This window comes from Cydia fagiglandana, chromosome 17, assembly GCF_963556715.1.
Source record: "Cydia fagiglandana chromosome 17, ilCydFagi1.1, whole genome shotgun sequence".
NCBI classification, from domain to species: Eukaryota; Metazoa; Arthropoda; class Insecta; order Lepidoptera; family Tortricidae; genus Cydia; species Cydia fagiglandana.
This window is the reverse complement of record NC_085948.1, coordinates 10691221-10835399: the sequence shown is the minus strand read 5'-3', so window position 1 is coordinate 10835399 and position 144179 is coordinate 10691221. Positions and strand designations below refer to the sequence as shown.

The window sequence follows — 144179 nt, the reverse complement described above, 5'->3', positions numbered from 1 at the left end:
GTCTTGAGGACGAAGGGTTACAATTTATAGCACCATTAATAAGACTACTTATTATTATACATATTATGAAAACGTTTTTTAATGACCAGACTTCCGTGAAAAATGAGGTATCCTCTTGAGTCGTCCCATTCGTTTTTCGTCAAGTTGTTAAATTAGTCCTATTCTGCTTTCGTCACAATCGTCGGTGGCTTTTAATGTAGAATGAGTGACGAAAGCAGAATAGGACTAATTTAAGAACTTGACAAAAACCAATGGGACGATCCAAGGCGATACCAAAAATGAAATCGTATGTTGTAAAAAGGTTTCCCAAACATTCGCTTTGTTCAATGTTTAAGGGAATCAAATAAAGCAGACAGAAATTGTCAGTCAGCTGCCTGCAGAATAAGAATACGAGTCCTGCGATAAACCGAATAGAACGATTGATTGCATGTTTTTAGGGTTTTTTTTATTAAAGAAGGTACTTACGACTGTGCGAACATGTGCGTTGTGTAATTCTTGGTTTATTTATGCATCATGTTCATGGATTTAGTTTTAAAATCTAAGAACATTTACTTTGCATTGTATATTTTTTTATGGGTATAGGCAAGTTATTAGTTTGAATTTTGCGCGGGCTTTCAATATTCTCATAATGTAATATGTACTTATGTACCTCATTTTGGAACGGTGTTTCTGGTTTTATGATTTGTTATTAGTTTAAGATTTGTTATGGTTTTGTTTTTACGACCTTAATATTGACTTCCAGCATTTGGCTCGCATCAATCAGCGTGACCGATCGTCAAGGTCATACCATATCAATATCAAAATTTTACTGATTGCAAAATCTAAATAACGCTCATGGTTTGAATCAAATCATTACATATTCGTAATTTGGTATACAATGAACATTCATTAAGTAATTTTAAGGTGTACCTTCTGTTTAAGCCTAATGTAACGTAATGTTTAATACTCGTATGAGTATTTAAATAACATGTCAGTGTTATAGCAAAATGTGTTTTCGTTTGTTTTGTGATGGCTGTTTGCTCCATTAAATTTTAACGTACGTACACTAAAATAAATGGATTCAGTGGCACAAGTGAGTGCGTGCAGTCTCCGTAGACACAAGTGTCCAATTAACTCGACTGCCGACACGTGTGTTGCTCATTTGTCCGCTAAATTACTTGGTAATGATGTCGTATATGCCGGATACTATTCCTTATCGGCATGTTTCCCTGAGGTGCAAATTACGTAATATATAAGACATACTTATGTAGGGCGTAGGTATTAAGTATCTACTAAATAGGAAATAGCTACATAACTATGATACTAGCAAACAAAAAGGACATTATCATTGTTATCGTTAATTATTAATTTAATATTTCTCTATACGTATGTTAGAATCCTGAACTTTCTCTTGAATATTATTGAACTACTAAAGATCAAACTTTCTAATGTGAGAGCGGAAATCTTTTTGTTTAACTGATGGTGGCGTGTTTGTAAAAAATGATAAAGAATATGTCATTTTAGTGCGGTATTATAAATGTACATGTGTACGTGGGTTCAAATCATAAAAAGAAATTACATTTATTCAAATCTTTATTTACATTCCAAAACCCGTTCAAACGACACCATTTGAACCCAACTGAATTGGTCGATGCGACCTGCATGTAACTGTTATTGCGACAATTTATACAGCTTTAGTTCGGCACTACCTATTCGATATGCTTACATCGGTCGACAATTATAATAATCGGCTCACAACTTGCGACTTAAATGGAAATGTTAGAAGCGAGTTCAAAATATGGAAATCCCGTATCGAGGAGATTAAGTTGGCTATAATGGAAGTGGGAATACTAGCAGCAGTGCAAGCGGCGTGATCGCGTCCCTTGCGCTCGAATTCACAACTTGCTGATGGTACATAAGCTAAGCGAGATGCAGCCGCTGTGCCACGCCGCCGCCGCCGGCATCGCGGCCTGCACGTCGCGCGTTATGAAATGGGAATTAAATTGTCTGTGAAGAATACAACAGGATTACCGTTTATTCCTACTTCCACGCGAAACGATATCTAATACTGCGCTGCCTACATTTCCCCTTTACACACTGAGCGTTGCAACAATCTCCTAATGTTTGCAGCGATAGTCAGGACGCAGTTTGTGAAAACTGGCAAGCTCGGTAGCAGGACGGAGCGTACTGCGCGGGTATCCACTGCACTGCAGCCGGACTTGGCATGTTACTCCGAGTTTGTGTATCGTAAACACTCGCTGGATTACAGCGAGCACACTCTGTTTGAGAATTGGTCTTATTATTGGAAGTAAATATATACTTAGAAAGTTCCACTGCTTTAGTTTTCTACGAGTAAAAACATATTTTTCTACGTGCTAATAAATAGCCCAATTTTCGAACTGATTATCGGTGTTGATGCCTCTGTCAAAGAAATACTTATTCGACCTTACGTAAGTGGATGCTTGAAACACATGAGGTTTATTATTAATCTTAATGAAATAACCAATTTTATCGTTGTCCCGATCCTTTTTTACTTGTACCTCGGCGTCTCTTGTACCTTTTTTACGCGAAGTTAAAAACATTGGTTTTTGTGTGGAAACAACACTACGCAGAACATGAATGTTTGTGTTAAGGTGGATGGGTCCGGGTACTTTATTTACTAAAGTAACGTTTGTTCCATTTTTAGATTGTTTGTTAAGTTCTTCTGTTTTATCTTTAAACCGCAGAACATGAATGTTTGTGTTAGGGTGAATGGGTTCGGGTACTTTATTTACTAAAGTAATGTTTGTTCCAGATTGCTTGTTAAGTACTTCTGTTTTATCTTTAAACCGCAGAACATGAATGTTTGTGTTAGGGTGAATGTGTCCGTGTATTTTATTTACTAAAGTAGTATTTGTTCCAGATTGTTTGTTAAGTTCTACTGTTTTATCTTTAAACCCTTTTTTTGATAACTTTTGATGTTCCTGAGATCTGGTTAATTTGTTCATAATATCGTTGAACTCTACGAAAAACATGTGATCGTCAGTTTTTATTTTCGGTTTGTGGGATACGAAACTTTTTGGACTAAACCGCGGCAGCAGGCTAACATTAAGACTACCGTTGGACACGTTATCATAATTGTTCTTTAACGTTCTGCCATGTATCTTATTTCGTATTGTCCCCATTGTATTGATAACATTTTCAAGTTCTAGCCAACTTAAAACCGGAGCAGACGTTACTTCCTGGACTTGGTTTTCCAGTTCAAACAAATTTTCATTGCTGGCTATTAAATCTTCGTAGTTTGTGAAATTTTTCAATCTCAAACTCAGTGGAGATCGTACAAATCTTTCCCAGTAAGTGCGCGCCGCGTAACTACTCTCACTGAAAAAAGGATGTGCAGTTTTAGGATCCTCAGTTGCTTCAATTTTGATGTCAGCTCTAAGTACATCTGCAGAATCCAATCCTCTAATAAGTTTTGCTATTTGTTTTCCTAACGTACTGTAATAAGAGTCGTCCTTTTCGTTTATTTTCGAGTCGAATCGACGTCGCGTGGCGTCGAGGCGACCGGGCGTGATGGGATGTCTTCTCTTAGGTATGAGAGGCTTCATGCCCTGAAATTGTTCATGTTTCTGAGGATTTAGCATATTGGGCGGTTTTAATGCGCTTTTGTTGTTTTCATTGGTGTTCCTATGAATAAGTTCACTTATATATTTGAAGTCAGGGCTGGCGTTCATTTTGTCACCGTGTTCCAGGAGGAAATTATTGTCTCCCATAAATATGTCATCGTAATAGTTGTCTTCAATATGATTCATAGGGTAGTCCATAGGTGGCAAAGGTGGTGGTGGTGGTGGTGGCGATGGTTTGAATACTTGTCTCGCTTGTGGTTTGATTTGATTTTTGATAGGAGGAGGACGCTGTGGATAAAAAAAAAACGATAATAAAAATATAATGCTTTACGCTTATCAAAAAGCTCGGCACCAGACCTTCGCCGCCTCAACTCATGTGCTTGCCATTAACTAGTCGTCAATCATGCGCATTACGCTAGCACGTAACGAAATCGACTCAGTAGCTCATGCAGGGGGGGCCTATCCAAGATGCCAATCGTTTGCGCCGTAGTGAATGAACGCTAATGTCTCTCTGTTGCACTTATATGGAAGAGTGACAGAGAGACATTATCGTTTCGTTCGCTACGGCGCAAGCGATTGGCATCTTGGCTAGGCCCTCTGACCTATAGGAACGGCTATGGCTAATTGACACCACGCCGCCTCGCCTGGAAAGCGCGCCGTCCCCGCGCCGATGGCGGGACGAAAGGAAACGAAATATTGTATCTTTTGACCTCAGTATACCTTCAATAGAAAAAAAAAAACAGTTGACCTGTCCCTAAAACGGGTTATTTTACTATAATAAATAATAGGTAGAGTTAGACCAAGAAGAGTCTGCAGCGATTTTGACAGCCCACGCAATGCAAGCGTTATTTACACGTCATAATTTCACAGAAGTTTGACGTTTAAAATGACACTTGCACTGCGTGGGTTACCAAAATCGCTGCAGAGTTCTCCCGGTCTGACTGTATTTTACGTTATAAGTAGGTAGGTAATCACTTACGAATGTATTAAGCAATTTGTGAGTTCGCAAGACTTTCTTGGCAGGCGTGTCGGCCGCCGCGGTGGTCGTCGTTGTCGTCGTCGTGTTCGTCTCCGGCGCTGACGGCGTGGACGCCGTCGTCGTAGTCGGGGCAGTTGTTGTTGTCGCTGCAGTAGTTTGGTCATAATCTGGTGGACCTGATACAATGTGTTTTGCGATTTAGGGCCACTTGCACCATTCCACTAACCCGGGGTTAACCGGTTAAACCTGGATTTACCATGATTACCAGTACAATTTGACACTGGGTTAATGGTTTAGCCGGTTACACCGGGTTAGTAGGATGGTGCAAGTGGCGCTTAATAGGGCCCCCCCACATCTAGAGTCTTTCGAGCGTCGGCGTCTACAACTTTATGGCCGCTGCTCGACGCAACGTCGACGCAACTGCGCAGCGACGTCATTTTCCATAGCGCTGACCAGACGCCGACGCTCGAAAGACGCAAGATGTGGGGGGGCCCTTAGACTAGTCATAGTTGTAGTTGCATGATATATTGACATTCATTTGTGCACGCCGTCTTTATTATACCGCTTCAAGTACTATTATTCTTTTTAGGGTAGGTTAGGGAGCCTATTACTTAGACTCCACTGTCAATCTGTCTGTATGTCACCAGGCTGTATCTCTTGAACCGTGATAGCTGTTGAACAGTTGAAGTTTTTACAGATGATGTATTTCTGTTGCCGCTATAACAACAAAAACTAAAAAGTACGGAACCCTCGGTGGGCACGACCAACTCGAACTTGACCGGTTATTTTTAAAGCACCGGCAGCCGATTGCTAAGGCAAATTGCAGATCGTGGTTAGAACTCCGGTGCGTATACAGTGTGGAAAGATAAGTCGGGCCCTGGAGGGAAACTACCTTAAATCCTTAAGCTGGCTCATTTTACTTAAAGGAGACATTCCTTTATTTTTAAAAAGAAACAAAACTGCATTCAAAGATTTTCTAAAACTCGCTGGCCTCGCCCGGGACTCGAACCGACTAAAAATTCCAAAATATAAACACTCGCAATTTTATACTACTAGTCGATACAGTTAATGTTAATGATAACATTTCTCACACACTCGTCTGTCGTATAAAATATCCATAAAATCTAATATTTATTACTCAAGATTTTTTTAGACAAGCCAAAATGAAAAAAAAATTGTTTAATGCAGTTTTTTTTTTAAATAAAGGAATGTCTCCTTTAAGTAAACTGAGCCAGCTTAAGGATTTAAGGTAGTTTCCTTCCAGAGCCCGACTTATCTTTCCACACTGTATACCAATGAGTTTCTTAAAACTTATGAACATGGCCCGGGGCCCGGGACAAAAACGTACCAGTGCTAGTGATTAATTAAATATCAAGTGTTATCGATCATATTGTGATAAATCATATTATGAAATGTGACGTTGTCTTAGAAGCAAACAATATTAGTTACCTAAGTGTTTGTGTGTTAGTTCCGTTATTATCATTTGCAAGCCTATTTGATTTATTCTCATTGCAACTGTTAATATCTAACTGGTAATGGTAATCCAGTTCATATTATTGACAGGGAGATTCGATTAGAGTAAGTTTCACACAATACCGGCTTCAGGTACAACAAAACGTGCCAAAAACTAGAATATCGCTACCTATTAGAAATAAAACATAGGTAACTAAGGATACGTGTTAAAACACACACACACACACACTTTAGACTCTAAAACAGTTAAACATAGGAAAGGTGAGGTACAACCAACCATTATAAAGAAGTAATTCATTAGAAAACGTACCCGGATGAATTGGAGGGATGGGCACCATAGGGTACATCGGTATAGCCGGAGCGGGTAGTCCTAACGGCGGGAAAAATGCCGTTCCCATATTTGGTAAGAAAATAAATGACGGTAGCGGTGGTTTAGGCTTTTTGCTGTACATGACTATCTGCCTGTGGGCATCGGCCGGCCCTTTAGACGGACCGTCCGGGCGCGGGCCCCACTCGTAACGCTCCCAGCTGCCCAGGTCACCTGACGATTCATCGGAGTCTGATTCTGACGAGTCGGAACTGGAGCTGGATTCGTCCTCGCTATCCTCGTCATCATCCCTCATTATCTTTTTACGCGAACTGCGTTTTTTCTTAAACTTTCTTCTTTTGTGACTATGTCTTCGTGTGAGGAATGGTTCTATTGACGCACCGCTCCTTCTCGTCCCCGTCGTCAAGGGCTCGTCGTCTGTCTTGTTGACAACTTGACTTTCTATAGTTTTAAAGAACTGGTTGTAGAGCCAGTCGCTGAGGTCACTGTTGTCGCTGTCTTGAGCGGGATCGTCGGTGCTGGCAGTTACCACTGGTGGTTGAGACGGTACTGCTGGATATGGAGGTACTAGCGCGCCACTGTGTCCACTGTATCCAATAGGTATCATATGGCGCCTATAGTCATGTGTCAGTTTAGTGCTGAAAATTTTTATATCATTATTAGCATAATATACATGTCCTTTCTATTTGAATTGAATTACGAAAAATATGTAAGAATTACTTGGGCTCGCATATCTTAGACTCGGTGTCGAAGTAATAGCCCGGGTAGCAGTGGCAACCGATGACGCAGCCCGGGAAACCATCAAGGCAATACTCAAACCTTCCGTGCACACCGCATTCTACAACAAAAAACCACAAATCGTCGGGCGTCAAGCACAAGTAACTAATTACTAAAAAAAAACGACCTTCTTTTAGTACTAATATGGTTCACTATGGCTATGAACTTGTGGTGGTACTTAGTGACTTTTGCTGGTCACCTGACGAAATAAAGTAATAGTATTACAGGTATAACTATACCTAGATGGGTTATACTAACTCATTATAAATTATTATTATACCTACTATTATTATGCCTACGAATGATAATATTTACCGTAATGTCCAGGTGCGGCGTCACATATTACGTTTAGTAAAAAAAATATTAAATAAATCATTTGGATGATATACAAAAGGTTAAAATTAATAACGTTAGCATAATGCTACTAATAAATACTACATATTCTACTGTAGTTGTAATTAAATTGTTCACTCAAATTGCCATTTTATTAGAATTATATGTATTTTACACCTTTACTAGGTGTCGCTATACCCGATGTTTGAAGATGACTACTAAAAACTCTCAAACGAAATTCAAAAATGAATTTATAAAACTAGTTAATACAATGGCGAGTTTCTTAGTTTCCTTTTGGCGCGACACAATGGACGCATTGAAATGATAATAGCGTAGGATAATGGAATCTGTTTATCTGAGGATTTCGGCTGGTCAACCGTAACTTCATGCAAAGTTCTGTTCGCCAAAAATAACATGTTTTCACCCAGTGACTTCTATTTAAAATGCCATTGTTTGTGCTGTTGTGTATTTTTACCAACTAGCGACCCGCCCCGGTTCTGCACGGGTTTCACAAAACCTTAATATAATAAGTTATACATTGTGTTTTTTTTATTCCCGTTAATTTTATTTCAAGGGTGCATTCTAAATCCAGTAACTTTCTCAAAGACACCGATATTCTAATTAACTCCATTTCGGAGATAATCAATAATTTATTTTTTTCCTTTAAGGCCTCCACAAGCGTGTACACTTGCCTTAGGGCCGGTTTACATATTGATTAGTGGTTAGAATGAGTTCATACATTTGCTACTAAACTTAAGTACAATCTCGGTCGATCCAAACAATTGAAATCTGTGACATATCAACAGACATGGTAACTTTTACAGCATTTTTGGGGCAGCGGAGTAGTGTTAACGGTATCGCTATAAAGAATTTCAACCCTAATGATTAATTAGCATTAATTACGTTAATATTAACCTTAATTTACCATTTCAGTTGGAATTACCTATACCAATTCCGTTAATACCTACCACTCCGCTGCACCAAAAATGCTGTAAAAGTTATCATGTCTGTTGATATGTCACAGATTTCAATTGTTTGGTTGAGTTAAATGTAATGCCCGTGTTACAACAACGCTGTATGCTACATTTAATTACTTTATAAACTTAATTTTTTTAGTGCATCAGGAATGTTTGTTTGCGCGGGTGGGCGGTTTCTAGGAGACCTTGCGCAAGCAATGTACATCCCTGGGTGCGTAGCCAACATGCCGATCGTTTACACTCTGTAGCGAACAAAACGCGACTTTCACTGCCACACTAACCCCGGCTACACACGTTAACGATAAATCGTAGCGATTAAACTGTGCAGTCCGATTTGCGCAGTTTTATCTACCGTGTGTATGACAAATCGTTATGATAAATGATAATCGACAACGATTTGTCATACACACGGTAGATAAAACTGCGCAAATCAGAAAGAGCATAAGAAAGAGTGATACACACACACACACACACACACACACACACACACACACACACACACACACACACACACACAAACACACACACACACACACACACACACAGACACAAAGCGTTTCGTTGCCGCAAAGCGCAAGCGATTGTCACCTTGGCTACGCACCTTGGTGCACCGGATCCGCGCCAGTACCAACAGCATTTTGAGAATTAATAGTCTCTGACCATGTAGAGTGTGTGTACGTCAACCGCTGTTTTATTGGTTTTAAATGTAATAGAGACCGTGCATGTTGGAGAGTCTGCCATCTGGTGACCTGAATCGAAAGCGAGAACAATTCACGCTTCTAAGCAGGTGCTGCCATCTGCACTTCACACTGGCTCTATTTCGCATAGTAGGGTCCATCCAGTGGATTACAGATGTAATTCATAATTATTAATGATCTCAGTTGGTCTCACGTTACAGGAAATTGAAAGTGTCATTTTGACGATTTTTTTTCTTTTCGAGCGATTACTTGCAAAATATTTACTTTATCAAAAATGGTTCCTGGAGATCCGTTTTGAAAGACTTGTCCAAAGAGATCCCACACCCTAGAGGTAAAGCTAAACAAAAATCGATCCACTTTACGTGCAGGGGAGGTAACCTATTTTTTTTTGTGGCTTATATTTTTTTGTAGCTTGTCGTCATGATCAATTTTTGCATCCATGCCAAATTGCAGCTTTCTAGCGCAAACGGTCGCGGAGCAAAGCCGCCGACGAACAGACAGACGGACATGGCAAAACTATAAAGGGTTGACTATAGTTGACTAACGGAACCCTAAAATTGGTAGTAATCAAACTGGTGGTTGACTAAAAAGGGTCTCAAACAAATCAAAATTACTCGTAATCATAATTATTTTATTTATAGTAATTTATTAAAAATAACGTATCTCAGGTACGATTTATACAATTTCTTATATAGGTTACTTCTTACACCTCTTCTCCAATGTCCGGAACTCCTTTTAGGCCCCTGTAACAAAGAAATTTGTTTTATTTATTTCTTTTCCAATACGAGAATATAACTCAGCCTCCTAAACTGACAAAATATACAAGTGTGGTTTTAGCCCCGAACTGTAACACCATATCTTATTGGTGCACTCCTCCGGCGCTACGCATTTGTGCTGCTGCGGTTGTCTCGCACCTAGGACGACACCCACCCGGGCTCGCAGAATGGGCAGCACGACATAGCAGTCCACTATAAGCTGTGTTTTTTATCACAAAAAAGCTACTTAGGTACTTGGTGCACTCCTCCGGCGGCACGCACTTGTGCGTGTGGTCATCTCGCACGTAGGGCGGTACGCACAGGCATCCCGGCTCGCAGAATGGGTAGCACGACATAGCAGTCCACTACAAGCAGTGTTTTTTTATCACAAAAAAGCTACTTAGGTACTTGGTGCACTCCTCCGGCGGCACGCACTTGTGCGTGTGGTCATCTCGCACGTAGGGCGGTACGCACAGGCATCCCGGCTCGCAGAACGAGCAGCACGACATAGTAGTCCACTACAAGCAGTGTTTAATACCAAAAAAAGGCTACTTACCTGGTGCACTCCTCCTACAGAACGCACTTGTGCGTGTGGTCGTCGCGCACGTAGGGCGGGACGCACAGGCACCAGAGCTCGAAGAACGGGTAGCACGACATAGCAGCCCACTACAAGCAGTGTTTAATACCACAAAAGGCTACTTACTTGGTGCACTCTTCCTGCAGCACGCACTTGTGCGTGCGGTCGTCGCGCACGTAGGGCGGCACGCACACGCACCCCGGCTCGCAGAACGGGTAGCACGGCCGCAGCCGGTCGCGCGGGTTATCGCACGACACGGACGCGCAGCCTGAGAAGCACGGCTCGTACCTGTTGAGGAGGACTTTGTATAGGAAATGGTACTACTTACTTAACAAATATCAATCGCCGGCTCCGGCTGACATTGTACAGGGCGCTTCCTGTAACAGGAGCAATGAATTAAACTAAAGGCTATACTCCTCTAACTGACCAACATTTTTTCAGCAACTTTTAAAAAATATGTATCCTTTAGACTTCCTCTTTTTCGTACAAAATAAATATTGCCTTCAACATCAGTGTGTTTGACGTTACTTGTCACGCTTTAACATAACAAAATTTGCAATACTTACATTGCGTCTTAGAATAAACTTTAAAATGTAATAAAAATCAAACCATGGGTTAGGTATTTTCAAAAGTTGCTGAACAAATGTTGGTCAGTTTGAGGAGTACAGCCTACAGTTTAATTTATTGCTCCTGTTACAGAAAACACACTGTACCTATATGTATTGTGCAAATAAAAAAACAAATGTTTAAATGTAACGAAAGTTTTCTTGTATTACCAAATGTCAAAGTGCTAATTGGAATTATGAAATTTGAAAAGTTTTAGCACGATATAGAATGTAACTAAATGTAGTAGGTATTACTTCCAATTTACCTCTCACGCGGTCGATCACAATTCATTGCTGCAGGCGTTTTTTGCTCTTTCTCTCTGGAAAGAAATACTTGTCATTATTTATCAAATCTATAAAAACTAGGTTTTAAATAATTTGATAAAAACTACAAGTTTCGTGGAGGAACTGGGGTGGGTAGAGTATATACTTGTTTTCACGCAAGGGTTGTCGATTTGCGGAAAATGCCCAGCAAAAATAAACTAACTACTACTATCAAAATCAATCAATCAATAAAAGCATTTATTTTTAGGCAACGAACATATATATGTCGGCGGCCGATCGTAAGATCAGGCATATCGTGAAATTCCTAGGCAAATCGTGAAACGTGAAAATCTTTGACTCGTTTCCTGAGTCGACGGAGCCCCGCTACGCGGGGCTCCTATTTCTGAGCAGTTTGCCGTTCGGGCATCTGAAGCAACCTAACGAACCTATCCTACCTATATGTTGGTTTAATGTGACTATCGTCAAAACATTACACAGGAGCATTACGATCTGCCTGATCTTACGATCGGCCGCCGACATATACACAATAATAATAAAAATCTTAAATACTAAAGAAATAATTTTCGTGACGCAGTTTTCTGTTGCGGCGTCACCTGCTCTGGTGTAGGATTCGGCATATTCCCACGGAACCGCCGAAATATCACACCTTTCGACGAATAAAGGGTCCGTCACACAGGCGAGTTGCGGGCGGCGCGTGATCGGGGCGGGGCGCGCCGCTTTTACATATAAAACGCTCACGACGCGCTCACGCCCCGCCCGGAATACGCGCCTGTGTGACGGAACCTTAAAGAAAAAGAAAAAAAAAGAAGAAAAGATAAAAAGAAAAGATAAAGAGTAGGTGAAGAATATGTAAAGAAGAGTAGGTAAGTATTTACTCGTATATCTCTGCACTCTTCCCTCCGCCGTCGTAGCGGCGCTGCCCCCTGATCAGGTTCTCGACGTCGCTGCCCTGGTCCAGCGCCTTCTTCCTCCAGTTTCGCCGGTCGTCGTTGAGCGTGTGCTTCCCCTCCATGTCCTCGTAGTCGTAGTTGGACGCCGCCTGAGCCACGATGTCATCTGGCAAGCGGATTCATTAACACCTTGGTGGGCACTAGACCCCAATAGCCTCTTAATGGGGCCCACAAATTACCAGTTCGCCGGACGATATTAGCCTGTCAGTTGTTCGGAGCTGTCAAATTTTGCGTTTAATATCGTCCGGTAGACTGGTAATCAGAGGGCCCCTAAGACCCCGAGTCATTTTTGCAGTTTTTAATTTGAAACCTTTTATTCCATTATAGTTCAAAATTCATTTTATTTATTGTTCTTTTTAAAGGAACTCAGGACTTAGGAGGATAGGCGTAATCCTATTGTTCTCTCTATTGTGTCTGGAGTAGTGTCCAGCTTAGTCTTAAGTATAATGTACGTTAACTATTAATTATGAGTACGGCCACGGACTTTAATTGTTGAGCCATTGAGGGTTTATGTTACACTGAATATTTCATACCGTTAGTTTGACAACCAAATTAAAGTCTGTATATAACCGTACCTGTTTGATAAACCTAACCTATAAACCTAACCTATAACCTATAATGGTAGGAGTAGTTACTTCTTTAAGTATTTGTAAGGCAACGAATATATCTATAATCCACTTAATATATTTGAAAAGTTGAGATACTTATATTATGCCAAAACATTTATTGATTCAAAAATCCCTAAGAAATAACTCATTTTCTTGCCAAGTTAAACCAAAATTATCTGCCTGCATCAAACTTTCATTACCACAAATTAAAATTAAAACAACACTCACATAAAATAAAGGCCAATAACAAGAAAGAGCGCATGTCCGATAGTTTAGTTTTATTAGGCAGTAACTCGTGTATAATGTGTGTAAGCAGCAATGGCCACCGTTTGCTCCACACCATACTAGCTTACTGTAACTCGTCGAAAACACGCAAAACTTTGTTTAGAAAAAGATACGCCTGATTTCTTTTTATACTTAGTACGGTAAGAGTGCGAGTACAAATCCCGGAAGAGATCTTTGTTCGTTTTCTTGAAATGAAATTGGAAAACATGTAGGTATTCATCTTGATAACATGTTATGGGCACAATCATCTTGAATCAGTTTTGAAGCAATTTTGTTATGACTTATACTCTAATCAATAAGGATATTTCCCCTTTATATTATATGTCTACTCATTCTTACTATCCCTACTAAAATAATAAATATGGATGCAACGAAGTCTGTTTATGTTTTACATCTTCTCAATTAAACCGAATTATACGGTCTGTCCGTAGTCGCTTAGGTACCTCTGCAAAGCGGGAACACGCTGGGCGTTACGAAAACGTTGGCAGTGAATGTGTTAACACGATAAAAAAGGTGAAATTTATTATGGTGGTACTCATTCTAAGCATACGAAGTTATTCGGAGGCAGAAGCTAGTGCTAGTACGTAGATTACCTATATTATTATAGCACATACAGTACAATCTCTTTATTGCACACCTCAAAAAAAAACAAAGGCTCAATATACCTAAACACTGTTTAGGCGTTCTGTCGCCTTTCAGCCTGGGCACAAATGCTTGGTGTGTTCGGGTGTTCTCCTCTACGGGTCGCCGCTCTCAACCGTTTCTTCAGTTCGGTTCGGTTCGTGCGACTACAGCTCACATAGCCTCTAGTAATATAATCATAGAAATTACCTGGGCATACGGGGCACTGGCTGGGGCCCATTTCTCGAACGGTATATTAGTTTGATATTATTAGTGTGTTGCCATGGTACAACTTGACAGTTCATTATTAAATATTATATTAGTCTAATACTAGTTACTAATTAATACTAGTTAATAATAGTTCGAGAAATGGGTCCATGGTATCCAGGTATTCGTTAGGCCAAGCGCGCACCATGATTTTAATTTTTGCGACACGATTTTAGAATCGCGCTGTAATATATCGCAGAAAATTCACTGTGCGCACTGCGATGAAAAGTCGACGATTTGTTCATTCTCAACATGGATTTCGTACCAGTCGCTTGTCATGAAACGTGGCTTTAATATGCGATCGCTGTATGACTTTGAGCATTTACTTATAACACAAAGGTGATCCCCGTCTCTATCCATAATGAAATGGTCAACATCTAGCGTCTCATTTTGAGACTCCGTTGGAGAAGCAGGTGCCGAGATATTGAGGCTTGGAGAGCGAAATGCCGACTGAGGTCCGGCCGGGGTGCGATTTTATTATCGCAGTGCGCGCGGGGCCATACAACTCCGCATGCTGCAATTCACTTTGCGACAATCGCGTCGCGAGCAATCGCGGAAAAATGTGACAAATCACAATTTTAAAAACGCTGCGATTTTTTTGTCGCATATGCGTGCACTGACATATAAACACATACGTTGCATTTCTGCGACAAAATTATCGCACGACAAAAAATCGTAGTGCGTGCTTGGCCTTATTGTGGGATGCTATCAGAGAATTTAATGTACTTATTTTAATGATAATTTTATTATTCAAATTTAATAAAACCACTGAACATATTATTAAAACCTTTTATTTAACTTATTAAACACTTAACAAGTTAGATCTACGTATAATAATCCTCTAAAAATATCCTGTAAAATAATTACTTATCCTCTGTTAAAACGATTTATAATTGGTTGCTCCGTCAAAACTTCTGACAAGTCTATATTATACAACATTGATAAATTGATAGGTAATACATATTTCTTGTCGTGTTGTCAGATTTGCCGGGAAACATTGTAGGTAGTGGTACATATTTATTTCACTTAAATAAAATTACGAAAATACATGCATGCAGAATAATAAAACAGATCTTAAGACGAAAGTGGAGGATCCGCGCGAAATTGCCTTTTCATACAAACGAAAATAGTCCTCTAATTAGCTCTAAAACTAAGACTATTTGTTGTACATCAACCACAGCTATGATTTTTTCGAATTTATTTTAAGAAATAGGAGGATTGAAAAAAAAATTATATCTGTTTTTCGTTCCTAATTTTTACAATAATCAAAATATCTAATAAAATTTAACGTAGGGGCTCTGGTTAATATACATCAAACTAATTTTTTTTTCATAATGTCTGTATCTAGAGAGGAAAATAAGGACTACGTTTGTATGCAAAACCGGCCGTTCCCTTTCCAACTAAATTTAATAGAGGAAAATAAATAAGAACGATTCAAGAATTACACGAACATAGCCGCTGGCATACAATCGAAGTTACGCTTTAATTTTCAAACGATAAGTTTTACATTAAAAAGTTCTACTCATTCTATTTCTTTGTATTGGTAACAATTTTTAGCAATGAAAACTGGTATCAGACAGATATATGTTCTTTTGTATACCTTGTACAGTCAGCCAAGAAAGTGGTTTACCACTTTTCGATTCTATCAGTCAGATCATAGAGTCAGATGATAGAGTCGAAAAGTGGTAGACCACTTTCTTGGCTGACTGTACTTGTACTACATATAGTACTATATGTTTTCAATTGAAAGAGATTTTGAAGTGAGTTACAGTTCTTATTTATGTTTAGCCCATATATGCCCATTGGATCGTTTTCGACCCACTGAATAATATTCGCTCCTACGAATTAAATTAGTTGGAGAATGAGCCTGTTACCTTTTACAGAGCTAAAACAAGATGGTTGAGCGACTTTTTGGCGGCGGTTTCATGTGACTTTTAAAGCAAAGGCGTCCCGTAAGTTCCACCTGTCGCAGATATTTCATAATTTGGTGGGTAAATAATTGTTCTCGCGTTCCCAATAACTATAACATTCGTTTAGGCGCTCTGTGAGCTTCACTCGGCACTAACTTCCTAGGCTGCAGCGCCCTTATAGGCGGAGGGGCTATCACTATATTGAAGTAGTTCCCCATCCTCGAAACATCTGATGAGAACTTATTCGTATGTGGATTTGACTGACTAATCGACACTGCTTCGTTTTCCCTTACTTCTGGAATCTCTTCTTCTTTTTTCGCATAGTGTCGTTTTATATTGTAGTTGGTGTTTGTGTGGTATTTTTCAGAACGTCTCGTTGGTACCGGGATGCCCATTTGAGTCCTGTAAGTTAATTAATCAATGAATTACCTTCGAGTTATATTTTATTCTTACCTCTAAGGTCTGAAATGCTTTATAGACACTCGTGCCTCACACTTTTATGACCCTTAATTATTTGGGTGGAAGATGCTAAGGTACCCATATACTTATGAAGTCACGGAGAGCAGTCCTGCGGCAGCACGCACTGGTGCGTGCGGTCGTCGCGCACGTAGGGCTCCTGGCACACGCAGGCGGGCTCGCAGTGCGGGTAGCAGCGGGTAGTCTGTACTCACGGAGAGCAGTCCTGCAGTAGCACGCACTGGTGCGTGCGGTCGTCGCGCACGTAGGGCTCCTGGCACACGCAGCCGGGCTCGCAGTACGGGTAGCAGCGGGTAGTCTGTACTCACGGAGAGTAGTCCTGCGGCAGCACGCACTGGTGCGTGCGGTCGTTGCGCACGTAGGGCTCCTGGCACACGCAGCCGGGCTCGCAGTACGGGTAGCAGCGGGTAGTCTGTACTCACGGAGAGCAGTCCTGCGGTAGCACGCACTGGTGCGTGCGGTCGTCGCGCACGTAGGGCTCCTGGCACACGCAGCCGGGCTCGCAGTACGGGTAGCAGCGGGTAGTCTGTACTCACGGAGAGCAGTCCTGCGGTAGCACGCACTGGTGCGTGCGGTCGTCGCGCACGTAGGGCTCCTGGCACACGCAGCCGGGCTCGCAGTACGGGTAGCACGGCCGCAGGTGGTTACGCGGGTTGTCGCACGACACCTCCGCGCAGCCGCCGAAGCAAGGCTCGTATACCTCATTAGGCCAAAAGCATGCTGTAATATTTAAATATTAAGGTTGGCAATGCAGTTTGGTGAATGGCGGCGCTGAGACAAAACACTAAACGGGCAAATAAGGTTTGGCTTGGTTACATTAAAAGTAGGTAAGTGGGTAATAAGTAATAAGTATAGGTAATAAGTAGTATATATGAAAACATATTTTTGAGCGTCTCACATTACTTGGGTTTACTGCTTGGTATTAAAAATACAGCTTTTGGTTTTTTCATTAAAAATAGATCAATAGTATTACTACTGTATAGGCCAGCGAAAAACATTTTCTTTGAATTCATTTTCGGGATTTTTAGTAGGTACGATACTTTGTTTTCGTAATTATTAAATAACTATTAGGCAGTAATATCCAGTATCTTCACGGACAACAGTTTGGTTGCTAGTGTTGCTACAGCAAATCCATGATTACCTTTATACTTAACTAAAAATTTTAAGAAGCAAACATTGCTCAAAAGCCATAAAAGCCATAAAATATACTCCGAGGATTCTTTACCTAGACTTAAATCTTAAAGCTAAGGGTTAACTTACGTACGATTTCTCCAATCTTTTTACGCGACAGACATTATTAGGTGTCCATGGCCACTAAATCAAGTTGCGGACACTAGACTTTCATTGTTCTTTCCCCGGCCGGTTCCGCAGGTCCATTACTGCTCCCCAGAGTGCCGCGATAGCCTAGACTTACAGTAATAGTCCCGACTTGGACATTGTTCGAGATAAACTCAACATTTTGTCAGAGATTTAGCGGCGGTACTGCTTCGGTTAAAAAAGGGGTAAAATCACCTTTCATGATCCTATCTTCGTCTCGGCAGGAGCCGGGGCGCAGGAGGGTGACGGTCACGAAACAAATGAGCGTTTTTATCCCTGACGCCATCGCACAACCAGTCGATACGAGCGGCTCAACGGAACTATATAGGATTTGTTCTGTTTTTCAACACAAGTGATATGGCTCGCTCGCACGGAAAAAGGCCATTTTCTTTCTTTATTTCAATATCTTTATTTTTTAGATAAACTTTCTTTGACGAAACCTATTTAAGTAAATTTACAGTAAGGTATTCGTAATACGTAGCTATCACCTAATACATCGTAGCCTCCAGTCTTTTGTTTTTATTTATAAGTCGCACGTCTAGGTACACCGCTTGTAGGTAACCTATAGGTAGTCGTTAATAAAATTACAGATCATTATTTAATTTAACATAGTTTTAATTTAGTTTCAATTTATAGATAAGTTAGTTTTTTAATAAGTACCATATATTGTAAATAATGTTTATTAAAGAGAATAATATCAAGATAATTTATTTAGGTGATACGTCTTTCTAAGACGTGACGTGAAACCACATCTTGAAATATTAAGATAAGTATTTATAACCTAGTTACTTAGCTTAGGTACGTAAGGTAGGTCGATATAAATATGTTACTCAATTACAATGTTGAGCGTGGATTTCTATCGTTTACCTTATTGACATCCATGAATCTCAATTAATATGATACAGTGATAGCACGGGATAATGTCACAAGAGAAGGGCGCTGGGTAAACATGGAGAGAGCGGGTTAAGCCTGGCCTGCAGCGAAATGCTATACATGGAAGTATTCTGTCCGCTCAATTATGACCCAACGCAAACTACCCCGCGATAGGCGGTACTTACAAACTGCTCGATTGGCAATCTCAGTGCGACCGAGATGACAGTCAGTGACAAATGGCTAAATTGATTTATAAAAACAACGTTTTTTTGTAATTAAAAATATATTCATGTGTCGTGAAGTGGTGCAGAAGTTATATTAGTTCATACCAAGGACAGTGGAATCACTTTTCACTTGTAGTAAACAGATAACTTCAGTAGAATTTGGAAAAAACATGACGATTTGTTTTCAATACTACCGTGCTAAGCTAAAACGTAACAACTGCATACGACTTTCATAACAACATACGACTTTTTAAATTGCGAGGATAATAGGGATGGTGTTATGCTAAATGAAGTAGACTATTTTTAACCGACTTCATATTAACTTGTGTTTGGTTTAAGTATTTTCTATATAATTAGAAATGTAGTAATAAATTCCTTCTTACAGATTTGTATCTTCCTTTTTTATTTCATGAGATAGAGCTATAAAAAAACTACCTAGTTATTTCAAATTAATAATCAAATTTGGTATTGTCATTTTACATTACTTTCCATTCAGATTCCCACAAGATGCTATTCGCAGAAAACTATGGAAAAAAGCTGTCCAATTAGAGAGACATGAAATTGAGTGGATGCCTGGCAATATAATGCTCTATTCATGAGATATAACCCGTGAGATAATCATACCCGGTCTCCTATATGTAGATACATTTTTCCAATCATGCTTTCACTGAATTAATTTAAGAAATACACACATTATCTGAAAATGTTGATCATTTGAATCCACCCTCTACTGTCACATATATGTAGGTTCTCTCTCAAGCCATTTCCGTCAGTAGAAAAGAGCGGCAATCATATTAACTCACATTATAGACGGGTCTAACGCGAATTATATTCAATTACCTTGATTTACCGACGTAAATCAGTTTCGTTTCGTATAATGTGAGTTAATATGTGTTCAAAACGCGAAAGTTTAAAATATTATAAGAGCGGCAAATTTAGAAAATGTAAGCGCGCTAACGGCTGTGGTCCTATACAAAATTTTAATTTTGCACCTTTTTCTACTGACAAACTTGCTTGACCGGCTATATACATATACAGTATTCTGAACTGAAAGTGGGGATTTATTGTGACTCCGCCTGTTCAAATATTTTTGACCCGATTCGTGTACCCGTGTAAATTTTGCAGACTGTATATACCTAAACGTGAATTCGCACTGCCATACAGATTGATAATAAAATATACAAAATACTTATTATAGCGGAATACATTTATACAACAATGATATATTTACTTATGTTGAGTTAGTCTGTCATTTCATAACAACATTTTAACTAGTTATCTTTTAATCTGCATTAAATTATTATACGTGAATTATTTGACTGGTTCTTCAATGTATGGCATAAACCTGTCCCTGTCCAAGTCATATTCTAATCAAATATGGACCGCGAATTCTCAGCGGCCAGTACGTACAGCAAGAAGGTTATTAGCGCATTAATGTCGCTGATTGGTAGTTATTGACATTATATGCATTTCATCTACACTTAGCTATGTACCATTAGTGTAATAAAGATGACTATTATTTCGTTTACCAGCTTTGATTACAGGCTCTGTAAACGCGTCGTCTTATTTGAATGTAGGCGTAATTGTGTATGTGTGCTAATTTGGCCCGAGAATTTGAACGGTAATGTTCCTAAAGGCGGTATCCATGGTTATATATGATCGCAGCTGGCCTGATTGAATTATTGCTTGCGTTGTAATTTCGAAGGTGCTGGGTCACGTTTCGTTATATTATTATGATAAATTTCACCCGGATATTTATCAACGGTGTTTAGACTTTGCTGTTCATGCCTTTATTTTCCACAAACCAGCTTATCGGTTTATGTGGTAGTTTAGATTGTAAACTGTTTTGTTTGCTTGCTCGTCGTAGGATAACTAAATTACAACGCCTAGAGATCTTAATGAATAAAATATGTTCCTACATTTATGCAAATGCATATTTTACTATTGACGGCTCCTTTTTATTTTCACTGCATTAAAAAAAGAATAAGTATATTGAAAAAAATCAATATCTAAGTAAGTATATACCAACTGCTATCTTCATTATTCCTGATAGGTATACTTTATAGATTGATCACAATGTATTTAATTGCATAGGTAGATATAACAATACATATATTAGTAGTTACTTACCATTATCTGGAAATAAATATACCTATAATGAAAGAAATTATACACAAGCCGTGGATTTCTCGAATAGTAATAAGCCTCATGTTCATTTGATGAAGCGCAAAACGATATTTAATGTGATAGAAGATTGACGGTAAACAAATATTGTTCTGCCAGTCGTACATTCGGCCTGTTACCAACGCAATGCGTGATACTGACACCTACTTATAAAGCGACGTAAAATAGTAGAAATTAAATAAAATAGAACTAAAAAAAATCCATACCAAATTGTTGCCATGTTTTAAGTCAGCATTTTGCGTCAAAAATGTGACAGTTACGTAGAAAGCGGCGCCCTCAATACTTAATTTTCTACAATTTCTTGTCGGACTATAGATCATGATCGAAGAACTTTACTTATTTCTAATTTAAGTACCTACTCTGATCTATCAAAAAATTGGGACCAACATAATAAGTAGTCAAATGGCTACATTTTAAAATAAGTAAGTATTTCCACAGCTAGCTGGGTTTATCTGATACTCCATGAAAATCTAATTTTATGTTTTAACACTGTACCTACAATGTCCCACTGCGCACAGTTGAGAAAATCGTCTACCTTTCTTTTATCTGCACGTCCCTGTCCTAAATCCATTAAAAAAGGCCAAGTTGCAGAAAGCCATCTGCCATGCTAGGAACGATCATGATGTTTATACAGACATGCCTCATAGCTCATAATCTAGTAGTAATAGGTGGAATCAGCATTCTGCCGATATTTTCTCAAGAGACTGTACTTTAAAAAAACAGTGTACAGGTTTATAGGTTTTTATATACCTAGTATCGGCAATACCGATATCACACACGTGCTGTTCCATGCGTCTATTGCTACGTTAATTGATTCCCATCAGGAGGGCTATAAAAAATATCGGGGCGGGGTATAAAAGATTAAGCTCGATGTCAAATGTGGTAAGTTGATTTTGATTTCAGGAAATATCTAAAAATAGGTAGTTACATGCTGGGTTTCTTACTAAGTTTACTACGAACTTTGCATCAAGTATTTTGTTGTCTAATTTATTAGTGGTTATTGTTTTAATCAGCCCTTTGGCGGTGGTAGTTTGCAGCAAGTGCGCGGGTCACGTCCGTAAATCGGCAGCGGGCGCCCGCCCCGCGCCGCGCCGCCGATATATCGCCGCTGTTTATGAACTGTTAACGTTTCGTGACCAGCCGCGCTGCGCTCTATGACGACTTACACGTTTTCTTTGTTTTTACACGACTACCCAAAAAGAGTTGGTAGGTACAGTCGACGTCAAAGATATGTTTACACTTTTCGCCTTATTACAAAGGAGTAAGGTGCAAAAGTGTAAACATATCTTTGACGTCGACTGTACCTAGGTATATATTAGTGTGAGTTACTTTTCCATTGTACTGGCACTGAATGAGGAAATTCGCATTCCGGCATCTAGTTTCTTCAGACAATTTCACGCTGTTAATATTAGATGGGTTTTCCTGCACGGTTTTATTCACATTGTAATAACAGGTTATGGATTTGATCTGGAATTTTATCTGCCAGTGTCAAAAGTGACGTTTCTGGACCTAAGTATACGATGTTACCCTGCAGAAGAAAATTGTCCCTGGCAACCTTAATAAATTTCGTTTAATGCTCCTACAAACTAAAAACAAAAACTGACGACGTAGGCTTATTGTTAACAAGTCGTTTCGTGTAGCCGGGAGCAAATTGAGGCATGCACATAAACGCCCGTCCGGATCCACCTGCGAAAAATAGCTTTCCCGATAAAATATGATTGCCTGCGATCTTTTTTATTACTTACCCCGTTTCCTCAGGGACGCCTGGAGGTTCGGCAACGCTTGGATTTGTAAATAAGGGTAACAACGTGAGATACTCCAAATTCCGTGAGAAAAACTTGTTACTTAGAGATATACATTTATTTGGTTCGTATATACTTAGATATAAGGCGGAAATCCGATATATTTAAATGTCGCTCAAATAAGCACTGATAATAGTAATGGCCTATTTTTTCTTTTACTTGTTTTTTTTTTTCTGCACAATTAAGTACCGTAAAATGGGGTGAGTTGGGTGAAATTTGACTTTCAACCCTCGATAAAATTTTATTTTTACATGTGGAAACTGAATGGTGTATATAATAAGTGGTTCGGACTTTTGTATTTTAGTTTGTATTTTAGTTTGGGTAGTTCCATTTCATAACTTTGACGATACAGAGGAAAACCCACCTCACCCCGTAGTGCCTCGTATTTGGGGTGAGATGGTTTTTCATACAAAGGTGATTTTGGAAGATTGTTGGATCGATTTTTTTTTATTATGCGTATTACTATAGCCCCATTTTAAATTGGAATACATTATTTTTGTAGCAATAGCCTTAAAATCCCTTCTCAATTCCCTCTCAAACCTTCTCTCCCCATTCATAACCCAACTCTCCCCGCGAAACCTACTCACCCCGTTTTACCCAATTAACCCCTGGAATAAAGTTGCAATTATACTACTTACTTGTTACGAAAATGTTCTAAATGATTAAAAATTTTATTGATACCTATTTGAAGTATGGTACAGTCACCGGCAATTATATGTTACTCTTCAAAGGTCGCAAAAATACTTATGTGACACCCTCTTATGACCATACCTCGCAATCGAGGTAGCAAAACCGTAGCAGTTGCACATTAAGGTTGACGCATATATACGTATTTACTATGTCAAATACAAAAACTATGTTTTAAATTAATTATTTAAGATCTGTTTGCGTGTAATTACGCTAAATAAAGTATTTACACCCTTGTGCTATACACACACACATCATTACGTTATAAGTAGGTAGAATTTAGTTTGTATTTCAAATTAAGAGTAAACAAATTGTGATCAAATAAACAAAAAATTTAAGAAGTAATTTAATAATTTACTTTCCTGAAACACAAATTTAACTTTAAAATTTAAAAAAATAGTGGCTATGTTATCATGAGTCATGATGATGATTCATGACATATGAACGCTAACCTTTACATTCAACTGTCATTTGCTACGGTTTTGCTAACTCGATTGCGAGGTATGCTTATGACTCTACAAATAAGATGTCAGATATTTTTGCGGCCTCCGTTGTGTATACTATTGCAGATACTAAGATAGTGTCAGATATTTTTGCGGCTTCCGTTGTGTATACTATTGCAGATACTAAGATAGTGTCAGATATTTTTGCGGCTTCCGTTGTGTATACTGTACCTACTTTTTTCATGAAAATAATTTAATTAAGTACATTTTAATTTTATTTATTTGTGCTCTAAATCATTCTTTGAGTGGAACTTGTAGTTTCTTTTAGAATCCAGATACTTATTAGCAAGTAGTGCGGATATCTGCTGAATTACTTTCATAAACCAATCACGTTCAATACAAATTACAAATAAAGTTATCTGTAGACCCCTTGAAAGCGGCTACCTTTCGATCGCTGGTCCTTACCCATAAGCGAAGTTGACCAAATTATCTGCAATTCAAGCTTTATTCCATCGGGATACAATTGATTTTCGCTTGTATAGTGTGCAGCAAAGCAAAAAGTGTTCGTTGAGAGCCACGCAGTAGGTCTCTTGGGTCCGAGACCCAACACATTCGCTGGCGAGTCTTCAAGATTACTGTCAGCAAACACAAGGAGGCTACGTGCCCCGAAATAGAGATGCCCGTTAATAAGACCTAGCTTACTGCCTACTGTGGCTGACCAATACCCTATTCGCGCCGATCGTTTCATCAATTGATTAATTCGGTTCTTATGTTATTTGTAAAAACAAACGCTGGAATGGAATCTTAACAATAACTCTCACGCGTATTCGGGAAACGAGATAATCACAAGATCTAGAAACGATATAGAGATCAACTAGATTTACATTAGATATCGACTAGATGTGACTTGGATATCTAAGTCATAACTTGTCGAAATCGTTCAAGAATGCCTCCAGAATCGCGGAAACGTCAAATTTGACATATCTAACTTACAAATATCTTTAAATTATCCATATCGTAACTTGTTGAGGTCTTGTAGAGATCTAATACATTTTCAGTAGAGTAGAGTTTTTCAACAACATGTGCTCTTCGACAAAATGCAGGAGCTGTATGAAAAATATACAATAATTTAGTTTCAAATAATTCGCCATTCAACAATTTAATAGATATCACTTTGTTAAATTAGGAATATAAATAAACGTCTTAAATAAAGTTCGAAAATAACACACATTTTTCCTATTTTGGAAATGTATTAATATTGTACTCGTAATTTGAGTATAATACCTATGTACGTAGGTATATATATAATATGTTGTTTATGTTACACACGCAGTAATAACATATTCGTACACTTTCTTTGAGAGTAAATTTTTATTTATATTACTTTGTTTATAAATAAATATAAGAACAGTTATTAAATAGGTAAGTAAGTATAGATCCCTCCACCCTCATCGCTCTGATGAAACTCTCTTGCGGCGTGTTGAGATTTGAGAATATGTCTAATCCTCCCAAGAAATATCAACTTGTAGTCGTACGAGTATATATATTTGCATAAAATCATTCTTGACGTATTAATCTGCAAAACTCTAGATACTTGCAGAACTACGATAAACTTAGTTTCATATTTAAGTCGTTATAACGTACTCGTATGCACTTAGCGCATGCATTTGTATATCGTGGGGTTCCACTCAGTACTAAGCATGCCCTATTATAATTTCTGTCGCAGTAAAGGCTAACTGCCGGCGTAAATACAAGTTGAGCATTGCATGCTCTAAATCCATGCATGATCGTAGATGCGAATAATGCATTAACACGCGCCCTCGTTACTTGCCAAAGATATTACCAACTTGTCGTATTAATTTCTACTTGAATTGAGTTTCGATGTCTTAAATTTTGAACATGTTAAGTTACTGTCGGTGTTGTGAGTTGAGAAACAAATTATACTCGTACTTAAGTAATATTCAAAATCTAACCGTTTTGCGGTACATGTTTGAATTGGTAGCATTATTGACTTAGTTTTGTGTTAAGCTATTTCGTGAGTATAGATTTTGACTTATTTTCAACTATGTACTTACTTAAGAGTCTCATTTCTTTTCACTTTGTAGACGGCTTAGACTCGTTACTTTTACAAAACTACTGAGTTTGATTATATTACAATTTAAGAAAATGTATCAGTTCTTTCTATTGCAGGGTTATTAGTCGCAAAGCTATATTTGACTCGATAAACGCTTATGGCAGTCAAAGCAAATATTACATTCACGTTCAAAGTAAAAATCTGCTACGAAGCTTTAGCCTCGCGAACCGGAAGCTCGGATATTGCACAGAGTCAAAAAAGTTTAAACTTCATTTTAATTGTCTCTTAGTTCTCAAACGCCAATTAAAACTTTCATGAAACTCGGTGGTAACTCACTGTCTTTTTACCGTAATAATATTTGATTTAATAATGAATTTGAAACTGAATAATCACAGAAGCTACGCTCGTTAACCAAGTTGCAGAGCAATAGGAGGTGCGTACATGCTAGCACACTTATTATAATTAAAGAAGGTTGTAAGTATCTATGAGGTTCGAGAACTGTTACTGTCTTCTTTAATTGAACGGCAGTACATTTATCTGGCTTGGCTGTGTAATTGAAAGGCGCGGTTGTACCCGATAACAATGGAACGCGCTGAGCTTGTCGCGTATAAATTAGGGAATTATATTAATCCGCGGATAACGTGCCTGCGGAGCGCACTTAACGGCGCTAACTGTTGCCGTCATGGCTGCGCGGCACGGAGCATCAAGTTACTGTTGACTGGAAACTAACCAGACCACACTTAAAACTTATAAAAACACAAGTACAAGCGCCAAGTATATTCCTTATCTGAACAAATTCCTTTTATTTTGTTCTGAAAAGTTATCATTTCTGAATAAACCCTACTTACCTTATTGAGCGGCGAGTCATTTCACCCGACTGGACAAAAGCTGACATATTAAAGTCACCAGTCAGCGATTTTGCGTTATTCCAAAAGTTTCCCTCGTAATCTGTGCGTTATTACGACGCGCTCGTGAAAAATGATGCGAGCACCTTTTTCATGCCCATTAGCGGTAGAACGAAATATTTTTAATTTAATTTCGTGAACGCGGGCAGTACAATCAATTTGCGAGACGATTATGCGAGGGAAATTAACGCAAGATAACAAGGAATTAGCGACGCACCTGGGGAAGGATTACCGCTCGAGATAAGTGAATATATTACCGCAATTACGCCGGAAAAGTACTAGCAACAACTGAAAACCGCTCGCAGGGAATCGCGCAATCTTAACGAGAATAACGAGTCTAGGAGGAAACATCTTAGTGCGTTTATCTGTCGCGCCTTTGTCTGTCACATGACTTGGTACAAAGCAGTAGGTAGAGTAGGTGGTTTAATCTGCGGCCTTTGTTAGCAGAGTGTCGAGTTGACGTGAATAACTCGTGTTTTCAACAAACTTATCGGGGCACTAATGACATTTCGAGAGGCTAAACAAGAGAGAACAATGACGGGCTTCCGGCTAAAATATACCTATATATACGAGTATAAATACATTTGCTTAGTGAAACTGCTTTTAGCTTAGGTTTCCTGCAATTTGCCAGAAATGGGTTATGTAAGGTGAATTTGATTTGCTGATGATGGTGCTCGAGCCGAGAATAATTCGTGGAGCGAGATCTCGTGCGGGTCTAACCGGCTGTTTACTCGATTCCGCTGTGATTTGATACGTCAGCCGACGTAACGTAGCAGAAAATACGAGCATTTACGTACTAAACTATACTACGGAAGTATCAACGAGCAACTCTTTATTTTGACTGGCAAATATATTCACGATATGGGTCAATTTCACCAAACGAGCATTTTTGTCTAATTCCCATGGAATTTTGAAATACCAACATTTCACAAAAAAAAATATGCTGAGAATTTGATAAAAAATATAATAAATATTAATTCTCTTATGGGATAAAAATATTCATAAAACTATAAAAGTTATTTAAATTTAAAATTTTGGTCAGGGCACGGGAATTAGTGTGTCCATGGAAATTAGATTTTACTAGGACGGAAATTAGAACACGGCACGGGAATTGTTTTCTTAACTTATTTTGGTACTTAAAACTATTATTTATATATATTTTAATCTACAATAATATACTGCAACCATACTGAAGTGGCATCGGACATATTTACCTTCTTTAATTTTAGTTTCGAACGACAAATCTACGAAAGTATGTTATACTAAAAACTACGTATTTGAATAATCCTTTCCTTTATTTTAATGGCAACTAATCTCTCTTTCTTAGTAAAATGTAACAATACTTTGAGTAGTTTCGTAAACTTGTCCCCCTTTACATACAAAACTATTCATTAAAAAGTGTCATTATGTATCTGCATGTAGATAGGTACAAGGTGTATGATCTGGTATATGGTCTTATAGGAAATGATACTAAGAAATAAATAGGGGCACAGTGAGAAGAAGTTATTGTGTAAGTTAATCTGAATAAATCGAATATGCTGATTTCATAAATTAATAACCCAAAAAATTGTTTGAACACATATGAGGTAAGGTGGGGTAAGACTATCACCGGGGTAAGTCTATCACTTGTATGGAATCCTCATACTGTTAGTCTTGCCCCGATCAAAATAAACTAAGTTAGTCTTACCCCGCCTTACTTTACACATAGGTATACGGGGTGTCCCTGCCCTGCGGGAAAATCTTCAAAGTGTAGGTTGGTTAAGTAATTTCTCAAAAATATCATAATCTTCCTAAAAAAAACTTGCTTACAAAATACCCCCTGGCACTGACTAAAATAACCGACTTGGTTTCACATTACATCCCAAAACTTTTTTGTAGTAGAGTAGAATAACTGCGTTGCGAGATTTGCATCTTTTTACATGAATTCTTTTTGATAGGATCCCATCTCTTTTTGTAGGCTGTCCTTCTTTTCCGGTAATCATACCCATACCATACTGATACTATGTATATACATATCATAATACATCTTTATTCATACTCACATCGTCCATCGTAGTGTACCTTTACTTTCCCTACTAATTGTAAGAACTAAAAGGTAACGTTGCTATCGCATATATTTCTATAGGATTACAAACTTAATTACGCAGTTATCTTTAGAACGTGACTAATATTGCAGTATTATTAGATTTTTATTGGCTTAAAAAGCTAAAACCTAATTACGTTTCTAATTTGGAACTTGGGGGTATGCTAGAAGTACCTTAAAATAATATCGATTGAGAGTGATTGTGCCAGTGACAAAACTAAGGGATTTTAAAGTGTATTAATTCTTAGACTACATGCTCAAATTAAATGTTATTAAGATAAAATGTTATTGAGATTTGATGGCACGGCCTTGCCACTTTATTTTGCTCGACTTGGCGGCGGCACTGCCGTGCCCCCAGATCCTTTGTCCTTCTTCAGGCCTCAAACTATCTCCATGCCAAATATGTATTATCAAGATGATATTGTTTTAGCGGCTTAAGCGTGACAAGATAACAGACAGACAGACAGAGATACTTTCGCATTTATAATATAGTAAGAATAGGATATATTTAATTTTTCTTGTACCTATTAGAAAAGCTAATTTATAACAAGTAATCTATTAAACGAGCAATTTTTGTATATATTTCGGGGATCTCGGAAACAGCTCTAACGATTTCGATGAAATTTGATCATACATATATGGGCGTTTTCTGGGATGAAAAATCGATCTAGCTAGGTGTCTCTGGGAAAACGCGCATTTTTGAGTTTTTAGGTAGGTATATGTTTTCCGAGCAAAGCTCGGTCTCCCAGATAAATAAACTTTATACGGCTTACGCTGTCAGCTGTCAAATTTACAAAAAAAAAAACATTGTAAATTTGATTAATTTTGTTTCATGTAACCTTAGGTACGGGTATTATAATATGTTATAATTCCAAAAATAGTTTTATGTCTATATAATATTTTAATGTTATAATATGATCAATGAATAAGGTAAGGTGGCGCAAGACTCACAGTACGAGGATTCCATACAAGTGATAGTCTTACCCCAGTGTCGTCTTACCCCACCTTACCTTACGTATTAAAATTGCCCGGGTTATTCGGGTCCACCCTGTAAGTATGTACTATAATACTTATACTAAAAAACCGTTCATAGATTTTTGTGCATTCTTTGAGATTTCCTTAAATGTAAAATAGAAAGATATACTTCATATTATTATTACATATAATATATATTCAATGCCAATATATATATATATGTAATAATAATATGACGTAAACATTGCCAATTAACTTACAGTGCCCCCAATTAAAAATTTGTTGACAATAAATGTAATACCTTCTAATTCCCGTGCCACTTAATCAGCTGTTTTAGGTAAATATTCTATGGGAATTAGGACACGGAAATTAGAATTCGTAATAAAAAAATTCGCCAAAAATTTAAATCGTGTTTAACCAAACTGTTATGTTATCGCTTACATAAAGATACATAAAGGGCTCCTAAATATGATAATTGTTATTGAAAAGCTATGTGGGAAATAAAATTTATAAGGGGCATCGAAATTAGAAAAAAATTGTCGCCCACCCGGATTCCGAAATACTCATGCGATTTGCTCGAACACGCCGCGGCTTGACGTACATCCGCTTGCATTGAGAAACAGCCGAATACTGCCAGTATAGGTGAGGCGGGACACGAGGCGGTTCAGATACAGACGTCGGCTGTCAGAGCCCTTTGAGTTTTGCCGACGAAATTTTACTCGCGCGCTCGGACAAAATTTAAACTTCGATCACGAGTTATTTACCACAATGAAGTTAATAGTGTATGTGCTCAGTGATAGTAAATATCCTCTAGTTTAAGTATTTGACACTAAATTAGTGATACTAATGTAGAATTTTTCGTAGGATTTTTCATTATGCTCAAAAGTAGATTCCGGACAGGGCACGGGAGTAGTAATTTGAGCCTTTAGGTATTTTTAAGTGTACTCTAAAAACCAATTAATCAGTGAATTCATATGGAACCCGGTGTGAAAGTGTGGCTTCTTTATGTAAAAAAAAAATGGTAAGTATTATCTGATGCTAACCCGCGATTTTCATCACGGACAGAAAAAAAATCGTGTTCAGAAATTGACCCATATCACGTCATGTTTAAATGTCATTACAATCATTTCGTCAGTCGTCATCAGCAGTTCCTTTTTACCAGATGGCAACATCGGCAACCGCTTTCGTAAAAAACTGTTGCTTGTTCAACTTGGAATTATAGTTTTCCAAAAGCGAACCCCGCCGGGCTCCTTTATAATGTAAATTAAACAAAAGGTTGTCAACTTGTCATACCTTATCACTTCAGTTATCGAATAATAAAAATAAAAACAAACATTTCACCTGATCAACTTTTCAGCATATTGTGCAGCAGCAGACATCGTGCTCCAGCATATAATAACATATTCAGTTTTAGTTGAATTTTTAATGTTCGGTTTGTTTGTGTTGGCATTGTTTCTGAAATTGGTTCGAATCGTTACACCCTACTGCTACCGTACTTCAATGGCTCGTGACATGATCAATTCGATTTATTTTTCATAGGTTGTCTGTCAGTTTCATCCAGTGGATTCACTGTTATGCCGTATTGGCCAAAGTGCGTGTTGGGGGACTAAACGTTACAAAATGGGTACAATAAAAACGTTCCTGTTTCGTACAATTTATTCAATAATTTCGATACTTTTACGAAATACATACAACATGAATGAAGCGAATATTTACAATATATCTTAACTACTTACACATCGTTAGGTAATTAATTAATTGAAACTTACAGTAAAAGCTCCCTAATTGTCTTTGGCACTTGCTTTCAGTAACAATTATAATTCAATAATAAGGTAATTAAAATTAAATACGAGTAGATAAGTATCGTGTGAGGATAGAATTGAGCAAAGATTTATAATTTTTATAATGTTACTTAGACTGAATGCTTGTATGAATTACCGCCTTATAAAGGTTCCATGGCCAGATGGCCTACTTCCACTGTGTGCTTATGGAATACTTAAAAACAATTCATGATAACAGTTTTGAATGATTCACGTTTAGTTTTACTAGACTTATATCGACCAGGATAGACCCGTGAACAAGATGCATGTAACTGCGTCGAAATATCGGGAGCTCGAAAACATTACAAAAGGTAAACACTGTTCATATCCCGGTAGATATAAGTCTAATTCATGATAAAATATTAAAGCTGGCAACTTGTAAACATTTAATACTATACTTACTGCTGGAAATGAAACATGTTTTTTTCAAAATTTACCAATGTGGATAAAAGTTCTACTATATTGCATTGCACAATGCACACGTCTAGATCATTAAAAGTTCAAAAGTCGACTTAACATACATAGTACTCTACATTACGTATTGTAAGAACGTTCACTTTAGAGAGACATGTTATGTTCTCTGTTACATCATAAACAACTGAGCTTTATCCCATTACAGGCAAAAGTAGTTGACTGAAACATACTATTTTTATTTAAGTAAGTATTTGTAAAGTTGATAAACATTGGTCTAAAAGACGACCGCGTCTGAATTTTCACTGTAAAGGGTTAACGGGAGTGGTTTGGATTCATTAATGTTCATTAACAATTAAAGCAATAGGCTGCTTCAGGATTACCAAGTATAGATGATTTTGAGTAATTGGGTCACCCCTAAGAAATGTCGTAAATTGCTAGTCTTTAATATAAGGAAGATTATTCTTATCATACTAGCATTTATTTCATTACTCGATCGTTATGTGTATTGTGTACCCTACTCGACTTTACATTAGTAGACTCTGCGAAAGGACTCTTAAATATCCTAGTGAATAGGCAATATATAATCAAATAGTAGCCAATAAAATACTCGCAACTTTGTACAAAAATTATGTGTGTAAACACTGGAGGGAGTGCGATATTGGACGTTTGTGTTATTCGACCCTTATACATAACCCCTATCATATAACCTATTCATAGTCAATACAAAATACTATTCCAAACTGGATCATGAAATATTAAATACTAGAATGTTTTCTACATTTTTAAAAAAAAAGTACAAAGGGGTCTAGAGTGGTATCGTTAATAAGCAGGTTGTCTTGAGATCATTTGGAATTATCGAGTTTTTTTTTTTAATTTATTTTAAATCGTGGCCGTCATATAGTTCTAACGGGTGTTAAATAAACTTGTGAATTAATTAAAATTAAATGGCCTTCTAAGTTAATTCATTGAAGAAAGGTTACAACTGCGATACTACAGCCTTTTGAAATTTCCGGCATTTGTCTTTCTGCCAGTAAACCGCAAGATCTCGTCTACAATGGAAGATATCTTTAATTAAAAACTTAAGATTTAAACTGCTGACGATTGTACAATCAATTACTAATGTATTCCACTGAATTAAGCAGTATTTTTGCTTCTAACTGGAACCTAGCTGTGATTATGTTCATAAAAGTACCTATAGGTAGTTAACTAGGAACTTAGATATTTATTTGAGTAAAGTAAGTACCTATAAGTTGCATTGCACCTACTAAGTAGGAATATACTTAGTAAGTAGTAGGTGAGGCTAGATTTAATTTGCTGCGCATTTGTCTGACTCTAACTTGATAAACCCTGGATAGGTTAAATATATATTACAATATATTTTTGAGTGGAATTATTATTTAATAACCCTCTGCTTCGAGTCAGTCGAATAATAAAAATAATAAGTTTCGAACAGCATTTAGGTTTTTGTAAATTGAGTGTGAGGCGTGATCTTTCTTTATATTTATTATTACAACAGGTACTTCTGACTCTGCACTTATTATTTACTCTGGACACATGACAACGGCCCCAAATATTTAATTAAACGATCGTTTATTCTATTTTTAACACTATCATTCACATGAAATAGAAAAAAACTGACTATGGATATCTACCCATGAAGATTTCGGATGTTACAAGAATATCTACAATTTCAGAAAAAACGACGAGAATATTCAAAATCTACACGAGAAAAGCGAAACACTAAATTAAAAATAAATACAAAGAGGGCTCTACTTGACACGTTATCATAATTCATTATTATCGATTTTTACAAAAATAATCTCGTAATAACATCTACGACTATTATTTATACAGTTATCGTTATATTTACATCTACAATAGCTGCAAATATTAAAACAATTCACAAATAAATAGCACATTTTAATATACTAGCCAAAATGCTGTAATATTAACATTATTCAAATGGTTGAAATTAGAGATCACAATATTGCTTGGCATTATGAATAATCCTAAAACTATGCACTAACTTAAGAGCTATTAGGATAACATCCTTCGAGATCATGAGTTACACCAACTAGGTTTTTATTTCAGTTTTGATTGACTATTTAAAAATATTATTATTATGTAACTATCATATCTTTAAAATTTAACAATTTTGCATGCTTCACATAAATTCAACCCTGGGCAGTTACGATCAATAATTAAAAGTACAGACTTCATCCATTATCATTATCGAGCTGTCCGCCAGCTATTGGATTCGAATTATTCATTTTGTTTCCAATGGACAAATGCTGTTAGCTCTAATAGCTACCGAACGGAGGGGAGAGTGGGGCGCAGAGTGTTGCAACGGGTTACGCTACCCTCAGGTAAAGTGCCGGACAGGGTCCGGGCGAATGTGCCCGCCTAATCAGGCAGAACGAACGCACGCATGTTCGACCTTTCCAAGTGCGCAATATTACCGGCGCTCTGGGTTCGACAAAACTGCCAAACTAAATGTAGGTACTAGTTACGGCAAACGAATTTTCTTAGTTTTAGTAACTAAAATTAGACAGTTCGGTAGACTTGATACAAATTCAAAAATATTTTATCAGTTAAGATAAGATTAATATCATCACATGAGGCTGGCAGACGAATATTAGTAGCCATTAAGAAAATTCCATGTAAGTTTAATAGGTTCGTTTTGTCGACAAAGACTGACGATAAAAATAAGTTGCCCGATTATGAGGAAACGGTTACCAATAGCGGTAGATTTATTTGATTGACTTTATATCAGAGATCTTGAGATGCTTGCAGAGCTGTATCGCCAAAGTGCGGCACTGTAATTGTGTGATTTTCCTAGTACATATATGTTGTGTTGTCGTTTATGAGTTCTTGAGATGATGTGCGTCGTGGTCGCAGCGCCGCAGCACGGCGAAGTGCGTCATCTGGAAGGAGTTGGTGGAGCGGCAGCCGCGCTCCAGCGTCCCCGTCATGGTGTAGCCCATGTTGAAGTCCGCCTGCGTCACGTTCGTCGTTAAGTATAACTGTTGACAAAATCACGACACGTTAATTTAATTTAAATACAAACACGTTAATTTGATTTAAATAGTCTCAATTCGAGTGGTTTTTCGCACGCCGTGTGTATAAGGTGACTGCTGAATTATTTTGAGATAATTACCGCGTTCTTAATGTTAACGCGTGATATATTATTCCATTATAGAGATCTGTTAAAGAATATTATCAGTACTTATAAACTCGTAACGGTCCTTCTTGTCTACGTGACAGCGTGATAAAACGGTGTCCGTCACTTTGTATCCCACGGTGTTAAAAAGTGACATTTATTTTATCTCGTGGATAAAGAAGGTAAAACCATCCATAATACGCCGGCGCAGGATCAGCTAAATACCTAAACTTTTTACTAAGAGGGAGATTACCTAAGTTTGAGAATCATATAGATGATTCTGTCGTTTTACACTTTGAACGGAGCTATATCGTCGTTCGGCTTTGACTTAATGGACCCAATCAACCGATCATAATCAATTTTCAAACCAAATTGTCAGTTTCTATGGCTAAATCGTAGCTCAAACAGTAGCTAAACAAACATAGTCAATAGGTAATAAACATGTAGCGTTCCTAATGACACCTCATCAGCTACGATTAGCCAGTAATGAACTGGCGATGTTTACCTTGAAGTCGGCGTCGGTGCCGAGGTGTTTGAAGGTGCCGACGACGTGCACGGCGTTCCCGCCGCTCACCACCATCCGCGCGTGTGTGCTGTGCCTGTAAACAAACATGAGACTTTAGATGCAATGTGTTGCTTACGAGTAATTGGATGGATGATATTTGGTGTTGGGTAATGCACGTTGTATGTAATGTTGTTTTGTAATGTGTATTTTGGAACACACGGCATATTGTTATAGTTGTTATAGCTTCTGTAATTTATACAAAGTTTACAAACCAATGCAGTTGGCATTACTTAAAATAGTTATTTGTACAACAAGAGATCAAAGTTTGATATTTCTTCGAGTGCTTATTTTGAGTCCCGTGCAAGCGAAAGATTCTATAATAATAGAAAATTACTAACTAATTTAGAATCTTGAGCGTAGTAAGGGATTCAAAAGCGCACGAGATGTAAATAACTTTGCTCTCGTGTAGTACACAAAATTTTTCACCCTAAGCAGTGAGAACATACCTAGAGGGACAGAGATAATAGAACCCAAGTATATCGAACTTGTATTAGACCCCGCATGTTGAAATGACATTTGACTATAAAGGTCACTTGAATGACATTTTGTCTCACTCAGTGAGCAAAATGCGATTTTGCTCACTGAGTGAAACAAAATGACTCAGTGAGCAAAATCGCATTTTGCTCACTGTTTTTAAGAAGCAAAGTACCCTTGTTCGAGCTGCTGAGGTGAAAAACAATTTCCAGATGACTAAATACAAAATTAATAATAACACTTAGAATGCTTATACTAATTTCTAACAAGTTAAGAAGGCTGAGATCCAGGTATTTTTTGACAAGTTGATAAGCCTTTAGGATACACATCCTTCACATCGCACATGTCGCGATTTACCGAGGAATCACAATCAATAATTTTCCCTATAAAGCTGGAAACATCACAATGATGAGGTACATATGCTACGCATTTCAGCGTACCTCCACGAAACTTACGATGCTGCGATATCTGATATATTCCCATATACCTAATATGGGGCTGGGCTGTACAGAAGCGTACGTCAACCGGAGGCCAAGCCCTTACGACTCGGCCGAGCGTGATCACAACCTTGGTCCCTAATTGGAGATATCGTTTGCTTTTTTAGGGAACTCCGGATTTAAGATATGTATGTACTGGTAATTTAAATTTAACACGAATGGAAAGAGCATATAAGGTCATAATTCTTAATTTTGGGAGAGACTTAAGCCTTTAAGGTGGGGGTGTTGCCTCGGCCGTTTGTCTCGGAGCGAGAATTAGTGCGGAAGCGGCTACCTGCGGTCGCGGCGACACGCGCTGATTTATCTCACCAGGCCTTGTGTTCCAAGAAGCGAAGCAAGCATTCACGTCAAGGCAAATGTGACCCCGACATCCGTAACAACTCTTTATACTCGAAGGAAACACTTATTCTGGTCCATCTAAGGCGAACGCTTGCTTGCGCTCTTAGGCTTTGGGAATACAGCATGTAATGTTCCCAAATCATAAAGGCATAGAACATGGTGGCACCTATTAAGATAGGACGTTTTGACTTGGCTCCGCAGTGACTTGCCTTGCAGGCTGTTTCGAGTCGACGTTTATTTTCTACAGAGATTTACGTGTGATAGCAATGTATGATGAATGTCTTAAATACTAAACTGGGTGTTAGCATTTTAAATCGTGCAAAACAACTCAATTGAAAAAGTCAATAACTTAAGGTAAAGCGCGTTTGTAGGGTAGGAATACCTATTTATTATTAAATATTCTGCTGGGCCCGCCCAAAATGTCACTTATAATTTAGTTCGCCAATCAACACAATTTTGTGGGTAGGCAATGTTATGTAACATACTATATTCTTTGTATTAAATAGTTCATTGCGACGCAACAGCTGATGGTTTGCACAGTACCACTTAATTTATTTAAACCCGGGTTTAGTATTTATAATAAAAATAAGTAGTTATATAGTAATGGAATTGAGTGGGACATGTTGCTAGTTAGAGTGATGGCAGGTGGACTAAAATGTTAACAGAATGATGGCCGCTTTCGGATGAAAGAAGCGCCTGGCATCCGTTGGCTCGTTCGGCGGACGACATGCGGAAAATTGCGGGTCACTTCTGGATGAGATTCGCTTCAGGACTGCGTGTACTAGAAGAGAGGCCTATGCTTAGCAGTGGGCGATAAAAGGGCTGATATGATGATGACGATGATAATGATGACGAGTTATATATCTACTTACATAATTTAATTGGGAACATTCAACATACATATTAGGTACTTTATTTTTAGGGTTCCGTACCCAAAGGGTAAAACGGGACCCTATTACTAAGACTTCGCTGTCCGTCCGTCCGTCCGTCCGTCCGTCCGTCCGTCCGTCCGTCCGTCTGTCACCAGGCTGTATCTCACGAACCGTGATAGCTAGGCAGTTGAAATTTTCACAGATGATGGATTTCTGTTGCCGCTATAACAACAAATACTAAAAACAGAATAAAATAAAGATTTAAATGGGGCTCCCATACAACAAACGTGATTTTTGACCAAAGTTAAGCAACGTCGGGAGTGGTCAGTACTTGGATGGGTGACCGTTTTTTTTTGTTTTTTTTTTTGCATTATGGTACGGAACCCCTTCGTGCGCGAGTCCGACTCGCACTTGCCCGGTTTTATTTATTATAACATGAACGTACTACGTATAGCAGTTTTGCTATCATAAATAGTTTGCTTATAATTTTCTACATAATATTCTCATTGGTGTCTTAAAGATAATACATTTAGTAGGTAGTGTAAAAATAAAAAAGCTTCTTATATAATACCTTAAATAAACCGAACATGTACCTATATATATGTTTCTTTGCTCCATTTGTTATGGACAAAAACCATTTTCCTTACAACTGTTCACCCCAAAAATAGCCAAGGTCCCGACATTTTTTGTCTCGGATAAATTTCTCTTGTCTATATAGCATTGGTACCCGCGGCACGTATTCCAGTTAGTAGGGCGCCACGTAGCCTGCCCTAACGGCCTATGTAATGGCGGGCCACTGTTATACTCCTGCCGGAACACCTCCCCAAACTTCGCAAGAACAAATTAAAAACCTTTATGCGCCCTTTTGGCACTACTTTCTTGAGTGTTATGGCTTATGGCCGACAATGTGCCGGAATTTCGGGGAATTAAGTCGTTTTTTGTTTCAGTTTAAAACAATATCAATTACTGAGTTTGGTTGTGTTGGCTTTTGTTCTCGAAATAAATGTCGTGTTTGGAAAACTCCCGCTCTATCATGAAATACGAGTCATTTAGCTAAAATAGGAGGGTGGGCAGCAATAATCGTTAACGCTAACGGGCCAGTTTAGTCCCCGTGTCGAGGCTGGCTGTTCTGAATATTCTTTTAACGCCTCTATTACAGCTCGAGGACAGGTTAAACCGCCATCTAAAAATAGTTCCATGACACCTTGTTTGTGTTGCTAAGTAAAATTTTAAGGGCTTGTCTGTTTAACTATTACTGCCGAGGAAACCTCGTGGCAAATTAAAAATAATGACCAGGTTGTTTGCCTCATTAATCTTTATGTTACGCGAGACTGAAACGTTCTGAGCAAACTTAGCGGCGAATTTCTTGGTTAATAACAAGAAAATCAAAAACAAGGTATAATATATCGAGTTTACGATAATTGGGGCCAATGCGTCCCTCGATGAACGGATTTTGTTAAAAAATCTGACTACCTACTGAGCTTACAGAAATTAATTAGAAAATTGCAATTTTTAAGGGTAGGGATAAAGATAACCTGAATAATAATACGTTGTATGGACCGTAATAAATTTAGCTTGCACGAAACTAAGCCCTGTATTGTTATTTCCATCGCTTAGTGATCACATTATTTCAGGTGAGTCCGTACGAGTAAGCAATAAGTACAAGTATATAAGGATTTATGTCGCTATCACTATATTATTATTACACATATAGAAGTGTGATCTAAGTTATGTAGAACGATAGGGATGTATCCTGAAGACATATTAATATCGTAGAAAACAATATCATATTAAAAATCTGAATGCTCCTCCCCTCCTCCTGTTGCAAAATGTAGGTTCGATAGCAACGGGTCATCTTTATATATATTTACAGCACGTCCACACCACTCCTCAGCGCGGGCGCTACGAACGCGCGATAGTGGCGCCCTCGCTTCCGCCCGTTTGTCAAACATGGCGGTTTAACCCACCTGAGGCCGTTAATTGCAGAAATACGGTTAATGTTGCACCATGATAAACTGTTTCCTTTTAAACAAGATATATTACTGCATTTTAATGCTGCGTTTTCAGGGAAATAACATTAATAAAATATACGGCACTTTTTGTATCTACATGTTTTCTGTCCAGGGGAAATTATGAAAATTAAATTAAAATTGTCACAGTCTAAGTTACCTACCTACATACAGTAGGTTGGTACTGCGGTATTATTTCCGTATTATGGCGTTCCGCCCCGTACCAATTACCGCCCGGGCATTTCAAATCAAAATGTGAAGACATTTTTCGCTTTTACTTACAGTTTTATCTAAGGCCCTCTTGCACCATCCCACTAACCCGGGGTTAACCCGTTAAACCGTTAACCTAGTGTCATATTGAACTGGTAACTCCAGGTTTAACCGGTTAACCCCGGGCTAGTGGGATGGTGCAACTGGTGTAAGAGGGCCCAAGTCCTATACCAAGCGATTGTACTCGTAGTGTTGTGAGACGAACGGAAAAATAGCACCTGCCATGTTGTTAGAAGAAATTGTGGGTTGATTAAACCCAAGATCGACTAATAATACACGGTGTAACATGAGGAAACCGAATAATTTTAACCACGCATTTCTGAGGTCAAAAGAAGTAAAAAATGTAATATGAGTTTAGGTAAATTTCGCCAAAAAAAATGTTTTTTTTGTTTATTTTTTTAAATTTTTTGAATGTATTTGTACATAAAACATAGATGTTATTGGTAAACTTGTCACTTAAAATTGATTTTTAAATTTTTTTTCGTAGAACCTACTTTTTGCAAAGCGTTACTTGTCACTTTTTGACATCTATCAATAAGGATTTTTAGACTACGTCACATAGCAGCAACATCACCATCAAAAAGGCCTTTTACACTATGTAACAATAAAAAACTTGTTTTTTTTTAATTAATATCTCTGAAACGAGGCGAATTTCAAAAAAGTTTATAAGACATTTTTGTCTCTAAATATGATCAGGAATACGCTGTTAAAATTATTCGGTTTACTCATGTTACACCGTGTATACAAAGTGAAAAGGATGGATTTACTACAAAATATCCTGTGATTTCTCAAATGATCTATCTGAATAATACGAATACGACATTACCACAAGGAACCGATGTACGTTCGTTCTTCACAAGACCTGGACTAATTAATATATCTAGTTACCAGGCATGCGGGCGACTTCCAAGCCCTTGGGCTAGTTGTTGCATGTATCAGATCAGCATTCAGTCAGTTCAGGTTGACGCTGAAAACTAGCACCACGAGTTTCTGTGGTATTATGCTGTGGTAGCCTTCTTAGCATCCGTCTGTTTCTTTTTCTATGTATTTTGAATATCAGAGGTTAATGAATGTATTTTATATTTATTTATTTATTTCTTCTTTCATAATGGACTTACCTTCTCGTGCCGGCGACCTCGACGACCTTGCACCGGCTCTTGCGCCACCAGCAGGGCTGCAGCGTCCAGTACGACGAGGAGGCGCTGCGGGCCCAACCCTCCTCCGGGAACAGCAACACCTGCAACAAAGATAAACTGCTTAGAAAAATATGCTTTATCAAAAGAAATAATATATACAACAGGGCACTTGCACCACCTCACTAACATGGGGTTAACCCGTTAAACCGTTAACCCAGTGTCAAATTGTACTGGTTCACCATGGTAACTTCAGGATTAATCTATTAATCCCGGGGTGGCAAGAGGTGCTTATCATACTTGAAACTGTGCCCGCGGCGCCATATGAATGGGCTTCCATCATTTCCCCGTAGGGAGTGGATCCCTAAAAATAAAATAAGCTCTATCCTTTCTTAGAGGTTAGGTAAGCTTTCTACATGCCAAATTTTATTAAAATCGGTTTACTAGTTTACTCAGTGAAAGTATCTAGGTACGTAAGATCGGACAAACAGAACACTATATGAGGATTGAAACAAGTACTGATTGTTTTAAGTAGGGTTTTGTGTAATATACCTCCAACTGTAGGTACCCACTAATTGTCATTATTTAAAAATGCCACATAAAATAGTACGTAGGTATCAAAGATGGTTTAAGTTAGGTCTAAATATCTGATTTACGAAACTTTTAGAAACAGTTGGTTAAAAAAGCGATGAATAATCTAAGTTATCTAAGTCAGCCTTCTAGTAATTTTAGTAGATGAACATTATACGTACGTATAAAAAAGCTAAATTACTTTCAGAGGCAATGTACAGAATACAAAATATCTCACGCAGTCATAAAGAAAAGTGGAAAACAAAGGATTTTCATTACGACGTTCATCTTCGCTACATCGCCTTATCCGGCCATTATAAACCTCCTATGATCTTGCTCTTGGGTACTAATAGCCTCCTAACACGGGATATACGAATATTAGAGAGAAAGAAAGAGAGGGAGAGAGCAGTCACTCCCACAAATAATTTAAAGCCTGCCGCTGGATTTCCTCAGCACATTTACTTAGCTAGTTCTACTAACTTTAATTGTCCCAAAAAATGATGTAGCTACCCTATCTGCATAGAGACAGTCAGTACAAAATTGCAGCGGACGAAAATTTATTTTGTATAAGTACTTAGTACTTATCTATTTATTCGGCCGGTTTTTTTAATTAAATTCATTTATTAACTTACTTATTTGAGATCTAAAGAGCAGCCTTTTGAAGATCTTTAAATAGGTATTCATACTCAACGTCAACGCTCCATTTAACAATGGGAATAATTTAGTCGCTGCTCTCTCAGGCTTTAAAGCACCCTGGGCAGTCTTTTGAAATCACGTTATCTCAGTAATCGAAGGCAAATTACCAAGCAATATTTTACAAAAACAATCTGTCTTCAATCTAGAAGGAACCGGGGCGTGAGCTTCCCGAACCGTTGAGTACGATTTAACTAAATTAGAAAACTTTACAAGCCTTTCGACGGTGAGTTGAAAAATAGCTTTTTGAGGAAAACTAATATTGCAGAGCAGAACAAAACAGTGCAGAGTTGTAACGAAGTTGTTTCAGGCGCTCGAGTTTACGTCCTCGGGCGATGGAAGCGAAGCGCGGGTTCGCGACTTCGCGCTTCGTGCCGTGCCGGGCCGCTTCCTGCCGCGCCTGCCGATAGCAAAAAGCCACATGTCTCGGCAGACTCGCTCGCTCGATTGGCTCCCAACATTCCGGTCTTATTTCTTCACCGCGACTTGGCTAATATTTTTTTTTCCTGAAGAGTTTTCCTGCTTTCGACAATATTGCGCCAGTTTCAAAGGGGCGGGGACTCCGGGGCTGAAATCGCTTTCACATTGAGTGAGCACACTAATGATTGAGTTCCGCACACGACGTCGTGTACGGCGGCGGCTCCCTGTCCCTTTGACGAGTGTCCCCGGCGACTGTTTAATGGATTTAAAAGGGTTTCATTGTTCAATTTACATAGATACTCGGTTGTATTTCTAATTGATGGAATGGGACGGATTTATTGAAAGACACGATATTTGATGTGATCGAGGGTGTTCGATCCGGTTCTGTTGCGAAATATTCTCAACTTCAACAACTAGAATTAGTAGGTACTTTGTTTAGAACAGTCATTTATATTACTTACTTATTTTTAACCGACTTCCAAATCCCAAAGGAGGAGGTTATCAATTCGGTTGTATGTTTTTTTTTATTTTTATTTTTTTGTTATGTTTGTTACTCCATATCTCCGTCATTACTGGACTGATTTTGAAAATTATTTTTTTGATTGTATGTATATGCATACAGATTGGTCCCGTTTTTGTCAAAATCCAGTTCTGATGATGGGATCTATGAGGAATCGACGGAACTCCTCAAATCTTAAAGGCATACATATGGTGATTTTTGTGTTTTTATCAACAAATCAAGCATATACATTCAAAAACGTGAGATTTGATGAAGTGGAACTGCTGATGATGATCAGAACGGAACTCTTCAACGACGCATAGTTCACCTTTGGCGATTTGTCCTCTTCGTTATGTTTGTTAAGCAAGTTAAGTTTTTAAGCCACAATTTTGTCAAGCTTGAGTTCTGATGATGGGATCCATGAGAAATCGAGGGAACTCCTCAAATTTTAAAGGCATGCGTATAGAGATTTTTGTATTTTCATCCGAAAATCAAGCATTTTCATTAAAAACTATCGCATTTGATGAAGTGGAACTGCTGATGATGATCAGAACGGAACTCTTCAACGACGCATAGTTCACGTTTGGCGATTTGTCCTCTTCGTTATGTTTGTTAAGCAAATTTAGTTTTTAAGCCACATTTCTGTCAAGCTCGAGTTCTGATGATGGGATCCATAAGGAATCGAGGGAACTCCTCAAATCTTAAAGGCATACGTATAGAATTTTTTGTATTTTCATCATAAAATCAAGCATTTACATTAAAAACTGTCGCATTTGATGAAGTGGAACTGCTGATGATGATCAGAACAGAACTCTTCAACGACGCATAGTACATGTTTGGTGATTTCGAATTTCGATTTTGACTTGGACTGGGACCCGGACTCATACCCGGATCCGGTTCGGACCCGGACTCGGACTCGGACTCGGACTCGGACCCGGACTCGGACCCGGACTCGGACCCGGACTCGGACCCGGACTCGGACCCGGACCCGGACCCGGACTCGGACCGGGACTCGGACCCGGACTCTCACTCAGAGACCCGGACCTTGACCCGGAAAACCACTATGATACCTAAACTAAATAAACCACTATGATTACCTACCATAAAATGTGGGTATGATGATGCCAAACCCCTCCCGCTCAAACTCCCGTACACCGCACCGCATGCGCCGTTAAGTGGGTTAGGTTAGGTTTGAACTGCGATCCTCACAGAACCGAACAAAAGTGGGTTAGGTTTGGTTAGAACTGCGAGTCTTACAGAAACGAAATGCTACTAGAAAAGTGGGTTTGATAAGGTTCGAACTGCGATCCTCACAGAACCGAACTGCTATCAGAGAAGTGGGTTAAGTTAGGCTAGAACTACGACCCTTACGGAAACGAAATGCTACTAGAAAGTACTGGTTTTACCTCCTTTTCTACACCATCTTCCATAATCTTTCACCGGGCCCCATAGAAGTCGGTTTTTTTTTCTTAAAAATTATATACTTATATGTATGTATTGACGTACCTATATATTTGTAACAATACGTATTCAAAACATACATTTCGTTACTTTTAGTTGTTGTACAATTGTACATCTTTGTTTCTGTTTGTCATTTATCGTTACTTCTTTTTTAACCGACTTCCAAATCCCAAAGGAGGAGGTTATCAATTCGGTTGTATGTTTTTTTTTATTTTTTATTTTTTTTTTTTTTATTGTTTATTTTTTTTTATGTTTGTTACTCCATATCTCCGTCATTACTGGACCGATTTTAAAAATTCTTTTTTTGATTGCATGTATATGCATACAGATTGGTCCCGTTTTTGTCAAAATCCAGTTCTGATGATGGGATCCATAAGGAATCGACGGAACTCCTCAAATCTTAAAGGCATACATATAGTGATTTTTGTGTTTTTATCAACAAATCAAGCATATACATTCAAAAACGTGACATTTGATGAAGTGGAACTGCTGATGATGATCAGAACGGAACTCTTCAACGACGCATAGTTCACCTTTGGCGATTTGTCCTCTTCCTTATGTTTGTTAAGCAAGTTAAGTTTTTAAGCATAATTTTTGTCAAGCTTGAGTTCTGATGATGGGATCCATGAGAAATCGAGGGAACTCCTCAAATTTTAAAGGCATGCGTATAGAGGTTTTTGTATTTTCATCAGAAAATCAAGCATTTTCATTCAAAACTGTCGCATTTGATGGAGTGGAACTGCTGATGATTATCAGAACGGAACTCTTCAACGACGCATAGTTCACGTTTGGCGATTTGTCCTCTTCGTTATGTTTGCTAAGCAAGTTTAGTTTTTAAGCCACATTTCTGTCAAGCTCGAGTTCTGATGATGGGATCCATAAGGAATCGAGGGAACTCCTCAAATTTTAAAGGCATACGTATAGAATTTTCTGTATTTTCATCATAAAATCAAGCATTTACATTAAAAACTGTCGCATTTGATGAAGTGGAACTGCTGATGATGATCAGAACAGAACTCTTCAAAGACGCATAGTACACGTTTGGTGATTTCGAATTTCGAGTTTGACTTGGACTGGGTCCCGGACCTGTACCCGGATCGGAACCGGACCTGGACTCGGACTCGGACTTGGACCCGGACTCGGACCCGGACTCGGACCCGGACTCTGACCCGGACTCGGACCCGGACTCGGACCCGGACTCGGACCCGGACTCGGACCCAGACTCAGACCCGGACTCGGACTCAGAGACCTGGACCTTGACCCGGAAAATCACTATGATACCTAAACTAAATAAACCGCTATGAATGAATGAATGAATGAAAATCTTTATTTCAGGCAACTAGTGGCCCATACATAAATACCTTAAAACTAGCATACATATTATAAAAATATATTTTAAAACTAAACACTACAAATCACATTATGGCTGCGATGCATTACGCAACCCCTCAGTGTCAGGGAGCCGGCCGCGGAACCGCCGAAACTTGACACCCTTCGGCCAAAACTCCTCCTTGGTGAAGGTCGCTAGATGATCAGTCGGAACGCTCACCACAAACGAATTAAAATTCGCACTGTGTCGAGATTCCAACTTCGCGACCCTCAGGATGAATCCGGTCTTCGTTTTCACATACTTTACGATGTCGTCGACCTTCGTAAGGTAATGTAGACGGGACACATACAGCAGCGTCGACGGTATTGCAGGACGCAGCAGATGGTTGGGTCCAGTCGGTGCGGTACCGCACTGATTCTGACGAGCCGGTTTTCTTCTCTTCTCCACCTTCTTGAAATCGTCCGCATCGCATCGCGACTCCCTTAGAGTCGGCTGTGATTGGTCCTTGTGAACAGGTTCACGAAGGCTCTGCACCCCTTTCTTCGGCCGCTGCTTAGGCTTGGACACAGCAGGCGGCTTAGCAGCAGTAGCAGCGTAAGAACGTTTCGGGGTTAACGTACTCTCGCGTTCCGTGCGCGTCTCCGGTGACGTAGACGGATTACCTACCATAAAATGTAGGTATACTTGGTCAAGCAGATCTTTTCAGTAGAAAAAGGCGGCAAATTTGAAAAATGTAGGCGCGAAGGGATATCGTCCCATAGAAAATTTGAATTTCGCGCCTTTTTTTACTGACAAGATTTGCTTGACCGTCTATATATAGTATGATGATGCCAAACCCCTCCCGCTCATACCCCCGTACACCGCACGGCATGCGCCGTTAAGTAGGTTAGGTTAGGTTTGAACTGCGATCCTCACAAACCAAACAAAAGTGGGTTAGGTTTGGTTAGCACTGCGGGCTTTACAGAAACGAAATGCTACTAGAAAAGTGGATTTGATTAGGTTCGAACTACGATCCTCACAGAACCGAACTGCAATCAGAGAAGTGGGTTAGGTTAGGCTAGAACTACGACCCTTACGGAAACGAAATGCTACTAGAAAGTACTGGTTTTACCTCCTTTTCTACATAGTGCACCATCTACCATCATTTTTCACCGGGCCCCATAGAAGTCGGTTTTTTTTTCTTAAAAATTATTAATAAACTCCTCAAAAGTTAACTGGAAGAGATCCCATACCGGGATAAGTTTACCTTTGTTGTAACTGGGTTTTGTTCCTATGTACAATAAGGTACTTACATACTTTATATAGACATATACATATATGTATTGCATATTATTATTTTAATACTTACCTACGAACTAAATAGTGCATAGTGGTTACCATAACTGAGGTTTTATATGTTGTATAAATATGTTCTCTTCGTGTTTGTAGGAATTAGCATTGGGCGAATTCTTTTTTTAGCTAGGTGTGTAGGTAGTTTTAAATTTGTTAACTTTAGTAGGTATTATTATTGTCTTCTATGTAGGTACCTAACAGTCTTAATTTGTAACAGAAATGACTAAATGTGACGTTCCATGGGAAAAGGTACCTTATGAGGGTTTCTAGTTTCGGAGATATGAAATGTTTTGTAGAGAGGTGAAAAAATGCTCAATTTTTTTTATTGTGTTATCTGAAACCTTAATGCGTAACGTTTGTTTACCTGTTTTTATTTTTATTATAAGTTAGTTATAAGCCTAGTAATGTCGTCTCAGAGTTTAGTCGAAAAGGTACCTTATGGAAAAAAGATTGAAAATTCCCAAAAAAACTAGTCAATACGGGAAAAGAAGTTTGGTAGAGAACTGTATTAGCATTCTGCAAAACTAATTTGATAATTTCAGTTCTGGTTGGGGCGCCTAGCAAATATTATAACCGTACATCGACCGACATTACAAATCCAAGTAGCCTGCTATTATACCAAAGTTACTCTCGTCAAGTCTTTCTTAACTAGTATAATCTTCATTTAGTTTGGTCGCATGCAATAAATCAGCCATTGGTTTGCTGAAAAATGCCAATACCCGACGCATTACCTTATGGAATATCTGAGGTCATTGAACCTCAATGCCGCTTGTCTTCAATGGCAACCAAAATATATTATTGATAAGAAATAGACGATTTATACCATCTTTACCCCAAAATATTATTAGTTTATCCTAACTGTTCCATCATCATCATGCCTCATCATGTAACTTAACCACAAGGTACCTTTTCATTACATACAAATTATTGGTCTTTTTTAAGATTATTATGACGAAGAACTAATTAAATTTGTGGCAGTTTAATGTAAATTAATATTTTCTATTCATAAAAGATAAACTTCAATGTGATTGATGTTTTGTACTGATGTATTATTAGATTTATTTCCATAAGGTACCTTTTCGTAAATATATGGAGCAAATACTGTAATTGTTATGTAAGTTTAAAGTGGCTAAAGGGGTTAAATATAGTATTTAGTTGGGGTTTTAGGATTTATTTCATTTGAATGACAGAATTTCTTTCATATGTGCTCAGAAAAATTGATTGTGTGTTACATTAAAAGTAAAAATATTCAATTTTCTGATTTTATATGAAAAAGTCAGAAAATACATTTTACCTCTAAATCGGTATTGTTTTTTGCTTAAATTGTCTCTCAGTGTCGTTTTCTAAGGCCTACTGTCCACGGAAGCGTAGCTGCATAGACGCGTATTCGTCATTGTACGCTTGGTGTACGCTTGCTTGCAGCCTACATACAAAACCGCACAACTCTGTCCACGGAGCGGCAACGGCACGTCAGCGACGCTGCATGCAAGCTTCATGCAGCCGGGCGTACTGCGTGTTATACGCCGGGCTGCATGGCACGGAACAGCACGTTGCGTATTTGTGAGAAAACATGGCGGGAACGGCTGCAAAGTGTGTAAATAAAATAGTGAAAAATGTCCTTTTGCTCATTCTATAAAATGAATGAAATAATTTGTCATCTGCTGATAGTTCTCTTGCAGCTTCGAACAGTCTATAATGTATGTTTCTTTCTATAATATGGATTTATCCAATATAAACGGTGTCGTCGCCGACTTCGAAGATAATAATAGGCCAAAATAACGTATTCATAACTGGACGACATCATCACGAATGAAAGAAAATGCAGGCTACGATACGCTTACGCTACGCTTCGTGGACAGTGTCAGTACGCCGGGCTGCATGAATGCTGCACGGTGATGCGTGCAGCGTCTATGCAGCTGCGCCTCGTGGACAGTAGGCCTAATAGATACAATTTAAATCTTGAGAGCTCATTGCAATCAATCGTGAAAATGAAATAAAACTTTATTTTCAAGAGATTGGTTAGTATACACATAAATCAGTCGATATCAAAGGTTTCTATTTGCATTACAGAACAAGTCGCAACATTTTTTTAATCTCAGATATATAAGGTATTATTATTTGTAGTCAACTATGTAACTTACTTCAGGAACATAGTTTTTTAGGCGGCTAAACTTAAAACTTCTCTATCGTAAAGTTGCTCATTTCACAACATTATTTTCAAAAAATCATATCTCTGTAACTACGCAACTTAGAAGGTTGATCTTTTGTGTTATCGATAGCTTATTTATTGTAGATTACTGGGGTATGCATAACTCCATACCCGCCATAAGGTACCTTTGCCCGTGGGACGTCACAAATTATTTTGATCATGTTAATTTTCCTTATTCAACCAAGCAGTCGACGATTCTAAATCATGTTCAAAGACATATAGACCCATAAATCGTCCCAATAACAATCGACAACGTTAAGACGTCGTTAGACAAAAAACGGTGGTATACATAAATCGTGCAGGTACGATTGCAGACAAAAACTCTCGACTCGAGGACGATTAATATTCAATGGCGTTTGCTGTCGGTCGAGTTGTCGGGGTTGTCGGAATTGTCGGCGTTGTCGCGCGGCAGCGACGCGACAAGAGTCGTCCAATTACGGCGCAATCTGTTCGATTAATTACTTCGTTAAACGGATGCGAATCGGCGACGTGCGTTGTTGTTCTCGCATGCTCAGCTTGGTTGTGACGTCGTTGTACAGTCACGTCTGAAAATATCGTTAAGGACAAAGTGACAAAAATACGTATACCTTAATATATGGACAATAAGGTCGTGTATACATATTTTTGGCACTTTTTTCGTATCGATATTTTCAGACGTTACTGGACCGCTTATTGTCACCTCAACCTAATGCGATAACTACGTTAAATACGCACATATCTTTGATCCATTAGGAATATAAAAAAAAGAATTTAAAATTTTAAGGCATTCACTGCCAGGGGGCGTGGCCTAGGTACAAACTTGTATGACGGTGAACGCACATGTGCGTTGGGGGCAGTGAATGTGTTAATCGATGATATCAAGTCGATTTGACCAAAGTTACTTGATTATAAATAAAGAATAGCATATACAGAAAAAAACATCGAAGATAAAATCTTGGCAGAGTGTTTAATTAGTAAACATAACAAGATCAAGTGTTGGAAGTTAAACAAAACTCGCATGTTGATATCAACACTACTCGCCAGTCTTTTTCGTCAAAATGTCGGAGGTAATAAATTAATATTATTAAAGCTTAAGACACGAATTAGTCCCGTAAAATCGTAATTTTTATGTGGTGTTTTCTAAGGACTAAGGAAGTAGGCATGTAAATATACCACAGCCACTAAAAATACGGTCATCCATTTAATCCTACTTAAAGCAGATATGTTTCTGCCTAACATTCGAGCCAAAGTCACGCCGGGCCCATAATTGCATTTCCCGGCTTTAACAAGGGGCTCACTCGAAACTGCTAACTACTTTAACTCCACATATTCGTAATGTTTTTGAAGAGTTATGATATTTAATGATCGCAGTAAATCCGAAACTTCATAAATGAGGGATACAAAATTGTTTTTAGATGATTAACCCATGTTGGGTTTCTTGTGTATCTAGTTACTGTGGCTGGATGGCTGCCATTTTGTAAGTATTGTAACTAATTTTCAAAATCCAGGTTGCTATGCTTATTTTTTTTGGTGATTTTATATCTCGATCACCATTTTCGAGGTTTTCTTGAGGGAGTTTTACGGTAAGGGGTTCTTCAAAAATCAAGCCCTTTCATTTAATATGCAACACGATATGGTTTGCAAAACTTTGTTTTATAATTTTCTCATTTTCCCCCTAAAAGTGCCCCCTATGCTAAAAATTAATTTGTTTTTATTGTATGTCCGTTTTTGGGTTACAGACTTCCAAGGGTACCAAATTTCAACTTAATTGGTCCAAAAATTGGTTGGAGAATATAGGCTGTGACAGACGGACAGACGGACGGACAGATAGACGCACGAGTGATCCTATAAGGGTTCCGTTTTTTCCTGTTGAGGTACGGAACCCTAAAAAGGGATGTATTCGTGAGGCAATGCGCATTTGATTTTCCCTGGAGTTTCAGGCGTCCATGGGCTTGGTAACTGCACATTATCAGACGGGCAGTATGCTATTTACTACCTGCATGTATAATAAAATATCGAAGTGTTTGTTCAAGATATTTCAATAAAACAATTTAGGTAATTCGTTCCTTAGATTCTTAGATAAAAGTAAAATAAATGACAAAAAATAAAAAAAATCTGGTCTGATTTTAGTAAGAGTAGGGGCATTACATTGCTCGTTGTTTATGGAGTTAGAAAAACATATTTCTATTCACGATTTATGATTCAGTCTGTATAATAAATTCATTTCAAATATTGAACATAAAGAAGGCATCTGATATTTTCAGTCTATTTCGTCTGGAATCATAGATTCGATTCATTCAGCTAATCCGATAAAAACTTACACCGTTCATTTTTTTATCAAAGAATTGCATCCAAATCCAATTTGGTTGTTTCTCCCGATTGCACTGCATGCAGATCGCAGCTCGAGTCGATAGTCACGTCCCGGTCCTCGAGTCTCGACGGCACTCGACCGTCGTGCCTCGTGCCAGTCGCTGCGTTTAGTACTGGCCTCTTGCCACTCGCCCACTGGTCTTGCGCTGCTGGAAGCGGTCGGCCGATCCAAATGCTTATTGAGCCTGAAGATATTTCTTGAGACATTAAGTTATGTTAAAAGGCTACCTAACTGACTTGGATTTTATCGTGTTTTCCGTTCCGCTAAGGCATCAATAGATTTTACAGATTTCTCTTGTTTAGGTTTCAGTTATTCTTGTTTTTGTTCTGTTCGTTAAAATCAAGGTGTAATAAGGCATAATGTTCTTATTTTATTATCTTTGTTATTGCCCACGATGGAATGAAAACGGTATAGTATACCTAATACACATAGCTTAGGTTAGCCTATAATACCCTAAGGGGTATTTTTATGTTTTTGTGCACACAAATTAATGATTCAATTTTTATCTCAAATAGTTTCATTGATTTATTTTATATAATAGTTCTCTGTAGAAAAATTTTGATACGTCGACAATGGTTCGTATTTTAATTTTACTGGCCAGTAAGAGTAAGTAGCCTTACCACGACTTATTCGCTAACGTCGGCGTTACTTACTTTCTATAAATTTAAATTTCTATGTTTTCAAAAGAAGCGATTCATTAAAAATACATACACGCAATCAAAACTTTTTGACGTCACAAAATTTTCGAATTGAGATAGTTCTCTTCAATGTCCAAACCAATAAAAAAGTACTATTTTATAGATTCCCAAAATATGTTGTCATTTCCAGGCGCCACAGAGCGGGCTGCTTGAGGGGCCCTGGAGGCCGCGGTAATTGGCTCCGCGTAAGCACGTGACGATTATCGCGATTTGATTAACGCCGCCATTTCTACTGCCAATGCTAACTTAGTAACATCGTGAAGGCTATTCAAATGGTTTTGCTATATAGGTATGCAATTTGGAGTTTAGACTGCCTGATCTTGGTGATATTATTAAGATATTAAGGCGGCAGGTTTATTAGTAAACAATTAGTGAATTACCCCAGGCCAGGCTGTATCCACGTGACAATCCTTTATATGAAACGCCATTCGAAACTACCTATGTTGTACCTACGTATAGATAGGTATGTCATCCCGATAAAATTTAACTTTTCGATTGGCGTTTGTCGATAAACGGTTGTCATCTTGGCTACGCCCCAACTCATCTTTATTCGACGAACTCTATAGTGCCTTGTGTGAAATAATTCGACTGCAAAGATAGCGCGCCGATTGATGATTTGCTTGCATCGTTCGATTATCTATGGTAACATAATTTGTTTTAATTTACGTACAAATCGCTAGCTAAATCACATTTCATCTTTGCTTACACGTTCAAGAAAGCATGCGGTTTTCCTACAGCTACTTTCTAAAAGCTATGAAGGGGGGTTTATTTTATAAACTTGATTAGGACCATGATTTACCAATTTGCTTGCATACTATAAGAAGTTTATACGGCGAAAAATACTGAAATAACCTACTGATAAACCGAAAGCGCGCGTCTGTTTTGCTTAAATCTCGCTGGCACATGTGGCACAGGCCTACGGCGCAACATATATCACTAGCATCAGACGCGCGTAGCATCGTGCGTAGCTAAGGGCCACATGCACCAACCCGCTAATCCGGGGTTAAGCGGTTAAACCTTTAACCCGGTGTCAAGTTTCACTGGTAACTCCAGGTAACTCCAGGTTTAACCGGTTAACCCCGGGCTAGTGTACACTTAGACCATTAGGGCCACTTGCACCATCCCACTAACACGGGGTTAACCGGTTAAATCTGGAGTTACCTGGAGTTACCAGTGGAACTTGACACTGGGTTAACGGTTTAACCGGTTAATACCGGGTTAGTGGGATGGTGCAAGTGGCGCTAAGGGATGGAACACAAATTTATATTTGACGTCGTATAGATATTTCAGAACGTGCCCTCAAGTTGACACACGATGAAAGTTCGTTTTCCTATTTTCTCTTGTTATTTGTTATTTGTTGGTTGTTTAAGATTATTAAATAATAATTGGAAATTATTTAATCCAAATAAGAAGATAAATGTTAATTTATGTTATGTTAATGTTAATAAAACCAATTTTTGGAAGACAGACGCGTGGAAGATGTAGACTACTGCCCTCACCTTCTACTCACCAATCCACAGTGATCCGTCTAAAAAGTTATAGATAGAAATGATAGAAAGATACGTCGCTATAGCTGCCTTACATAATAGTCCATGTAAAAGGTACTCAACTGAGTAGGTAGTTCACCAAATTGCCCATTATTTATGGTTCTCGTAATTTACGGAATTGCCCAGTAGTTACCCTATGTAGCCCAAGTTGCTTAGTTAGGTACTTATATGGATTTAAATTATGGATCTTCACTAATTATTTAAACTGTAACGGGACTTTGTCGTTTTAATAATAAGTTGCTCTTAGTATGATTTATTCGGTGCTAGTGAACAACGCACATATACCTACTTCCAATTTACTAATTAAGAGCTTTTGATAAATACACCTTAATAGGTATGTATATATAGCTAGCATCAGTAATAACAGGTAAGTAGTTAGCTGTCATCACATACATGATGTATTAAGCCTGCAGACCCATATGTATAACTAGCTTGTGTTGTGTGTAAGCTGTCACTGTCCACTTTAATCTTGCTCCGTCCGAGGGACAAAGTTTGTTTTGACATTATCATCTTTTATATTGAAGTTTGTGCTGACATTATGTTTTATATTACGACATCCATGTTTGCTCGATTAAAGACATTTACTTAGGCCTTGCGCTTGTATGAAATTGATTTATGGTATAGCCAAAGAATTTTTCATATGCGACATGGGAGCTTTTGCAATATTTATGTGGGTTGCGGTATGGTACTCGTATATATATATGAAGTATTTTGCATGAGATTTGGCTTCGACTTCTATTCTTTCTACGGAATATCATGATAATTTCGGCATTTTAGAACTGGTTTCAGCTGAATATAAAGATAGGTACCTAAGTACTTATTTTACGGCCCTACAGCGTTAAAGAAATAAATGTGTGAGCAATCTAACCCATCGACCATGGTTTAATTTAAACCAAAATTTCAAAAATAGCATTTCATGGTTTCCACATATTTTCGAATGACGAAATCGAACGGACGAGATTCAAAAATCGTCCTTTTGTTTCATATGGAAATTTTTGAAAAAAGCGAGATTAAATTATACAATCCCGATTAGCTGAGATTATATTCTGTACTAAATACATTAATAAAACATTTTTTAGATTACCGGGACTGTCTTAATTACACAAAAAGTATTTTAATGTGACAGACTACGTAACGTTGTTGCTGTCATAATTATTATACAAAAAATTAGCTTAAGTAGATGTTAGCTGCAGGGATAAGCCAATTTACGAAAGTAAGTATGAATAGATTGAACTGAAGGAATGTCATCAGAATCATTATGCGAATGCAGTCCTGACATATTTGTTTGTAATGTATGAGGTACTCACACGCTTCTTAACATTAGATTCTTTCATTCATTCATTTATTAATTTTTTCATTCATTTATTCAGTCTATGCGTGGCAGCTTTGATGAACCCGTATTCAAAAGCTGCTTCCATCTAATAATTTGGCGTTTGCTAAGTAAAACTGTCATGCACGACGTACCAGCTAGAAACCGCAGAAACTTTGATTGGCAATTGTTAAGCGTGCAAAATACTGGGCGTAACTAGATTTAGCCGTAGTGATGCGAGAATTTAATTAACCTAGCTCGGAGCGGCCGAGGTGTTGCTTTCATTACCTTTTATTAGCCTCCACTCGAGCTGTGAACTGTTCGTTACATGCCTGGAACATTTGTTACACGTTAACGGGGTTCCGAGGCACGAACCTGAAATAGTTCTAAGAGTTTGTAATTGCTCGTTGTAAAGGTGTGAACCTATTTTTATTTTATTAACGATCATTTTTGATAAATATATTAATAGAGGGATTTATCTTTAAATCTATTCTATCTATCTTCTATTATTTATTTATTTATTTATTGTTTTTATCTTTCTTTCTTTTTTTATTTGAACATTTGCCATTATTGCTCTTTTAAGAAATGGCTAAAACCATCAAACGAACTTGATATAAAATTTAAAAATCAGTACCTACTTGAATTTATAAGATTCAGCCAAAAATGTTATTTTGTTGTAAATCCTCTAGCCGCCCAGAGACCTATAAAAAAGGTCTCCTGTCCATTCTAATTTGAGCTTTGTGTTGACAAAATAAAATTTCATTTTGCTTGGCAAGATTTGACGCATGGGCGGCTAGAGGATATATGTTGTGTGATGTTAGTCCGATAGCAATAACTTTTGAAGTTATAAGATTATTAGTGTCCGACCGAAACATGTTTTTTTGCCGAAACCGAAACCGAAACCGAATGTTCGGCTTTGGCTCTAGTTTCGGCCGAAACCGAAACCGAAACCGAAACTTTTGTAGACTTGATAAAATCGTTGAAAAATGTCATAAAACCGCTTTTATACACATATTATGGGGCTGTCAACACCGAATGTCCTTGAAATTGATGTTACTTAAGCAGTTTTTTTAAGAAAATTACTAAGACCAAGATAATTCTGCAACGATTTTGATAACACACGCAGTGCAAGTGTTATTTTAAAGTCAAAACTTCTATGAAATTATGTCTTATCAATAACATTTGCACTAGTTGCACTGCGTATCAAAATCATTGCAGAATTTTCTTGGTCTAACTCTATTCAGTCACCAGTCAAGCTAACATGTAGATACAGGGTCAACCAAAACACCAACCAAAAAGTCCAAAAACGCGAGCGCAGCGAGCGCGAAATATTTTGTTAACAATATCGCAAGGCCAGGTACCGATCTTCACCTGGGCCTAAAAGTCCGAAGTGCCCCAGTGAGGCGAACTTTCATGCGAGGTCAAAGCCGTGCTTCAGGCTCCAGGATAAGTAGTTGAGCACAGACTCCAACCAATGTCCATTGTATTAAAAAGCGAGACCGCAGTTTCGTCGACGTTCGACGTTCGACGAAGCAAAAGTTGTTCGGAACTTATTTACCTACGAAATATCATTTGATATTTACTATTTGCTTTTCGGTGAAGGAAAAACATCGTGAGGAAGCCGGACTAGTCCCGATAAGGCCTAGTTAACACTGGATTTGAAGGTCAGTCTGATGGCAGTCGCTTTCGTAAAAACTAGTGCCTACACCAATTTTTGGGATTAGTTGACTATTGGACCCCAGGATCCCATTCCCATTGCCAGGGCAAGGCAAAAATTCCGGGAGTACGCGAGGAAGATGATGAGTTTTCTTATTATTCTCTTGCCCAGGGCCCAGTAACATGCGACAGTGCTATCTCATTCACTCCGATACAATTAGACAGTGTGCGCGTTATAAGTATTGACAGCCTCTTAAGACTGCGTCGGCCGTCCAGTGGCGCCCTCATTAGGAATTGTGTTTTATAATAAACCAATTAATTTCTGTACCTATACATGAATTAGTATATGTAGATATTAATATTGTTGTCCTACTTATTCCCCAACTTTTGGTCTTTGTCCGAAGTACCATTTCGTAAGTTTCGGCCCGGCCGAAAGGTTCGGCCGTTTTTTGGCCGAAACCGAAACTACAGCCGAAACATGATTTTTTGGCCGAAACTGGCCGAAACCGAAACCGAAACCGAACCTTCGGTCGGACACTAAAGATTATTAATGTTGCCTATTTTTTACATATAGTTTTCAGACCACATACTAAACCTAAGAATAATAATTTGTGTCATCCTAGGTATTTGCTTAGGTAGAAATTTAGGTATTTCTTTTTTTAAACAGCATTCGGTAAAAAGAATATTCGAGATGAAATTATTTGTTTCCCTGTAAAAGCAAAGTGGCTTCTGACGTACACACGCATTTTGTGTCATTTTCATCCACGGGTATAATGACATTTAATAAATACCTAATAGTGAACCTAAAATGCCTAAAATAAAATTATAGTCGGTAAGTGAAGTGTTGTACTTCACAGGATATTATAATATGTTATTCAAACAAATGTGTGTCAAATTCATCCACAGCTTTTATTTTTAATCTTTTTTTTTCTTATAAACATCATGTATCTGCCACAAAAAAAAATTCATGTTATTAAGTTTACGTCTACATTATTATAATGCCACATCGAGACAACATTCATAATTTGGGTCATTTTCAACAACGGTTTTTTACTATTTGGCAAAATAAAACTTTGCATGAACGGCGTACGCGGGGAAGGCTACCTACGCGGGTAGCGAGTACCTACTTGCTCCCTTGGAGTGGCCGGCGTTGGCCCATCGTGTAGAGGAGCCATTACAGTGTATTTATTTCATTCGGAGGCATAATTATTATATTAAGTCTTTTCATAGTGTGGGAGTAGGTATGTTGTAAGTATATTTAAAAATAAAATGTAGGCTCCTCATACTGACCAACATTCGTGACGTTCGCAATCTAAAGGTACCACTTTATCCTTGCCATAAGGACTCTCTGACAGGTTATTTGTATAAAGATACAATCAAATTTCGTCTTTATGGTAAAGGACAAAGTGGTCCCTACCTTTTGAATGAGAATGTCACATCAGCGACTTTTAAAAATAACTTTTATTCGATATTTAGTACACTTTATAAGATTATTTTAAGACGCAATGTATTGCTAATTTTGTGATGTATAAAGCGTGGCAAGCAACGCCAATTACAATGATGATGGTGTACATTGAATACAAGACTTCATACATTTTAAAAGTTATTGAAAAAAATATGTTCCTTTAAGGAGCAGAATATTTTCTGTTAGAACGATTATGAAACAATTGAATTAATGAATGATTTTATAGGACATTGTTACACTGATTGGCTTAGTCGATAAACAACGATATTATAGAATATAAGAAATTATGTATATATATATATATATAATATACTATAAGAAATTCCACTGCGAGTAAAAGGATGATAGTTGCTGAAAAACACCGAGCTGAGGTTTTTAATTTGAAGAGAAATGTAAGTCCGTGTCGCTAAGTCCATGTTACTTGTTTTAAATTTAGAGTTTAGAAACTAATTCGTGGTAGTAAACGATACAAATATTAGAAAAGTCCTTTACAACCTTGTTCGCTTCATATACTTATGGTAAAATCATTTTAGGGCGGGTCATAAAGGGCAAGTAAAATAATAATTGTCAATAGTAAAATATGTCCTTTACGACCATATTGACCATACGAGATACGATATGAAAAATCATCAAGACAAATGAAGGGCTTAAAGGACGACAAAAGACATGTAAGTCATTTACAATCATATTTATATTTAGCGGTAACCTTAACGATAATATCTATGAATTTCTACTTATAACTGGTCATTTACGCCCCTTTAGATAAGCTGTTTTTACAAGCTCATAGTGCAAAAATTGGGTCAAAAGGCAACTTTTTAAGAGATATAAAAAATTTCACTATACAGAACGAAAGCGCTTGGAATTCTGAACAAAACTGTATATAACGACTACCGTAGGCTCAAAGGGCGTAAGGGACAAAATTGCAAAAATGCTGTTATACTCAGTATTTTTTTCTCTATCGAATAGTATATTTAACGTATCGATAACTTGAAAAAAAAGTCCGTTAAGCCCTATGAAAAATCAATGCTTGAACACAGTTTTCCAACGCATTTGGCCGTATCTGCCAATTTAAAAAAATGTTGTGAGGCATTTTGGCGTAACTCCCAACTTTGTGTACGATACGCCCTTTTGCATCGGAAATTTTTGAGTGCTAAATGTACGTTACGCCCACAACTAATGTATAAAAAAAGTATAACTATTGTATATTTATGCGAGAGAGAGATTCAATGTAAGAGATACGCCGGCGCCTCCATACTATGTATAATTTCGGGTTTATAATTGTTTCTTTTTTGTGAAAGTGGGATGACCTAGTTATACCTACTTTCCTTCTCAATTTTTTTGTTAAGTAGGTACTTGCATTACCTGCTCATGTGCTCATTGCTTTATTTATAGGGTTACTAAATTTTGACAATTTAAACTGAACTAGTGGGTACTTTTTAGAGATGCACCGGATATCCGGTTACTATCCGGTATTGGCCTATCCGGCTATTATTTTACTATCCGGCCGGATACCGGAGAGTAACATTGCTTGATTTCAGAGTAATAAAATTGGATTTAAGAAACAGACACGGTCATAATCGTACTTATTTATTATTTTAAAACAATTTAATCATTCTACTGACTTGTACGCGCACTCATTTCGAACCTAGAAATGAGTGTGCGCGAACGTTTACTAGGAAACAGGTCAAACCTGCAGAATGCGCACCTGAAAAACCGAAACGTAGGTATAGTTCCTCTGACCGGATATTCGGCGGCCGGATACCGGATATTCGGCCTGACCATCGGCCGAATATCCGGTATCCGGCCAAACAACTATCCCTTGCATCTCTAGTACTTTTTCATCAGTTTTGTAAAAATAATAAAACATGACTATATTCAAATGATAATTATGGCGTTTAATTAAGGTTAGACTGATAACTATTAGTTTTGTTTGTGACTGGGTCATTGATAATATTAATTAAGACGTAATATTAATATTTTTTTGTTTAAACCCTAATTTACAGGATTAACCTTATGAAAGTTACTGTCTAGGTATAACGTTTGCATTTAAATCCATAGAAGTACGTAAGCCTGGCCTTTTTCTACTCTAATGTAATGTCATAAATATGCGATCATATTCATTAAGTTTTACTGAATAGGCATATGAAATTTCTAAACTACTATTGTACCTAATAGTATTTTAGTATGTAAAAGTAAAATTTATAATCTAATTAACATTACAAACAGAAATAACGCATAATACTTTCTATAGTTAAATTAATTTGTTAGAAATTGTTGTATATCAATATATACATCAATGGTAGGACAGCAGTGATTCTGTTGAAGTAATATACCTAAACAAATAAATAGAACATTGTTTTAGTGGCTAAGAAAACGACCTTTTCCACGTTTAAGTATTCAAAATAACAAAAATGTGGAAAAACTTAACAGTGAATACTACATCTCATTATATTTTAACTCTAGTAAGTGTGAGGTGATGACCTTTTCGCGATCGCAGGGGCCTATGGAGTATGAGTATGCCATCGGGGATGCTTGTATAGCACGTTCGGCCCGCGTCCGTGATCTAGGTGTGCTCTTCGACCCTGCACTCTCATTTCGCGATCATGTTCAGGCAGTGACGGATGCGGCTTACAAGAGGCTGGGATTCGTTTTGCGTAATTCTGGGTCCCTGAGCGTATACGCCACTCGCGTGCTCTATGCTGCACTCGTCCGGACCTTACTGGAGACGAATTCTGTAGTCTGGAGTCCGCATGAGAATAAATATATTCTCATGTTAGAACAGGTCCAGAAAATGTACCTAAGGGCTTTGTATAAGAGGCTATACGGCTATTATCCGTACATGTACCCTACCTTATTCTTACAGGGTCAACTCGGGTATGACTCCTTACAGTTACGAAGGTCGCTCTCATTTGCCAAATTTATATTGGCAATCTTTAGGAATAAAATCGACGGTATAAAACTTGTCGAAGTCTGCGTGCGCCTGTTCGTACCTAACCAATACACCCGCGCGCGCCGGCACCCGCTGCTGGCGGGGGGCTCCGCGCGCACGCAGGCGCCGGTCGCGCGCGCGCACGTGCTGCTCAACTCCCTGCTCGAGGCACAGCCGCAGTGCGATTTATTTGTGAGTGCGATGGGGCGAGTGACGATGGAATGCAAGAGGATGTTAGAAAGAGAGATGCCTAAGAGTACCATACCATAATGAATACATGTGTCTTAGCTGTATATTGTATTGTTATAAATAATGTTAAAAATGCTTTATGTTGTTAATGTGTTCCAATTTGTGCCGCTTTGGCATTAGCTGTAAGGTGCAATTTGTTATTTGAAATAATAAATAAATAAATCTCTATATTTTTTCGGAACAAAAATGTAAATTATAGTAAGTACTTAGAAGTATAGTGTTCCCTAAATGCAAGTAGTAGCAATATTGGCAATATTGCAACGAAATTATTGGATTTACGCCAAATGGTACTAAAACAGTTTAAAGTTTAGTACATTACGCCCTTTTTCTAATAAGATAAACAATAAAGAAGAGACGTAAGGGACGCCCTTCTTAAAAACAGTCGTGTTTTTTGGCGTAACGGACATGCTATTTTCGTTAATAAGCATTGTATTGTAAGTTCAAGAAATCAGTTTAAAAGACCTCAAAAAGTTAGGAATAAGCCACATACAGGCATTAGTTTATTCAAACAAACAAAAAAGGTCTGATTTTTTTCCTCAAACAAAACTGTTTTTTGGCTCTCCTGAAAAATCGCGTTTTGTCAGTTAAGCCCTTTGAGCCTACGGTAGTCGATATAACTCATTTTCACCAAAATGTCCTTTACGCCAATTGAACCCAAAGGTAATTATTATCCAAGAAGCTTGAACTATCAAAAGTGTTGGTAATTATTATTGAGGGTAAATGTATAATAATAATACTTCAATTTAATTTGTTCAAATACTTCATAGTAGCCTAGCTCTTGTCGGTGGAGTATTCGCCATTCCGTTCTTTTCTCTGCCACTGTTTTGAGCTCCTGATGCGTCACGTCACTACATTAATTTTTTCTTTGGCCTGGTCAATATATGCACGTCTCGGTCTTCCTCTGCCTCTCTGTTCTTCTATTCTGCCTTCAATTATAGAGTTTATGTAAGTACCGTGACGTATCATGTGCCCCAACATGTTTCCCCTTCGGTTTTCAATTGTTTTTAGCAGAGATCTCTTCTCACCTACCAAATTAAATTAAATTAATATACTTGAAGTAATATAAACAAATAAAAAAAAACATTGTTTTTGTGGCTAAGAAAACGACCTTTTCCACGTTTAAGTATCCAAAATAACAAAAATGGGGAAAACTTGACAGTGAATACATCTCTATAATTTTTCGGAAAAAAAAAATGTAAAGTATAGTACTAGAAGATTAGTGTTCCCTAAATGCAAGTTGCCAATATTGTAAAGAAGAGGCGTAAGGGACGCCTTTTTAAAAATAGTCGTGTTTTTTGGCGTAACGGACATGCTATTTTCGTAAATAAGCATTGTATTCAAGAAATCAGTTTAAAAGACCTCAAAAAATTAGGAATAAGCCACATACAGGCATCAGTTAATTCAAACAAACAAAAGTGTCTGATTTTTTTCTCAAAACAAAACTGGTATTTTGCTCTCCTGGAAAATCGCGTTTTGTCAGTTAAGCCCTTTGAGGCTACGGTAGTGGATATAACTTTTTTTCGCCAAAATGTCCTTTACGCCAATTGAACCCAAAGGTATTATTCAAGAAGCTTGAACTATCATAAGTGTTGGTAATTATTATTTAAGGTAAATGTATTCAAAACATAAGAATAAACAGGCTTTAAATAACCTCAATACGTGTAATATTAATAATATCTATTGTAAAAAAAATGCTAAGAACAAAAAAATACATTAAAAAAATAATGTGCATAATTTACGTTAAGTATGGAAAGACTGGTTTGTGCTATTTATAATAAAATAAAAAATGTTTATATTAAAATTTATTAGTCCATATAATTAAGATATATTGAAGTTAGACTTGATTAGATAATTAGATATAGAAATCAAAATATTAATAACATTAATATAAATTAAGTTCAAGAAGTAATATTTTTATCAAAGAATGAAAGTTACCTCAAGTCACGGCATTAATAAGCAAATTTTACTCAAGTGGTACCTTTTCCCTGTCATTGTCACAAGTATATGATGCGTAACCGTGATCACTAAAGTTTGTAAATTGCGAACTCTTTCTCTTTTACTCCAATTAGACGTAATAAAAGTGACAGAGAAAGATGTCCGCAATTTGCGAATTGCGATGTTCGCGGTAGGCCCTCAGGATGGATATGTCGCATATTTGTTAATCAACATTACGTAACGAATGTCAAAGAGGAATTTCACATTCTCAATGTGTATAGATATAAACAGACCTTAATTCTCTTTCTTACTTACACACTTACAGTTATTTTGCTAAATGGTGACATAATGTACAATATCTATAAGTTCTCTTTGTAGTAGTATAACTTTGCATAAGTTGCGTTAATTTGGCGCGCAGGCGAAGTAAACATGCGTTGCGTACGCAACGTGTGGTTTTTAGAGAGAGGCCCTTACCCGCCGTCACGCCAAGGTCGCGCCGCGCCCGCCGCGCCCGCTCCCCGTGCACGGCCCGCGTTGCCCGTTAAGAGCCACCCGCTAACGTCGTATGAACGCGAACATTATTTTTGTATTATTTGTTTATGCAATGAATGAAACTGACACAAATTCATATTTCTTATTTATCCCGCCTTTTATATTAATAAGGTGTGAACTCTAGTAACCTTAATATTCTTTTGTTATGGTAATAGCCTGTTAGAACAAAATTATCAAAAAATCTTATGAAGCTGTGCCTCAATAAGACACAAAAACATGTAATGTACATATTGATACGATTAAATGCGACGTCAGCAATTTATTTTAACTTTAATTATTTTTTGAGTCATTTTGAATAGTATGACATAGTATCCGATTGCAATGGACGTAATTGACACAAACAATGTTTTCACATTAAAAAAACTATCCTAAATGCGACACAGTTACATGTTTTCTCTCGAATATTCTTTTCTCCAAAATAATTCAAAATAAAAATAATTACCACAAATTATTAAATAACTTAAAAAGCAAATAATATCTGTGACACAAAACAAAATGTAAGATTAACATCTTAAAACAGCATTCGTAAGCGAAAAAAAATTTGACTTTAATATTACTTTAAGTTAGGGCTCAAAATATAGCCAGCGCTGCAGGACTATGTTGCTAGTTTAGCAGTAAACACTCGGCATAAAATTAATGGTTAAACGAACTTACCTTAAGTGAAGTTTGGCCATAATTATACAAGACGCACATCCGAAGAGATTTATATATATACGTTTACAAAGTAGTATTCATTTTTCAATGTACTAGGCATCGCACAATATGTTTAAAGCAAAGAAACATAAAATAAAAAGTACCCTAACTGACATTCCCCTCCCCCGCCCCTCACGCCGCGCTCCCACTCATCGCCAGCAATCGTCATTATTTTTAGAGCAAAGCGCCTATTTTATAAATTTTTGGGGTTAGTTTCTGCGAAAGTGCGTGGGCTTGGGAGGGTTATAAATCTCTTCGGATGTGCGTCTTGTATAATTATGGCCAAACTTCACTTAAGGTAAGTTCGTTTAACCATTAATTATACTACGACGTACATCCTCGATATTTATATATATAGTAACAGCACCAGTCATGGGACATTTAAGAGGAAATTTGGAGTATTTATGATATTTCCCTTATACATGTAAACGGTCTACCGCTTAGCGTGTTAAAAGATGAAAGTCCTATCCGTCTTTCATGTTTTAGGCGTGTTGTATCAAAGATACTGCAATTAGTTTCCACATATTTAACAAATTAAAACTATGCTTTTTTTCTCCAGTCATGGACACCAAAGTTCCAGTAATGGGCCCCCGGTAATGGACGTGGATCCAGTAATGGGCCCCCTATAATGGACATTGCTCTATCAGTATAAAATATTGAAATGGGGAATAAATTACGGCAAAATAAAACAATTTTTGGTATAAGCTTTTATCGCTGAATGTATTTTTCTTTCCACAGCCAATTATTATTGTATTAAATCCATCGAGACAATTCTAATATACCCTAACACAATAAGTTAGGGTTTAATGCGATAAAGTTCCCATGGCCACCTCCTGTCTCCATTTTCAGATCAGGTCTATGTTATCATAATATTGCATTATCATCCGATTTGCATACTTAATTACGTACTTACACAAAATTTCAACTGAATCGGAAATCGAAAAGTGGCTCAAATTCAGCTACCAAGATTGGACCCAAACTAACTAAAACGGCAAGTTAAATAAAAGTTTGGAAAAACGATATTAATTTATCCGAAGTCCGAGAATACCTCCTGATTAACATATTTCTTAACTACATTTTATTTCTGTATTGTTTAAACATGAAATTATGGCATAGCAAGCATCATTCTGTCATTTGTCCCATCATAGGAGGTACGCAGTTTTACAGCTCCTATAATGGGATTGGGCCAAATACCACTATTTTTTTTACATCTGTGGAGTCACAACATAGTGTGTTGTATACCTTATCTCATGGTAAATGCAATTAACAAAACACATTCTAGTTTTCATCAAGTATTAGTTAATTAAAATTTAATAAATTAACTCACCTCTCTTAGCGAAGTTGTAAAGAATTCGTAGTGGTATTTTTATTCAGTGACACGACAACTTTTAAGTTGACGCCAATTTCTTAAAAAACAACCAAATTTAATAAAACTTCAAACTGAAACAGCTCTAGGACTCTTATTTATGATAATATACAGCCAGTGTTTATAAACTACTTTTAGATACTTATTTTAGAGGAATTATGTTTTTTTGTCCCATTACTGGTTCCACGTCCATTATAGGGTCCACTACTATATACGTTTACAAAGTAGATGTTTAGAGCCAATGTTAAAATAGGCGCAAATAACAAAGTGAACATCCATAATCAATCGTTTATTAGGTAAATTGTTAGTTAATGATTGGTACAAACTAAGCTTGACTAAGACTTACGTCTAAACATGATCATAAGTTGCTTCCGCAAAGACACTATCCTCTACACTAGTCAAGGGGCGATTATAGTATTTCGCGAAAATCAATGAATTTCCGGTCCATCCTGCGGTTCGTTTTATAAGGTCTATTGAGATACCTTTCCTATTAGCCGCCGAAGTGGATGCGTGGCGTGTGCTATGGGCGGAGAAGATAGTAGTATCTATTCCGCTTTCCGATAGCACTTGTTTAATCCAACGAGCGATAGTCGCCGGGCTAGCGTTGTGTACGGGTTTTTTGATAGTTAATATTAATTTGTCTGACTGAGGCTGATTCCTAAGGTGTTTTGTCATCTCTATGTAGGCGGATAATGTCTTTCCCGGACATATTTGTACTTTGTTTGTGAAATAAGGTATAATGAGCCGCGGATTAATGCGTCCTGGAGCAGAAGTTTTGATCAGATCACTGATCATGATTTCTATACCTGAAGCAGTGGTTGTGATACTGGATAGTTGAATAAGTGATAGCGTCTGCACACGTTGTGCAGTTGACAACGCGAGCAGAGCCACCATTTTCTTTGTAAGTTTGTCCAGTGACAAATTTTCGTTGGGATACCAGTTTGACAAATGATCAAGTACTGAATTTGGATCCCAGGTACTGTGATATTTAGGCAAATTTGGTTTGATCCTAAATACCCCTTTTAGGAAACGACTTACTCGTTCGTCTTCACTAAGACGTTTACCCAGTATCAGAGCCAATGCTGATCTCAGACTACTTAAAGAAGAGTAACTTGCTCCGTTTTTAAATTGTGCTGTAAAGAACGTAAGTATTACAGGAATATCAATCGTATAGAAGTCATGTTTTACTTCCTCACAAAAACCCCACCATTTTTTGTATGCACAATCATATTGTTTTAAGGATGATTTTGCTAATGATGCTATTAATATATCAATTATTTCTGGACTTAATAATTGTCTTGAGTACGCTTCCCTGATAATAGAGATGACACCAGGGTAAGCTTTTTCCAAAGTGGGTGACTGCCCCTGAAAGGAGATAGAAGCAAGTCATGATCAGGCCCGAAATAGATAGGACTGCCTATCGATAATTTAGTAAACAACGGATACCAGGGTTGGCTTGGCCAATACGGCACTACGACAACTCCGGTTGCTCGGTCGTTAATAATTTTGCGTAGACACTTTAGAATAAGTGAAAAAGGAGGAAACGCATAGAACAAGTAGGCACTCCAGTCTATCGTGAAGGCATCAATATTAAAGGCTTCGGGATCGCGTTTCCACGAAACGTAATTAGGGCATTTAGCATTGATTCTGCTCGCAAAAAGGTCAATATCTAAACGGCCGAAATTGGTTACAATCGTGTCAAAGGCGGATTGGGATAGGCTCCATTCGGTGTCTATATTAGATCGTCTAGACTCTTCGTCTGCCTCAAAGTTATCTTTAGATTTAATATATGATGCGAAGACGACAAGTTTTTTAGTTTCGCACCACTGCCAAATTTCGCGAGCTAAATCATTTAAGTGTTTGAATTGAACGCCACCGCACCTATTAATATAGGATATTGCTGTGGTATTATCTATGCGCAACAATATTTCTGTGTCATAAAGGTGATTAGCAAAACATTTAAGGCCATTAAATGCGGCTTTGAGTTCTAACGCATTTATATGACATTTCAATTCATCGTCGTTCCAGAAGCCTCCCGTTCTTTCAGTATTACATGCTACTCCCCAACCGGTAAGAGAGGCATCTGAAAATATTTCTAGTGCATATCGTCCGGTGCGTATGCGGTTTTTAGCAGTCATAATATTATCAATCCACCAGGTAAAATCTGACTTAAGATTAGGACATAATAACATGGATTTGTCAAAGTCGTCCCCGTATTGTTTAAGTGCTAGAAATTTTTCTCGCTCAAAACGCTTGGTATAGACCCACCCATAAGCAGCTGCTGGGCAAGCAGAACATAGCAGGCCAAGAAAACTTGCGAATTCCCTTATGACTATAGAGCGCTGTTTACAAATTGTTTTAGCGCGATCATAGATTTTTTGGCGTTTCCCTAAGGGTAACTTGAGACACATTTCTCTCGAATCAAGTTCGAAACCAAGAAAGGTTTGAGTTTGACTAGGAATAAGATGACTTTTGTCGTAGTTTATAACAAACCCTAGCTTAATTAGCAGACTAATTGTTTCCCGGACGCAATTTTGACAATCGGTAAAGGTAGAACCCATGCAGATTATATCATCTAGATATATAGCTAAAATAAGGCCTTTATTTCTCAAAGAGGTTATAAATGGCTTCATCAGTTTCGTGAACACCATTGGGGCAAGGGACAATCCGAAGGGTAGGCACTGAAACTCATATAAATGACCTTGAAACTGAAACCTTAAAAATTTCCTACTAGACTTGTCTATAGGCACCAGGAAATAGGCATCTTTTAAGTCAATAGTGGCCATAAAACAGTTTTTTGACATAAGTTTGTTAACTGTTCGCATATCCTCCATTTTGAAATGTTGTGGAGCAATAAATTTGTTGAGGCTCTTCAAATTTAGTATAAACCTAAAAGTGCCATCTTTTTTAGGGGTAAGAAAAATTTTTGAGAGGAACTGTCCAGGTACGTTTTTATTGCAGGGTACTATTGCGCCCGAATCAAGTAATTTAGAAATTGCTAAATTCAAATGTTCAATTTCAGGTATAGTAAAATCGTTGTTCTGGGGAACTGAGCCTAATTGTACCACTGGTTTATCAAATGGGATAACAAACCCTTTCACGTATCCTAATATTACGGGGTCATCGGTCAGCTCACGCCAAATATTAAAATAGTAGCGTAATCGTCCTGCGTGGGACGTTACCTTAGTTAAGTCGTCTTCGGATTCTTGGGGCTCGGCTTCGGCGCCGCTGGTGGTCGGTCTGCAGCTGGTGGAGGGCGTCTGTATGGCCGTTGGTTGTAATATCGGTTCCTCGGCCCACCCTGTCTGCGAGGTCCTGGCCCCTGTCTTCTGGGTGGGCCTCTCCAGTTTTCCCGATAGGTGTACTTCCTGGTCGCATTTTCATTCCTTCCATCACTTCGTTTAACTTGCAGGCCAGATCTTTCTGCCGTTTTTGATGTTTTTATTTTTTCGCCCAGATTGGCTCCAAAGAGATAAGCATCTCTCTTAACGTCTTTAACAATATTATGGAAATTTTTGTCTAGACATTGGGAGACCAATTTTCTTCTGTGCATGGTGCTTTCGTAGTGTAAATCCGATAGGATTTTACTTACTTGAGAGAGGTTCTGGAGCATCTCAATTTTGTTGACGTCACTTTTTATAACTTTGGACGTGAGGTTTGACAGGGCAGCTATACCTATACCAAGGTGTTGCTGAATTTTTTCTATGCTTTTATCCCTATTTTTAACGGTTTCGCTCAGTATCGGTGCAATTTCAGGATTGAGCTGCGGAGCCTTCAGTAGAAGAACATTTTCTGGTATTAGCGCCTTCTCCAATATATCTTGCTTCTGTTCTTTGGTTAGACCGTTCACAATAATTCTACCCCAGCGTTCAGAGATTTCCTCCGATATTTTAGGACCCAGCTTTTCGTCCTTGTCTTGGGGATCGCCGAGCGCCGCAAGGATGTCATCCGGCAAAGGCGCGACGCTGTCGGCTGCAGCCCCATTAGCGGATGGGGCATGGTCATTACCAGTCGAGCTATCACCTGGCGGGACAGTTATATCCAAATTTGGAGCTGAGTTTACAGTGCCAGATTCGTTTCCAGGAGCTGACCCGGGCAAACACACGGTCGACCTTGGGCGTAGTATAATCGAATCATCTGACTCATCAGAAAAAGGCGCCTCATAGTATTCATCGGGTGGCGGTGAACCAGGATCATAACTCGCGTATTCGCTTCTAGGGCTTTCTGAAACCGTATCGAGAAGAATGTCTTAATAAATCGTAATTTAAAAAACATTTAGTCATGATCGCAAACACGTTGCGATAGACTGATTGGTTATCAACTATGACCGCGTCACAGAGTATAACCTTAAGAACTCTTAAGTTGGGAATAGACCATAAGAATACCAACCATGACCGCATCATGGAGTGTATTTTGCTACTAGGTGCCTAAGGTCGGCGCAGACATTATAACTATCAACCATGACCGCATCATGGAGTATAGTTGTCAAAGCGCTAAGCGTCAAACTCCAATAAAGGTATCAGACAAGCATAGAATGCTAAATAGGTATCATTCATGACCGCATCATGAAGTATAACCAAAAACCATAATATGTCTAGTTATGTACATAAATGTTGAGCTATAGGGGGTTTACCTTATTATTTGTCGTTTTAAACACGATATTTAAAAAGTGATTTAATAAACACTTTTATAATCCTACAAAGAAAAATAGTAGGTACATATTTCTAGGAAGGAAGGATCACCAGTCTATTGTGCGCGCTAAGCGCGCGAGATAAGGTCGTTTTCCGTTTGATATTCCAGTACACGGAAACAAAACTTACCCCCGCTCGAGTCTGTGGAGTTATATCGCAAGCGTTCTTGTAACCGCCGTATTTTTCTTCTTATATGGGAGTCCCTGTCCTTGTGTTTTCGTTTTCCCATTATACCACAAGGCACACAATAATTAAAGATAACTAGATTATAAGAAAAAACACGTAATAATTAGATAGGTAATCAGTAATCACTATATCGATGTTGCGATGCCCGCACAAAAAAAACGAATGACGATTGCTGGCGATGAGTGGGAGCGCGGCGTGAGGGGCGGGGGAGGGGAATGTCAGTTAGGGTACTTTTTATTTTATGTTTCTTTGCTTTAAACATATTGTGCGATGCCTAGTACATTGAAAAATGAATACTACTTTGTAAACGTATATATATAAATCTCGAGGATGTACGTCGTAGTATAATTCATAAAAACCACTTACGGTCTCAAACTTTAGAATAGAATAAAGCAACAATTTAATCCGGTAGTGATATTGCCCAAAATCTGCTAAATATGTTAAGTACCTGCACCAAGCGGAATAGCAGCTCTTCAAATAAACCAACATAAATATCACAGTGCGTTTCTCGTATAATCGTGTATTGCGTTTTCCCTTGCCAGTTCGGCGCTGATAGCAAAAAACGGAGCCCATTTCAGATCAAGAGGCCTACTTTAGCTTTAGAATTATTATTAAACTGATTTGACATAAGTAGCAATTCTTTGCGTAGCACCAATTAACACAAGCGAGATGCACTTATTCAGTTATTCGAGTAAAGATTGTGAAATTTTGAATAGTTAGGCACCCAGCGCTTGTGTACAAACGCCCGCACCTCGTCCGGTGGCATCGGGCTACAACCTAAACTGCCAATTTGTAGGATGAGTCGGCAAAGGGTTGTCCCGGTTGGTAGTCTTGTTGTGTTCGTGGGTAAAGGCCCGAGTGCAACCGTGAAATGTAGATTGTAGATTGCTGATTTGGTGATACTTTTGCTGTAGTGGTAGAAAATAGCAATAACGACGGCAAAGACGAGTCCTTCATAAAAGATAATGGCAGTAAAAAAAACTATAAGCGAGGTATATTCAGCACTCAATGTATAGGTTAGGATAAGAGACGGCTTGAAATATTTAAATTGGTATACACTGCATACCTACATACCTACGTGAAACAAAATGTGTGTGAGCGCGGGGCACCAATGTTGTAGGTACTAATATGGACTCATACATTACTACTCTAAAACAATGGTTAAGCAAAACAAAATGTTTGAAGTTTGTCTGATATTTTGGGCATTTGATTCCTATCCAAGTTTCCTGTATTGTATAGTACGTAACACCGTTCACGTTTTCCAAATTGAAATTACGCTAAGGTATTGCATCCAGTGAGCTTCCACTAACGACATTAAACACGAACCTTTGTGTAAGAGACCTTGTGTCGCTGACCCCTAACTGAATCCCGATTGTCCGGCGGACACAAAGGTACCTGCGGGCCTTTCATACTGCACACAGATTTACAGCGATATCCCGCGTCAATCAATAGGATTTTGTTTCAATAGCTTTTGCTAATCTTAATTGAATGTGGAATGGTTTTAGTACAAAAAAGAAATAATTGTGGGCTTTTTCTTCTTTTCAGAGTAGTGATAAATATTTATACGATTGTAATTAAGACAAACTAACAAGATTAATATACATATGTACTTAGGTAACAAATAAACGACGTACGGACCGACAACAAAGTGATCCTATAAGAGTTCCGTTTTTTTCCTTTTGAGGTACGGAACCCTAAAAACAGAGGCTCATTGATATTTAACTAATTAGCGAAAAGCAAACTTTATTTTTCAATAATTATTTTATGAAAAGGCTAGAACGTTTCATAACATAAATTCAGGACATAAGTCTTTTTGAAGTTTAGTTATAAGTTCATACATATCTTTTGTAAGTCCTTTGTATAACGGAATAAAGGTCTTCTTTATTCCACGAGTGTCTACTGGTTACATTACACTATCTATGTACCTACCTACTGATGACAAAGACCAGAAAGTTTTGTAACACAAAACAGATAAACAAGTAACTAAGTCTACTTCTACTTGTAGTTTTTACCTGCCGTTGGTATTTCTATAACAAGATAAAGAAGTCTTTCGTTTGTTCTCCAATTCGTAAGAAACAATTTCGAAACTAGGCAAAAGAAGTTGAAACTGGTACCACCCCGTAGTAAATAAATACGTACAAGAGAATTCCTGGGCTCGAGAGTTTCATAAGTTCTCGAGCCGACGTCGTGGCAGGGGAATATAACTAACTAGACGTTCGCTGCCCAGACAATTGCGTTACCTACAAACGAGAAGATAACAAATCAATTTTAGACAACCGAGACTTTTAATTGAGGGTAGAGACCGAAATAAATTGGAAGAAATAATAACATTTGGCGTTGGGAGGGCTGGAGGGGACTGAGGTTAATATTTAAAACATATACCGGCCGCTTTGTCCAAGACTGTACAAACTAACTTGACTGTTATTTCACCAAAATTACACACTTCAGGAAATTGAGTAATGAGCGTGGATTGAATAGGTATTTAAATAGGCTACATGCATGAAAAATAGAGTACGTAAATAAATTAAATTACTTAAAAATCATAGCTTTTATTGACACTTAACTTATGCGATAGAATTTATGACTCGATTCGGGAAATGAATTAGAGATTCACTAGAAATGAAATAGTAAAGATTTGTGACGTACCACGGCCAAAGGTACGTTACGTAGCGCCGCAATAATATTATTGCGGCGCCATAAGGTACCTTTTGCCGTGGAACGTCACATATCTTTACTATTTCATATCTACTGAATCTCTAATTCATTTCCCGAATCGCGCCGTATGTATCTGTCAAAACACAAGCGGAAGTGCGCCACTGGTTGCCATGGTGACGGGTTAGCAGTATGTAGAGCTTTGCCAGTCGGAAGCTTTACCGGAAGGGTGAAGTGGCTTATCAGATAATTGGCCGCAACTAGTGGTGACGCGAGAGGAATTGCGTAGTCCCTCTAACCCCCGGCTCATTCCGGAGCTGTATATTGATTTCTGCTGGAGTGCTATTAGTGTATATCGATAACACATTGCTTTTATTATGTTCATCCTTAGCCAACATAACAAAAAGTATTAATAATGACTATATTTTGGACCGTAACTACATATAATACTAACTACCTATACTAAACTACGTATACCAAAAAGTATTTTTAATCCTATACTTATCTTATTAGTGTCTATAGTTACTTTTTGTCAAAAATTACAATATATTTTAGCTAAATCTCAGCAAGGCACTCATATAATTTACTATATTTATGGATTAGAAACAAGATTAATACATATAGCATGAAGCAAGTTTTGCTCAATTCAAAACACTTTTTGCCCGCGCATATTTACTAAATAAGAGGGACTCGAATATATTATTATTTCCTCGTTCGTTTATACTGTTTATAGCATCTTCCAAGAGTATATTTAAGGCCCCTGATACACGGTTGGCCCAATAAATATTAAGTGGCAGGGGAACACCGATGCCCCGCCGGCACCCGTTAAAGTTACCCACATCAGCATATCACAGATATTGTAATGCCACTACAAAGCTATGTTAACAAGCAGTTGCCAACTAATAACGGTTTATAACGCATGCATAAACTTCGCGATTGCACTGAGACTGAGACTCCCGACGCTTTTCCTAATCTAATAACAGAATTGCTCCTTGTAAGCCGTAATTTTCAACGAAACACAAATTGAGTAGGTATACTACGTCGAAAAGCGGATATTGGATATTGAAATTTGAAAGTAACTTTCAAAGATAGACATAGACATCATTTATTGGTAATAAGGCATTACAAGATATGTTACTCATCTTATATATTGAAACGTTGAATAGACAGTTTTTTCTTTAGGTTTAACTGAAACCATTTAATAAGTGCATGTTTTTTTTTCATTGATAAAAAGGAAACAAAATGCTTGACAAAAATGACACGACCTCTTTTTACTGAATCCCGGGAGTTCAATCAAAAACTGAAAAGTGACGTGCATGATATTGCGTAGAGTTAAGTTTCAATATTTTTTTATCCGGATTTTTGCAATTTAAAAATGTATTTTACGATGGAAAACTGTTCTCTGCTTGTATGCATAAAAAATGTTCTATTAAAGCGCGCGTGTTTTTTTTTTACATATTTTTTATAAAAGCTTATTCTGTTGATTACACCTCATACGGGAATATTTATAGGGTTCCCTGGGAATAGATCGAGGGTCACTTGCCGCGGGGCATCGTACAAGGCGATGAGCCACGGAACCCTTGCAATAATAGGGAGCGCGATCCGACGAACAAGTTCGGACAACAATTGTTGCTATGTAAGCTATAATATTTAACTGGAATAGAACGAATAACTAGCTTTTAATTTAAGAGGTAGGAAATAAAAAGGAAAGAAAAAATTGTTACCTATTTTTTTTTGCGTTACCACAGATTTTATATGAAATCATGTTGATTCCTTCAATATAAAGCCTGGTCAAATGTATTTATAGGTTGGTATTACATTAGGGTAAATCTGCTCGTCGTGTCCATGATCGGTAACGTCAACCTTAATGGAAACAATGGCGGTGAAAATCTTCGAAAAACTACTTGCCAAATTGTACGTTTTATTTTAATCCAAGTTTTACTAAGGTATAAGGTAAACGATCGGTTATTTTTTTACTACTTAGGTATATTTCAAGCATCTTCTGGAGTTCCATTATTAATGGAAAGTACACATTGGCTGAAATTCAAATGAAATGAAAGCCAATATTACTAGTAATATCAGTAGTAGTACTCTTAGTTAGTCTGTTACAAAATGAACCGCTTGTTTTATTGACTAATTATTTCAGTAATATAGGTTACCGATAATCCTTATGTGGCTTTACCTACTAATTCCAAATTAGGTAGCATTAGTACAGGACTACAGGTACAGTCACCAACATTCCCGTAGGAATGTGCCTTGCAAGCTCGAAAGTGTCAAACGACAACACTAAGTAGGTACACTCACCGCCACACACAACCGGTAATTGTACAGTTCGCCACCGAGGGTTAGTGTCGACGCCGCGGGCAGGAGTAATGCACAAAGGGTGCTAAGTGCCGATGGAACAAAGGAACGCGCCACACGGAAAAATTGAGATATCTCACACATCCCGAATGCGCTTTTGTGTAATCAATATTTTGTTGTTTCACCTACAACTTTCCGGTTTAAAATTGCGTAGCGCCAGCAGGAAGTGGAAGCGAGTTTCTTTGACGACGGTTGAGAGAAAATCAGAAAGTCGCATATTTATAATATCTTTGAAATCAGGGATCACCCTGTAGGTATCATCAAAGGATCACCTTTGATGATACCTACTGTTAGTAATATTATGCAGAGAAATTCGAGAGAAGAGATCAGAACCAAAAAGACGTTACATAAATATTAGGGTAAACTTTGACTAAGTTTCCCTTACAGTAAATATGTAATATTAAAGTTGATATTAAAGTTTTTATCTCTGTTTAAGTATATATTATAACCCAGTCAAATAACTTTTCGACTTAAGATCAGTCATCGTAGAGTATGTAGGTATCTACGGTGTTAGTGGTGTAATTTACTACCCTGACAAGGGGCTATTCATAAATGGTCTGGACATCGGATGACGGTAGCATGAAGTAAAAGGAAATGGGGTCATTTGAAGCATGATTTTTGGATGATTATAGAAGGGGGGGGGGGGGGGGTCAAAAATCGTCAAAAATCGATGACGTAATTTATGGACAGCCCCCAACGCGCTTTTACTTACCTTTGTCAAATTACGGACGCATAATACAGGTGGTAGGTACTTATTCTTCATCAAGATCATTCATCTCCGACTAGCCTTTGTCGGCTTCTCTTCATCAAATTATGAATACTAATTTCCATATTTAAATGTTCACAATACCTAATTGCGAATTTACCTCGAACCCTAATTAAGAAACAACATGAAACGTAACTATAGGATAAGAGTTGGCAGTTTGCTATGTTGGAAACTTTAAGTATTCAGTCATAGACATTTCTTTCTTTAACGTTCAGGACGTTGGTGATAGTTAAAGTATTTCTAAAATCCGAATGACTCTTTAACAGCTCATGGAATACGTTTTAGGAATTCAAATTGCTTCACGTCTTTCGGCGTTAGTTTTTAACAACGCAATGCCAGTGATATACCTATAGGTAGGTATACCTACCTACCTAAACAGCAATCTTTTATAGGAAATTCATGATGCAGAAACCCGAGAGATTGCGATAGGCTAGCTACGGAGGCTTGGCACCTGCCATGATAATTTATGATCGGTGAAATGTGGCTGTGTTAGACGCTTCGTTTATCAAAACCGTTGACTCTTGCACGTTACAATTGTGGCACTGTGATAATAGCAAAACGCAAAATTAAGATTTACTCATATTAACATCAGGTGTATCCGTTCAGGACCGAAGTTAATAGCTGAATATAATTCAATTGTTCCCAGCCGGCAGCGGGCTGTGAAACTGCGTTCCTTTTGTATTGTGAACCCATTCATTCATTTATTCGTTCAGTCGTTCATTCGTTCAAATGGGCCACCTCATACGTGCTAAATCTGATATTTTTTGTATTCTTTTGCGGGCACAATGGGAAGCACCAGCTTGCATTGTTTATAGGTCACTTTATAAATGCTACATTTGCGCGTGGCTCTTTCTAAATTTTATATTATCTACTCTTAATTACACATTTGTGCGGTTGGATGATAACTCATTGGCATTTCATTAATTTTGTTTACTTGGATTACGACAGCCAAAATAATAGGTGCTATTTGTATTCTTAGAATCTCGGGGTTTGAAAACGGCAACCATGTGTCTTTTAGAGAAATAGCGCAGGTACTAAAAGTGCAACATCAGCAAAACACACAGTATGTTACATACATACCTACAGGATTATGTAGAAACAAACAACACGCATCAATCTCAATGCGACTTGGCCAGCAATATGTCGGCGTCGGCACAAAAGATTTTTGGCTCCATATACTTACTTCCTAACTTTAGGCACATAACACTTAGTAACAGTTTATTCTTTATCATTTTTGGCAACACTCGAAGTGTGCTAAGTAAGGCTACATGATGCGCATTTCGTAAATAGGTATTCAAATGAGCAAGCGTTAAACGCTAATATTGGTGCTTGGTAACTTACATAATGTTCTAAAATTACTAGCTAATACTTACATATGTAAAAGTGCATGTTCGGATATAGATATCACAGCTAAAAGAATAATATAAGTTTATATGTATTTATAATGCATTTAATATTTTTCAGATTTGCCGAATGATATTCCTGTCGTCGCACGGTCAAATGCATAGCAAAACAAGCCAAATATTGGCACGCGTCCCTATGTTGTTATAGCACTCATCAAAACTAAATTGGAAATGAATGAGTGTGATGCGGCAATACGGGCCGATGCGGCTCGATATCAACAATATTGGCGGCACATGCCCGCTTCTCGAGGAAATGAAACAAACGACGCTCGTTCCGCAATATTACCAACGATTTTAGTAAATAAGTTTGCTCCGACGACATATCGGATTTTATGGCCGTCGCTACATAGAATGAATGTTGAATGAAAACAAATGTTTTATTTAAAGGTACGTAACATTTTAACATATTGAATGTTATTGTGACTCTTACTCGTAGGTACTTACGGACAAATCGGACGGATAATTATTTAATGATTATTAATTTCAAGTTTTGATATAGTTCTGTAGGTATTATAAAATAATGCCCTTTCCAAAAATACACAGACGCATTATGAGAACCATCGTGGTACCACACATAATTAAGGTGAGAGAGTTTTTGAAAAATCATACCGCTTTTTTAGATCATAATAATGTTGTCTTGGTTCAACCTGTGTTACCAGGGTCCTCGGGCATAATGGAACCAAAGGGAGAAGAAACATACACCTAATATATTGCTCAATCTATATACAGTCGTATAGTTACCTACACATCACTATTATGTGCATAAAAATGGAATGGATTCAATAAAAGTTATGTGCGATACCAACGACCTACGAGGGTGGTAAAAAGAGGAACAAACGAATAAGAATCAAATGTGACACAACGCCACTGACGCAGTAATGCGCAGTTTTATCTCAAACTGGTGTTCTTTTCAAATAGCAAAAGTTGCATTAGAACTATTTGATATCAATTTGTAAAATAAAATTTGTGAAAAGCATTATATCGCGTAAAATTTAAAATAAGTACATCTCGAATTATCGAACCAGTTGCCAGCACTCGCGTTATAAATTAGTTCTAACAGTCTGGTTAGGTAGGTTAAAAGTATTGAGTTATTACCGGGTTGATGATGAAAACTAATACTTGTACCAATATTTTAACTTTATTCATTTGTTACAAACATAATAACAACCAATTTACAATAAAATATTCAAGACGTCTTCACTCTAACTTGTCCGTACTCGAACTGGCCACTTGTCACTGTCATACCGGCCTTTTTATAACAATTCAAAATGGCGGGCACCAGTGACAAGTATGAGTCAATTGATACTCTTTTATAATCTAATCATAAATAAAAGTAAGAATGATCAAAATATAAGCTATTAATAAATAATGATCCTTACAGCTCGGCCATCCTGTTCGAGGCGAGACCCTTCGCCATGAAGTAGTTAAAATATTTGAATAAATAATGACAAATTTATAAAAATTATGAATCGGCAATGTATACATCAAGAACATACCAAGATTTATTGATCCAGTATTGCGATGTGAATGATATTTAGGCACATAATATGCGTATAAAATTATAATAAGCAACAAGAGAAATAGTTACAAACATAATACTCATATGCATATCATAAGAATAAGATTACAATTATAATGTGTATTATTGTTAATTATTAAGTATCAATAAAATGTCAATTGATCAAAACATAATATTATTAATTGTTCAAATTATGGGTTCCAAAGAACTTTTATAACTCTGTTATTAAGGTTAAAGAAACTGTATATGTCATCGTAGAAACGAATAAATGTAATTATATCGGCCTGCAGAAATATAATAAAATATTAAACCATAGAACAATCATAAGCGGAATTCCATTTTCAATCATTATGTATAGTTAAATTACACAATCTAGTATTATTAATTTTTCTTCAAGACTTGTTAAATTTTCAAGAATTTTATGAGCAAGAAGTACAATATATACGTACACAACACTATTATTCACTTTTACACGTAAATATTCAAACCGTTATCAATTATATCGTATCACCACATAATTCCCCGACAGAAGATAGTTGCGCCAACGCGTGCTGCTCTTCTCTGTTGCTCTGTTGCTGTCCGCGATGAAGACGCCGGCAACCACGCTGATGCTGCTCACCACAGGGCACCGGATGTCGCGCTGCTACTAGCTGCAGCCTTGTGTGCCATGATGCCAGCATTTGAAGACTCTGCGGTGTAGCAAGGATCGTACTTCTGTGTAGAAGCACCTTGGTTTTGCCAAGGAACAGGAATGTCATCGCCCTGGCCGTCTCACCTAGGCACTCCTGGGCGGTAAATGAAGACCAAACCTTGGCTCTATCACCTGAGCACTCCTGGGTCCTTCATCTGAGTTGAAATTGATTACACACCCCGACCCTCTCACCTGGGTACTCCTGGGTGGTAAACGAAGACCAAACCCTGGCCCTATCACCTGGGCACTCCTGGGTCCTTCGTCTGGGTACTCCTGGGTGGTAAACGAAGACCAAACCCTGGCCCTATCACCTGGGCACTCCTGGGTCCTTCGTCTGAAACTTGTAAGACTTTCTTTAGAAACATGAAATTCGACTTTCTTTTAAAATTAATATTGAAGGACTAAGACTTGTTAAATTGTATTATTTTGTTCCATTGTAAGACGCTATCATTTTAAGCTTGAATTGGGAACATGTCAGGTTTAATAATTGTACGCATACTACATACTTATACGTAATTTCTGTGCCAACCCCACTTCTGATATATTGAGTTATTACCGGGTTGATGATGAAAACTAATACTTGTACCAATATTTTAACTTTATTCATTTGTTACAAACATAATAACAACCAATTTACAATAAAATATTCAAGACGTCTTCACTCTAACTTGTCCGTACTCGAACTGGCCACTTGTCACTGTCATACCGGCCTTTTTATAACAATTCAAAATGGCGGGCACCAGTGACAAGTATGAGTCAATTGATACTCTTTTTGTGGTATTTAGGCTAGGAATCGATATTGAAACACGGAGCTCACGTTAACAGTTTAATCTATAATTACAGACTGCCTGAGGGTAGGTGGTACAAATCCCAACTACCGACAACATATACCATAATCCCTCCACCAATAGTTACAAAAATAACAAGTTACAGAAAAACAAAATAACTAAGTCTTATAAATAGCGTTCCTATTTCTAGTGGATCGCACACTTCGTCCACCAGCCGGCTCGGGTGGAACGGGTACCGGTCCGCTCGTGGCGCTTCCCGCGGGCAAGGCGCCGGGCTCCTCGCCCCCTTCTGCCCGGGACAACTGGCCCTCAGGGCGGCCATCCATGACCTCATTGTCAAACTGAGCACTTCCTTCCATTACTGCAGGGGTCTGTGGTGATGCAGGTTGGCCATCATCTGGGAGTGAACAGAATGAATCGTTTTCATTGAGTCCTTCGAGCTCGGAGTCACCGTCACCTTCGTCTCTGTATAGGCTCAAGTCGTCCACGTCAATTGCAAGCGGAGCCCCTTTGTATGTCAACAGCTGATCGATGTGTTTTTTTATTGTTATGTTTAAGTCCGGCACAAATACCTCATATATTCTTGACCCCAGTTCCTTAATAATAATCCCTTTTCTCCACTCATGTTTATTTCCGTTTGAAAATATGTGTTTCACTAATACGGTATCATTTATATTAAAATTACATTTACGTATTCCACCATAATGTTTACTGTGTAAGATCTGTTTCGCGCACACATTAGTCAGCGGATTAGGCGCAGCGGATGAGGACGACACCGCGGTGTCGGCGGCGGCGCCGGCGCTGGCTGCGGGCGGCGGCTTGCGCAGCAGGTCGAGCCGGCAGCGCAGCATACGACCCAGCATCAGTTGGGCGGGCGCGTAACCGGTCGTGCAATGCACCGAGTTTCTGTAGTCGAATAAAAATTTGTTAAGTTTCCGCGTTATTTCTTGCTGGTTATTATTTTGCTGCATTATTATTTTAACGGCCCGTTTTACAGTTTTTACTGTATTTTCTGCCTGACCATTTGATGCTGGGTGGTAAGGCGCGATAGTAACATGTTGCATGCCGTTTATGTTGCAATATTCTTCAAATTGACTCGAACAAAAATTACTCGCGTTGTCGGTAACTATGGTTCGCACTAAACCGTACCTACTAAAAATTTCGCATAATTTATCTATAATGGCGCTAGTATTTGTAACCGTTAACAAAAAACATTCCACCCATTTTGAGTGAGCGTCAACTGCAACTAAAAACTGTTTCGCTTGCCACGAAAACAAATCCAAATGCACGCGCTCCCAAGGACGGGCCGGGTAGGGCCACGGTGCTAGCGGCGCGCGGGGAGGATCACTGCGTAATGCTAAACAAATACTACATGTACCTATTTTGTCCTCAATATCCCTATCTATATGTGGCCACCACATTCGCGCTCGGGCTTCCGCTTTAGTTTTTACGATTCCGAAATGGGAGCTATGCAATTCTGACAGTAATTGCTCTCTGTATACCGAGGGAATTACGACCTTATGGCCTCTTAAAATACAACCATTTTCCAATGACAGCTCTAAACGACAAGCGAAATATGGTTTTAAATCAACATAAGGCATCTTAGCCGGCCAACCGTTAATTACGTAATATTTTACCTTATTCAGAACGGCATCGTTCGCGGTTTCTTTTTGAATGTCAACAACACTAAGCGGCATTAAAATCGAGTCCGATATAAAATTGATGTACATTGCTTTATCATGTTCGTTTTGGGGTTCTAGGTTATCCTGGGCACAACTGACTGAACGGGACAAAAAATCGGCTACATTTTGTTCTCCTTTAACATATTCTATATTAAAGTTATAGGCAGATAAGAACAACGCATACCGCTGCAAACGGTTTGCCGCTAGTTCCGGTACGCCCTTTTTGCTTCCAAAAATTGACAAAAGCGGTTTATGATCCGTGCGCAAGGTAAATGGAACCGATCGACCATATAAATAATGGTGAAATTTCTTGATTGAAAAAACGAGAGCTGCGGCCTCTTTCTGAACCTGAGCATAATTACGTTCTGCTTTAGAAAGCGAACGCGAAGCGTACGCCACTACACGCTCGGTGCCGTCGCGCTGACGCTGCGCTAGCACGCCGGCCAGGCCGCGCGGGCCCGCGTCTGCGGTCACCACGGTAGGCAGGTCGGGGTCGTAGTGCGCCAGCACACGATCTGACGCTAATTCGCACTTGATTTTGTTAAAAGCGTCCTGTTGCTCTTGGCCCCAATTCCACTTTTCGCCTTTTTTTAGTAATAAGTGTAAGGGGTCAAGTATACTGGACGTGTTTGGAACAAAACATCTATAAAATCCAATCATGCCCAAAAAAGACTTGAGTTCGCTTACGTTCTTAGGACACTCACAGTTAAGAATGGCTTCCACTTTTTTCTCCGATTTATGCAAACCATTTTTATCGATACGGAACCCTAAATATTCCACGGAATCTTTAAATAGTTCGCACTTGTCCTGTTTCAGGCGCAACCCTGCTTCCTGTAATCTACTCAGAACTTGTTCTAAACGTTGTAAATGCGTTTCTCGGTCAGGGCCAGTGATTAAAATATCGTCAAGAAAAATACACGTTCCCTCTATTCCCGATAATAGTTGTTCCATCGTGCGTTGAAATATAAACGGAGCATTTGACAAACCAAAAACTAACCTATTGTAACAAAATAATCCTTTATGTGTGTTTATACACGTTAAACGTTTCGACTCGTCCAGAACCAATTGAGAGTATGCGCGCGATAAGTCCAGTTTAGAGAACTCCACTCCCCCGTGTAACCGCGCAAACAAATCCTCTATTCTCGGCAATGGATAATTATCTAAGTACAAAACTTTATTAAGTGTGACCGAAAAATCACCACAAATGCGTATGTTGCCATCAGGTCGCAACACGGGAACGATAGGAGTGGCTATGTCGGAATGATCAATTTTTTCCAGTATACCTAACTCGACTTGTCGCTGTAACTCTGCCTCCACCTTTGGTTTAAGAGCTAACGGTACCGGACGCGGTTTAAAAAATTTCAATGTACTGTCCGGCTTAATTTTTAAGGTTATTTTATATTTGTTAAATCCTCCTAATTCATCTGTAAATAATTTGGCATATTTGTTTTTAAATTGATCTCCCAAATCTATATTTTGTACATTATTACAGTAAGCACTACTTAGTTGCAAGTCAAACGCACATATGAAATTTCGCCCTAACAACACGGGTTTCTTGGATTTGTTTACCGTGACAAACATTTTAATCTGTTTAGTGCGACCTTCGTAAGTCACCGGCAGTGTAACGCAACCTTTTGGAATAAGCTTACTTTCATTATAGCAATTAAAAACCTCTATGGACGGCTGTAACTCGTACTTAGCGAAAACATTCATGTACAATGAGTACGGAAGAATTGAAATGGCACTACCGGTATCTATCTCACATAAAATGTTTTCACCCGCTAAAGACACCGTTTCGAGCATAGGTTTCTCATTAGTGCATTTTATATTAAAAAGATCGAAACTACCTGTGATGGTGTCGTCGTCATCCGCAGTCAGGAAATGGTTGCTCCTGTATTTCGCCTTACCCGTCGTACACATACGCTTCAAATGACCTTTGACCTTACATTTAGTGCACGTGAAATTTATAAAACGACACTGATCTTTCGAATGACTTTTATAACCACACACTTCACAACGAGAGTCCACCATCCCCGCAGGTCGCGTCGCTCCGCTGCCGGTCCCGCCGGTCCGCACGGCGTACACGGGCGCCGGCGCCGGCGCGGCGGGCGCGGGCGCGGGCCCGGCGGCGCGCAGCGCCTGGCGCGCACAGCGGACGCTTTGCGCCAGTTCCAGCGCCTTGTTGAACGTCAAGGTCTCCAAGTTCTGAGCGAATAACTTCTCCTTCTCCTTAACATCCTCCAATCCGAGGACGAACCGATCCCGAAGCATCGTATCGAGTTCCGTTTTAAACCCACAATGCTCTGCTAAATTACGCACTCGTGTTGCCCATTCGGCTAAATCTTCCCCGGTGCGCTGTTCCGCCTTATAAAACTTATAACGCTCTGCAAAAGAACTTTTCTTTGATTCGAAATGAGTGTCAAAATGCTTTATAAGCGTCTTATACTCGACACTATCGAGCTCCGTCGGGAACAACAAACTCCTTGCAACACGGTATGTGTCTTCCGCCAACGCTGTCAACAGGATTGCCTTTCGTTTGGTTCCAGCTTTATCCGAATCCTCGGTTATATCGTTAGCCGTGCAAAACTGGCCCAAACGACTTTTAAATATCGTCCATTCCTGCGTTCGATGGTCGAAAGTGAGACTGCCACCAAACATGTTTCCGTGACTCGCCATATTTGCTTCTTATCGCTAGATTTCTTTTACCTATGTCCACTAAACACTAAACACACGCGTGAATTACTAAATCGTCGCCAAATTGTGGTATTTAGGCTAGGAATCGATATTGAAACACGGAGCTCACGTTAACAGTTTAATCTATAATTACAGACTGCCTGAGGGTAGGTGGTACAAATCCCAACTACCGACAACATATACCATACTTTTATAATCTAATCATAAATAAAAGTAAGAGGGTCAATTTTCAAATAGGCATTTTTTGCTGTCCCACGGCTAAAACTCGAAGTCCATAGGACTAAAAGACTGGGTATTTATATATTTTCATTCAGTGTATTATAAGCTTTAAAAATCATGCACAACTGTACCTAAAATATTATTCGTTCCTGACAAAATCGCATTTGAAGTTCCAAAAACGGCGAAATTTGCCGTTTTTCGCGTGTCCCAGTGGCGGCATCGCGCAATAAAAAAAATCATAACTTTGGATGTAGGCAACGTATTATAAACAACTTTGTATTTCTATAAAGAGCATTTTCTAAAGAATTGATTTAATCATATTGATAAATTAATGCGTTATTTAATAAAACAAGGGAAGCCTTTTTATCGCTGTCCCGCGCGGCACCTGTTTTGTTATGACTTAAATATACCCCCTATAATCTTCTTTGTCTATTGAATAACGGTTAGATTAAATTTACAACGCAATAGTGCGGTTAGTTGGGCATCGATTGACATCAAATGTAGACCCGGAAACAGTTTAATTTATTTGAAAACAGATAAAAATCTCTTTCGATATATTTTGGTACGACTACAATGACATTTGTATGGACGCTTAATACGTTGGTACATAGTTGGAATAAAAATGTTTATTTTATAATAATAGTTACAAATATAGTGTTAAAATATATAGTAAAATAAATACGTGAATCGGTTGTATTGTGTAGGAAATATCGCTAAAAAATATTATTGGGGACATGTCGCGACATTTGTATGGCGACATTTATACGGCGATTTTGACCGTATAAATGTCGATTGTGGCATACAAATGTCGACATAGTGCCATACAGATATCGAGAAGGTGTTATACAAATGTCGTCAGGGTCTTATAAATGCAACAAAAATAATAAATAGTGGCATTTGCATGTTGATACTGCCATATAATGTCGAAAAAATGCCTTATACATGTCAAAAGCGCCTTACAAATGGCTAAATAGTGTCATACAAATGTCGATCTTTAAACGTCCATATCTAGCTAACTATAAATAGTACAGAGGTGCCTCCTACAGTATATTTTTTGTTGTTAAAAACCCTTCCTGAAACGAAGATTATAAATCAGATTTTTCAGAAATAAAAAATTGCCATACAAATGTCGAAAAAACACCCTCTTCAAAAATTGACCCAAGAATGATCAAAATATAAGCTATTAATAAATAATGATCCTTACAAAAGTAACCTACTGGTACATAGAGATCAAAATTAGTTTTCTGCAACAACCACAGAATATCAATATATCGGAAGAAACATGATTTAGACAACATTACCCTTAGCGGAAGCAGTTATAAAGTTGACCCAAAATTTTTTTATTAAGCTATGAGCTTCATCACATATGTTCCTTGAGTAATTCTAAGCATTTCAAGCCTGGGAGGCAATAAGAAATGTGTGTCTACTCGGATTTGTAATGGATTCAAACTTTCAACCCCTTTTTAACCCTGTTAGGGGATGAATTTTACAAAACGCTGAAATTACTTTTCCTGTCTTTTAATAATATCCCCAAATACAAAGATTCAAGTCCCGCGTTCGAAAATTTTTTTGATATCCATACAAACTTTCAACTCCTTTTTCACCACCTTAGGGGATGAATTTTCAAAAACGCTGAAATTAGTTTTCTTGTATTTTAATAATATATCGTTATACGAAGTTTCAAATTCCTAGCTTAAAATAAAACTTGAACCCCATACAAACTTTCATCCCCTTTTTAACCCCCTTAGGGGTTGAATTTCTCAAAATCGCTTCTTATCTCTTGTACACTTTATAAATGTAATCTAGTGTGCAAATTTCAACTTTCTATCTTTTGTAGTTTCGGCTCCGCGTAGCAAAAATCTCCAACCAAATTTTTCACCTTTTTACGTTTTTCTTGTAAAATTACTATGAAATTGAAAAAACAAATATCAGCAATGAATTCTACGTCTTTGGTTTATACGAAAATGATACCAAACTTGCCCTAGTACCCACCAGGATCAGAGTAGATTTTTTTTAAAGATGACGGATGGCGGCCGTCTTTGTACCCCACCCTCCCCCCCACTTCAGGCTAGAAATGCTTAGAATTACTCAAATATCAGATGTGATGAAGCTCATAGCTTAATAAAAATTTTTTGGGTCATGTATGGCAGCGTTACATAACTGACTCCAGTACCTGCCCGTAACCATTCGCAGTATATTTACAACATTATTTTTATCACCCCATCCCAGCTTAATAGAGGGCGGGCAGTATTTGTAGCATCAGCGAACAATCTCTCTCGTTAGGTCCCCGCTGGGCGCCAATTACTGATCGGTATTGGGCTGATTGCAGGAAAATAACTGACAGTCTACCGGCTGTTTATACCCTGTAACCGCAAACACTTATTATTTCACCACTCGAATTTTATGTTACATTGAAATATTTTCGGGCACTCAAATTACCCTCACGTACCAATTCGTTCGAATTATTTATTATTCATTATTGTGTCGATTACTTTTGTATTAAACAGTGTTTGTGCATATTACATACGTAATTATATAGTCATTTGTGATTATTAATCCGTGATTTTTATTTAATTTGAATGACCTATATTAGGAACGACGTTTAAATCTCTCCCCATCGTTTAAATTTTAGTTATTAAGAACGTTTGGGCCATGTCAAGATGTGTAAAGGATTTCACACGCTGTTTTAAGAGTTAAGAATAGTTTAAAAAAAAGAATCAAATTTTTTTTTCAAATTAAAAAAAAATTAAATTGTATTTAATTATGTGAAAGTTGTTTGTTAATTTTAATCTTTAATTTAAATGTAATTTAATTTTAATTTTATTTAATTTAAAATATGGTCTGAAATAAAATTAATTTTATTTAATAATAAGTGTCAAATGTAATGTCCTACATAAGTTCAAGAAACCCATTCGATTATATCGGCTTTGGATATAAAAGCCCTACGCATCATGTATGCCTATTGCCTATATATGTATCGGCCTATTAAGAAAGGATTGTAAGCATCACATTCCTGGCGATGTGTGGGCAGTCGCACTGCGCTCCTTAATGCAAGTTAAACACAGAGGTTCTACAAATATATTGTCAACTATGCACAAGAGCGTTCATTAAAATATTTTATACTGAAATGTTAACCAATTTACACTTACCAAAATACATAATTATTAGTCAATCGCAATAACAATGTTTATGATGTTGACATTTTGCGGTGGAATACCGATAAACCACAGCACAAAATGTACGAGTAGGCAGCAATGTGAGCACCCTTTTGATCATCTGCTCATTGCTGGTAATTTGAGGTTGCTTAACTAAACGCGCCTATCAATTTACAAGCCAAATTGCATAAAGAGCCTCGTTGATATTGATGATTCATTAGCTATAGCGCATTGCTCTATTTGTATTCATTTACATCTGCTTTGCACTGCACCCGCAGGAATTGCAACCGTTAAATCGAAATCGTATAAATTCCATGCGGATAGTTGAGTTTCCCTCCGGATCCCTCGACCGCTGCAGGCCGGAGGTGTAACAACTAATGTTCAATTTACAATTCACGCGTCCGTAATGTGATTTATCCAACCCTTTGTGTCGGGTCGGATACAATGCAATGGAGCATTCACGTTAGACAAATTGTCGGGACGAAGTATCGTGATCGAAAATTCATGCGCGAGTCCTTTATGTCCGGTTCTGGTGATAAATCTTTGGCTTGCAGGGATTCCAGGACAGCTTCAAGATGTATGGAGAAAATAAAAGTCCTAAATAAAACAATAACGCATTTCTCATAAAACTTACCATGCCTATCTTAGTTCAAATAGTAAATAAATCAATGTAATAAGGACTGTATCGTTTATTATAAATACAACTTTACTTAGCCGTTTTTTCTGGTATTATGTTTTTATTAAAAAATTACACATATAGTTTAATTAGTGCTTTAATAATAAGTAACATTTCGTCCTGGGAGATCACGTAAAGCATATGGTTTGGACAATATTTACCCAATCCTCCCGAGTAACTACAACGATTTCGGACAAATACTACAAGAAAATTTACGGTTTGCGAACAAGATAAGTATTACACAAAAAAAATCGTACTATGTAAACAGCAATTACATATGATTCGTAAAGCGAAACATCTGGGCATAGTCTAATCATTTCTTTTAGTTGGAAAAAAAGTTTTGGATCTGTGCTTGGTGGCCTTTTTGAAAATATGGCATGTTACTTACGACAACCCCGACTTTGGTATACAATATAACCATCATGGAGCGTTTCTATCGACCTGTTCTAGCCATGGTTCAACGCCATGAATGTCCGTTAGGCTTTGGATTTCGGTAGATTCTTTTAGCTGTTTCCGTCATTTCCCTGGCGTCAGAAATTGACGGGAATCCAAAATGTTGCATAAAAAGTCGTTTTCATGTAAAGATAAAATACACCACATTTATTCTGTGGATGTTCAATTGAGCAATCATGAAAAGGACACTTAGATGGCATATTTTGGCAGCATATTAACCTTTTGTTTCTTTAAATCGTACTAAGGAATCGGTGAAATAGTCTCAAATTAAGCTCGATGGGCTTGTCCGAATTACATTTGCTAGAAGGTATTAAAATCATCATAAAGTCCCTAAAATAAAATAAATGTAAAACATTCTTATATCAGATATGTCTTAAAAATACCCCCAGATTATACCTTAAGAACATAGTAATACAAAATAATACACACGTCAACAGTTAGACCAGGTTTTATCTGTATTTATAATAAACGATACAGTCCTTACATATAAACGAATTTTACATGAATTTAAAAAATATTGGAAAGATTGAATTTTATGAATAGAGGCAATAATAAGGCATCCATTCAATATTTCTCCTTTAGAAAAGTACATTGTATTGAACTGAAAGCTTATTTTAAATGTACCTAAACTCAATATTGGAACTTTATTAGAAAAAGAGACAGATTTTATTTAATTTTAAAACAAAGTTTATTTTCCAATGAAGACAAAGCTCAAAAAGTAATCGAGTAAGTACTTGTTTTGTTACACATCGCGTTTTTTCTTTGCCGTAGTAGACCTAATAAATAAGTAAAGTAGAGTTAAATAGATATAGCAAATAATGTTAAAAAATATTACTAATCTGTAATATTGTACTAGCTGTTAGTATTTCATTCATATTTTTTTTTATTCATATAACAATATAAGATTCTGTTCGAATATTAACATTAATGTACAATAAAATAACTAGAATTAAATAGCTATAAAATTCATGTCAAATGTAGCATTTGACATAGGTACAATACAACCTACATTTCTGCGAAGGTGGTTTTACCGAAGTAATTATAATTGAGAAATATTTTGACTAGAAATGGATATAAAAAAACCCTTAAAAAGATTGATAAGATCATAGTTATCCTCAAAAAATGCAAGATTACGATATGATTAAGGTAAATTGGTTTGTTTACAATATCGCAATTTCTATTGAAATCCACTTTACGTATTCACTCCTCAAAAACAAAACAGAACTCTGCATAATTCTATCCAAAAGATATACTTCGCGAAAATTGTTATTCATTTCGTTGATATGGGATCCAGATGGTAGCTAGGTATCGGGAGTTTTACGGAAAAACTTGTAAGTATTTCATCCGCATCGGAAAACATTACTTTCGCTCCCGTTCTTTTACTCTACTTTTTTCCATTGGCAAATATCGAAGATTTTCCTTAACATTTTCGTTATGGACAATTTGGTCAAAGAACAAAATCATGGCAATAAAATGGCCATTTATTTCCTAATAAAATTCTCGTATGGAAATTTCACACAGAAAAATTTGTTTAATGTAGATTTTTGGCCGGACTACTGTGCCTGAGAATGGATAGGAATTCAATTTGGTCCCTTCGAGCCCAGCGTCCTTCCTGAATGTAAATCGAGGGTAAATTCGCGTTTCCCAGAAAATTTCCCCTAACATTTTTAAATGATAGCCATGATGGGCACAGTTTTATTGTGCGTTAGACGAGGAAATAATCTTATTTGTAGATGCTACACATTTAATACGGCAGTTTGGCCATTATTAGTAGTTAGACTGCATAGTAAACCGATCACCTTAATCCAAGTGATCAAGTCCTATACAATTATGTATAAATCACCATGTCGTTAGTTTGTTCCGTGATGATCCGGGCTCTGTAATTAGTTGTTGTGTAATTACACCTTAATTTCAGGGTTGTATTCCTTAACAACGGTTTGATGAGAGATTCACTTCCGACATTGTGATTATGTTGTCAACATCCGACCTCGCTTCTAAATTCGTATTCCATTCAGTTTCTTAATAATACGAACACAAACATGTTTACTTCGTGATTGTTTTCGTCCTCACTGAAATCAAATTGATATATTATGCGGATGCTGTATTGTTGTTGAGCTCCGCGGTCTATGTATTGAGGGAGAGACTCATATTTCGAGGCAATTTAAAAGTTGCGCGGATAGCTTGCGGACTTGTCTACGGCGCCTGTCGCTACGACTTTTCGTAGCTCGCGGCTACGAGAGCTTTCTGCGGCTACTTTGTAACGATTAATGTAACAGGCTGATCAATTCCATTTCTGTGAGTATTGTGAGGTGTATTTAAGTTAATCTCTTATACAAGTTAAGCTACCGACTTTGTGTATTAGGATGATTCCAAAATTTAATGTCTCCTTTTAAAAATTTAAGCGTTATTTATATATAAATTTATTTATTTATTTGTTAGCCTGTTGTGTCCCACTGCTGGGCAAAGGCCTCCCTCTCTTTCTTCCACGCGTCTAGTTCTATGGCAATATTAGGCCAATCTTTCCGAAAGACGTCGAGATCGTGCCGCCACCTCCTTCTAGGTCTGATAATGCAAGCTTACTTTGGTTAACTTAAATATTTCTGAAGCTTAAATTCTTTGTTGACCTACATTCATTTGACTTAAATATTCAGTGCTCTTAAAATAAATTTAAAACCTTTTCAAGACGGTTATTAACCTCGCTCTTAAGTTGTTTACGCCTTTTAGGGTTGTCCACTTATTTTGGGGAGCACTTAAGACGAATATTATTTAAAGAACTTTGAAACAGTATTATTTTCCATATTTTCTAGTGAATAATTAATTAATTATAACTATTTTAAGGTATAAACATCCGAGTGCCCGTCACTGTCCCAGTAAATGTCATTTTTAACCTTAAACCATTGACAATAGAGGTGACAGTAGGGTGTAATCTATTTGGGCAATAGTATGTCGAGTAGATGACATTTGCCGTGTTGTCGTTGTTATGAAATAATCTATTTGGACTAACTTGTAGGCTGCGCGCTGATGCTAATCCGAATGGCCTGAAGGACATTTGTTTAACTAATCTTAGCCTACAATATGTACCTGTCAGTGCGACTTAGCTACAGATTAAATCATTGATCTACAGTACATACATTATTAACAAAGCGCAGACACGAACTAAACGTCAAGTCTGTCAGCCAAAAGACCGATTTGACTTACAGATATTTATGTTCATTGTGTATTCGTTTGTACTTAACATAAACATTAAAATTACTTAATGTCAACGAGGGCAAAGATATAAAAAAAAATCTAACAACGACCTACTTTTAAATCTAGTACAGCGTAAAATTGGTAAGAAAAAGAATGCTGATTAGTGTTGACGAATAGTATCCGAGATTTTTTCATTGGTGGCTGGCCGCAGGCGAGTAATGGCGTTCTTTGTCGCGAAATTAGCAATCAGGCGTCGCTGGCTCGGCGGCGTGGCGCGGCGGCATAGTCCTGCAGCGCTGGCTATATTTTGAGCCCTAACTTAAAGTATTATTAAAGTCAAATTTTTTTTCGCTTACGAATGCTGTTTTAAGCTGTTAATCTTACATTTTGTTTTGTGTCACAGATATTATTTGCTTTTTAAGTTATTTAATAATTTATGGTAATCATTTTTATTTTGAATTATTTTGGAGAAAAGAATATTCGAGAGAAAACATGTAACTGTGTCGCATTTAGGATAGTTTTTTTAATGTGAAAACATAGTTTGTGTCAATTACGTCCATTGCAATCGGATACTATGTCATACTATTCAAAATTACTCAAAAAATAATTAAAGTTAAAAAAAATTGCTGACGTCGCATTTAATCGTGTCAATATGGACATTACATGTTTTTGTGTCTTATTGAGGCACAGCTTCATAAGATTTTTGATAATTTTTTTCTAACAAGCTATTACCATAACAAAAGAATATTAAGGTTACTAGAGTTCACACCTTATTAATATAAAAGGCGGGATAAATAAGAAATATGAATTTGTGTCAGTTTCATCCACTGCATAAACAAATAATACAAAAATAATGTTCGCGTTCATACGACGCCAGCGGGTGGCTCTTAACGGGCAACGCGGGCCATGCACGGGGAGCGGGCGCGGCGGGCGCGGCGCGACCTTGACGTGGCGGCGGGTAAGGGCCTCTCTCTAAAAACCACACGTTGCGTACGCAACGCATGTTTACTTCGCCTGCGCGCCAAATTAACGCAACTTATGCAAAGTTATACTACTACAAAGAGAACTTATAAATATTGTACAATGTCACCATTTATCAAAAGAACTGTAAGTAAGTACATCTTATTGCGAGAATTAAGGTCTGTTTATAAATCTATACACATTATGGTTACGCATCATATACTTGTGACAATGACAGGGAATAGGTACCACTTGAGTAAAATTTGCTTATTAATACCGTGACTTGAGGTAACTTTCATTCTTTGATAAAAATATTACTTCTTGAACTTAATTTATATTAATGTTCTCAAAATTTTGATTTCTATATCTAATCAAGTCTAACTTCAATATATCTTAATTATATGGACTAATAAATTTTAATATAATCATTTTTTTTCATTATAAATAGCACAAACCAGTCTTTCCATACTTAACGTAAATTATGCACATTATTTTTTTAATGTATTTTTTGTTCTTAGCATTTTTTTATAATAGATATTATTAATTATGTACACGTATTGAGGTTATTTAATGCCTGTTTATTCTGATGTTTTGAATACATTTACCTTAAATAATAATTACCAACACTTTTGATAGTTCAAGGTTCTTGGATAATAATTACCTTTGGGTTCAATTGGCGTAAAGGACATTTTGGCGAAAATGAGTTATATCCACTACCGTAGCCTCAAAGGGTTTAATTGACAAAACGCCAGGATATCTTTCCAGGAGAGCCAAAAATCAGTTTTATTTTGAGAAAAAAATCAGACCTTTTTTGTTTGTTTGAATTAACTGATGCATGTATGTGGCTTATTCCTAACTTTTTGAGGTCTTTTAAACTGATTTCTTGAATACAATGCTTATTTACAAAAATAGCATGTCCGTTACGCCAAAAAACACGACTATTTTTTTTAAAAGGCGTCCCTTACGCCTCTTCTTTAATGTTTATCTTATCAGAAACAGGGCGTAATGTACTAAAAATTAAACTGTTTTAGTACCATTTGGCGTAAATTCAACAATTTCATGGCAATATTCGCAACTTGCATTTAGGGAACACTGTACTTCTAAGTACTATAATTTCCATTTTTTATCTGAAAAATTATAGAGATGTATGTATTCACTGTCAAGTTTTCCCCATTTTTGTTATTTTGGATACTTAAACGTGGAAAAGGTCGTTTTTAAGAAAACAATGTTTTTTTACACACTACAAAAACAATGTTTTTTTTTTTTATTTGTTTATATTACTTCAAGTATATTAATTAAATTAAATTTGGTAGGTGAGAAGAGATCTCTGCTAAAAACAATTGAAAACCGAAGGGGAAACATGTTGGGGCACCTGATACGTCACGATACTTACATAAAATCTATAATTGAAGGCAGAATAGAAGAACAGAGAGGCAGAGGAAGACCGAGACGTGCATATATTGACCAGGCCAAAGAGAAAATTAATGTATTGACGTACCATGAGCTCAAAACAGTGGCAGAGAAAAGAACAGAATGGCGAATACTCCACCGACAAAAGCTAGGCTCTTAAGAACAATGATGATGATGATTACTTCAACATAATCACTGCTGTCCTACCATTTATACAGGATGTCCAGTAATTAATGGACAACCTTCTAACCATCGACAGGGCACCTTAGGCTGGTCCAGAAAATGCACTTATAGGTTTAGTAAAAGTTTCGTGGTTTTCGAGATAATCGCACTTTTCTAATTTTGGTTCCTTGTTTCACTGTAATGATCGCTTAGGACATAAATGAAAAGATTTTTACCTTCTGTTTTTTGAAAAATATTCTCAAATAGGCCTGCTAACCGAACCGATAGGCAATACAGTTTTTCCATAGCCAAGGTATATTTTTAGAAGTCCTTAATCCAAAAAAATACATTGGACTCTAACATTTTTAAGAAGTCTGATCGCTTGTGGTGAAAAAAAAAAAACGTATGGAGAACAGAGTGGCCAACTTTTTTAAAAATAGATTATCTAATACTGATTCTAAAATGGTATCACACATGCTATTTACATTTCTACAAACAAAGATTATGGCCTAGATGGTGGTTAAAGTGAAGTATGGTGCTAACTAGTAAAAAGACATAAAAGTGCGATTATCTCGAAAACCACGAAACTTTTACTAGACCTATAAGTGCATTCTCTGGACCAGCCTGAGGTGCCCTGTCGATGGTTAGAAGGTTGTTCATTCATTACTGGACACCCTGTATATATTGATATACAACTATTTGTAACAAATTAATTTTACTATAGAAAGTATTACGCGTTATTTCTGTTTGTAATGTTAATTGGATTATAAATTTTACTTTTATACATACTAAAGTACTATTAGGTACAGTAGTGGTTTTGAAATTTCGTATGTCTATTCAGTAAAACTTATTGAATATGATCGCATATTTATGACATTATATTAGAGTAGAAAAAGGCATGCGGCCAGGCTTACGTACTTCTATGGATTTAAATGCAAACGTTATACCTAGACAGTAACTTTCATAAGGTTAATCCTGTAAATTAGGGTTTAAACAAAAAAATATTAATATGACGTCTTAATTAATATTACCAATGACCCAGTCACAAACAAAACTAATAGTTATCAGTCTAACCTTAATTAAACGCCATAATTACAATTTGAATATAGTCATGTTTTATTATTTTTTATAAAACTGATGAAAAAGTACTAGAGATGCAAGGGATAGTTGTTTGGCCGGATACCGGATACCGGATATTCGGCCTGACCATCGGCCGAATATCCAGTATCCGGCCGCCGAATATCCGGTCAGAGGAACTATACCTACGTTTCGGTTTTTCAGGTGCGCATTCTGCAGGTTTGACCTGTTTCCTAGTAAAAGTTCGCGCACACTCATTTCTAGGTTCGAAATGAGTGCGCGTACAAGTCAGTGGAATGATTAAATTGTTTTAAAATAATAAATAAGTACGATTATGACCGTGTCTGTTTCTTAAATCCAATTTTATTACTCCGAAATCAAGCAATGTTACTATCCGGTATCCGGCCGGATAGTAAAATAATAGCCGGATAGGTCAATACCGGATAGTAACCGGATATCCGGTGCATCTCTAAAAAGTACCCACTAGTTCAGTTTAAATTGTCAAAATTTAGTAACCCTATAAATAAAGCAATGAGCACATGAGAAGGTAATGCAAGTACCTACTTAACAAAAAAATTGACAAGGAAAGTAGGTATAACTAGGTCATCCCACGTAAACACAAAAAAGCAACAATTATAAACCCGAAATTATACATAGTATGGGAGCGCAGGCGTATCTCTTACATTGAATCTCTCTCTCTCTCGCATAAATATACAATAGTTATACATTTTTTGTACATTAGTTGTGGGCGTAACGTACATTTAGCACTCAAAAATTTTCGATGCAAAAGGGCGTATCCTACACAAAGTTGGGAGTTGCGCCAAAATGTCCCACAACATTTTTTTGAATTGGTAGATACGGCCAAATGCGTTGGAAAACTGTGTTCAAGCATTGATTTTTCATAGGGCTTAACGGACATTTTTTTCAAGTTATCAATACGTTAAATATACTATTCGATGGAGAAAAAAATACTGAGTATAACAGCATTTTTGCAATTTTGTCCCTTACGCCCTTTGAGCCTACGGTAGTCGTTATACGGTAGTCGGTTTTGTTCAGAATTCCAAGCGCTTTCGTTCTGTTTAGTGAAATTTTTTATATCTCTTAAAAAGTTGCCTTTACGACCAAATTTTTGCACTATGAGCTTGTAAAAACAGCTTATCTAAAGGGGCGTAAATGACCAGTTATAAATTAGAAATTCATAGATATTATCGTTAAGGTTACCGCTAAATATAAATATGATTGTAAATGACTTACATGTATTTTGTCGTCCTTTAAGCCCTTCATTTGTCTTGATGATTTTTCATATCGTATCTCGTATGGTCAATATGGTCGTAAAGGACATATTTTACTATTGACAATTTTTATTTTACTTGCCCTTTATGACCCGCCCTAAAATGATTTTACCATAAGTATATGAAGCGAACAAGGTTGTAAAGGACTTTTCTAATATTTGTATCGTTTACTACCACGAATTAGTTTCTAAACTCTAAATTTAAAACAAGTAACATGGACTTAGCGACACGGACTTACATTTCTCTTCAAATTAAAAACCTCAGCTCGGTGTTTTTCAGCAACTATCATCGTTTTACTCGCAGTGGAATTTCTTATAGTATATTATATATATACATAATTTCTTATATTCTATAATATCGTTGTTTATCGACTAAGCCAATCTGTGTAAGAATGTCCTATAAAATCATTCATTCATTCAATTGTTTCATAATCGTTCTAACAGAAAATATTCTGCTCCTCAAAGGAACATATTTTTTTCAATAACTTTTAAAATTTATGAAGTTTTGTATTCAATGTACACCATCATCATTGTAATTGGCGTTGCTTGCCACGCTTTATATATCACAAAATTAGCAATACATTGCGTCTTAAAATAATCTTAAAAAGTGTACTAAATATCGAATAAAAGTTATTTTTAAAAGTTGCTGATGTAACATTCTCATTCAAAAGGTAGGGACCACTTTGTTCTTTACCATAAAGACGAAATTTTATTGTATCTTTATACAAATAACCTGTCAGAGAGTCCTTATGGCAAGGATAAAGTGGTACCTTTTGATTGCGAACGTCACGAATGTTGGTCAGTATGAGGAGCCTTCATTTTATTTTTAAATATACTTACAACATACCTACGCCCACACTATGAAAAGACTTAATATAATAATTATGCCTCCGAATGAAATAAATACACTGTAATGGCTCCTCTACACGATGGGCCAACGCCGGCCACTCCAAGGGAGCACGTAGGTACTCGCTACCCGCGTAGGTAGCCTTCCCTGCGTACGCCGTTCATGCAAAGTTTTATTTTGCCAAATATTAAAAAACCGTTGTTGAAAATGACCCAAATTATGAATGTTGTCTCGATGTGGCATTATAATAATGTAGACATAAACTTAATAACATGAATTTTTTTTTGTGGCAGATACATGAAGTTTATAAGAAAAAAAAAGATTAAAAATAAAAGCGGTGGATGAATTTGACACACATTTGTTTGAATAACATATTATAATATCCTGTGAAGTACAACAATTCACTTACCGACTATAATTTTATTTTAGGCATTTTAGGTTCACTGTTAGGTATTTATTAAATGTCATTATACCCGTGGATGAAAATGACACAAAATGCGTGTGTACGTCAGAAGCCACTTTGCTTTTACAGGGAAACAAAGAATTTCATCTCGAATATTCTTTTTACCGAATGCTGTTTAAAAAAAGAAATACCTAAATTTCTACCTAAGCAAATACCTAGGATGACACAAATTATTATTATTAGGTTTAGTATATGGTCTGAAAACTATATGTAAAAAATAGGCAACATTAATAATCTTATAACTTCAAAAGTTATTGCTATCGGACTAGCAGGCGCGGGCGCCGCACCGAGCTGAATAACACCGAGTTTTTCTTAATTGCCGCGCAGATGAGCTTTACAGCCGGCCTTGTTACACAAATTACTATTATTTATTTAACGACTCGACTAAATGAAAACATGAAGGATTGTGCCGCACCGTGACTTTATTTATAGCCCTCATCAGGTTTTAATTTAAACACGATTTCGCTTTGCGTCACATTTCTTGATATTTTTTACTCTCATTCAAAAAACCTTTTATCGAGATCACTTTTCGAATGCCGGTAATAAAAAAACGTATCAGCGGAACGCATTTATTAAAGCGGTCGTAAAACGGCAAGCTACCATACTAGTTGAATTAAAACACGTCTTTTGCAAATTCGACTCAGAGGAAGCTTCCGCTAAATCCTTTTAGCCACTACACCTCACCGTAAAAGACGTAAAAACTTTACATTCATGCCCTAAAAAAAGGAAGACGGGCAAACTTTTCCACTTTACCGCCGTCAAAATGAACTTCGTTTAAGGACTAAATTGTATTTCGAACTTGTTAATTCCAGTCTCCGGCGCAGTTACTTAAGTAAGTCTTTCATTAGCGGTCGCCACGTGGCCTGAATTATAAGGAGTTTTAAGGTTCGAAAAAAATTCAAAGACAATGTAGCCGTGTCGCGATTGCCAAACCCTTCAGGCCGCCGCCGCATACAAATGGGCTTCGCTTATTAGCGTCGGCCCGGCGGGAAATTATGCCCGTGTCATTACGATACTTTCATTCCAATCATATAATAATAGACTATCAAAAGGAATTATCATTTACTAGTAAGCGCGATAAAAGTTTCCAATATCTGAAGTAGTATTTCGAATTTCATGTTTCCTTTCAAAACAACAGGTATTCTTGGATCTTTTGTGGATATTTTACTTTTGTTAGTACCTACCTATTCTACTTTGTCGATACTTAGTTTGAATTTTACATCGATATTAACTTTCATATATGATACCGTGTTGTCTAAAACTGCATACAAATGTTCAAATAACCGAGCAGGTGGAGCAAATTCAGCTTGAACATTATTTACGAATAATACACTATCAAGACTTAGATTATACCTAAGTAAAACATACCTATATCACCTAAAAGTTTTATGCTTCTTAGTTTGGCCTAAAAAAACTCGATTTAAAATCAATCAACAATAATGATCGATCACAAAAGAACATCTGTACTTTATTTCCCAAGTTTGAAAGTCGCGCTACCCACTTAGCAGCGCGGCCTTTGCGACAGTTTCTCGTAAAAAACGACGAAGGCGCAAATCCAGTAAAGACATGGTGAATAGTTATGTACCTACAAACAGTGAGTGGCAGGAACAGTGGTTACAAAAAGGAGCCGTCTGTCTGCCGCGACGGGAGATCCGAGGACAATGAAAAACACTTTTGCGCCGCACGGGAATGCAAAATAGGGTATCGCCGCGAACCACGCATAAATTTTTATTACACATGTAAAGATTTTATCGAGGGCCGCACTTGTTTATTAAATAAAGGAAGTTTGAGCACAGGAAGTGCTTACATACCGGTACGAACGCATACCCCACAATAAGATACCTATTATTGACCGAACGCATCAGAAAAAGGGAATATATAATGACGTAGCCGTAACTTTCGCGAGCACGCAACTTTATATATTTTGAATGCTTAGCCAGAATGTTACTGCGAAGTTGTATGCGATTGTTTTACGTTTGACGTTTTCTTTTATATTTCGGCTTGTAATATGCAACCTGACCATTTGAGAACATACATAACTTTAAACTCCGCTTCGTATAATTTGTAATTATGTACCTACTCGTACCTGTATCGCGAGGATCTATGCCCGGCAAAAGGCGTTTATTCTTTTAATTGATATTGTGTGCCGATGCTAGAGCTAGTAGGTATTAGCTAATAACACGTAGGCATTTTGTTTAGTTTTAGTGGGAAAAAAATGTAAAACAGGAATTCTGGCTGGAGACGTAAATTGCAACGTAATAAATTTATATATGCTCAACATGATTATCCTAATTAAATAAAAATTATGTACAAAGTAACGGTTAGAACCACGATTCACGTAGACGCTTAGTGGCACGGTGGCAGCCATCTATCGGAGTGGCTCATCTGCAATTCTGATCGCTCTGGCTTTCAATCAAATTAATTACTGCTCCTCCGTTCCTCTAACCATGATAGTATAAAAGAAATTCGATGAAAAAACGTGACTGATCAAGCTAATTACATTCTGGACAGGCCCGCTTGCCTTAATAAAATTTGGTAACTTTTCTTGAGCCCTTCTGTTCGACGTCATTTTATAATAGGACAAGTAAAAACTCATTTACTTTATATTAAAGTTTATTTTTAATATAAAGTTGAAGTTGAAACAGCTAAAAATATATACAGCGAACCCACTCAATGTAGGTACGTTTCAGAGTAACACGCATCAAAATTCACGAGTAAACATATCAAAGTAAATGAGGGCGCGTCGAGAGACACTGACAGCTGACTAGTTGTACTAAATTGCATAGCTATTAAATCTGTATGAATAGTTTGCGGCTGGTATGAGTGACGTGTTGTAATGAAATCACTGCTCGCCGTGATCAGGGTTGAACGGGGTTAGGTATTCGACAATAACTTGTGTCTTTACTCGTTCCTTTTCGCGAGGTTATTAATAATAATTTAATACAGAGCGGGTTCTCCAGATACAGGTATACATATACTTACAAGGAGGACTCAATTGTAATTGTATTCAAATTGTATTGTTTAACACAATAAACATTTTTCATTTTTCATTTTCATTAATTAAATACAATCTATGTAAAGTCAACTTTAAATTATGGGTGCACAAATCATCTCAAAAATATGTCCCATAGCTCTTACGTCAGCGAATTAACAACTATGGGACATATTTTTGAATAACTTGGCTACATCCATATTTTTACAGTTGACTGTACATAGTAGTTCGCGCTGAACAGAACTCATTTTTTTTTAATTTACAGTCTTCAAAAGAAATGCATCCTGTGTAACTACATTATTGTGTAATTGTTTCATTTATTTTAAAGTGAATCTTCAAAATAGGTACCTATTTTCGACAAGTGTTAAACTTCACTTCACGAGGCCAAACCTCACTCAGTGGCTAAGCCAAAATCATCCTTCGTCCCAAGATTCCAAAGAAGTCATTTAAACGAACAGTTTGATAAGTAAGTAGTCATTACATTAAGGTAATTGTCAGCTCCCACGCCACGTCAATGCCGCAACTGTAATGCCCCAAATGCAGGTGCAGTTACTTTCCATGTCACCTATACGGTTTTAAACGGCCGTCCGTTTATTGTCCACCGAGCGATATAATATGTTCGCTACTTTTGGAGTATTTACTTCATCGAAAAATATATTATACATAAAGGTACCTAAAAGTTACTTAAGTGCTATCAAATAAAACCTTTTAGTTTCTGAAATGGTTGTAAAATACAGACAAATGTGGCAAACATTTAAGGGTCTCCTTTTAGCCATTTTGGCCACGGAACCTTAGAAAGCTTTACTGCCTGGAATTGCGTACCTAAGCCATTTTTACTACGACATTTTGTACACAGAATTTACTCTGTAACTTAAGACGAAAGACGAAACGAGCGTAGCCGCAAATAAAGCGCTATCGCTAAGTAGGTATGCTTACCAATTAATTTATTACGTAACCTCAACTCCATTTACTTGCGTTGCGAAAATACGAACGATACGACTTTAAGCCACATTCCATTTCGACATTTACATCGCCTAATAGCGTCGTCTATACCCGCTGAATATGCTATGTATTCCCATTGCGTTGATGGCAGGCATCACACTGAATGCTTAGGCGAACCAGAGTAGGTACTTAATTCCGTCCTCGGGATTCATCAGATACGACAGGCATTACTGGCATTTTAAAGTTTTCCTTTGGTACCTAAGAAGTATATTGTCCATACAAGATGCTGGGGCGTTCCGAACGAAAGGTGACTGGAAAACCTAGAATAGATATATAGGGTTAAAAATCTCACTATATTAGCTTAAGATTTGGTTATTAAATAAACTATTCAAGAGGCATCACGTAGCTCTACAATACATAAGTAAAGCCCTGAGTGTGATTGCACATAATTTAACTAATTTCCCATTTTTGTAGCTGGTGGGATAATATTAGCATTAAACCTATCTATTGCCTACGAAATAAATAAATAAGTACAATACTGGTCGTTCAACTCGCCTGTGCTCGTTAAGCGATGGTAACGACGTCTAGGTTGGTGCCGACTAGAAGCTTGAGTGAGGGTTGACAGTAGTGAGTGTTTGCTTTGCACCCATCAACGTCCGATGGGATAATGGCAGCGCGCAATACCCTCCGAACAGCCGAGATTTCGTTTCGATTTGGCTTAATGAATTTCCTAGATAAGTATTGCGGGTTAAATCCTGTAGGAATACCGATAGGATTACCTATTGAGAGATATCGGAGCTTAATGAGTTGGCTCGTAATAGACTACGAAAAGCGGAAAGAGTACAAAGTGAGTATTAACGTTGCAGAATCACTTTTTCGGTTCATAATCTCGAGGCACGGCGTGAAGCACCAGGGAAATAAAATACCAATTTTCACCTCAAAGAGCGTGTGTGAAGTGCAGAGCCAATTCGAAAGCTATCTCGGGGAAATAATATTTTGATATTTCTTAAACACTAGACAGGTAGGTTTAGCGTCACGTAGACGACGGGACGATTTCAATTTCCCAGCAACCTCCCACCATATTGATGACGGTCCCGAGGGACTGGATGAAAGATACACGACTCGAATGCCTGCCAACTATTTAACTTTGGAATGGAATACTTGCACATGTGATGATACTTTTTGGAAATATCTGCATGGTCATGGGGTAGATATATGGACTAGAATCTGTAAGATTTAACGTAGTAATATATAACTGCAAACGCTCTCAACTGTGTCCGTCGTCTTTAGAAACGAAATAATGAAGAATAATAATAGGAAAAAATAAAATAAATAATAAATAGTAATAATGAATATGGCTACCTCTTTTAACGGCGTTCTCCTTAAATTCACGACTTTGAATTTTTCTCATTACAGTTGAGCTATAGTATCCTGTATTGCAATCGTATAGAGCTATCAAGAATATATGGACTCTGCATTTTCGGTTTGCACCTATGACACTGAGAATCTTAAAATCCGAGCATTTTGTACCACGGTAGTACAAAAGCTTGAACAGCAACGTCATAATACGATTTTTTTAGTTTCACTGGATATCTAAGACATATAATCAAGGAACTCAAATTCCTATAGTAAATCAATTCCTACAAATTTTAAACGTTCACAGATAAAATTATTCAGGCTCGTGAGAGGCAGAATGGTCGCAAATAGTGATTTAAAGTGTCCTCTTCATGTAAGCCGGCTTACTTCAGAAGCATCTAAATGCAAGGGCAGGGCGTCAATCGCCAGGGGAGTTGCGCATTTATTCCAATGTTCTCATTTTTATGTTGTACACGCAAAATAGCCGTTTTGGTCGCTTTTGTCTCAAAATGTTTACGTATACATATTACTGCCTTGTAAATGAATAAGTGACTTTTGAGTTTAATATGTGTTTCCTATAGCAAAGAGGCCACAAAGCAGTATTGAGGATTCAAAGCGAATATTGTGATTAAGAAACGCGATCAGATGAACTTTTTATATAACAAATACATAAAAACATTTTAAACGACATGTACAAGGATACAAACAGTTTCTCTAGCATGTAATCGGCATTCATTGGCATAAACAATCCGATAGCGATTCTAGAAGCTTATCCCAATTGTAGAAAATACATGTCGTGCGGGAATGCAGCTTATTGGTTCACGCCATCGACTCGCGTCAAGCACCGATACGGATATTGCTATGCAAACGAATCTCCACAAACGTTTAGGTAGCACTCGATACAAAAAGGGAAAACAATGGGTGTTATCGACGTGCGATGTAGATCTACCGTTTGCTACTATTTGGGTTTAGCGTTGATCCTACACACAGTGATGGACGGGGATTGCCGGGCCGGAATATTCCACATTCGAATAAGCCGAGTGCCACAGATAATAAATAGTTCGCACTGCATTTGTGCGCATGATATGCTTGAGTTTTCAATTGGATTGTCAAATGTTTCATCAGTCTGAATTATATTATATACTTCAGTTTGAATATGCAAATATCTACTTTATCTGTTCCATTTATGCATCAATACTAGTTAGCGTAAGTGCAAAATGAAGGCGAAGTTACGCTTAAAATCAATATTCTTTATCCCATTCAATATCCCGATGAAAGCTTGTAAGATGTATAAAAAGTAGTGGAACAGCTGGGTGCTCCGGATCGCTCTCAGAAAGAACTGTCAAAGTAGTTAGCGTAAGATGCCGAACAAGTTGGATGTTTGAACTTGCATCAAGGCTAACTTGCGAGAGATGCATTTTAACATGTGCCAGCGCTGAAATTGCAGGAATATCGCGGGAATTCAATATTTTTGTAGACAGCTTCTGATGTGCACCGACGAGACGCCCGTCGTCTGCGTCATGCTTTCTTTTGTGCTCAACGATGCGTGGATTATTTTCGATGGGCACGTCATGATTTTCTATTGTTATTATGCACTTGAAATAATTCAGGTTTCTCCATAAGTATGCCATATTGCCAGCTCAATATCCGATTATGCTGTCAATCAGGATCCGAATTGAATTCATTCAACGTCGGGCGCTGTGTAAATTAAATAATTTGGCCAAGTCCGAGATAGCTCGAGGCATTTAGTGTTCCGTACGGCTATTACCATCAGTTTGGCATTGACATAAACGATATCGTGAACGTAATTTACTTCCTATAGATATATCTCTTTCGCACTAATATATCAGTACGAGCGAGATGCATAGAAAGTAAATTACGTTCACGCCCACGGTAGCGTTTATGTCAATGCCAAATTGATGGTAGCCGTACCGCCTTCATCGTTACATTTTACAGAGGTTGCTTGCCTGTTTTTAGGATACCGTATTCAACTACACCCACAGAACAATAGTACAAAGTGTCTAAGTGCGAAGGCCGAAGGCCGAGCTTTAGCAAAATGTCATCGCTTTAGCACAGAGCAATAGTACAAGTGTCTAAATGTGAAGGCCAAAGGCCGACCTCCGCGTAGCCCGAAGGCCCGAAGCGTCCAGGATGTCAGTGCTTTAACACAGAACAATAGTACAAGTGTCTAAATGCGAAAGCCGAAGGCCGAGCTCCGCGTAGGGCCGAAGGCCCGAAGCGTCCAGGATGTTAGTACTTAAACACAGAACAATAGTATAAGTATCTAAATGCGAAGGCCGAAGGCCGAGCTCCGCGTAGGGCCGAAGGCCCGAAGCGTCCAGGCTGTCAGTTCTGTGTTTAACCACTGACATCTTGCAGGCTTCAGGCCTTCGGCCCTACGCGGAGCTCGGCCTCCAGCCTTCGCATTTAGACACTTGTATTAATTACCTGTGTTTAGAACTGACCTCCTGGATGCTTCGGGCTTTCGGCCCAATGCGACTTCAGCCTTTGGATCTTGCGACTTAGACACTTGTACTTAAAAATACTTGGAAAAGTTACGGGAGGCGCGCGTCTGTCGGACGCTCTTCGAATCGCTCCTTCGGCCTTTGCATTTAGTTAGATTCTTGTACTATTGCTTTGTGTTTGAATACCGAAGTCGAGCATCTCGCGAATGCTTGATGTATTATAATAATTTAGAGTAAGGCCAATTAAGCGCGCACCACGATTTTTTGTCCTGCGATAATTTTGTTGCAGAAATGCAACGTATGTGTTTATATGTTAGTGCGCGCATATGCGACAAAAAAATCGCAGCGATTTTAAAATTGTGATTTGTCACATTTTTCCGCGATTGTTCGCGACGCGATTGTCGCAAAGTGAATTGCAGCACGCGGAGTTGTATGGCCCCGCGCGCACTATGATAATAAAATCGCACCCCGGCCGGACCTCAGTCGGCATTTCGCTCTCCAAACCCCAAACATCTCGGCACCTGCATCTCCAATGGAGTCTCAAAATGAGATGACCTTTGTGTTATAAATGCTCAAAGTCATACAGCAATCGCATATTAAAGACACGTTTCATGACAAGCGACTGGTACGAAATCCATGTTGAGAATGGACAAATCGTCGACTTTTTCATCGCAGTGCGCGCAGTGAATTTTCTGCGATATATTACAGCGCGATTCTATAATCGTGTCGCAAAAATTAATATCGTGGTGCGCGCTTGGCCTATAATACCTTAAATGTATACTCCTTCAATTTGAATTTAGAACTCATTATTATTTTTTATTTGATTTTGTTTCTAGTTCTATGCCATATATATAGACTAATATTATTTAGAACTGCTAATAAACAAGATCGGCTTACTTTAAATATTTCGTCAATTTTACCTTTGTTTCTAAAAACTGTGATATTTAACTGTCATATACTATTAATGTCTTCCAAAATTATTTTATCGTAACAGGACTGAAGGGCTACCGCGAAAACTGAAATTCGCAATTTGCGGGGATCTTTCTCTTTTACTCCAATGAAGGCGTAATTAGAGTGACAGAGAAAAATGCTCGCAATTTGCGAACTTCTATTTTCGCGGTTATAGCCCTGAATCTTGTTGCTCACCGATCCGTTCAAAAATATACATAAGTAGGTACTGAATATAATTAATAGATATTATAATTATACAATTAATACAGAAATGTAATGGTACTTAATGAAAAGGAATATTGTGTATATTGTTTCGACGAATCAGATACTCTCAATAAAATCTATACATGAGGCCAAAGCTGTTCATAAATATTAAATGACTTTATTATCTCTATACGCCTTACTAACTCTATGTGTCCTATTGTGGAAAAAAAAACACAACGACAGTCAAGAACGGAATTCTTAATTCAAATTTTTCAGATTTTTGAGATGCCTAGTCCATTGGTTGGAAAGCCCGTTCGAAATTGAAACTTATTTGCAATGTAATAAGGTCGTATTTTGTAGATCTCTCTCATATTTATAGTAGGCTATTGATATAAAATTAAAAATCCCACAAAAATAAGCAAGCAGAATTAAACTTTGTGTCAAAGACATAAGTCATAAATTTCAATGCCAAAGTTTTAACTAAAGATGTTTCTCGCCTAATATGAATTGACCAGTGTAAGCATCAGTTAGCTAGCTCTAAGCAACCAAAGGTCAAGCTGCAGTTGAAAAACTAATAAAGATAAAGTTAAGCTGATAATTTTCCCGCCGTCTCCATGTTCTTTAAGTTGGGTATTGACTGGTCAGCTGCCTGTTAGCTATAGTTTTCGCGAAAATCGCCAGGACAGAGGTGAAAATTTTTGTATGAAAACTTGCAACTTTAAATGCATTTTTTGACGAAACTATTGCAGTCTAAAATGAAGTCAAAATCAGTCCATCGACTCAATTTTTTGCAAGCTTTCTAATGGTACCCCACACGATTCTTACAAATGAAAAAAGTTTCAGCCTACCCCTCTCAACCCCCTAAATTTCCCCCTTTAATAAGAAATAAGCAGTTTTGACTTAAAGTGACATTCCATTTCCAACTGCAGCTGCAATACTGTTCATTTTCTATGGAAATTGACAATGACAGCGACGCGTTTCCATAGTAAAATGGACAGTATTGCAGCTGCAGTTGGAAATGGAATGTCACTCTTATTTACAATATGAGTGGTGGTAATTGCTATAACTGTTCCAAATTTTAGGTATCTATGTCAAACGGTCTCTGAGAAAAACGTATTTAACTGATTTGCAAGACCGAAGTGATCCCATAAGTGTTCCGTAAACAAAGTTTTGTACGGAACACTAAAAAATGAAAACTTCAATAAGTGCGGGACTCGAGATTTGGCAAGCGAGTAAAATGATTTTATATCCCGCGAGTGGCCGAGCCGCGAAGAATTAGCTCTTGAGGACGGATAAACTGCGAACGGATCGCTTAAACGCCGCTCGGTGGTGAGTTATTGCTCTCAGCGCGGTTGTTCGCCGCGCCATTTATAACGGAGCTCTGCTCAAACCAAATATTATTCCTTAACTACGTTTTTACCGCAAACGGTTCCAGGAAATGTTTTTTACAAGCTTTTGTTTTACCGAAACCAGTATCAGTATATCGCAGTTTCTCTTTCAATAAAGGAACGATTTTCTACCCGGTTGTAGTATCACATTTTTATCGCCTGTCACCATGCCTGACACGTTCTAACAAGTATGTAAGTGCAAAAGTGACAAGAATAGTGACAGACGATAAGAATACCATGCTTGCGTCGCTCATATAACAATAGTAGTCTTCTGTGTAACCTAGTTTATTATATTATAGGTAGCTGCAAGCTTTACTGTTACGGCTTTGGATCTAAAATCGTTAAGTCGCTTTAAAGCTTTTTACCTCGCTCGCTGCAATATAGCTCGAAAAGTACGCTCCTCTCTTACACTATCCCAAGTATCCTTCCTTCGACTTTAAAATGATCAGTGGAAGTAACGAGGTAACTGAACAAGGAAAGGAGTTTAATCTTCTAACTTTGTACTTAAATAAGGGACTGAAGAAACTACTTTGAGAATATACTAGTACAGGCAATATATATCAGCAAGCTGGATAATCTTCCGATTATGTAAATGAAATGAACATTTCCGAGCAGGTCTGGGTCATCATAGCTACTTATTTATGCTTTAGGAAATTCCCAGATAAAATAAAATATGTAGGAATTCATAATGTGGACCAACTGTACATATTACGTAGGTACCACGTAATTTAAGTACAACTTATCATGACTAGGTTTTTAGACTGCTTTCTCTTTCAGAATTTTATTTGTAAGCGATCATTTAATTCTCCGGAATGAAATTATTGTAATGTGTATTTTTTTTTCTAAGTACGAATATTCTTCTACAACTTTTAAAGATCACCATTATCAAAAGGTAATAGGAGGAATACTCGTGGAATGACTGCAAGATTTTATCCTTCATGGACGTCAGTGGGGAAGCGTATTTCACCCTAACTTTTCCTAATTTAAAACTTATTCATCAGCGTTGAGTAGACAAAGGATTTTAACGTCTGCAAAATTACGTCCAGCGTTTTTTAAACAGCCCAATCAGTTTTTGTATAAATTATTATGCAAAGCTTAATGAAGTGGGCGAATTTAGTGGCCACGCGTAAATTAATTACTGATTTTTCGTTAAATATAATTCACCACGATTTTCACGTAATTTCCCATTAAAAAAAGGTTTTGTGGGCCTCATTTTTACTGGTTTTACTGGTGAAATATTGTGAAAAAATATGCTTTGTCACGGTAAAAGTTCATTCAAAGATAAAAGCAAATAGTTTGACTCATTAAAACGGAGCGAGGCAAACTGCTGAGTCGCTATTGTCATTCTCTACCCTGAAGAGCAGTTTGATATTTCGGGCGGTAACGATGACGTTCGACTCTGCAGATACGTTGCCCTGGACCCATTCTTTGTCGTTTATTGTACCTTTTCTGGAAAATCTAACTGCTGACGAACGAATATTACATCCATAAAACATGCAGGACCGGAGCGTGTTCTAGAAAGCAGAAAATCTTAAGGTACTTCTAGGTAGGTACGCTTAGTACGAGCTCCTAATGTTCCTATTTTATAACGTTCCGGATAAGACGTTTACTATCGAATATTGTTTGTTATTAATCACTTGGGTGCGGTTTGATGTGAGCCGGGGTTCACATTTTATTTTTCAGATAATTTTTCACCCTGTCTCATCGCTGTCGCATTTTTGTCGTAACATTTTTCAAGTCTTAATGATCACTGCACTGTTTCGATTGAAAAAAAAAACAAACAAAGGGCTGCATTTATTGAATTGCCTATATTCCATTTACTTAGTTCTTTGTTGTTCAAATAAATGCTGCCTGCAATGTATTTGAACTGAGGTTCGTAGGTTTCTGTGTTAAATCGATGAAATAGAAGGCTCTCAGCAAACATTGCTGCCCTGCCGGGCTGCCGCGCAGCGTCTCAGCGTCAGTACATACGTATGATGGGTAAGATATGAACGGGGACTCTGTAGTGTAGCTATATATGTACAGATATATGTAGACACATTAGTAGGATTGAAACCTCTCTGCCAAACTTAGAATTGCAAATAGTGCCTGCAACCACTCTCCGATGCTGTTTGGTTCAAAGAAAAACAGTATTTCGGGGTTCTTTTAAGAATAAATTGAATTTGAAATCGCTGTGGCAGTGTTTTAAAGTTAGAAATAAATGACGTCGCGCTCATAGTTTTAATACATTTTACATAAATTGTCTAGAACATTATTTTGAAAAGGAAAGACTTTATAACTTCAATTTCCATGTAAAATCACTTGGCAACATTAAAATGATAGTACCTAACCGAACTAAACCTTCGCAGTCTCTACATTTAACTTTAGCTCTATACAAGTATCTATGTGCCTATCATCGGTTGACATTTACTTACTCATACTGAATTTAATAAAGATTATTACAGCTAACTTCTTCTTACATACAGAGCAGCATCGACAAGATAATTTCAAAGTCCATGTTAATGTATGTTGACGCGTACCCGGGGGGGTTAATCAAACTCTGAGCGTCAGCGGGAACTAATTTGATCTAAAGTTTCGGTTTCCGCGGCCAACTTATTTGCCTTCCTAGTTATGATACTTAACGGTGTTCATACCGAGAGTTCATATATTGTCCCCGCATTGTCTGAACTCGTAATAAGTCAATGCGGTTGTCAAATAACTTTGCTAGAACCCGCAGCCGTGTGCATTTCTCTTAATGAAGTTGGCGGTGAAACTTCATTTGTGCTAAAAATGATTGTAGTTAGACGTGCCACTACGTATACGTCCAAAGGATGTATTCTGCCAAGTTTATGAATAGATACCTTAAATGTGCATGAATTGTGTTACATACCATATTTTAGTATTTTGCTAGGTATTTCCATTTATGGTAGGTAGGTAATTATTAATGACCTGATCGATTTATGACGAGCAAATTTTATTGTGGTATTATTTAGTACTTACTGCCATGAGACCGGAACTTAAATTAGTGAATTAGGTTTTATTTTTATTTTATATCTTAAAGGTACACATTTTTCATTTTCATCTTTTTCCGGATAGTACGGATAAGATGGTCGTTCTTGTCTACATCACAACATGATAAAACGGTGTCCGTCACTTTCTATCCCGCGGTGTTAACAAGTGACAGTTATTTTATCACGTGGATAAAACCATCTATAAGCCGACAGGTTACGTAAAACATTATGACAAACAAGTTTGGCGTAAGTACGGCGGCTCAACCGCCACGTCTTAAACTTCCGGCCGCCTTCAAACTTCGATTATATTAGGCTGGAACCGCTCTACCTTGAAATATTATGGATACCTGACTGACTGAACTCACCGAAGCTCAGCGCTAATGTTTGCCTGTAATTGCCTCGGCGGGATCGAGTTTGATCCCCGAAGGTGGAACAGAAGATGATGAGATGAGAGAATGACGAGTAATTTCTTTGAAAATCTACTTGTAACCATCATCAACTATGAAAATATATGAAGATTTACGCGAAGATCACATTTTTTGTTTACGACTTTATAAAGTTTTGACTAAGCTACTACTTAGGACACATATTAATTTCTTACTTAGGTACTCATTAACACAACACAACACAACTCCTATACCTACTTACATAAAATGAGAACAGTCTAACATTGTATTTGCTAACCACTCAACCGTCCGGCCCGCGAGACTGTTTTCCTGTCAACCGTCCAGGGTTTTTTAGCGACGCATGCCCCGCGCAGCGCATTCACAACTATCTACAAAAATTATAACTACACTGCCATCTAAATTTTTTTAGAGCTAACTATTTAGTTAGGCTACGTTGTCGCATCAAGATAATTAGTAAATAATGCCGAAATATTCCGTTAGATGGCTCTGAAATCAATTCTATCTTCCACCCCTTTGGATAGTAAGGTTCCCGCGGACGGTTAAGAGCATATTTTTTTCGGATACTATGCTATCGTCGGACGGTCAAGTGGCTAAAGAAAAGCCGCTTTCGAGATATATTTTGCCGCCCATGATGCCTTTACTGTGCGAGTTAGACAGCAATATCTTTATGCGCGTGCAATAGAGATGGCAACAGTCGGGTCAATGTTCGAAAATCTATCTCGAAATCGTCTCTGCTTTATTAAGTAAGTAACAAAAGGATGAATTTAAAGTAAAAATTCGCCAGGTAAAATAAAACACTGTGACTGTTTTGTAAGTAGGAAAATATAAAACTGAGGGCAGAAGCAAGTGGGAAGATTTTGATTAACTTCGAGTTAGACATTTATTTGAACCCTCTAGGCTCTAAGAAGTACCTACTCAAGTAATGAATATTGTTACTCAACAGTTTATTTACGTCGCTTGATCGGGTATCGGACCACATCGGCACCAATATTGCTTTCCTGGTTCAAACTTTGCTTAGCTTTTAAAGACAAACAAAGGAGGTACATATTGTGGTTTTACCGTAACCTTAAGGAGAGCTCTGTTAAACTGCAAGCTAGGTAGGTAACTGTTATACATACTTAGCTAATATTTTAGCGATCAGTTCAATCGAATGGGACTAGGACAATTCCTTTTCTATCAAGGAAAAAACCTAGAGCGGTCTTGAAGTTTAAAAATGTATGGATTATTTTTTCATCATTGACATAGGTACTTAAAGTTTGAGCTTTTCAGGAACACGATCGTAAAGTGACTCAAAACGTACTGCCAGATTCGAACTTTAAGGTACGTCAATTAATAAATAGATCTATAAACGATATGGATTAGATATGTCAGTGTCAAATGTGACGTTTCTTCAAACAATAACGACACATTTAATCCATATCGTTTCTAGATCTATTAATTGACGTATCTTAAAGTTCGAATCGGGCCGGTAGACGCGACAACTCTATTGTTTTATACCCTGAATTAGGACACAAAAGCTACATAGCAATAGTACGACTAATATACTCCTTATTCAAGTTCATAGCACAATGCAACTATAAGTACATATCACACCTTGATGGCCGAGTTCGGTGCGGGGTAGGTGACGGACTGAAATGTGACACGTTGTGTTAGTCCGGGTCTGAATCCATCCGTGAATTCCGGGTCGCAATCCCGTGGACCCTAATTGATAGTGGGGACTTAATTGCCAACCCGGACTGTTATCCTACTAAGTAATTTCTGACCTATATGTCGGCGGCCGATCGTAAGATCAGGCAGATCGTAATGTTCCTATGATCCTATGTAATGTGTTGAAGATAGTCACATCAAACCAATATATAGGTAGGATAGGTTCGTTAGGTTGCTTCAGATGCCCGAAGGGCAAACTGCCCAGAAATAGGAGCCCCACGTAGCGGGGCTCCGTCGACTCAGGGAACGAGTCAAAGATTTTCACGTTTCACGATATGCCTAATAGGAATTTCACGATATGCCTGACCTTACCATCGGCCGCCGTCATATATATAACGTTGCTCTAACCATTTTATGAAATTGTTTGGTTGGTAGCTACACCCATAAAAAATAGGCTTCTACCTATACACAAAGTTTAAACTATGTCAAAAAGGCATTACCTTACCTACCTATGGAAACCTAACGATGGGAATGGGAGAAAGATATTCAAAGCTTAATAGTTCATTTTAAACATAATCCACTCCAATAAGGCCAGAACAAGAGGAATTGAAATAGGTATTATAAAAATCTAATGGAGTTGACATACCTTCTTCGGCTTGCCGTTCTTGCGAAGCAGCTTGGCGCAGCAGAGGCCGCGCGTGTCCGGCAGCGGCTGCGGCGGGCGGCGCTGCCAGCAGAGCCGCCGAGGGCTGGCCGCGCGCGCCGCCTCGCTCCGCATCTCCTCCTTATCTTCACACATTATGACTACGCCCGCCTACGCTACCCACCAAAAATCACAACCACCCAGATATCGATGCTTTATGAGAACCCCTGGCATTGTTTTCGTCTATAAAACTACGGACGCTCCTCGATAAACACTATCTTGTAATATATTACAGAAAATAGAGGCGATTTGGCAAACCGTTTTACCTATGTTAAGCGTTTGAAAATAAGTTATCGCGAGGCGCTAAGTTCGATAGCTTTGTACTATATTTTATTTAAGACTAGGTTAGATCGAAATACTACGTTCTAGTCTACGAGAATCTGAAGAAGCGTAACGTCCGACTTAGCATCTGAAACAAGCACAATTTTGAACGTTACAATAAGTCTTTAACTTATTTACAAAGTGGCATTACGGACGTCGAGAACTTAAGAAACATTCAAATCTTGTTAAACCTTGTAGATGTATATGTAGTGTAGGGACGCCTGGCCGGAAGCAGGCGGGCTGTCGATCGCGTGCCGCGTTCATTCAGCCCGATTCCCTGGTTAAACCTTAGTATAGTCAAGTCCTAGCCGCGAAGTACTCTCGAACTTGGTCTAATTTACATGTAATTTGTGCCCGCAGGTACTTGGGATTTGTCTCTAAGTAAAAATGTTACTTGTGGCGTCCTGATGAATATTAAACAACAAGACTAATGAATGCGCAAACTTACTCCATATTATTACGGCAAGCTCATTGAATTCTTCGCCAAACTCTGCGCATTAAAATTCTTGCCGGGTGTTTAAATAAGGGTGAATTACTGTATAACGGAGAGGTAACATCGAAGTATCGTTTCACCCGTATCTCGTAAATCTTTAAATATGAATGTTCCACTCAGTTATTTTTGACTGTCAGTGCGGGACCTGTCCTTAAAAGATTGGTTTTTGATTTGTACCTACATTGTACACGGTGACCCCTAGAGACTAGGTATAGAGTGGGTCGATAAAGATGACGTTAATGGATTAAAGGTTGCGTTTTAGGATGATTAATTATTACCAACTGCGTAAACAATAAATTATGGAATGTACTTAGCAAGATTGTATTTTAAAAGCCGAATATTTTATTCAACGTAGAACAATAACCACTGATAACCTGAAAACAGTTTGTTTAGAATCGAGACTAGAATACTTATACCTATGAAGGTATAATAATTGTCATTTTTGTGACACAGAGTTTACAAAAAAATGGAGAATTTATAATTATGAATCAAGAAGAACGATAAAGGGAATAATTACTTTACACAAACGGATTGTATTTAGTAGTTATTATTAACGGGTTTTACACTAATCAATTACTTATAACAAACCACCTGTAAAAGTGCCCCACCAATATTTGACTAATTGCAGTAGCGTTAAAAAGATGCGTTTATTGAGTTTAGTAGGTATATCTTATAACATAAAAACCCTGATATTTAACAGTTTCGTAATGAACTGTTTTATGCGGTTAACACAGCCCAGTAGAAGGGGGCTGTGTGCACTGTCTTGCCCTCCGACTTTGCCGCAAAGCTGGATTCATTCCAACAGCCAATATCCCATTCTGTTTGTCTTCCGAGGCAATAAAATGACTTTTATGCTAATCATACGAATTCTATACATTTTTGATGAGACAACCCCGACGCATTCGCAGCGTTTAATTATTATAATTTCCGTCAAAACTTTCAGATTTTCATTCACCGTTTGTTTTAGGATTATTCCCATTATTTACCAAACACCCGTTTCAAAAAGACCATTATAAGGGTGATCTAGAAATATGCATCATTATTACAGGTTTCGAGGTTACACCCTTACTGGATCATCTGAGACGAGTCCCGTACGGGAATAACAGTTAACTCAAAAATTATTTATGACGTCTACTCAGATGATTGAAGGAGTCATTAAAATTAAAAATACGAAGGGAATCAGCAAACACACTAGGCTACTTTCCCGCCTCGCAGGCCTTCAAAGATATCCTATCAAATAATTTCGCGAGATTTAAGTCAGCCAAGCGTAAATAAGAAGCTTTCCCGGTTAATTGAAAGATCCCTTAATAAACATAATAAAGCCTGTTCATTTAAAAATAAGCTGACTGAAGTAAAATTTGGCATCACACAGATCAAAGGTCACAAGGAATGTTGTTTAACAAAATCGATTAATGTATAAAACGGAGTATTTACAAGAGGCTTGCCGTCAGGGTGCTCAAAGCAACGAAGGGGAATTTAAAGCAACGATTCTGTTTTCCGTGTTCATAAATAGAATAAGGCACTAAACTCGGAGTAATTAACAATGGAGCCGCCATTAACAGGCATTCCCCTCTGTCGAAAATAGGCGGCCAATGGTCAACCATATGTATGGACTGACGTTTATCTGACATGACGTACCTATACATTTGATGTGCCCCTCCCCCGCAAAAAACGGCAGACTATTTTGTACCGAAAATTTTAGACATGGCGTCTCCGTTGTTAATTACTCCGAGGCACTAAAGGACGTGGGAATTGGGATACACATTCAGTTGTTAAAATACGATACCGATATTATAAAACTATCAGCGCATCCTGCTTACACTCATTTAGGTATTCGATTGGTGCATGAAGTAGTATGGTATCGTATTTTGTAAATCTAAATCTGGTTGCTAGCGTGTGTTGACATGAAAGGCGAACGCGGTAGTGCTTCTTTTTCCTGAGCGTCGCGACACAAACAGGGAATAAACAGGCTTTTATTATAAAATCAAGTGCGTTTCATGCTAAGCGATGAAGTACTCTCGTCTGGCGTGTCGTGAGGAAAAGCGGAGGAAATTAAGCGGGTTTTGTTTTGGAAAACCAGACTATATTCAAATCAAAATTTATTCTCTTAACGTGCGATAGGTTTTATTTACGGTACCGGGTACTACCGTCTGAGTGTGTACTTAGCAAAACAGGATTACTTTTTAATTTGCCTCTCACTTTATAAACACTTTTAATAACAACAGTCGGTCTAACATGAGTTGCGATCTCGCGCGCGACTCCATACATCTAGCGCGACTTCAAGTATGGTCTTCAAGAACGTAACTTATGCTAGACCACCTGAACCTAATAAGGATTATAAAATTCTGTTAATTGCGCCATTCCTAAGTTTACAACTATTTCATCATCATCATCATCTCAGCCATAAGACCTCCACTGCTGAACATAGGCCTCCCCCTTTGATGGGGGGTGAATGCCATAATCGCCACGCTTGGCAGGCGGGTTGGCGATCGCAGTCGAGTATACCGAATTTGAGGGACGCTGCTGCCCGTCCACCGGTGGTCTTGGACGTAGTTTAAGGACATACCCGGGTCCTGGACGTAGTTTAAGGACATACCCGGGTCAACTATTTCCCAAAGTTATATTCCTAAATATATCATTCCTATATAATCCTAAACTTTTACAATCTTTAAAATTGTATGGTAAAGTGCGCTCTTAATCCTGAATGGATACTAAATAATCATGACATACAGGCCAATTTGAACATACACTGTCGTCTGAATGATATCAAAATGATGTCATTTAGTTAAGTATCGTGCATTTCGCTCGTACTTGTCCGTACACTTATTGGCGCGAGCGAAACACACGATAACTAAAATTAATTGCCGTCAACGCGGTACAATTCGATTTCTAAAACATCTACTCGTATTTATGTATGCTCGAGTAAAGATTTGTTAATTAATAATTACGAAGTTATTGATAAGTTGAGTGGATCTCATTTATAATTTTTTTTACAATGTTTTTGGATTAAAGTAAATAAAAAGGTACTTTATAAAAAAGTCTATCAATTCAAAACATTCCTGACATTTTCGTGTTCCGTCCCCATTCCTGACAAAAGGCCAAAATTCCTGACATGTCAGGAAAATTCCTGTCATCTGGTAACCCTATTCGCGGTCGACCCTCTGATGTAAGTGTACGTTCGAATAGGCCTGTTACTTTCGTTACGTCTCTACGAAGCATTTTCACTATATACTGCTACGACGTAGCGCTACGGTCGTAGCTTAACAGTGAATAACATATTTATCTTTCAGCGTTGAAAGTTGAAATGAACTTAACTAAAACACATTGTTAAAATGCATAGTTTCCTAAGATACAACTTCCTTATGTAGTGGTAGGAAAAAGTAAATTATAAATTAGTTGCGAAGAGTTTGGCGTAACTTTAGAAGTCAAGCATAGCGTAACTGGGACGAGTTACTGCTAGGAGAAGCCTCACATTGCACAAAAGGGTACATATTGTATATGTATAGGTATGTAGGTATGACATGATATCAAAGTGTTAAATTTCTGCTGAAACACTAGAGATTGATACCGGTATATTATTCATTATTTAATTTACATCCTTGTCCATTATTTGTAGTTAGGTTCCTGCCTATTTAACAACAACAACAACATTTAACATTTTCATTTCTAGCAACATTTTTTCATTTTTACGCCAAGTGAATGTTCCATTGTTTATGTGTATAATTTTGTACCGACAAAGTAAGAATCTGCAAAAAATCGCGGTACAGATGTCTTAAATGTAGATTGGTATTAAAAAGGTATGGAATAAAAATATCAAACACAAAAAAGAAACAATTTTTAATTAAACAGAAACACATGCATTTTCTACATCAATATCTTACCAAAACAGGCAAGCTGATACGAGTAACTCTTCTTAACTGTAATCCACGCGCGGAAATGAACGGCAGAGCCCGGGAAAAGTTTACAAAGTTCCGATACGCCACGGAGGCGAGTATAGTCCGACAGAGGAGACACCGGTAGGAGGGCCGCGAACGCTCTGCCGCTCCGGCCGCCCGGCGCGGCCTTATAACCAAGCTCCAAGCTCCACGCCACGCAACCTCCTAAGCTCACCCTTCCGTCAAGGACCCCTACAAAGTACCACGTCGCACCGTAAAGCTATCGACGGATCGGCTATAAAGATCTTATGCAAGATTACTGCAGACATCCGTGGAAATGCATTTTAAATCCTGGCGAAATTAATGGTTTCGCTAATCTCTCCCCCGCTTAGCGTTGCATTTTAGGACTTAACATATCGTTTTATGAAAACCGTGATATACCAAGATGGAGATACGACCTGTACCTATCGACCCTAGCCTGTAAATTTCTATAATATTACTTTTTATATTTGTTATACCGGGTGTGGCCTGTAACATGACCAAAAAATTAAACTGTAGGCTGTACTCCTCATATTGATCAACATTTGTTCAGCGACTTTTAAAAATAACTTGTGGTTTGATTTTTAATACACTTTAAAGTTTATTCTAAGATGCAATGTATTGCGAATTTTGTTATGTTTAAGGCGTGACAAGCAACGTCAATCACAATGATATGGCGTGGCGATGGCGTCCATTGAAGATAATATTTATTTTGTATGAAAAATAGGGAGTCTAAATACTTCATAATTTTTAAAAGTTGTTGAAAAAAAGTGTCACCGTTTGAGGAGTACAATCTATGTTTTAATTATTTGCTCGTGTTACAGGCCACACCCGGTATAAATAAAAGATGGAGATTACTAAAATATATCTTTATCTACACACATATCATAAACTGTCTATGATGCCTTCAAAATTCGTAAATAATGGCCCACATTACGATAAACTGTTTTTCTCAAACATGCAATGAAATATTGATGTTATGTTCCTTATAATAGGCTGCGAAGTATGACGTTTCAGGTGCGGCTAGGACAAAAGGTCGTTAATGGAATTTCATACACATCTTGCAGGCCTAGGCCGGCAAAGTCCTCTTTTTTAATTTTCATTTCACAGATATTTGTGACACAGCATCGTGGCATTCATCCATTAAAAAAAACTAGAGGCAGTTATTGCTTTATGGTTCGTAATGACACTCTGCCACTACGCCTATAAAAAAAAACAAAAAACAATGTTTGCTATAATTTGCAGTTTTATTTGTATAAAATCAACATGAACTTAATAAATAATACATTCTATAATTTTAAATTATAAATTTAACTACACAAATCAAAATCTTTAAAATATTTCATCTAAACGTTAGCGGTAAAAAGGTCTACTCAAACACGCGTAATGATTTTTTTAAATTGTTATGGAGGTAAAGTTGAAAAATATTCATTCTGTTTTATTGGATTTATGGTGCGTTGTTCATTTTTTGACTTTAATATGAGTTCCGACGAAATAATGAAATTAATATTAATTGTAATCGTATGTGTTGGAATTGGCAGCGTAAGCAGAATTGATTTTAAATAACTTGCTGCCTCTGCCGCTAAGTCAAAGACGAAGTATGTATATGGTTGCTTATGGCAATTTTATTCTTTGAGAAACTAAGAAAAATGGCTTACAGTTTATTAGAAACAGTTTTGTGGCATATTTTAAATGAATGTAACTACAAATTCGTCAACACTGTGGAAATTATACTTATTTACTCCATGCATAAAGCAACGATGTATGTGAAACATGATATCAACATGAAAGACTATGTAAACCTTTGTGACGAAAACGACAGTCAGACGGATACAAGGCGAAAAAATCAAAGATACATGAAAATATACGGGTAGTAAAAATACACGACTCGTGTAAAACATACGCGTGATAATGATATAGGTACGTGTTGGTTATATTTTGGGTGTAGTTTACTTTTAGTTTTTTCTATAAATAAAACTTGGGTTTCGTGGATTTTTTATTTTATTTATTTCATTGCATGTTTGAGAAAAGCACTATACATACCTCGGCGGGAAATGGGGTTGCCCGCGCTCAGACCTATCCGGCCTCGCTTCGCTCGGCCGTCTATATGTCTTCGGCCGGCAACCCCTTTTGTCCCGGCCTCTGTAGTAATGTACTATTGTTACAGCAAATTTCTTATCTATGAAAATGTGGTAATAGCTTCATTACTATATCAAAATCGATTTGGTAATGCATTTCAAATTTCGAACATCTCTGAAAAAAAAGCAATTTGATTTGACCCCTATTCTAATATCAGTTGAGATGACGTTTTATTCGAAATCAAATGACAATTGCATACAATATTGACAAATCTCGCATGTAAGTTGGTATCGGACGATATGATAATCGACCCCGACTCTAGTTTGTCTCTGAATTAAAAAAAACTACGGATGCGGGACGTGCGTGAAAAAAGTTTTCATTTGCCGCCATTTGACGTACAGTTTATCTTTTAATTAGTTTATAAGTAAAAAATAATTTGTTTTGTTGATTTTAAAGGAACTATAATAAAAGTTTCGTGTAAAATGTGCGATAAAGATATTTCGGAGACGCCATCTCATATTCGCGAGTTCCGCCACAGAGCAGAGTCGGCTGTAATATGAAGTTAGTGAATATATCATAGAAAGTTTATAATATGTGTGTAGATAAAGCAGTGTATGTAACTGTACATAATTAGGCATTAAAACACTCGTGTGACACTATTATGAAACTCATTTCATTCGTTTCATAAACCCACACTCGTATTTTAATGCCTTTTATTATGTAGCAGTCACATAAACTACTATTACATTTGTGTACCCGTGCGTATTCTCCTTTTGACATCTAAATTGTCCTACCTACCTAAAGCAAGGAAACATTGCAGTGACTGTGAGTTATTTAGTACGAACGGAAAACTTATTATCTTGAATAAGGATAAAGATAAAAGGAAAATACGTATATTTTTCGTGGAAAAACTCGTGTTCTCGGCTTGTAGAGCATCTCCGGGTAACCAGGTTGACACCTGACTAATTAGTCCTCTCTAGCGGCGCCTGGCGAAACCAAAATGTTACGTTAATTAAATTTTGCCGTGTAATAAAACATCAGGAGCCGATGTTACCTTACCTACCTACATGTATTTGTCAACTGTAGGATAAAAGAGACATAAAATATTATTTTTTAATGAACAAACGAACAGTTTCTGTACATGTATCGTAAATTGCGTGCAATAAAAAGCATTGTATATTATTATTAATGTATTATAACATAAAAACGGAAATAGAGACTTGGGAAGGCCCCCAACCGGGTGTACTGCTGATCTGGTCATGATCACAGAATATAGTTGTATTAAAGGTCATCTGCTTCCAGAAATATATACAGCCTTTGATTTGTAAATCAATGTATTCTGCTTTTCCAATTAATTAAACTTATATTATTTTAACCAAGAACCAGCCGTTACATCTCGATCATCTTTTTTTCTCTAGAATACCCGCCTGTTATTTTTTTATTAAAAATCAATTCTTACCTACATTTTATTTGTTTTATTTTTAAAGATCGCCAGTGTTGCTAACAGACGGCCATTCTGTTGTAGGAATGTCCCCATTCCGGTTAATGCTCGGCCATTCTACACAAGGCGTATGGCCTCATACAATTATTTTATATCTGTTAACAATCAAGAATTTATTTACAATAAACACGTTAACAAAACTAGTATTCCAAAATGTAACTTTAATCTTATACAATACATCATTAATAAGCATATAAAAAAACTAAAATGAAATAAAACTTTCTATGGCAATGTATCACTTTGATATAACATAACGTTCATTATGCAAGCAATTATTTCAGAAATTGCACTCAATTTAATCACACAATTCTTCAGCGTAGACGTCGCTTCTTTGCGAGTGTGCACGTCACCGTCGACGAGATCACGCACTCCTTCTTATGTGTACACGTCACCGTAGACGAGATCACACACTCCTTATGTGTACACGTCACCGTAGACGAGATCACACACTCCTTCTTATGTGTACACGTCACCGTAGACGAGATCACACACTCCTTATCTCATGTGTATCCGTCACCGTAGACAAGATCACACATACCTTCTTTGTTTTTAATGTGTATCCGTCACCGTAGACAAGATTACACATACCTTCTTTTTTTTTAATGTGTGTGTAATGCTAACTGACACCCACCAACTTGAATTATCAGATTATGACCTGTCACCTTAAACATTAATGAAATCAAGACTGGTACGACCTGGATTGAACTGAAAAGGATTTATTGTTGATTTAACATTCGAAAGTTTCATGATAGTATAAAGGCTCTGAGGCTCTCTTCTTTTGTGAAGTTATTAGCTCGAACAACGCTCAGGAAGCGTTTAATTATCCTGTGTCTTATTCAGACTTTTTTCGATCTGTGTTTTCCCATCATTATTATCATCATCATCATCGACAAAAGGGAATTAAGAGATTATCTGCCAAACAATAAACTCTTCAAAATTATGGTAAGATATTTAAAAAAAGGTATACACAAATTGCAATAGCAAATATATATGTATCTTCTAATAATAATATATAAATGTAAAGCAACCTGGAATGTCATATACCCACGCAGGTACCAAATTTAGATCAGACAACAGATATAATTACTTTAAAAATGAATTATAAGATCTACCAATAATAATTAGTAAGATATAGGTAATGTACTATCCTACATTAATCATTTTATCGATTAAGTAATTTTAATAAGTTAACAACCAAACTAAATGTTGAGAATAGTCCATAATACGATGTTCTTAATGCCAACAGTAGTTGAGTAATAGTAAAACTTTTGGTATTGACGATATTTCAAGCGAACTAGTGAAGTTAAGTAGGTTATTTTTAAGCAGACCTCTTGCTCATGTACATTTATCCTTCAGTCAAGGCTTTTTCCCAGAACAGCTTAAAGCTTCGTTTGACGATCTTAAAGTAACGATCCCAATAATTACAGATCGTAGTTTTACAGTGTAATTACAGCACAATAGTGATTGTCCCAATAATATCAAAATTAATAGAAAAAGCTTTTTATTAACAAAAGACAATAATAACTTCCTTACTAAACATGATATTTTACACCCTGACCAATTTGGGTTCCGTAAAGGACTAAATCCAGAATTGGCTTATTTTGAATGTGTCAAATTTGTGACTCAAAACTTTAATAAGTCACCGATTATGGAAATTTTCCTCGACATGACAAAAGTATTTGACTTAATTGATCATGCCGAGCATCTCAATAAATTATATGCTAATGAAATTTAGAGGCCAGGCAAATGATTGACTTAAATCTTACTTAGCCAACAGAATGCAGTGTACGCAAATCAGTAAATTTGTTAAAACTAACAACCAAATTAATTACTAAAGTAGGTGCTACACTTATTTATTACTTAAGGGGGGAAGGGGATTTTTTTTCATTAATGATATTCAGATGGCGATACAACTATAATTTCAGTTAGTGGTCAAGATCAAAGTATGTATAAAACAGATATTTATAATGCCTTATCTGATACTAAATATTGGATAGAAAAATTAATAAGCTTCTTATTTAGCTCAGAAAACACAATTTATGCAATTCACTCATATGGAACAATACCTCGACAGCTCAACATTCATATAAATGACTATGCATTTCATAAAACAGGTAACATAAATTAAGTTCTTTGGTTTAAATTTCGATTCATTTTTAAATTGGAAGGACCATAACCACTCTGTCATAATGTTCAAGAATTGACCATTTCGTCTTGGCCTGCAAAAATTACGACTATCTGTTTCCTACGAAGCAGTCCTTATGGCTTATCACGGCTACGTCTCATCATACTTTAGCAAATGCTCCTATGGGGATCAGTTGTAAACCACTATTTAAATATTACTGTAAATCTGGCTTGTATGTATGTATATACTCAAAATCTGTAATTATCAAAAATCATATCCAAAACATTTCCAAGACCTTATGATATGTGCTCCGTCAACCCAAGAGCACAATATCTTACACCATCCACGCTGTATGACAGACATGCAGAAAAAATGCTTATATAAAGATATACAATAACTATACCTGTTCACATAATCACTTGGGGCCATAAGTTTAACAAACTTCCATTGGACTGGCTTCTAGATCACTGCTTTTATAATACTCGTAACATTACCTACTGATTATGTTGCTCATAAGGAGCGAACCAATTTTTTTTTTTTTTTACTATTTGTAGGTACTCGCTGTGTGATATCTAAATGTTACTTTGTTTTAATTACTGTTGTCTATGATATACCTTGGTGGTATAGTTATTAAGTATACCTATTCTTTAATGTTCATTTATGTTTGCCATTTTGGCTCATGTACCTCGTAGTTTTATAAATGTAACTATGTTAATTTCTTATTAACGGTGTACTGCATGCTGCTTATAAACAGCTGAAGAAGGTGAAACGATTACACACTTAACCCAAGACACTTATTGTACCCTTTTTCTGCTAATAAATCATTTCTATTTGTACTCTCTTTTACTACTACGTTCGAACGTCTCATTTAACCTGTCAGCGTCATTTCGATAAGTAGTATGATGGGAAGATCATGAGTATTTTATTTTCCATTTTTGTATTATCGTTCGTAAGGCTACCCTGTGACAGCTTGAAGCGAAATCCAATGGAGAAATAAAAAGAAACATTATAGTGCTCATCAGCGTCATCAGCAGACTTATGATATCGGAACCAATCATACCGTCAATAACTAGATACATACATGTACCATTAACAAAACTTTACAGGACCTGATACTGGACCATACTGGGCATATCTATCCAAAAAAATAACAGTCTTCTAATTGTGGTCCACCGCATGTAATTTCCGAAAATCAAATTACATTCGTGAAGTTCGGTTTTAAGTACTTATGGTGCTAACATTCGTTCAAAATTGAGTAAAGCTATGCATTTTTATTCAGTATTTACGTCCTAATTTACATGGCGCTATAGGTTCAGCTTGTAAGTTAGTCTCTAATAACATATAAGGTGTACTAAGGTACTGGACTGGACAGCGCTCGTCCGCGACTACGTGACCCACAACCGCGACTAACAACTTCTCTATTCAACTGCAAGTGACACAAAGGAGCCAAGCAACGATTGCAATACAAGGAGCTACAAAAGACTTTTTATCGCCCGCTCAGAAGCCAAAGTGCAAATTGCAGCCGCCTACAACTCACTTAGAGCCACAACACCAGCTGCCCAACACGCATTATACGAGTAGCAGCAAAAACAGCTACTGTAAGTTAAAGCTATAGCTGAACCTCTTAACCAGTTTTATGTCACCTCAGCCTGGCTAAGCTAAGACTATGCAACCATTTTACAGCCATTCTATGTCTAAAGGTTATAAAGTAGGTGCTGAGTGTCGCCTGATTGTCTGCTGGGTTTGTATTTACACATTTGATCCTCAAAACAAACCTGATCGACTGATACATTAATTAAAAATTGTCATCCCCATTACTAAATTATTCATTGAAATATCAGCTTTATTGTGCAGACAAACGATGCAAGTTGTAATGAACTTACTGTATAAGATGTAACGTTAGTCTACCATACATTTCTATATTAATCAAGCTCACCGATCGCTGCATCACGGAAAACCCAAATAATGCTGATCCTCATTCACGTGTAATGGCCGTATATCACATGGGGTCAATTAACATTGGACCGGGCGTGAAAGCGAAAACAAGCGTTTCGTAAATTGCTAATATCTTGTAGTCTGCACTTGATATTTAGTGGGTAGTTTTCTTTTTAGCTTACTCGTAAATAATCTTACTAAAATCACTGAATGATATAAACAATCTATAATAGTCTATATACCTATCTTAAAACTTAGTCGTGTTTGTTATATTACAACACATAACTCGAGAACAGCTGACCCATTTTCATGGTTTTACTGTTTGATTTGTCTCCATCGGAATATCAGATAAACTATTTAAACAGTTAGAAATATTAGAACAAATTAAATTATTTTACTGAAAATATTTTAATTTGTTTTTATGTAGGCCTTGGTAACTTTCTCAGTATATGACATTTATTTCAGTTAATACCTATTAAAATAGACGTAAACAAAATTATAAAAGTAATTCATTGCCATAAGATTGCTCCTAGGGTAGTCCGACACGAAATTGTAGAAAATGATTGAGGGCGCCACTGCGCTTTAACAGACAACACATGATGCAACACGGGTCCATCCATCTCCTTTTGCCGCATAAGTTCGTCCTTCTTGTTGTTTGACGTTGACATATATAACTTTACATCGTAATTCAAACATGTACAATAGATAAATTTGATCATAAAATCACGTATTTCATTAATTGTACATCATCTCTGCGTGATTTATCAATATAAAATTATTTATTAAGAAATACTTTTCCAAAAATATCTTGAATTCAGATCACAATCCATCAACATGCAATTTCGGGCCAATCGCCTATAAAACATGTTTAATGTTATCTTCCGAGTTTAATTACATTTTGTTTTATTGAATTTGATGCTTACTATTTCTTTTCTTCATTTAATTAACTAAGTTGACACAGAAATATTTTAAAATAAAAATAATTATTTACACTGTTAGTCGGTGCGAAGTTTGCCGGGTCAGCTATAAAAGCCGAAACTAAGTTCACCTGAAAGGTAGCACGAACAGTCGAACACGACATTCACTGACAACGACATACGAAGTCGCCGGGTCAGCTAGTTAAATCATATTGTGGTACTTTATGCTGATAAAAGAAATACTTACCCATAACACCATCATCATTATAAAATGAATACTTACTTTTAATAAAATCAGGATAGCCAAGGGGGAACCTTAAATGATTTTATAATAACATAATTATGTACCTATTGCAAAATGTACCAGTTATCTGTTTAAGTGAAGAAATCCCAAATCATTTGAGCCCATTTTACAGAAGTATTTACTGGATAAGAGTTACCGTTCACTGCAAGAGTTTTTTTTTTTGGTGATCCTCCCGGAATAAACAGTACTTGAAACTGCATAATTATTAACTCTTTTTTTTTATACATAGTTTATTAAAATGTCTGTACAGTGTAGTTTATAAGGATAATACTTAATACTTATGTATAATTATGTAAAAGACAAATTGCTGTGCCCTTACAGGGTACTTAAGTCATATAACTATTGGCAATAAAATTGTTTGAAGTTGAAGTTAATCGCTTATCAAAAACGTCAATTCGTAAAATAGGTAACAAATATTAATCAGAAACACCTTTATTCCTTTATTTTTGTAATCTCAATACTTGTACCCTGTACAATGATTGTATATATTTTTTTATAATTTACTGGCACTACTTACATATGCCACTAATATTGTATTAGTGTATAGTTATTTTACACTACTCCAATATTATTTAATACAAGTGATATTCCTAATTGTAGGCGTGTAGTTGTTAAAATTTGTATGTAATCAAAATTAACACATACCTGAGGTTGTCTAAACGTTCTTACCACTTCGGATATATTAAAGGTCATCTGCTTCCAGAAATATATACAGCCTTTGATTTGTAAATCAATGTATTCTGCTTTTCCAATTAATTAAACTTATATTATTTTAACCAAGAACCAGCCGTTACATCTCGATCATCTTTTTTTCTCTAGAATACCCGCCTGTTATTTTTTTATTAAAAATCAATTCTTACCTACATTTTATTTGTTTTATTTTTAAAGATCGCCAGTGTTGCTAACAGTTGGATTCAGACTCCATATACGACCATTATTTAGGTCTTAGGACATTGAGCCAGAAGGGAACATTTTTCAGTTAATATGATAAACAATGGGTCGCTAGAAGCATAATGATTGATTTTCAAATGCATCAACTGCGGTCGCCATGAATAAATAAAGTCTGACGGGTTATTCCCAGTAGTTACCAGTGGTAAAAGGTGGGGAAAAAAATCCCAGTAGTTACCACTGGTAACAACTTGGTGGTAACTAGTGGGAATAACCCAGTCTGACAAGATTCTTTTTGGCCAGGGCCAGGAAATTTCAGGCAATGCTTACATTACGAGTATGGCGTACTTACTCGTAGCGGGGTCGTACATTACGTAAGTCAAATAAAATGTCAGTACCGGTCATGTCAACTTCAAAACATAGTTAATTGGAATGCTACGCAATCCTTCGTAATTAGTAAAGTGAGAAGATGGGTAGCATTGGGCAGTCACTTTGAATATCCTATGATATTGTACTTTATGTCTACATTTAGTTTGTTCGCCAGTACTGTGGAACATTAAGCCATTACAATTCACAACACCGCAATTTTGTACAAAAATAAAAACATATGTTGTACAAAATCATGTTTTTATTTTTGTTCATAATATTCAAGTTCTCCATCAGAAGTTGTAATAAAGTGAACCTAATTAATCTAATTATCATTCATGCACTATGCAGAATCGCACCCGTCACGGCTTATAGTTAAAACAGTCGATTGTTACTCAATTTAATTATTTACTATTGAAGTAATTTATCACGGTGCCCTATGCCCACCACCTGACCCATGGGGAGGTTTGGGCACTTTTGACAGGCTTTAGAAAATCCCTTGCAATGTTGAGACTGATTATATAAATTGTATAAGTGTTTTGGGTTAATAATTGTAGCCACATATATGTTAGCGGCTTTCCAAAAATAAGAATAATAATACCGCATTTTTATTTACTTGTGTTCATTTATAAAAAGTAAGGTGATTGAACTTGGCAACTTTACTTTAGTTAAAATAATTAAACAATTGTGATGTCACTACCGGTCAGCCCACCTCACCTGACGGACAGGTGGAAGTGGTCGAGATTGGAGGGGCGATGGTCTAATAAAAGGCCTTGCACCTCATTAAAGCGACGATTATTATCTGAGCAGCCTTAGGAGTAAGACCTCAACAGCCTATGCTGACAAAAGTGTCCTAAAAGTGTATTTTTGTTATTTATTGTACGATGGTGCTACTAATATTACTATAAATAGTTAAAGTGCTGATAATTTTAAAAGTGTGCTGTGTAAAGTTATAAATAAACGATAAATATGAGTATTTTACAACGAAGTTTCTTTTCTACAACGAAGACTAGCGCTCAAAAGGAAGCCGAGCCCTAACATATATGTGTTAATAATATACGAAACAAGACGCTGATTGTGTTAAAAAATAACGGTTTCATTACGACTTAAGTAAAAAAGTGGCCAATGCCTACTACTAGTTGATGAAATGTAAATAAAAAAAAAACATCAATGTGGGTACTTTTATGTCTATGTTTTCATTAAATACTAGAGATGCAACGGATAGTTGTTTGTCCGGATACCGGATATCCGGCCTGGAAACCGTCCGAATATCCGGTATCCGGCCGCCGGATATTCGGCCGGCGGAACTATACCTACATTTCGGTTTTTCAGGTGCGCATTCTGCCTGTTTGACCTGTTTCCTAGTAAACGTTCACGCCGACTCATTTGTAGGTTCGAAATGAGTGCGTGTGCAAGTCAGTGGAATGATTAAATTGTTTTACAATAATAAACCAGTACGATTATGACCATGTCTGTTTCTTAAATCCAATTTGTTTACTCCGAAATCAAGCAATGTTACTATCCGGTATCCGGCCGGATAGAAGGTCACTATCCGGTATCCGGCCGGATACCGGATAGTGACCGGATATCCGGTGCATCTCTATTAAATACAGACAGAACCGAAGTGGAACCGAAGGTACTTAATGTTATTCATAAAGAAAATCCACATCAACAATGTGGAACACCTGCGTGCAACGATGTCAACGTACAAAATAAGAGTCGTACTACGAGTAGTATATCTAGTAATTACAAGTGTCACTTACCTTCAGTCCTCACTCTCACGTCACTCACACGCCAACCGGCCCGTATCAACACAATCAGTCAGAATTTTAAATCACAGTTTTGTTTGTTTACATGAATTTGTACTGAATAAGATATAATAACAGCATGTTGTGCTAGGGCGGGCTCGTAGCGCCGACTAGCGGAGGGCGCGCGGAACCTCCCGGGCGGGGCGGGGGTGCTCCGTCTCCCTCGCACGCACTACCCGATTGGCACTACAGTCGGTCCCGTTACGCAAAAACGGTGCTTTTATCAATGACATAGGAGATATAATATTAATAGTAGGCGCGCCGTCGCCGTGGCGACGAGGCTCGTGCTCGTAGTAGGGCAGGATACCACTGCAAATTTCTTATCTATAGGTTCTTTTGCTACAATACGTAATGTTTATAGAGTTAGACCAAGAAAATTCTGCAACAATTTTGATAGCATACGCAGTCCAAGTGTTATTTTATACGTCATAATTTCATAGAAGTTTGACGTTTAAAATAACACCTGTATCTACCGCGTGTGCTATCAAAATCGTTGGCTTTTCTTGGCCTAACTCTACCTACGCGTAGAACTTCTATATAAGTTGGCCTAAGTTTCCTGTGCTCTTATTGCTATAATGCAATTATATATATAGTTTTACCTTACATAACACTATTGGATGTGATTTTCGTAAGTTTTCCATACAAAATCTAGCTGTAATGTACCTACTGAATGAAGGATTCTACTTTTACTATTTATATCTTCAATATTACGTTAGTTTCTTGATTTTTCATGGAAGACTCTTGTTGTTGTTTTTTTAAGGGTACTCTAAGTAACATAGGAGTAATATATCAATGACACTTGGCATAAATATATTGTGAAAATATAACTTTTTACACCGTCCATTAGACAGGATTCTGTCCGATGACATTTGCATACTTAATCGAAATAACAAATGAGTGCAGAAATTTGCATTCGTATCCTAGTCTATATTACTGGCCTTGAGCGCCTGATGTTTTCATCCCGAGAGCGTAATAAACCGTTTAGAGAGGGGACAAGTGACTTTCGCTGAAGGATTTATGGAGGAATCTCCAGAATTAATTCGGCCCGATTGTGGCCCCCGTGCTCGTCAAGGGGTGACGCCGACAGATTTGAAAGATTATTTACATAATTACAACTAACATTCGACAATATTTGCTTGCGAAATATAGATATAAAAGGGGGCTGGTAGGTGCTTCCTTTCGAGTTTAAGAGAGAGCCACACTGGGGATTTGCGGCGGCTGGCGATTTCTGGGGAGGCGAGCTCGCAGCGTTCTCGCCTCGAGCGCGCAACGATATCGCCGCAAGCACGCAACGACTTCGCTCCCATTCCATTCCAGTATGACAGTAGGTACGCAGCAAAATCGTTGCGCGCTCGCGGCGAGATCGTTGCGCGCTCGCCTTGTTTTCAATTCGCTCGCAAATCGCCAGTGTGGCCCGCTCTAAAATCTTTTTGGTCATTTGTATCGTTAGATGAGCAATACGGGCGGCCGATTAGCTTAAACCTTTAAAAGCAGCTTCGCTATCGCTTCGCACATCGTCATAGTCAAATATACAGGTTGCTTCCTGTAACAGGATCAATAAATTAAACTAAAGGCTGTATATACTCCTCAAACTGACCAACATTTGTTCAGCAACTTTTAAAAATTATGAATCCTTTAGACTTCCTCTTTTTCATACAAAATAAATATTGCCTTCAATGTACGCTGACATCAGTGTGTTTGACGGTACTTGTCACGCAACATAACAAAATTTGCAATACATTGCGTCTTAGAATAAACTTTAAAGTGTAATAAATATCAAAACATGAGTTATTTTCAAAAGTTGCTGAACAAATGTTGGTCAGTTTGAGGAGTACAGCCTACACTACAGTTTAATTTATTACTCCTGTTACAGAAGACGTAGACGTTTCTCTGTATACAGTCAGCTGCAGAGAAAAGTGATCCCTGGTTTCCTTGTTGTTTGCAAAGGTGCTAAGCGAATAGTATAGGTAGGTGCATAGGTATTTGCTGACTGTACCTAAATCGCGTATGTAGTAGCAAACTGTACACTATACTAGACTACTTGTAATGCCAAATCGTACCCTCAAGCACGGTACCCCGTAACGACAACGCAAATGGTTCGCCGCTTCTATGGAGGGAGACCCGACGGGACCCCAACATTATTTTGTTTCATAGGAACCAAGGCTTGGGGTTCTTAGAAAAATAAACATATCTACAAATAATGTACATGTTATGAAGGGTTGCCAGGGTCGGCAATTACAAGCGTCACTTGGCTGCAGTAACTGCTTAGGTACAGTCGCCATCAGATATATCGGAGCGGCCGAGGTGCTCAAAAGTATCTGAACACGGACTCTAACGCATTGGCAATAGAGGCGTGCTCAGATATTTATGAGCACCTTGGCCGCTCCGACATATCTGATGGCGACTGTACCATCATGACTCATGACGTAAGCTTGTTCGCTACTGACTAATCACCTTATATTAACTATTTAATAGATTTCAAACGCCTCTATCAGTCACTAGATAATAATTAGTAATAAATTCATTTTAAATGCCTTTTATCTAATTAACGGAAATAATAGATATAGTAGCGGTAGCGGTTATTTTTATCAGAACCTTTAACCGCAAAATATCTGTAACATTTTTTTTTTTTTTTTTTTTTTTTTTTTTTTTTTTTTTTTTTTTTTTTTTTTTTTTTTTTTTTTTTTTTTTTTTTTTTTTTTTTTTTTTTTTTTTTTTTTTTTTTTTTTTACTGATCTAGGTAAGTATATGATTAATTTATTATTGCTACTATTGCTAGTAACCAAATTGCGAACATAAACCTAACGAAAGCATAAGTTTCTTTCATAGCGTCATCCTACAATTATACTCATAGTCAAAAATGGTAAGACAATTACAAACAAATTGCTGAGGTCTAGATAGACTTGGCCTGCCTCCGAAATGATTGTTCAATAATACTCTAAATAACTTGTAGCTTGTTTATTTAAATTATGCATATAAAATTTTATACAAAACGACTATAAAAAAAATGTAAAGGCAACTCAAACAATTGCACAAGTACAATATTTAAGTTGATCATTAAAAATTTGTTTCACAACAGATATCTTGTACTAAGAAGCTAATGCAGATTATACAAATAATTTATTAGATTATTTTTTACATTACTTAAAGTGACTGAATCAATTTGGTTTTATCTAAAAACAAATGAGCTTGCCAAGACTTATACAAAAGGAAATGTTAAGTAGACTATGTAAAAAAGGCATAACAAGCAGTTTTTTTGGCAAAAGTACTTTTTATCAATGTTTTTTAAATATTTGCTATTTTTTTTGAACCATGTCTTTATGATGTTGAGGTAACAATTGCTTCTACCTATAATGGTAAGTCAACCAATAAGCATGGATTCTAGCTTCCCCGACTCATGCAGGGCCTTGACGTCAGAGCCGCCGCCGACACAGTTGCCATTGATGAACACTTGTGGGACCTGGAACAAAAAAAACTAATAGTTTGTAGCAGTGAAAGTGGAAATATGTATTAGTAAGTTTGCTAAGGAACTTATTACCTTAAGGCCCCTGTACATATTGGGCCAATGCAGGCCAATCCAAGGGACGCCCCTTGGACTGCCATGCCATGCGGTAGAATGAGATAGCAATATCACTTGCTACCTCTAACGCATAAATGCCCCCGATGACCCCCAGACTGGCCCACGCTGGCCCAATATGTACAGGGGCCTTTAGGTGTTGTGTTATCACTTATCATTAGCCAGGAGGATAGGAGCCATTAACCATCGAAATTCTTCCATTATGGCACATTATAATGTACTTATAATAGTAGGCAATGATTAGCTTACAAACACAAACCTCTGTACAAAACCAAGTATGAATTTTCTCAGAACAATACTAACAACACATCCTTAATTCTTAAAATTCTTAAGAAATCTACCCAAATTATATTCTCTCATGTGGGTTGAGAGCTTGCACTTGCTTGAGTAGTATGTATATGAAGTATTTTTTATAATAATATAGAAAGAACAAACAATTATCTAAAGGACCTAATTTTATGGCTTCTGAGACAATGTCAAATTAAAAAAAAGTATTGTGATCTTTGCCATAGATTGATAATGTACTTAGTACTTAATAATGCTATCTTTGTCTGCATAATAAGATTAATAACACAAAAAGTTATAGCCAACTTTGTTCTTCTAACAGTTCGCCACCTCGACGAGTTAAAAAGTATACAAGCAACAGGTCATCTTTGCACAATACAAACATACCAGTTAGATATGATGTCATTGTTAGGTCATAAATAATATGTTACACAGTGAAGGAAGCAAATATATCTGACACAATTTTATCTTTAAAGCCATAATTTATTTATTTAATAATGATAACAATGGTCTTATTTTTGTTAATACATACTTAAAAATAATGTTAGTACTTAAAAGCTAAATTTGACTTTATATTTAAAATTATTACATTAATTATAGGACAACACACATGATCAGCAATCATCTTTAGATTGTCATAAGAGTGTGTCACATAGTTTTGTAGCCTGTGAAGAGTAATTACTATTGCAGGTGACTGTACACTAAATTGTACTTGTATTTAACACAAGCACTAAGAGAATAATTTCAAGATTAACCCCTCATATGCTTAGACACAGATTCGTGCGTGTAAATTTAAATCTATTGTTTTAAATGTCAAGGTCAATTTTTCAATGATTATATTTGACAGGCCGCATATGAGGGGTTAAGCCAAGCGGCAGCATTAGGGAATGGCAAGTGAGATTTTGCCTCTAGCAACAACTCTCAGAGATTTTGAAGAACCACATAACTATAAAAGTATATAATTATACCTACACACACTCATAAACTATGCCCCCTCATTCTTTGGCAATCATAAAGGAACTGTCCAGAACAGAAGGTCACATATACTGATAATCACGCATTTCTTTCTGAAGAAAGCACTTTGTCTGTTCTTGCCGCTGGTACTTCCGTGCCATTAAAGCATCAATTTGTAACCTTCCAAGCAACTCAACATTCTTCTTCACAAGTTATATCTTTTAAAACATAGCATCAGTAAGCCTGTATAACACTGATTTCTTACCGTTCGGATTCCTGTGATTGAAGCAAGGTTGCCCTGAATATCAGCGCCGTCTTCACGCTGGTCTAGCTCTATCACTTGGAAGGGCTGCTTTACTTTGTTGAAGACCTGAAACGGTGATTAGGAATATAAGAATAGTTTTTTAATTTTTTTTTTTTATAAATCCAAGGTTGCCTGAGAATTTAAAAAAGCAGTGAGAAATGATTTGTCACCAAAGGGAATTAGGTTAGTTTCAGTGGAAGACTTAATACATTGTTAACAAATTAAAATGTTGTGAAATACACACTATGAATCATAATATATTATAATTATTTAGTTTGTAATGTAATGGCAAAGCGAACACTTACTTCTTTAGCCATAGTGCAGTAAGGGCAATATGATTTTGAAAACACAACAACTTTTTCCTTAGAAATAGTGTCTTTGATGAATAGTTGAATTTCCGTTGAGTTCGCCATTTTTGTGGTGGTGGGCCGGATAATTTTACTAATTTGAGTTCCCATCAAATAAAACCTGTTTTTGAACTGTCAAGTGTCAATTTTTGCACACTTCACTAGTGTCACTGTCACTGTCTAAAACACATAGAAGTAGCATCCTATAGAAGTGGTGTGCGCGTGCCTCCGTGAGGGACAAAACCAAGGGCCCAACCTTTTCTGTTCTCTTTCACGACGCAGCAACTAGTATCATTTCTCTCTCCTCGCTCTTTTAAAATGCCGTTTGTCAAAAAAGGACAACCATACTGTTGACAAGGTGGACTTCAAATCAAGTGTTGCCTTTCTTGATGCGCCCAGGCTGTGTATGTGTGCGTAAAAGCGTATATGTGTGCTCTTTTAGGGATGTGAAAAGTCGATTTTAATCATGTTATATATCGATAAACGCTACACAGCGGAACGAAATAGCTATTAATTGAAGCTTCAATATCTTCGTTAAACATAAACATAATTGAAATGCTAATGGATAATGAATATATTATAATATAATAATATAATTCAATTATTGCGGAACACCTATTTTAGGAGGTATTTATGTATTTTAATTAAATATCTGAACTTTCCCTTGGTTCCCTGCTGGGGCGTGACTATAAAATTGTGATCTGATAACCACAATAAAGAATAAAAGCGTTTTTGGTCATTTTAGGTATCGTTAAGCCTTTGAAGTAAAATTAAAATTGCAAGAAATGTCGATAGTTTATCGATATGACTTTATCGACATGGCTACAGCAACGTGGGCCTCATTGTTAATCGTACACTAAACAAAAGTGGCAACAGTGACAGCTCGCTGAGACACTGTCTATATATATATTATGTCTATGGACAAAACATACGCAATGCGACAATATTAAAAACACGTTTTAACATTCCTCACAATATACCAAAAACAATCTACATAATTCGGTCGGGTTATTTGTTGCCCACCATAGCCCATACTAACAAAAAGGTGGGGAACAAACAAAAAGTGAGACTGTGACAAGGACAAGCAATAGTACCGCTTTCTCTGCTACTCCTACTGAAAGTTCTATAAGTGTATCTCGTTCGGTCATTTGGCCACTCCCCCGTGTCTTCTCTATGTTATTGTACCTCTATGCTAAAACATGAATTTAGTATAAAACTGGATCAGGCATGAGGGGTGGGGGGAAATGACCGAACTGGATAGTCTTATGTATGTTTCAGTAGGAGTAGCAGCGAAAGCGCTATTATTGTTTGTCCTTGTCACAGTCACACATTTTTTTTATTCCCCACCGTAAATTTAGTATGTATTATGGTGGGCATCAAATAAATTCGACCAATCATAGTGTCGCATTGCGTATGTTTTGTCACTCACGGAAGCACGCGTATGGCACTTCTATAGTATTCCACCTTCTATGCTCTACAAAAAAACATAAAAAGTTCCGAAGTGACCACACGATAGTGTTTCATAGATAAAACCATTAAATGTGAAGATAAAATAAAAATATTTATAAGTGTTATAAATCATAAGTTTATCTTTAAACCTTTGATAAAGAAAAACTTCTACTTGGGGTATAAAATAATCGAAGTAGTTTTGTGATTGACCTCCTTCGAAGATAATAGGGATTATTACTGCAATGTTCTGCCGCCAGAGTGCAGCACCAGTGCACTTAGTACCTAAACCATAGATATAATAATATATACAGATACCTTCCAAGCGAGCTGTCAGTGGGACCACTTTTATTTAGTGTACGATTAACAAAGCGGCCCACTTTGCTGTAGCCATGTCGATAAAGTCATATCGATAAACTATCGACATTTCTTGCAATTTTAATTTTACTTCAAAGGTTTAACGATACCTAAAATGAAGAAAAATGCTTTTATTCTTTATTGTGGTTATTAGATCACAATTTTATAGTCACGCCCCAGCAGGGAACCAAGGGAAAGTTCAGATATTTAATTAAAATACATAAATACCTACTACACTAGGTGTTCCGCAATAATTGAATTATTTTATTACATTATAATATATTCATTATCCATTAGCATTTCAATTATGTTTATGATTAACGAAGATATTGAAGCTTCAATTAATCGCTATTTCGTTCCGCTGTGTAGCGGTTATCGATATATAACATAATTAAAATCGACTTTTCACATCCCTAAAAGAGCACACATATACGTCTTTACGCACACATGCACAACCTGGGTCACCTAAAAAGGGGACACTTGGATTTGAAGTCCATCTTGTCAACAGTATAGTTGTCCTTTTTTGACAAACGGCATTTTTAAAAGAGCAAGGAGAGAGAAATGATACTAGTTGCTGCGCCGTCAAATAGAACAGAAAGCGTTGGGCCCTTGGTTTTAGACCCAGTGTGAGTGTGATTGTGCTGGTGACGCCCTCTACGCAGAGTTTTGCGTAATATTCCCTTTTCGTAATTTTCAATTTTACAATAAACCGTTGTACAGTACCTACCCGGCGATAAATATTGCACATCGGTGTTTAGAAGAGTCAATTGGACACAACGAGAGAGAAAGAGACAACGCTCTACGAAGCCGAAATTGCGATGTGCAATATTTACCGCCGGGTACTGTACGATACCATACGAGTTCATGTGCGAATAGGTAATTCGCAACTCGTGTAATTTATCGCCACTCGTTACGAATTTCTTATTTTTCGCACTTGTATCGTAATAACTGTTACTAACTGGACATTACGTGCGTAACTAAACTAAGTACCTACCTATTGGTACTTAATGATAGTTATAATGATGTCATTTTGCAGTGTTGTTGTTTAAAAGGGGAAATGAGGTCCCTCAATCCGGACAATGCAGATAGTATCACCATCAGTTACTCGTACGTGAAATAATATAGTTGTAACAATAGGACATTCAGCCATACAAATAATGTCCTCGAGTAAATTAACTAAAGCCCTTATTGTTCTACTGGTTTTTATGGTGTAAATGGACATGTGTGGATGACGTCATTGACGTATATATCTAAGGACTGGCCTTACGGCACAGAATAAATAATAGTACTACCGTACAGAAAGGAAGCTTCCTACAAAACCGAAGTTTGACAGCGGTTCAGGGTCGAATCATACTATCCCTTTCTAATATATGGCACTATCCCTTTCGGCTATTTAGGGTTGTCAAAATTTAAGTGATTATCTTATCTGTGGTCGTGCACGCAAAAGGAAGTCAAGTGGTGCCAACCCTAAAAATTGCTCGGAGCAATGCTGAGCCGAGCGGACCCGAGTTAGGCCGAAGTCAGGAGTTTCGCACCCCTGCTTACGGGCAATAAGAATGGGGCATGAATGGGGCCAGAGGGGCTACCGTGAAAACCGAAATTCGCAAATTGCGGGGATCTTTCTCCTTCACTGCAATGAAGGCGTAATTAGAGTGACAGAAAAATTCCCGCAATTTGCGAACTTCGATTTTCGCGGTTATAGTCCAGTACAGCGGTGTGACACCGCTACAACTCGATTGGTTGATGACTTCGCATCACGCGCGCGATTGGTCGCAACTAGTTGCGTTAGGCTGCGCGATTGGCTCGAATTCCTGAGTGACACCGCTGAACTAGTATTAGTGCCCGTAAGACCAGTCCTTAGATATAATACGTCAATGGATGCCGTAGGTACCTACTTTATCAAGTTTAACGCATTACGCACGTCGTACGTTACTACTTGTATGACTTCCATGTCCTTTTATTGTTTTCTAAAAGAATAGTTTGACTGTAGGTGTAGGTAGGACCTACTCGTATGTATTAACATACAATAACAAATAAAACACGTGATCATAATACCGACATTCAGTCCAATAGTAAGAATGTTTTCGGTTCAGTGTAAATGGCATGAATGGAGAAGAAAAGGGTAAGGGTAACCTACCTATAGGTAAATATACATATAAGTAGGTAACAGTGTAGAGTTGAAGTGACAAATTACAGTACACATTTACACTCTTAGGCCCACTGGCGCCATTCCACTAACCCGGGATTAAGAGATTAAAACGTTAACCTAGTGTCAAATTGTACTGGTAACCATGGTAACGCCAGGTTTAACCGGTTAACCCCGGGTTAGTGGAATGGTGCAAGTGGGCCTTAATAAAATAAGCTTTTTCCGTAGATGGTGCTGTCATGCTGTGTATAAGGAATTAGTACAATTTGTAATTAATAAACCAGCAGCCATGACAACACGAACTGATTATAGACGCGAATGACGCGATGGCTGTCTCAGATGTAGGTATCTTCGGTCAATTCACGGCGTACGGACAAGGACAATAAAAAAATTAAGACTGCTCTTTAGCCAAGACGGTATGCTCCTAATGAGAGTAATGATGAATGATAATAAGATTGATATCTGAGCCAATTCACCGCAAAAATTAAAAATCAAAATTTCGTTATGTGCCTCTCTATGACTCGATCAAACAAGTGCAGGTGATAGAGAGGAAACGCGATGTTCTCGGTAGTCCCTGATATTGCTCTAGTAAAAGTCATAGGCGTTTTACTGGCTTCATGTAAGTAAGTGCATGAAAATTTATGCATATAGGAACCAATTAATTGTTTTTTACTTCATTAACCCCTATATAATTCATACAAAATCGTTCTTAATAATCGATTTATGGACTTATCTAAGAATAATGATTGGCTGTTTTTATTAGTACCGTATCTGTTATGATACATATGATATCGTATAGTTATAATGTAATAACATTATCATAAGATGCGTATGGACATCGGCATTAAGGCAGGTTTGTTTCCAAATCTGGCTACAGCTTGGTACCCAATACCTTATTTGGAGGACTGTAGATGCATGACTATAACTTAAAATGCCGTACGAGCCTCCACCACCAGGGTCCACAAGATTACCCAGCCGAGAATATTGAGTCATGACTGAGTCATTTTGAAAAACTGGTCAAAACCACAATAGGCTTGTTGATTTTTAGGGTTCCGTACCCAAAGGGTAAATGGGATCCTATTACTAAGATTCGACTTCGCTGTCCGTCCGTCCGTCCGTCCGTCCGTCTGTCACCAGGCTGTATCTCACGAACCGTGATAGCTAGACAGTTGAAATTTTCACAGATGATGTATTTCTGTTGCCCCTATAACAACAAATACTAAAAACAGAATAAAATAAAGATTTAAATGGGGCTCCCATACAACAAACGTGATTTTTGACCAAAGTTAAGCAACGTCGGGAGTGGTCAGTACTTGGATGGGTGACCGTTTTTTGTTTGCTTTTTTTTTGTTTTTAGGGTTCCGTACCCAAAGGGTAAAACGGGACCCTATTACTAAGACTTCGCTGTCCGTCCGTCCGTCCGTCCGTCCGTCCGTCCGTCCGTCCGTCCGTCCGTCCGTCCGTCCGTCCGTCCGTCCGTCTGTCTGTCACCAGGCTGTATCTCACGAACCGTGATAGCTAGACAGTTGAAATTTTCACAGATGATGTATTTCTGTTGCCGCTATAACAACAAATACTAAAAAACAGAATAAAATAAAGATTTAAGTGGGGCTCCCATACAGCAAACGTGATTTTTGACCAAAGTTAAGCAACGTCGGGCGTGGCCAGTACTTGGATGGGTGACCGTTTTCTTTTTGCATTTTTTTCCGTTTTTTTGTGCTTTATGGTACGGAACCCTTCGTGCGCGAGTCCGACTCGCACTTGCCCGGTTTTTTTTTTGCATTATGGTACGGAACCCTTCGTGCGCGAGTCCGACTCGCACTTGCCCGGTTTTTTATAGGTTTACTACTCATAATGAAT

The 144179-nt window shown here is 37.5% G+C and overlaps 5 protein-coding genes across 5 annotated transcripts; all 5 read right to left on the bottom strand.

Moving 5' to 3' along the window:
* Positions 1-1559: 1559 nt before the first annotated feature.
* On the bottom strand, positions 1560-7717 carry LOC134672460 (uncharacterized). Its single transcript, XM_063530382.1, has 5 exons — positions 7457-7717; positions 7085-7202; positions 6347-7002; positions 4564-4739; positions 1560-3872 (listed from the first exon to the last, which is right to left on the bottom strand). The coding sequence occupies exons 1-5, from the start codon at positions 7515-7517 to the stop codon at positions 2355-2357; spliced, it is 2529 nt and encodes an 842-aa protein (XP_063386452.1). The 5' UTR covers positions 7518-7717; the 3' UTR covers positions 1560-2354.
* A 2048-nt stretch (positions 7718-9765) lies between these two features.
* LOC134672720 (uncharacterized) lies at positions 9766-13297 on the bottom strand. The gene is made up of 5 exons (XM_063530667.1): positions 13158-13297; positions 12247-12427; positions 11353-11406; positions 10608-10769; positions 9766-9892 (listed from the first exon to the last, which is right to left on the bottom strand). Exons 1-5 carry the CDS (start codon positions 13270-13272, stop codon positions 9853-9855), a joined length of 552 nt encoding a protein of 183 aa, XP_063386737.1. The 5' UTR covers positions 13273-13297; the 3' UTR covers positions 9766-9852.
* A 2755-nt stretch (positions 13298-16052) lies between these two features.
* Positions 16053-18238, bottom strand: LOC134672719 (venom peptide SjAPI-like). The gene is made up of 3 exons (XM_063530666.1): positions 18002-18238; positions 16912-17209; positions 16053-16414 (listed from the first exon to the last, which is right to left on the bottom strand). The coding sequence occupies exons 1-2, from the start codon at positions 18090-18092 to the stop codon at positions 17022-17024; spliced, it is 279 nt and encodes a 92-aa protein (XP_063386736.1). The 5' UTR covers positions 18093-18238; the 3' UTR covers positions 16053-16414; positions 16912-17021.
* A 16853-nt stretch (positions 18239-35091) lies between these two features.
* On the bottom strand, positions 35092-116674 carry LOC134672482 (uncharacterized). Its single transcript, XM_063530421.1, has 4 exons — positions 116196-116674; positions 41595-41713; positions 35956-36049; positions 35092-35313 (listed from the first exon to the last, which is right to left on the bottom strand). The coding sequence occupies exons 1-4, from the start codon at positions 116346-116348 to the stop codon at positions 35152-35154; spliced, it is 528 nt and encodes a 175-aa protein (XP_063386491.1). The 5' UTR covers positions 116349-116674; the 3' UTR covers positions 35092-35151.
* Positions 116675-136254: 19580 nt separating this feature from the next.
* On the bottom strand, positions 136255-138517 carry LOC134672485 (uncharacterized). The gene is made up of 3 exons (XM_063530425.1): positions 138329-138517; positions 137985-138089; positions 136255-136363 (listed from the first exon to the last, which is right to left on the bottom strand). The coding sequence occupies exons 1-3, from the start codon at positions 138479-138481 to the stop codon at positions 136265-136267; spliced, it is 357 nt and encodes a 118-aa protein (XP_063386495.1). The 5' UTR covers positions 138482-138517; the 3' UTR covers positions 136255-136264.
* Between the last annotated feature and the right edge of the window lie 5662 nt (positions 138518-144179).

Excerpts from the sequence above, each read along its gene's own strand:
- LOC134672460 (XM_063530382.1), bottom strand. The coding sequence starts at position 7,517 with ATGATTTATTTAATATTTTTTTTACTAAACGTAATATGTGACGCCGCA. Across the intron at positions 7,203-7,456 it reads CGCCGCACCTGGACATTACG|AATGCGGTGTGCACGGAAGG; the intron begins GTAAATATTATC and ends TTTTTGTTGTAG. Across the intron at positions 4,740-6,346 it reads CATCCCTCCAATTCATCCGG|GTCCACCAGATTATGACCAA; the intron begins GTACGTTTTCTA and ends ACATTGTATCAG.
- LOC134672720 (XM_063530667.1), bottom strand. The coding sequence starts at position 13,272 with ATGGTGTGGAGCAAACGGTGGCCATTGCTGCTTACACACATTATACAC. Across the intron at positions 12,428-13,157 it reads GTTATTGGCCTTTATTTTAT|ATGACATCGTGGCTCAGGCG; the intron begins GTGAGTGTTGTT and ends TCCGCTTGCCAG. Across the intron at positions 11,407-12,246 it reads AAGAGTGCAGAGATATACGA|AGAGAAAGAGCAAAAAACGC; the intron begins GTAAATACTTAC and ends ATTTCTTTCCAG.
- LOC134672719 (XM_063530666.1), bottom strand. The coding sequence starts at position 18,092 with ATGGCGTCAGGGATAAAAACGCTCATTTGTTTCGTGACCGTCACCCTC. Across the intron at positions 17,210-18,001 it reads CGAAGATAGGATCATGAAAG|CATGCTTTTGGCCTAATGAG; the intron begins GTGATTTTACCC and ends TAAATATTACAG.
- LOC134672482 (XM_063530421.1), bottom strand. The coding sequence starts at position 116,348 with ATGTGTGAAGATAAGGAGGAGATGCGGAGCGAGGCGGCGCGCGCGGCC. Across the intron at positions 36,050-41,594 it reads GAGGTCGCCGGCACGAGAAG|GCACAGCACACACGCGCGGA; the intron begins GTAAGTCCATTA and ends GTTTGTTTACAG. Across the intron at positions 35,314-35,955 it reads GCACCGACGCCGACTTCAAG|TTATACTTAACGACGAACGT; the intron begins GTAAACATCGCC and ends TTTTGTCAACAG.
- LOC134672485 (XM_063530425.1), bottom strand. The coding sequence starts at position 138,481 with ATGGGAACTCAAATTAGTAAAATTATCCGGCCCACCACCACAAAAATG. Across the intron at positions 138,090-138,328 it reads ACTGCACTATGGCTAAAGAA|GTCTTCAACAAAGTAAAGCA; the intron begins GTAAGTGTTCGC and ends TCACCGTTTCAG. Across the intron at positions 136,364-137,984 it reads CAATCACAGGAATCCGAACG|GTCCCACAAGTGTTCATCAA; the intron begins GTAAGAAATCAG and ends TTTTTGTTCCAG.